At 43.3% G+C, this 144,179-nt stretch overlaps 1 long non-coding RNA gene across 2 annotated transcripts; it reads left to right on the top strand.

Annotated features, from left to right (window-relative positions):
• Positions 1–24,224: 24,224 nt before the first annotated feature.
• On the top strand, positions 24,225–128,876 carry LOC147440673 (uncharacterized). 2 transcript variants are annotated; one of them, XR_015184352.1, is made up of 4 exons: positions 24,225–24,369; positions 24,441–24,581; positions 127,766–128,123; positions 128,283–128,876. It is a non-coding gene; the product is annotated as an uncharacterized LOC147440673 (long non-coding RNA). The 2 variants fall into 2 exon arrangements; XR_015184353.1 differs by lacking the exon at positions 128,283–128,876 and having other exon boundaries at positions 127,766–128,126.
• Positions 128,877–144,179: the final 15,303 nt, after the last annotated feature.

Raw genomic sequence — 144,179 nt, 5'->3', positions numbered from 1 at the left:
AGGAAGAGACAGCAGGCTAGGGTTGGCACGGAGCTTCGAGTTGCTATCAACAAGCCGGTTGATATTTTGATGCTTCAGGAGCACAAGTTAGCACGCTCTTTTGGATATTTGTTGGGGTTTGGCTCTCGGACCTTCTGGTCGCCTTCCATTGGGGAGCATGAGAATAGTTGTGGTGTATGCATATCTGTGAATGCACGCTATGTCAGCTCTATCATTACGCATGGCATTTTAATCCTTGGCAAGGCCATGTATGTTACCTTGTGGATTGGAGATTTAGCCATTGGTTTCTTATGTATTTATGCCCCCGACCACGGTGCATGCTAGGTCTGCAGTTTGGATGCAATTGAATTCTGTTGTTCCAGTGGTTGACTTTTGGATTGTTGGAGGGGATTTCAACAACATTGAGTCAGCCGAGGATTTTTAAGCAACTGACCAGCCTCCGATTCTCACTTCGATTGCAGCATCATAGCAGACCGCTTGGGAGAGATTCTTGTTGCATATTCCCACGGTGAATGCCTGGCACATTCCATCTTTTGTGTGATTGCCTCACTCCTTGCAGTTCTCTTGGGGTTCACGGAGACAAAGTGGCAGATTGTTAGAGCGATTGGACAGATTTTATGTGGGCCAGTGCGCTTCCTCTCTTGGAGGATCTACATGCATTTGGGGTGGTACATCTATGTCTGATCATTATCCTGCTTCTATTTTGATAGCTTTTTGGAGGCCTCTTGTAGAGAGGAGGGGATGCAAGATCCCAGGCAGGATACTTTCTTATGTATATTTGACTGAGGAGATTTCACGGATATGCCACGTTGACCAGACCTCTCAACACACACAAATGGAGGATTTCCAGTCAAATTTCCTAGTTGATTGTATCCGTCAGTCTAGTGTATTGTGTAGAGAGAGGACCATGTCTAGCCGCAGAGACCTTGAGTAGAGATGGCGATCTTTACTAGCCCCTTTGACCAGTACACTGTGATTGTTACAATTTTATCCAGGTGACGAGTTCTTAGCGGGGTGCCAGGCGGAGATCCTAGAGGAGATCCGCTTGATTCATTAGAGGAGAGGACGGTTTTCGAGTCACTCGAAGGTGGCAAATGTATATGCACTTGCATGTGTCATCAATCAACTTGGCATATTCTGCAAACAATTTTGGAGCAAGGCGGTAGATGTATATGCACTTGCATGTGTCATCAATCAACTTGGCATATTCTGCGAACAATTTTGCACTCACTATAACATTGACTTCATGGAGACTAGAACCTTTTTTGAAATTGAAGTCATTCAAACCATAATCAACAAAGACTACCTTCAGAACAACCCTTCTGAAAGAAAGACACTAACTGAATAAGAGCGTGACCTGCAATGTCTTGACGTGCACCCTGAGAAGTGCTTGCATCCCCTCTCAGAAATGAGTGTTTCTTTCTTCAACAATGTGTAGAGAACTCGTTAATTCTTTGAGCATATTTTTTGAGTTGTAGAAACACTATGACTAGACTACTTGCCTCTACCTTATCTCTGTAATAGTCATATTATTCATCAATAATGGTTAAACAATTTATTATGGGTTCCAAGAGTATGTTAAATCTCTTTGCCACTCAAATCTGACTACATAAATTATTGCTAGTTCCAAATATACTAATTTGTTTATATTGCATCCACAGTTTTACACAAACATGGCGGATGCTCATAATGGCATTAGCGACTATACTCCATGCTAGTCGCAAAAGACGCCGACAACAGGCCGTGTATCATGCTATGAGCAATCAAAAGCAAATGCTCCACCCTGTCGCTTCATCATGGTTTGACGTACATGGCATTCATGATGAATGGAAAGAGGAATGCAATATCATGGCCCGTAATATTTCCATATATGCAGAGTGTGCCATTTTTGGCCTTTCTAAAAAAAATGATCATTGTACAACCATCGACAACACACGCACAAAGTTCGCAAACACAACCTTGATACAGACAACTACAACCCACAATATCACGATAAATTGGACTCAGTATTCAAGCTGTCGGAAGATCCACAAAGAAACAGTGTTGTTATCTTGCAACCCAAGTATGTACGAATGATACTGAATGCAAACCAGCTATTTGTTCAGCTCCTTAGTGTCATTGATGTTACAGTTAGTGTCACCGCCACAACAAATGCAATTGCAAAAGGTCTACTTGATAGAGATTTTTGCTTGAAAATCCATTGATATTTTGGTCGAAGAACTTGAACATGTGTCACTCAACTCTGCAACTTATAGAAACAGCACTAGCAGCAATACTAGCACACAATATAAGAAACATTTCGATTCTGAGAAAGTACAAGGCCGTTGCTAAACAACCTAACAAGAAAAAATCCATATGTGTCTTGTCACCATCTATTGTGGACAATATTGTTAGAATATTTTAAAAGATATTCATAGCGAGCGATACTTGCAAAAGGGAGGGAGAGAGAGGAAATTATCTATGGGAAGAAGGTTGGGGGGGGGGGGGGGGGGGGGGGGGGGGGGGGGGTTGTGGGTGGGTAGTAACACCACTGAAGAGGGAGGGAGAGGAAATTATCTATGGGAAGAAGGTTGGGGGGGGGGAACTACCGGGGGGGGGGAGGGATGGGTGGGTAGTTCCCCCCCCCCCCCCCCCCCCCCCCCCCCCACCCCCCCCCCCCCCCCCCCCCCCCCCCCCCCCCCCCAACCTTCTTTCCATAGATAACTTCCTCTCTCTCCCTCCCTTTTGCAAGTATCGCTCGCTATGAAGTTCTTTTATAATACAAAATTATTTTGTGCATGGGGTGACTGCACATAACACATGCATTTAGCTTACGTGATCTTCTTGGCTGCATTGTCTACACAATCTTCTAATGCATATTTTGTTTTGAACCATGTCATTTTTACCACGAGCTCCACCGTTTTGTTGTGCACTACATTACCGCCACGTGTATACATGTCAGTCAAACCAACCCGCTCTTCAACACTTTGCAGCCAATAGTGTTACACGTCGCTATCTGCACAATCTTTTAATGCATTTTTTGTTTTGAACCACTGCACTGTCACCAACGAACTCAACTGTTTTTTTATATGGTACATTACCTACCATGTGTGTACATGTCTTTCAAACAAGCCTTCTCTTCAACACTTTGCAGCCAATAGTGTTACATGTCATTATTCAAGTCTTAATTCGAGTTTGTTTTCGTTGCACATTACTTGCGTGCTGTTTCTTGAGTGATGAAAATTCTTGTTGCTTTGACGTCAATCGTCTCCTTGATTGGAAACGCCGTGGCCTTCCGTTCACATCCTTGAGATCCTGTTGGCATCAATCGTCTCCTCGATTGTGAGTGCCACCGTTGGATCTGTATAGTAACATCGAACAAGCAGCATGACTAAACACACATGTTTGGGATCAGTCATACACTCGGCTGCAAGTCTCGTGGAAGACTATAATCACATTTACACTACTGCATCAATCATAATTGTAAACTTAAATTACCTACACCACAAATCATTTCACGTAGGTTGGCGTCATTCACTATTTTGCTCACACACACCCACATGCTTTCATTACAAACTTCCTGGAGACTAGCCTTCCATGAGCATACTCCCCATCAGCCATTATCATTGTCTTTAGTTGTCACACAATGTCTATGGTCTCCTCTACATGCCATATATATAGGTAGATTGCCCTCACTTACAGTGCATGTTTATTTCTACTCTAAAATTGATCTGTTGACTTGCATTCTATTTGACATCACTAGTAGAATGTTTTTAAGGATACTGTTTCATTGGTTTTATTCATAGCCTCAGTAACCATAAGGTTCAAATTCTAAGTTCACTGATGTTTTTTGTGGTGAAAAATCCTTTCATGATCACATCAAGAATTAATTGCATTGCCTGTAGGTAGATGGATCCTGAACAAGCACTTGAAGTCAAGAAACGTTTGCACACACATTTGGTGCAAATATTCGATGCCCTTACACGACAAGATATTACTTCAACATTGCAAGATAAGCGACGCTTGCAAGGATTACTAGATGAAGTGGTCACTCAACAGTCTCCAAGTTTGCGGGGGTAGACACTGCCATCGTACGGCACCTTCTGCTCAGCACAGTTGGGAACGTGTTGCAGACCTGCGAGGTGACTTGCCAAATTGCATAGACATGGGAAAATTACATCATTGGTATAACTGCTGGAAGGTTGAGAATGAAAAATGCAATCGGGCATGAAACATTGACACGCATGCCTTTTTCAGCACGAAGCACCGCAAGGAGATTCTTAAGGAAAGTGAATTTGTGTGTCTAGTGCGCATCTTGAGAAAACTATGATGAACTCATCATGCTCTTTCACATTGGGGATTCCATTCGATGCTATCAAACATGGACGGAAGCTTGGATCAGGCGCTTATGGAGTTACCTATGAATGCATTGTGGAAGGAATTTCTTTCCTTCTGTCCAAGATCACATATTGCTGCAAGGAATTCAAAGGGCAGGCAAAGGAACAATTTAAGTCTTTTGCTGTCGAAAGCAGTGTTGACCTCAACCATAGGGGTATTGTCCGTGCTCTTGCACACACTCGTCAATCACCATGGATTCCTCTATTCCCTCATTTTAATGGCTCTTCCCTTGGTGATATGATGGAGTGTGTACCCGCACCTTACCGAACCCTTAGCAAAGTTTTGGTGGCCCAAGGTGATGAAGGCATCAAGAAACCAACTGAACTTGAGCTACAACCTGCAGGCTCACCATCAGAGTTGCAGCATCATTGATTCATGCACTAGTACAAGCCTTGGCATTTGCCCATGATAATGGTGTTCTCCACAATGACCTTCATCCTTGGAACATAATGCTACAACACTGCATGCTCACCATCAGAGTTGCAACATCATTGATTCATGCACTAGTACAAGCCTTGGCATTTGCCCAGGATAATGGTGTTCTCCACAATGACCTTCATCCTTGGAACATAATGCTAGACTTCACCAGAGAAGGAACACCATGAGTGGCCATTATAAATTGGGGTCTGCGGCCACCATTTGAGAAAAGGCCAACTAATATTCACAAGCACAAAGATCACATTGTGAGGCCATGGCCGGCAACTGAACTCTTGGATATCAAATCTTTGTGTCCTTGGAGCAAGGCGGTAGATGTATATGCACTTGCATGTGTCATCAATCAACTTGGCATATTTTGCAAACAATTTTTCACTCATTATAACATTGACTTCATGGAGACTAGAACCTCTTTTGAACTCAAAGTCATTCAAACCATAATCAACAGAGACTACCTTCAGAACAACCCTTCTGAAAGAAATACACTGACTAAATAAGACAATGAGCTGCAACGTCTTGACGTGCATCCTGAGAAGTGCTTGCGTCCCCTCTCAGAAATGAGTGTTTCTTTCTTCAACAATGTGTAGAGAACTCGTTAATTCTTTGAGCCTCTTTTTTGAGTTGTAGAAACACTATCCCTAGACTACTTGCCTCTACATTATCTCTATAATAATCATGTCTTTCATCAATAATGGTTAACAATTCATTATGGGTTCCAACAGTATGTTCAATTTCTTTGCCAGGAAAATCTAACTACATAAATTATTGCTAGTTTCAAATATACTAATTTGTTTATATTGCATCCACAGTTTTACACAAGCATAGCGGACGTTCATAATGGGATTGGCAACTATACTCCATGCCAATTGCAAAAGATGCAGACAACAAGCCGCGTATCATGCTATGAGAAAGCAAAAGCAATTGCTCCACCCTGTCGCTATCGAGAAATTTGCGGTCTTGTCACAAAAGCACGGGGCTTTGGGCTGTGAGAGTTTGTGAGAGAACTCCAAAAACTATATGAAGGAGTTAAACCATAGATGCCATGAAGTATAGGGTTTGGAAGGAAGTGCAATCAAAGAAGCTTCATTCTTTCTCTCTTGTACTCACACACACAAAAGAGAAGATCAAAACAACACAAAGATGAAAACATCAAGGCTATGGTCATATCGTATCATGGGTAATATGAAAGGGTTAATAGATGAGTTAATGGCATTCAATCTTTGTGACCAAACAGGCTACGAATTGTTCTTTGGAATTGTAGTTTTGTGCTCACCATAATATATATGTTTTGTCTACTGATTGGGATTAATTGTGTGTACAAATCCTCTTGGTTCATAGCAAGATAACTACACTTACATTAAAAGACAAGTTATAGTCTATAAGAGGTAGTATGATGGGATCCGGTGAAAGAAGTATTTCATTGAGCATTTCTGGGCCAAAGAGAAACACTATACATTGTTGAAAGTGTATTTTACGGCTAATCCATATGTTAATTCTAATAGATCGCACTGAGTGGAAACGATATAATTTCTCATCATGTGGATTATTCATCAAGGATAACTCTAGTATGTGCAAAATGTAAATATGAGAGAAGTGAAGAGATGAGAAGTTTCCCTCCCAAGCCCTATTCTTGCGCATAGGCAATAAGGATACTGCGGGGAGAGATGTACCTGTAGCAAGGAGAACATAGAATTTATAGAGAGAATGAATTTCTAAGAGTGAGAGAGATACGTTTGGTTAAGGAGATGAGATTAGATATATATATGTTGGATTAGAGATGAAAAGAAAACAACAAGAAATCAACAAAATATCAATGTAGAGGACATCTTACTTGACAAACCCTGCGGCACCATTTTTGATGGAGAGAGAAGAAGAAGGAAGAATTCAACTTTGATTGATACACCAAGTTCAAGACCTTCTTTGATTAGAGTTGATCTTCCAAGGATAGCTTGCAAGGATGATCTTTGATTAGAGTTGATCTTTGATTAGAATTGATCTTTGATTAGAGTTGATCTTCCAAGGATAGCTTACAAGGATGGCTAGTTTTCCACTAGGAGAAAGGGTAGGCTTAGGCTTATGTTAATGGCTAAGTACAATTAGGCATTACTACTCAATTTCTCAGGAATTCCTCTCATCAATGCCTTGAATGGTTTTCAAGTAAGAAGAGGTCCCTTTTTATAGGTGAAGGGAATACACAAGAAGAGAAGACCTAGTGTGAACAGAAACTAGAAAAGTTTGAAATGAGTTGTCCCTGCATGATGTGGGCAGATTGGGGTCCAGTATTTTGATCATATCTCCTCAACCGTGGCTCCAAATAAAAAAATAAAAATATGGGCAGAAAATGCAGCTCATTATCTACGACTCCCAATTTATATACTTTTCCCAATTTGAATAGGAACCTTGTGTAAAAAAATCATCAAAATAGGGTACTGTTTTGGCAGTAAAAGTCTTCTTGTGGTCCCCTTAGCTTAGACTTTGATTTGATTCCAATGGACACCTCATGCCATATGAAAGCATGAAATTGCTCCTTGACAGAGTTTTATAATCATGCTTGCAATAATGCATTAAAATAGGGGTATCTTTGAGAATCATGAAAACTAGTGTGCCACTAGGATTTGAATCCTTCCTAGTAGATATTTAAAAGAAATATAAGAAAAATATGAAACAAACATAGAATATATATATATTGGAAGTTACCCTAGAAATAGGATCTAGCTAGGGTATGAGATAATAATGAGATTGTAGAAAGAAAGAATCATTCTTTTTGCCCCAAGTTAAAGAGGCGGAGCTATTGACGTTTTTTCCATTGTACTTTTTTACGGTAAAGTAAGAATATGTTACCCTTGAGATAATAGGATGAGATAGAAAGCTTATTATTATACTTAAATATACATATGTATAATTATGTATCTAAAAAGCTACAAGATAACTCTTGTAGCATGCGTTCCCACTATGTATGTGTCACAACACGACATCCACCCCCTCTAAACCTGCACATCCTCCAGTATGTGCCACATTATCTCTTTGTAAGATCAGCCCTCTTGTATGTCTTCCTTGATTTCCTCTCAGTGGATGATTCCAAAGCTTCATCTTCACTTTTATCTTCACCTGTGTTTTGTTGTTCCTCCTCATCAACATCTTCTGGATCATTGCCTCCTCTTCTCTTAAACATTTTGATCCTTTTTTCCTACAATGGAAATCTCTACTTCTATACCATCTAGTTTGGACAAGCTATAAGTAGAATTTTCATGCACATGTTTTACAACATACGGTCCAAACCATCTTTTTGAGAACCTACGCATGACTGTGTGCTGGTTATCAAGGCTACTATCATACACTAAAACCCAGTCACCTTTGTTAATTGCTTTGCTTCTAAGCTGATGGCGCTTATCAAACTAATCCTTGTTTTTCAACCTTGCATTTTTGAGTCGTTCTTTTGTGTAATGGAATTAGCCTATTCAACTTGAGAATAGCGGAAATTAATGAGAATACTTTCGAGAAATAACTTTGTGAGCATAGCGGGTAGACATAATTGAAGATAGCAACATAATCATAGCAATTAGTTAACTTGGCATGAACAATACTTTTGCAAGAGAGAGAATTTAGAGAACATGACAACAGTTGAGGACCGGATTTATGTGGAGCCGGTCCCCCCTCCAATATGCATTTGTATGATGATTTCTCCCATTAAGAGAAACTTGTTACAATACATTCTTTGTGTTCCTTGTGACCTAGGTGATGCAATGAAGATGGAAAGCTTCATGCATCACAATCATAGCATAACATGAACTTGAAGAAAGCTTTAATTGTCCCAAGCCTCAGTCCCAAGACCTCAAACACCTTCGAAGGTGGAGAGAGCTAGCAGGGAATGAGGGTAGGGAAGAGGAAGAAGAAACATTTCATAGGAGAAAGAACTAGTTCCTCACTTATCATACTCTTGTTGCTAGCATACATAATAGCATAGTAATGAAGAAGAAGGAGATGACAAGCTCAAGCATTGAAGCATGGCTCTTGGTTGGATTTGCACTCCATAGCCAAGAGTGTTGGTGTAGGCTCTCAACCTCTACTTGCTTGGAGAGGGAGCTCTTGCACTTTGCATAGCACACAATGAGAGTGATTGTGAGTGTGTGTGGGTGAGTATACCCCTCAAGCAAGCCCCTAGCTAGCTTGGGTCGACCCCCCCTTGTAGCTCATGCTTGAAGCTCATTGGACCCTCCCAGGCCTAGCCAATCATGAGCAAGAGGCATTACAAGCAGTAGGGGTAGCCTTGAGACAAGTGTCCCCCTTTCCTTTTTGAGAGAGAGGGCTAGATAAATGCTAAAACAATTAGATAATTCATGTAATTTATCATTGGACCCCTTTGAAGCTTAGGCAATAGGCTTCAAGCAACACATGAAGGTAACATGTGTAGGGGCCTGACATGTGTCCTTGCTGCTTCTTCAAGTTGTGGCTTCTCTTGTGTGTGTGAGTGGGTGTTCTCTCTCTAGCCCCTAGGAAAAGGGCTCGCCCCCCCTCTTGTAGGAATGCTTTTGACTTTAGGTGATCAAGCACCTTACTCACCAAGCATAACAAAGCACTTGAACTAGGGGGTGTTCCCACAAGCATCTCAGGCAAGCTTCTCAAGGCACCTCAAGTACCTTAATCATGCAGCAAGTCAAGCACCTCAAGCATGGAGCCAGTCAAGCACCTCAAGCATCTTAATCAAGCACGTCAAGCATGACAAACACCTCAAGCACGACAAGCTCCTCAAGCAGGACAAGCACCTCAAGCTTGGGCCGGGTTCCCACCTCAAGCTCAGCCCTAGCTTACCTAAGGTCAAAGGACTTTTACACACATTTATTGGAGGTCTTCAATGAAGCTAACCCTAAGGTCTTATGCTCCATTGGTTAGCCTTGCTCTTTGATAGACCATATCCCTTTTGGGCCCCTTTACCATTGGCCCCGTGTTGAGATAGATCTATAAGCACATATCTATATCTTAACACTTGTTCCCGTTTATTCTCCCACATTAAGTGATCAATTTAATATGAGAAAATCATTTGGGTTGGTTAGATATTAGATTTTATGACATTTTGCAGCCTCAATGTCTCCAGGTCTTCTCTCTAGTTGCCTTATGCGCAATGCAAGGATACCTTCCCTGCTAAGCCCCTCTTGCCAAGGTAGTACATTCCATGTGGGAATTGTATCTTCAATCGGCATCACTAGCTTTTGACCATACATTAGCTCCGCAAGCATGTAGCCAGTTATTGAGCTATGTGTTGTACGATCAGCCCATAAAGCATATGGTAACAGTTTTGTGTCTACATCATCTTCCTCATCAATCATTTGTGACTCATCTTCATACCTTGCCCTTGATAGCATATCTGCCACTGTATTGTCTTTACCTGCAATGTGCTTAAACTCAGGGTTTAAGGACTTAATGTAGGCAATCCACCGCAACATAGCAATGTCTAGTGTTGAGTAGCTTGTAATCATCCCAAGCAGTGATAAACAATCTGTTTCTACAACCACACATGCACCAATTAGGTACTCTTTCCCATTTTTCAAGGCTGTAACCATACCCCATAACTCTCTCTTTACTCTGTGGATAGTTTCTTTGGCGGGCACTTAGTACCTTTGCTCCAAATCTCACCACATACATGTGTCCTTCTTTGTCATCTTGCCCTATTGAACATCCAATCCCTGTAGGACTGGTGTCTACTATCACAATTAGGTAATCTTTCCCATTTTTCAAGGCTGTAACCATACCCCATAACTCTCTCTTTATCTGTGGATAGTTTCTTTGGTGAGCACTTAGTACCTTTGCTCCAAATCTCACCACATACATGTGTCCTTCTTTGTCACCTTGCCCTATTGCCCATCCAATCCCTTTAGGACTAGTGTCTACTGTCACAATTACTGGCCTTTGACACTCATAGTCTGCCTTTCTCAAAGTTGTGCTGACTGGAGCAACTCCTTCAATTTTTTCATGGCTTTTACAAGTGCTTCCGTCCATTTAAACTTTTGATTATTTCTAAGCAATTGATAAAGAGGATCAGCTACATGTGCATAATGTGGAATACAAATAACATAAAAGACACATGCTCCCAGAAACCTTCTCACCTCAGCGATGCTAGTGCATGTTTCTTTCATTCTTTGGATGGCATCTACCTTTGTTGGACAAGGTTTCCTACCATATGGCCCGCACATGTGCCCCACAATGAGCACTTCATTGACACCTAACATAGACTTTTCCCCTGACAATGTAAGATTCACTTCTTCTAACCTAGACAAAATTTTATCACTATCATTTATGTGATTTACCACAAACCTGTGACATCCCCTGGAATCCAAAGATTCATCTTTCTCACTTTCTTCACATCCTTTGATAGGCAAATCATCAACGAAAGGCATTGTGATTTGAGGAATAAAGTCACGTAAGACCTTATTCATCCCATTCATCATATGTGCAACTGAGTTGGTTGCTCCTTGTGGCAAGGTACACATCCTTACCAAACCCAAAGGTGTCCTCATGGTTGTCAAGTCTCTGGCTTTGATTGCAAACTGGAATTGATCATACCCTGAGTAGAGATCCCCCATTGAGTAGATTTCCTTCCCTGCAAACACCTCTGCAAACTCATCCACAATTGGACATGTACCTACATTTCTAATTGTCACCTTATTCACTGGTTGCATATCTTGGATGAGCTGTGAACCACTTGTTTGAGTATGGAGCACAAGAAGGCTCCAAGATTCCCATTTTGATTTTCTCATTCAGTAGCTCTACTAACTTTGGCAAATGTGCCTTTGGAACTGGAATAGGCGGTAGATTCCAAGGCACATGAGGTATTGTGAAAATTACCATAGGAGCTACAATAGAAGGATCAACACATCCTATCTCATGTGGCTCAAATGCAAAAGCCTTACCATGATTTGAAAGAATTCCTTTGAAGCACTTTGTCCCCTCCTGTGTTAGAAACTCCTTGCAACCAATTTGCAACTTTTGAAAAGACTCCTTTTGTGAAGGTATGCCCAATCTTTTTAGGATTCCTCAAACTTGGTTGTAAAGAAGCCTACCCAATCTTTTCCCTATTGTTGGGTGGTAAGGGTAAAGCTACTGGTTTCACCTTTTTTGCTACACTCTTGTATTTAGTTTTGACATGGACTTCTGGGCCAAGTATTTGATCTTCTTGAAGGCTTCTATGACTTAATACATTTCCATAGAGCATACTTCCACAAAACTATTTTCAAGATACAAACTAGACTCCATTATAGCATCAAGCTCACCCATAGTATCTACAAAAGAAACTTGCTTACACAAACCCAAAACATTTTTAGTAGGCTCTAGCAACCCACTCTCTTTCATGCCTATTTGTACATTATGTACATATTGCCTCTCACATCTCTTCAAATCTTCAAGTTTTGTAAAACATACTGATCCATTCCTTGTTACCAAGGAGCCCATTGAGAAAGTTTCACCTGTTTTTGGATCATGCGAGACCCTTTTTCTTTCTGTACCACTGCAATCCCGCTTTACAATGGTACTTGACCAAAACCCATCATTTCCCTACGGTCATGAAACTCTTTGCTCACCTTTGGTAGAGGATGATCTATGAGGTTGTCACAATTTCTTTCATGGTTTACACAAACTGTGAGAATTTGGACAACACATTTACCATCTTTGCTGCGTATCCTAGCATACGTTGAACCATCGTCCATTACCTTTGTTTCCATTCGAACTCCCACAATGTAGGGCTCTCCAAGGATGAGATGATATAAAGATGTATCCTGTACAAAGAAGTTTTGGTCAATCTTTACATCACCTATCGTCACCTTCACACTTGGACATGTTGCATGCAATTCATCGGATGAATTGTTTGCCACTTTTACCATCCAGCCATGATCTGTGTCCATTGGCCATTTGCACTTGTTGTAGAGACTCTTTGACATTATGTTTATTTTTGAACCATGGTCAATCAAGGCAACAAATGGCTCTTCAAGCTCACCTACCTTGACTAAAGTTTTTGTAGTAGCCCTTGCCCAGTGACTTCGTGAATAGTAGCTCCTAGAAATAGCTTCAACTTCTTCATCATCATTTGAGAAATGCACTTGCTTTACTCTCCCACTAGATGGGTAGCATCCTACCACAACTCCATCATCCCCTTTATTTTGCAAGCGCATCCCTTGTGTCTTCAAGGTTACCCCTTCAACCTGTGGTGGACGAGAAACTTTAACAAGAGTTTGCCTCTTCCTCTTGATGATGTCAATGATCTCCTCATGAAATTCACGCTTTGCAATGCCAAGAACTTCTCCCAGAGTAAACTCAATCTTGCTATTCAAGATCCTTTCCTCCAAGACTTTGTTTAAATCTGTAGCAACCTCAATCTCAGATTGTAGTTTATAAGTTGGGCCTTTTGTCTTACCTTTTGTTGGCTCTTTCTTCTTTCCTGTTGTAGACTCCTCCATGAGTACTTCAGGTGGAGACGCTTCTTGTGTTGGGGGTGTTTGGGAAGGCATTGAGTCACTTATTTTCCCACTTCTAGAAGCTCTTTTTGATGGTCCTTCATCAACATTCTCACGTCTGCGCTTCTCTTCTACAATAGACTCATTTTGTTGGCATTTTGTAATGTAGGCATGCGCTGACAATGAGTCCACTAGATCATTCAATCATGTTTCTAGACGTATGCAATGACCTGCTTCATGTAGAATCTCTTTTGTAAGCTTTCCCTTTTAAGCTAATTGCATGACATTTGGCCAAATTTGACCATAATGGTCACTCACCTCTTCATCACTAAGATGCTCAATTTTTACTCCATAAGTAGCTGCCTCAATTAAAGAGGTGGCATGGTTAGTTGCCATATCTTTAACTAAGGTTTTCATTCCCCCCTTTCCAAAGTTAGTTCTCAAGGGTAGACTTGTCTCTCTTAAGTGGATTTTACCATCCTTAAAAAAGATAATATCTTTGTTCAAAGCATCACTAAAATCATCACAATCCCTTCTTACATGGTCTGTACTATCACACCAAATACATCTATTAACAAACCCTTCTTTGGGCTGTTGTCTTTGCCTAGGAAGGGGCCTTGATGGTTGGCCTTTTTCTTCAATCTTTGCCAGCTTTACCTTCAAGTCACACTCTCCCTTCACAAGCTCATCTAGCATAGACTCATCAAACTTAGGAGCTATAAAAGTAGGCTTTACCATTTTGTCAGAAGTTGAGGTTGAAGGACTTGTAGTGTTTACTACCATCTTGTCCCTTCTTCTTTGTCATTTAGCAAGCAATGAGACAACACCTTCAACTTCATTCCAGTTGGTCATTAGTCCTTGCTCAACATCTTTATCTTCAAGAAGAAGCTCCAAATTTTCTTGAAACTCTTTACCTGCAGCTTGTAAGAAAAGATCCGTCTTCTCTGCATCTAGTGTAGCCCTTTCTGTCCTTGTGAGTTGTGCATAGCGCCGCTCAAATTCCCTAAGTTTGTTATTGATAGTCCTTGCTTTGGCTTGACTACCCATTCTAAGAATGTCCTTTTGGTCACTCTCTCAGAGTCCTCCATTCTAAGAATGTCCTTTTGGTCACTCTCTCAGAGTCCTCCATGAAATATTCTTCCTTTAAAGCCACTTTAAGTGCTTCCCAATTTCTCCCATGCCCATCTTTAATTGCCCTAACATGTTCCCTAATTTTTAGAGCAAAAACTAGCTCAAAGCTTTGAATCATCTCACCTTCTGACACACGATGTAGCTCCATCTCCTTCATATACTCGCATAAGTACTTGGTTACATCTTTGCCATCAAACTGATCCATTTTGTTGACGACCGCTTGTATGGCCATAGTTGCTGAAATCTCCCTTCTTTCAGTGGCATGTTGTTGTTGCATGAATATTGTAAATGCTTGAAACATTTGCATTGTTGTTCGGTCAAAATGCATACCTTGTTGCTCAACATAATCACCCATGATTACCCAAAAACTCTCACCCTAGCAGATTCACGTCGGGTTCACCAAAAATATGTCGAGGAATTTGCAGTCTTGCAAGGAAAGCATGGGGTTTTTGGCTATGAGAGTTTGTGAGAGAACTCCAAAAACTATATGAAGGAGTTAAACCATAGATGCCATGAAGTATAGGGTTTGGAAGGAAGTGCAATCAAAGAAGCTTCATTCTTTCTTGTATTCACACACACAAAGAAAGAACACAAAAGAGAATATCAAAACTACACAAAGATAAAAACATCAAGGCTATGGTCATATCGTATCATGGGTGATATGAAAGGGTTAATAGATGAGTTAATGGCGTTCAATCTTTGCCGACCAAACATGCTACGATATGTTCTTTGGAGTTGTAGTTTTGTGCTCATATATATGTTTTTTTCTAGTGATTGGGATTAATTGTGTGTACAAATCCTCTTGGTTCATAGCAAGATAACTACACTTACATCAAAAGAAAAGTTATAGTCTAGTATGATGGGATCCGGTGAAAGAAGTATTTCATCAAGCCTTTCTGGGCCAAAGAGAAACCCTATACGTTGTTGAAAGTGTATTTTATGGTTAATCCATGCGTTAATTCTAATAGACCGCATAGAGTGGAAGCAAAGAAATTCTCATCATGTGTATTATTCATCAAGGATAACTCTAGTATGTGCAAAATGTAGATATGAGAGAAGTGAAGAGATGAGAAGTTTCCCTCCCAAGCCCTATTCTTGCTCGTAGGCAATAAGGATACTGCGGGGAAAGATGTACCTTTAGCAAGGAGAACCTAGAATTTGTAGAGAGAATGAATTTCTAAGAGTGAGAGAGATAGGTTTGGTTAAGGAGATGAGATTAGATATATATATATTGGATTAGAGATGAAAAGAAAACAACAAAAAATCAACAAAATATCAATGTAGAACACATCTTACTTGACAAACCCTTGCCGGGGCATTTTTTCCCTCTTTAGGAGGTTTTTTTCCCCCGTGCATTATATATACGCCCATCACTGTAGGGCTATCTATCTTTCCATTGCATACTAAGAAACACACTCTCTATTGGGTGCCTTGAGCTTCCTTCATCTTCTTCAAGCTGTGTGCGTTTCTCTACAACCCTAATTCCAACAATTGGTATCAGAGCAGGTCACGTCCTCCCGGGCTTAGTCGCCAGTTTCTCCAGCACACGCCTGCTCACTTTCTCCGATTTCAGTGAGCTTTGGCGAACGCTCGCAGGTCGACAAATATTTTGGGCAAGCTCGTAGAGCTTGGTCAGCTCAAAATTTTGATTTGGGCTCATTTCAACCTCCGTTTCCACTACAGACAGTATTGCACAGGCTATTTCGTCATTTTGTGCAGAATTTCTGTCAGTGCCATTTTCTGCATAACAGGTGCCTTATAGTCTTCTACGGTTTGTGCTATATAGCACAGGTTGTTCCGCTCCGTTTCTCCTATTTTCGGGCAGTTTTCACATGAGGTGCAGCATTTACCATGGCTGACAACAACAACACAGATGTGTTCAAGATGTTTGCTGATGAGGACAGGTTGGATGGGGACAACCACCCTATGTGGTCTTATATGATGCAACATGTTCTTGTGTCAAAGGGTGTCTGGAACATTGTGCAGGGCATTGATGTACGTCCTGGTTTTGAGGATGTAGGCGATGTTGAGGATGTTACAGGTCTTGCTGCAAGGAATGCTGCTGTTAGAGTTGTTTTGCCTACGGCAGAACAAGCTCGTTGGGATGTTAAGGATGCGCAGGTTCATGCATTGATTGCGTTGTCTGTGAAGCACACCATTGTTCCTCACATACGTTCAGCGAAATCTGCAAAACAGGCTTGGGATATTCTAGCAGGTCTTTATGCAAGCCGCAATGAGGCTAAAATTGCTTTGCTACGTAAAGAGATGGAGTCGAAGATTATGCATGAGGAAGATGATATGGAAACTTTCCTTGCTAGTGTGAAGGATATCAATGAGCAACTTATTTCTGCAGGTGAAGTCAGTTTAGACAGTTCCCTAGTGCAGACTGTTCTTGATGCCTTACCAAATTCTTACCAGACTTTTGCTAGTACTTGGAGACTCATGACCCAAGGAAATCCAGAAGTTGTCAAGTTTGATGCATTATGCACATTGTTGTTGCAAGAGTCACTTTCCAGAAAAAACAGGACTAGACAGCGTGCAGTTGAATAGGCTTTTATTGCTTCTCAAAGAAAGGGTAGTAACAGCAATGCGGCCACTTCTTATGGTTCTTCTGCGAGTGGAAAAAATTATGTTCTTAATGCTTCTATTGGCAGCAATTTGTCTGGAAATTCTGATGATAAGGGCAAAAAAAAGATGCGTTGCCATTATTGTAAAGCCAATGATCACTTGATCAAGTCGTGTCTTAAGTTGAAGGCCAAAGAGGCTAAGAAGAAAGAGGGTGGTTCCACTGCAAATGCTGGTTCCACTACAAATTCATCCATTGTTGAGTCTTCTGTGAAAGGAGACTGTGTTGCTGATGTTGATGCAGAATGGGATTTTAGCGCAGAGTGCACTTACAATCCTGCTGTCCATGATGCATGCTTGTCAGTTGTGCATATTCACATATGTGGTATTTCGACAGTGTTGCTACAAAGCACATTACCTCACATCGTGAATTGTTTACCTCTCTTGAGTCTGTCCCTCATGGGAATTCAGTCACTTGTGCCAACAGTGCCTCTTATCCAGTTCAGGGAGTTGGAAAGATTGTGCTTACTGCTGCTAATGGCAGTTCGTTCACACTTGTTGATGCACTTTATGTACCTGGTATCAAGAAGAATCTCTTGACTGTATCCACACTTGCTAGACTTGGACTTGTAGTCAAATTTGTGGATGACAGATGTACAGTTCATGATCTCAGTTTTGGTGATGAAATTGTTGCATCAGGCCTTTGTGCCGTGGGCTGTATAAGCTCACTTTGTATGACAAGTGTGGACAAAATTTTGCAAATCCTGTTGCAGATTCAAGGGCTATTTCAGATGCAAAACTTTGGCATGCACGTTTCGGTCATCTGCATTTTGCCAGTTTGCTGCGTTTGCAGCAATCTGATATGGTTGCTTCTTTGCCACCTCTTGAAGCACCTGTCAAACATATTCGTGAAGGCTGTATTTTGGGTAAGATGCAGCGTTCTAAGTTTCCAAAGGATGGTTCAGTTTGGGCCACATGCAGGTTGCAGCTTGTGCATAATGATGTTTGTGGGCCCATGCAAACTCCGTCCTTGGGCAATTACCTGTACTTCGTGACGTTCACTGATGATTACTCCAGGCATGCATGGGTATTTCCGCTTAAAGCGAAGTCCGAAGTTTTTATGTGCTTCAAACAATTTCTGGCTATGGCTGAAAATGTCTCGAAATGTACTATGGGCACCCTTCGTTCTGATCGAGGGGGGGAGTATATGTCTCATGAATTTAATGCATTTCTGGCTAGTCGTGGGATAAAACACCAATGTACAGTGCCTTATACGCCTCAGCAAAATGGTGTTGCTGAGAGGAAAAACATGTCACTGACGGAAATGGCACGATGTATGGTCAAAATTCAAGCTTTGTTGCATTCTTTTTGGCTTGAAGCCATCATGTGTGCCACTTATGTACTTAACAGGTGTCCTACGAAAGCTTTGCAGTCTATTATTCCATATGAAGCTCACAGGACATTTATGACGCTTTGTTGCCTCTTTTCAGTGGTGGAAATACGAATGTAATTTCCAATGAGGCAAATGTACAGCCTGTGGGGGTTTTTGAAAATGTTCTAGATCAGCCTATTACTGATGCTGATGTAGTTGATGAGGAAAGGGCTGAAAATGAGCACGCTAGAGGTATGCCAAAATGGTTGGTGCACACTTTGTGTGACAGTAAATTGGATGCACCTTTGTCTAGTCGTACTTGTTCAAGCTCTCGCCATGCATCTTATGCATCAGATTGTTATGCTTTGGCTGTGTCTAGTTTACATGATGTTGAGGAGCCTCTGTCTTTTGATGAAGCACAGAATTCAGAAAATTGGATGGCTGCCATGCAGTCAAAATATGATGCACTTATAGAAAATGAGACATGGACTTTATGTGATTTGCCTCCTGGCAAAAAGGCCATTGTACGAAGTGGGTTTACAAGTTGACACGCAAGCCGGATGGTAAGATCGATCGCCATAAGGCTCGACTTGTTGCAAAGGGTTATGCACAGCTAAAAGGCATTGATTATGAAGAGACTTTTGCTCCTACTTGTCGTATGAATACTGTGCATTTTCTATGTGCATTCGCAGCTCATTTTGGTTGGGATGTACATCAATTAGACACTGTTACCGCTTTCTTGAATGGTGACATATTTGAGGAAGTTTATGTAACGCAGCCTCGCGGTTTTGTCATAAAAGGACAAGAGGACAAAGTGTGCAAATGTAACAAGGCTTTGTATGGGTTGAAGCAATCTCCTCGTGCTTGGTATGAGAAAGCTGACACTCATTTGGTCAAACAAGGCTTTCGTAACAGTCCAACAGAAAGCACATTGTATGTAAAGCCTGAGGGTGATGTACTTCTCATTGTGGTTCTTTATGTTGATGATTTGTTGATCACTGGACCAAATGAGAGACATATTGCTGAATTTAAGGCTGATTTGAATGCTACTTTCAAGATGAAAGATTTGGGGCTATTGCATCATTATTTGGGTATAGAGTTTAAGCAGTGTGATGGTGGTATTGCCTTGTGTCAAAAAAGTTACATAGAGACATTACTATGTAAGTTTGGACTTGAGGATTGCAAACCTATTGCCACTCCCATGGAAACAAGTTTGAAGTTGAGTCTACATGATGCTGGTGATCCTGCTGATGTCACTCTTTACCAAACTGCTATTGGATGCGTCATTTATGTATGCAACACGAGGCCGGATATTCAGTTTGCAGTCTCACAGGTCAGCAGATTTATGCATAGCCTAGGGTCTAAGCATTGGCAGGCTGTCAAGAGGATTTTCCGCTACCTTAGTGGCACTTTACATCTTGGCTTGTTTTATCCCAAGGGGGGATCATTGCCGCCAGACTTACATGCTTTTTCCGACTCATATTGGGCTGGTTGTTTTGACACGAGAGTGTCCACAAGTGGTTTTGTTGGGGTATAAAGCCCAATGTGGTCGCCCAGGTAAGTGGGCGGGCCGCCAGGTATGTACACATATTCTTTTGTAAAAACCTAATAAGAACTCACTATGCTCTACACATTATAGTAGAGCGAGTTCACCATATCGTCGTGCTCTTCTTCTCGCACTCTCTCTCGCGTCGCACTTCCGCTCGTACTCCTACAGGTTTTTGTTTCATGCTTGGCAGTTCATGTATATCATGGTTGAGCAAGAAGCAACCTACTGTGGCCACTTCGAGTTGTGAAGCTGAGTACAGGGCAGTCTTCACAGCTACGGTTGAGTGTGTATGGCTCAGACACCTTATGGCTGATTTGGGTGTTGGACACGACACTGCCAACACTATCTACACTGACAATCAGAGCGCATTGGCAGTTGCAAGGAACCCAGTTTTTCATGCTCGCACAAAGCACATTGAGGTGCATTACCACTATGTCAGGGAGAGTCTCTTAGCAGGAGAGATCAGCTTGGCTTATGTGCCAACACAGGACAACCTTGCAGATCTTTTCACAAAGGCATTGTCTCGTGAGAAGCTTGAAGCTTTCCGCAAAGCTTTGGGCTTACTCCCCTGTGTGGACTGATCATGCCCTCAGGGCATGGCACTTCCCTTTACTCATGTGCCAGCTCTCGTTCACCGCATCACTCCAGGGGGGATTTGTTACCATATACATGTGGTAGTGATGTGTGTGAACACACTAGGACCGCCAGGGCATTTTTTCCCTCTTTAGGAGGTTTTTTTCCCCTGTGCATTATATATACGCCCATCACTCTAGGGATATCTATCTTTCCATTGCATACTAAGAAACACACTCTCTATTGTGTGCCTTGAGCTTCCTTCGTCTTCTTCAAGCTGTGTGCGTTTCTCTGCAACCCTAATTCCAACACAATTCAAGATCCCATCATCAAAATAGCATTATCCACAGCCAATAAACCCTGCTGACGAGAGATTCACAACCATTCTTAGTGTAGACATCATTATCATAGATGAAATATCAATGTTGACGAGTACGATTTTCAACATGATTGTTCGTCAAATAGTGAACATCACTAATGGAACACTACTAGACCCATTTTTAGAAGCTTATACTACTATTTGGAGACCTTGCGCAACTCCCACCAATGTGACACCACCAAAATTTGACGTACATCACAGAAGCCACCACCCACAACATGACGTTCTCAGTTCGCCATGCAGGAAACCCTGTGTACGTCCAGCTCTTGAACACAATTTGTACCAAGAAGCCTACAAAGACAAATAGTGGAGACATTGTCACACTATTTAATTGATGAGCCTCAACTCTTGATAGCTATTGATGCCTCTACCACAGTAATATGCACACATAGAGAAGATGTCTACAAGTAAAACAATTTGGCTCTACAAAAATCTTTTCCAGCATGCGATTTGGTCACTGTTGCACTTAAGACCAACGCCCTTGAACGACCACTGCTGCAAGATTGGGTACATGACAAGGCTTTCAATGAATTGGACAAGATAGCGATTGGTGCCAAGTGTATGATTACAAAAAAAATTAACCAGGCTATAGGTGCAACGAATGGCTCGACCTATTAAATTCTCTCCATATCTCGTGATTCAAACAATAATGTGGCTGGAATAGAAGTCAAAATTTTTTCCACAGGTGCTACGATGATCATTCAAAGGACAAAGCATGCTACTAGGGAAATCAACAGCAAATGGTTCCTCAAAAGCACATTTCCTATTGTGCTAACATATGCAATTACGGGACACAAATCTCAAGGAGCCACGATATCAAGAAAAGCCATTTTGATCATAAAACAAGCCTTTGCTCCAGGCTTGGCATACGTCAGTTCTCTCGTGTAACAAAGAGATGACACCTCAAAATACTCAACTTGCCAACTACACAAATGTTCTGGCCTACCGATAATATTCTCTCCCCATGGTAGGACATTTCCAAATTATTTTAGTAAAAAAATTGTTCTATGCTGCGTAATTTTGCATTAAATTGTCAAAAAACTATGTACTCAACTAGTAAGAAACACTCTATCTTTTCTCCAGATTTGATTACCAGGGAACACATGGACTACAACAACTTACCATGGACACAGACATGGTAACCGTTCTCCACATTGTTCGACTTCAACACTCTCTTCCAAGACTTTCAATACATGAAACTGACATCCTTGTCATATCTCCTTCTTTCAGCTCTTCGATATGTTCATCAAGGACACCACTAACACAAAAATAAGTAACGCAAAAAATGCTACTTGCATATACCCGACATCAAATCAAATGAGGCTAGCCAATGTCGCTAGAGAACCCCCTACTAGCGCATTCATTGAGGGATTTCAGAGCACTCATCTCCTCCACTCGTACATCAATAAATGCAATAATTGCAACAAAGAGTACAAAAACAATGATATGAAATTAGCAACAGGTACTTAAAATTGTCTCATTCTTTGTACTAGTTGTCCACCTCGTTTGCGCACCACATTGAAACTATTATCTATGTTTTCTTCTCCAGGATTGCAGAAACAGATATTGGTGCATTTTGGCATTGACTTTGATGAGTATGCTAACATGTTGTTGGACACAAAAGCCCAAGAACTATTGAACACTAAGACGGCTGGGATCTCGACCTATGCAATCGAAATGCTCCATTATGACTATAAGACTGTGCTTGACAAGTTGGCTCTTCTTGACAAGCATACAACAAGTCACGTGCTATCAAGCATGGTGAAAGAGTGTGGAAATGAATTCAGAGGGAACGCTAAAGCAATCTTGAACGATGAGAAGTTCACATGGCACTTCAATAGAGAGCTTTTCAATACTCGATTTGGAGAATCCACGGACCCTTTCAAAAAAATTGAACTCCCAAGTGGTAAACATTTCATTTGCTTCACGAAGAAAACAAATTTTTTAACTTTTTTTTTCAAAACTAACCATGCACACCCCATCGCAGTGTAGGACACGGATATAGATGCCAAAAAGAACTAGAGCAATCAATCATTAAGCCCGCTGGAAGAAGTTGCCCGTCTTGACAGTGCTCCACCGCCAAAGAAACAGAGACAGACGAAGAGAGCTATATAGTTTACTCCATCACTTGCAAAATCAACAATCGAGTTTACATAGGCTTGACAAATGATTTTGAATCTAGAAAAAGAGCACACATTCCCAATCCTCCAAAAAGGATGAGATGTGATGTGAAATCCTCTCCTCCCTTCACACAAAACTTTGAGTTCCAAATATTGCACACAACTAATAATAGGGCTACTGCCATTGCACTAGAAACACGAGAAATTATTTCACATCATGCAACCTCTACCAAAGGATACAATAATTTAAAGGTTCATCCACCTAAATGTTGAAAGTACTATTTCTTGAAATAAAAAAGGATATAGTATGAAGTCATTCTCTCTATTTGATTTATACTGCTTCCTCCCACTCTATGTTGTAGTTCTTTTCATTTCAAATTATTATGCAACTACTATCTATTTGATTTTTGAGAGTGTACTAGGATTCTGTTATCTGCTTTACACAAACAATGTCCTCATTTGTTATATGAACCCATTGATAAATTTCTTTGCAACGACAACATCATTATTGATTGCCCATGTGCTCCTATAGCAGTAGGGAGATTAACAGAAACAACCATGTTAAGGGACAATCCATTTCAGGAGGCTGTTCAATTGTTGGAGAACCATTTAGCAAAAAATCTACAGATTCTAATACTCAAAAAGTACATGTACTTATGGATGGAGAAACAAACATCATGACTGGACGAAAATGACTGGCTAACAACATACTATCACTACAATTTTTGGATGCCTTACTACGCTACATGGAATGAAGATACTGCACTGTTGCATGTCAAAGCCAACTGTTTGCGTCAATGCCCCTCAAAAGGACACTTTCTACTATTCATATCCATATTGGCAAAGCTGCGTATCTTGTGACAAATAGATTTCCAGTTCCTCGAACTGCTTGCAAAAGAAAACCTGGAATTTAACAACTAACAACATTCATAAAAAAACATTGTAACTATGAAGAGCTCAAACAAACAGTAACTGTGAACTTCATTTATGAGTAACTGATGCTTGCACTGCAAATAATGTCAGCCCCTGACCTCGCTAACCCGGAAAGGATATATCACATAAAGAGTTAAATGATTTGGATATTATTATTGCTAGTTCGCAATACGCATTTCATTTAAGATGAACAAATTCTGTTCTACTTTGATCAAGTTCCGGATTTTACAACTAATCCCTTCCACGAGTGTGACTTCATTGTACCTTCTCCTTCACTTCGCATACTAGTTAGTTTCAAATCAAAAGAGTTACTGGAAAGTGCCTTAAAGGGAATGCAACATTGCAATTTGCAACTAGGCGCTATAACTATTATTTATGACATCACAGTGATCACGTGTCATCACTTCACTCTTCCACGTGTGAGAGCATGTGACTGTAATACGCTGCATGCGAAGTGGCTTCGAGCCTTGCCGAACGGCTGCCTGCAACCTCATGTAAGACTCTTCTCTCTCTCTCTCTCTCTCTCTCTCTCTCTCTCTCAAATGGGTTCCTTGCTTGCCTCAAGCTGTTTGTCGGAGCAACTCTCACGCTCATGAGCGCGCAAGGTAACCGGACGAGCTCGGAATGAGGAGTCTCATCAGCCATGAGTGTCGCATCAGTCTAATCTAACACAGCACCTCGGGACTCAGACAAAGGACAGAAGAAGGTGAGGATCTCTTACCTCACTCACTCAAGATTGGCTTGCGAAGGCTGCTTTTGTTTAATTTGGTCATGGGTGAGCGCTTTGAGAATCTCTTTTCTTAAAAACCTTAATGTGGAGAACTCTGAAAAAGGAAAGGGTGGGGACTCTATCCCTACCTCTCTCCCAGTTGTGTTTATATGTGGAACAAGGCTCACCAATTTTTTTTTTTTTTCTAACGAGAGAGACCCGTTTTTGAGTTTGAAATGTGAAGGATTTGCCGGTTTTACACTAAAAGTCGATCAGTGTCATGTGGCTCCTTGTTGGAGCAAGTGTCTAGGTGTATGGGCATCAGTGTTCGGGAAAAATCATTTTTCCAAACATACAAAATTCCTTTCCTTGAATTTGCCAAGAGGAAGTTTTAGAAAATTAGGTTACTTTTTCAGTTTTTTATACTATTTTTCTCTATTTTGGGGCGGAATTTCTCCTTTTCCCGTTGCCCTCAACCGGCATTTTAGAAATTGAAAACGGCACGATATTAAGCTGAGACACATTTTTCCCAAACACTGATGGGCATGTGTAGATAGTTTTGTCTGGTTCGTGGTGGAAGTGCCATGCTTGGATTGCATGGAGAAAACTCGGCTTGAGTGGAAAAATTGATTAATAGCAGCAGCGATGTACGGTTGAAAGTTATGTCATGTTGTTCTTCCAAGCATTCATGGTTTATAATTGTTTCACCTATTATTTCGCAATGGTGGTTTATAGTAAAATTTTGGACAATGGTCCCCATTCCAAACCTTCAATGAATATTGGACTGTATACTTTTTCTTCAGAATTCCAGGTCATTGATGATACAATTAATTTATCAGTTGACTAAAGAGAGAAAAGAAGAAGGAGAAAGGGAAGAAAAGAAAGTAGGTGAAAGACTAAACCAAGTCAACATTTATGAGGATGAAAGACTAAATACAGTCAACTTTTATGATTGGCCTTGTCTCTCAAGCATACATGCCTTGCAATTGTTGACAAGAAAAACAGTGATACACGCATTTTTAACATTGTTTCTTTTAATCAAGGTTTGCAAAGTTTCAAGAATAAATTTATTCCCAAGGTGATTGCCAAAGTTTCTATAGGGATTGAGAAAGGTGTTGCCATTTTGAAATCATGGTTCTTTACATACTTTCCCATTTTTTTTGTTGTTTTGCCATACTCACAATCATAGGAAAGAATGTACATTAAGGCTCAAGCACAATCTCCCCCTTGAGGAGCCGAAAGATTGTTACGTGCACATCTAACCCTATCTCCATGTGGACAACCTAACTCCTACTTCTAGGGTTTAGGATTGCCTCTGATGATCTGTAAACATTGTGAAATCTCCTCCTCCGAGGAAATCTCTCCACCTAGTTGCTCCTTCTCATAGATGTGTGCCATCCTCTTTGTTCTAGAGAACATTCTACCCTCATAAGCTATGACATGGCCCTCTTGTATTGAGATTGCTCCTAGAATGCTACCACAAGCATCATATTAAACTCCAAAATGTTTCTACAAATCTGTGTAAAATCAACATAGAACCAATCGTCAACTTTTCCTTAAGTGTCTTGAACGCTGCAATTTCTGAGGGTCCCATGGTTTGAATGCTTAAAACATTTTCTAGCACTTTGGCGTATGAGACACAAAACATGTTGAAGTATGATGAGTATTTTGCGATGTTCAGGTTGTATGGTTATGTTGTTAGCATATGAATGGCTTTCTCTTTATCAAGACAGTTGAAGCTCAGAAAGCAAGCTCAGAAAGCACAAAAAGCATTCTAGTAGTTCGGAGGGGACATGTCTTCCATCGAGTAACATCATTTAACGAGTAGCAGCAGTCTAGTGAGGGATAGAAAGCGAGTAGAACAAGACGATGTCTTTTTTGATGCAGAAGAGGAAGAAGAGAAGGAACATGACGACCATGCATAGGAAATTTGAAGAGGTCTCTGAGGTGCAAATCCTAGAAAAACACTTGCCTGAGTTGAAGACTCTACCGAAGGAAACCTTTGGAGATGCAAAGCCCGACTTGGTCACAAACATGATCAAGAAGTGATGTGCAGTATGTCGGACACTACAGTGGTTGAAGGGATGGAAATGTCTTCTTGGCCATGCAGAGACCTTCAAGAAGAAGAGGATACAACAACAAAGGGGCTATCGTGAGGCTATCAAAGAAGCTCTACGAGTGCATGGCATATCTACCTCTCGCAGCGACATTGCCTCTATAGAGACACTGCATCTTTCAACCCTGAGGCTGCCAGCAACCATGTCATTGTGTGGCCTTCAATCCTCCTTGTTGAGGCCATCGATAGGAGGATGGACTTGCACAAAACAATTGTTGACGTGCTGAACAGAGAGGTCCATAACATCTCTATGCCGCAGTTCATTCAGGGTCGGAGCTCTCGAGGCCGGCTGATGTTTAGAGGTGAGGTAGTGGGCTACCTCGAGGCTAAGGGAGTGTCAAAATTGTTTTTTGAGCTCAACAAGCGAAGAGATCAGAACTTGAGGGTCCATGGATACGTCGCCACTTCCAAGGACATGAAAGTTATTGATCTTGAGAGGAATTTGATGGAGTGGACAGAGCCAAGGTCTTAATGAGATGCAAACATCGAGCATATAACTTCAAACAGATGCAAACATTCAAATCATGTCAGAATATGCCGACTGCGTATTTTTCAAGCACAAGTTTTCTTGCATGAGTTTTTGCAGAGTCTCCTCATATTGAGCTTTTATGTGCTCTACTATACAAGTGGGGGAAATGAAGAAGCTAGTGAAGGAAGGAAAGGTGGAATATCTAGGGCTATCCAAGGCTTCGTCATCAACCATACGATCGGTCCATGCAATTCACCACCCCATTAGTGCAATCTAGCTAGAGTGGTCTTTGTGTCGTGTGATGTGGAGAGAGGCATCATACCCATGTGTAGGTGGTTTCATGTACTCTCCATGCTTGTATGTGTGCGTGCGTATGGTGGGCATGCTAACCATTACCATAATTGCATGTTGTGTTTACTGCGGTGGTCAATAACAAAAATTGTGTAGCAGGGAAAGTGTGTCGTGTTCTCTACAGTGGGTGCTCCTCAGTGCAGTATGCGTAAAACCTGTAAGAATCTGGCACGACACACGAGAGAGAATCACTTTAAAATACTTCATACTTAAATCACAGTTCAATTGAGTCGACATGGCCCGACGTAGCTCCGCGCCAGAGATTGGCCCCAAAGACTGTCGCCCCTTTCGGTATTTCCTTTTATATTAATGCTTGAGCAAAGTACAGTTGCCCGCGCGTCCTCTTTGCTCGGAGGCTCGTCAGCACTCTGAGGTAGAGAGTGGCCCGAGGCTTTTTTTTAAAAGGCCCTTGGCCATGGAAAGCAGTTACATGGAAAGCTTTCAAACTTAAAACCACAGGGTTCCCAAAAGCTAGCACTACTTGCAACCAATGCAAAATATGAAAATCTGTACGGCTGTCAGCTCGATTTGCAAAGATCCGTTCAACCAACGCTTTTTCTTTTTCTTTTATTAATTCTAGTGTCCCTAGGGCCCGATTGGACGGGACCCTATAACTTATAAGTCTTTGTCCTATCAGTTGGGCGTGCCACGTCATAATTTTGTGACATACTCCCTCTTGAAACTATCGTAATCGCCCTCGATTACGCTTGCAAAAACATGCATAATCCATAAACCAGTTCAGTAGACATTGACTCTAAATACCGACGTACTAGACGACGCAAATCTAGCACTTGCACAAAGATAACTTAGTCATTGCTCATTCAGATCATATCCAATTCAAATCACGTAAAAATTCCATCAAGATCTCAGACCATGATTCCTGGCAACGTATTTAGCATTGTAACAGACTTGGATACCCCAAGTCGAGAATCTGGCACGACACATGAGAGAGAATCTCTTTAAAATACTTCACACTTAAATGACAATTCAATTGAGTCGATACGGCCCGGCGTAGTTCCGTGCCCAGAGCGATTGGCCCCAAAGATGGCGCCTCTTTCGCTATTTCTTTATATATTAATGCTTGATCAAAGTACCATTGCCCGCGGGTCCTCTCTTCTCTAAGGCTCGTCATCACTTTTGAGCCAGAGAGTGGCCCGGGGTCTTATTTAAAGGCCCTTGGCCATGGAAAAGCGATTACATGAAAAGCTTTCAAACTCAAAAGCACATGGCTCCCAAAAGCTGGCGCTACTTGCAGCCAACGCAAAATTCAAAAAAATCCGCATGTTGCCACGTCAGCACAGCCAACACAAAATCTGAAAATCCGTACGGCCTGTCAGCGCGATTTGTGTTAGATTTACATTGCTTTGCTGCTTCACACACAAGTCTAGGGCACACATGTACGGCTAGTGTGCCTTCGAGCTGACCACCCTTTGCATACACATACAGATTGCATCGTCCGGATGCCCATCGCCTGGGCTGGCTGCCCACTTTGTCTGGACGCCCTTATATCCCTTTTTGTTATGTTGGGTCGTGGAGCACTTTCTGGCACTGCTCGACCCCCTCCTTGGGGACCTATATATGGAGCCGGGGGGTACCCACATATCACCTATACGCAGCCATTAATTGGCGTTTTCTTTCTATGGTAGGTAGGGGGGCTGATCGCCCCCTCTTCCACATCTATTGTTTCTCTCTCTCTCTCTCTCTCTCACGCGCACTCACATGGTATCAGAGCCTCAGGCATCACATGGTATCAGCTGCTTTGGCTTTCCATGGCCTGGGACAGTGCATCTCCGCATCAGGTACTTCTCCCAAGATCAGCCAGTGGTTTTTTTTAGAAAGCTGGATCAACAAGCGTTTTTTTGCAACAGCCAGCTTTGGGGAGCTTCTACATCAGCGATCACCTTCCAAGGAGCACGGAGGCAGCATTTTGGACCAGTTTATTGTGAAGGACCTTCTGGTCCCACCTTTCCTCCCCCTGTGTTTTTCTTGGCGTCAGCGTTTTTTGTGGAAGGGGCTGCGTTTTTTCTTGTAGGAGGTGGAGCACATGGCGTTTTTCCTCCTCCCCCCATCGCCTACCCGTTGCCTGCTACCGGCAGCATTTGCCTCATCTCTGCAAATTCAGCCTTCGTTTTCTGGCCGGCTGCGTTTTTGTGGAGTTGCTGCGGTTTTTTCAAGCAGACGAGGAGGGAGCTGTAACAAACTTGGACACCCCAAGTCTAGATTCTATCGCGACACGAGAGAGATTCACTTAACATACTTCACAGCTTTAAAATCATAGTTCAATTTGGTCGACATGGCCCGGCATAGTTCGGTGCCCAGAGAGATTGGCCCCAAAGATTGGCGCCCCTTTTGGTACTTTTATATTAATCTTTGAGCAAAGTACAACTTCCACAGGGTCCTCCGCTCTCAGACTATGCGTGCAGATGCTCTGAGAAGTGAGGCCCTTAGGGCTCTTTTATTCTTATAAGGGATGCCCAAAAGCAGAGCCCCAAAAGCAGTTAAACTCAAAAGCAAGCTGTCCCAAAAGCTTTTAAACTTAAAAAAAAAAGTTCCACTACTGGCTCCAAAAACTACCCAATGCAAAATCCGGTGCTGTCGTACAGTCTACCATGTCATCATCTGTCAACGTAGTTTGCGGACAGTGCGTACTGTTTGTCCACGTCACCACAACTGCATGTGTGTGTATTTGTCCGAGTGGCTCTGCCACGTCACCAGTTTGTGACATACCCCCCGCTTGAAAGAATTGTAATTGCCCTCGATTACGCCTGCAAAAACAGAAAGAGGCCATAAACTATCTTAGTAGACACTGGCTGTTAGTACCGACGCATTAGACACGACACATCTAGCACATGTACAAAGACGACAATCACATCACATCAAAGGACATCACATGGCAATCAATCACAGAAACATTCATTCCAAATCTCAGACCATGATTGCCAACAACATATTTAGTAACCACATCTAGTTCGATTCTGGACTTGATGTTCGGTTAACTAATCCCATATTGCGATCATGTCTATAGAGATTTTTCGACTCAAGAACTATCGTGTGCAAGTAGTCATTCGCCTCAAGCACTATCTTGTGCGAGAATCATTCACCTCAAGCACTCTCATGTGCGAGAATCTGTCGCCTCAAAGCACTGTCGTGTGCGAGAATCATTTCCAGGGATCCCAATTTATCGCTAAGTTCATACTGAACAGAGTGGTCCAGTCATTCATTTCATTGAATCAGTCGTGATTCATGATTCGTTATCAGGTTCATTCAAGAGCTGCCATTGCTCTATATTCTTAATTTTTCTCTTTTTCCAAAATTAACAGATTCTTTCATAAAACATTAGTTTTATTCAAAATTTAAAATCATCTTCCAAAAAGTCTAAATTCATAAAGCAAAATAATGCTAATTCAAAAATCTGTTTTGGAATGAGTAGCGCCTCGTCCTGCTGTTCTTTCAATCTGCCAGTCATCCTGATTCTTGTGCCCTTTTGGTGCACCGTGTAGCGATATGTCCTTGTTCTCCACATTCAAAACACTTTTCACGCTTTGAAATATTCATGTCTTTGGTCTTTTGTGAGAGAAGGTCGTCTATCTCTTCATTGATTGTTTTTGCTATGACTTGTTGAAGGTTCATCTAATGGGTAAGTCAATTTACCCAAATGGATAGCAAATCCCCGCTTCGCGTGTCCCATCAACTGTTGTATAGACTCAGGCTTCCTTTCGAGACAGTAGTCTCGAATTTCTTTGGGAAGCCCACAACAAAATTGTTCAATTTGCTCCTTAAAACTAATCTTCTTAAAGGATGAAATAGGTAGAAAAATTTCCCAAAATCTTTCACAGTAAGAATCCAAAGATTCCATCTTGACCATTCGAACATGGTTCCGTCAGTAATCATGTCTCGTTCGTATTCTTGTGTGAGCCATGAAGAAATAAAGAGTTTCTTAAATTTCAACCACTTTGTCGGCGCTTGTTTCCTTAACAACAGAGTGGACCACCATGTCCGTGCATTGCCTTTTAGAAAGGATGCCACCCGTCTGATCTTGGAGTGCTCTGTATAGCGGCCTCAGAAAATGCCATGTCAAACTATTGGACAAAGGCTAAAGCCTTGGGAGCATCTCGAAACCCTGAAAAGTGCTCAAACTTTACTACCTGTCCTCCCTCTTTGAATTCTTAGGGCTTTTTGCCCTTGTCGTTGAGGAAATCATATTGATTGGCTCTGTAAAAATGCTTTCTTTTTGCATAAAACATGTGATATTTGTGTCGTTTCTTGCCCTTCCTGTCGTCATCACTCGAGTCAGAAGAAGATGAGGTGTCTGAGTTGTCAAAAGATGAGGACGAACTGGGCAATCCTTCGAAGCGTTTACGCTTCTTCTGCTTTGTGGCGTTTTCAAAAGTGGATTTTTGACCCAAATAAATGGGGAAATTAGTTCCCTTGTTACGTTGCTTCAGTTGCTTTTCCGACGGCTTCTTCGTGTCCAAAAGCTGATTGATTTGGGCCTGGACTGCATCATGGAGTTCTTCTTCAGTAAACATTCTCGGAGTAGGAGGCTTCTTGATCGCCAGTTTGATTCGTGGCTCGGTGGTTTTCTGCCATTGACTATGCACTTCTGTAATGGATTGTTGAGACAAATTTTTTTTGCAAATTTTGGGTCCTTCGCAATTTTAATCATCTGCTTCGTTGCCTCGTCAACAAGTTGTCAACGTTCCATCTCTTGGATCTCGAACTGAGTAGGCCGAGGTGGGCCGTACTCTTCCTCTGTTTGCTTATAAGAATCTTCTTCGTGATCTCCTCCCGCATTCGCAGATGCAGAAGAAGTCGACTTTTCTTGTTGGAATCCATAAGCGCCGCGAGAAAAGGATCGGATTTCCCAGTAGAAGAGAAATCGGCCGTGCTCTGATACCACTGTAACAAACTTGGACACCCCAAGTCTAGATTCTCTTGCGACATGAGAGAGATTCACTTAAAATACTTCACAGCTATAAAATCACAGTTCTATCTAGTCGACACGGCCCGTCGTAGTTCCGTGCCCAAAGAGATTGGCCCCAAAGATTGGTGCCCCTTTCGGTATTTCTTTATATTAATCTTTGAGCAAAGTACAACTCCCGCAGGGTCCTTCGCTCTCAGACTTTGCGTCCGGATGCTATAAGAAATGAGGCCCTTAGGGCTCTTTTATTCTTACAAGGGATGCCCAAAAGCAGAGCCCCAAAAGCAGAGCCCCAAAAGCAGTTAAACTCAAAAGCAAGCTGTCCCAAAAGCTTGTAAACTTAAAAACAAAAGTTAAAAAAAAAACTACTGGCTCCAAAAACTGCCCAAAAAGCAGTCAGCACATTTTACGAAAATCCGTACTGTTGCCATGTCACCCTGGCAGCGCAATTTACGAAAATCTGTACTGCTGCCACGTGGCACCTGTCAACGCAAAATCCGGTGCTGTCGTACAGTTTTCCATGTTATCATCTGTCTCTGCGTAGTTTGCGGACAGTCCGTACTGTTTGTCCACGTCACCACATCTGCGTGTGTGTACTTGTCTGCCATGTCACCAGTTTGTGACATCACTGCTGAATGTTCTCTTCATACCCCGGATCTTACATTGGCTCGGCATCCGGTGCCTTGTCGGTCCTGTTCCTCTTCCCTGCTGTTTTTCGCTGTTTTCAGCCCTCCAACGGTTGTGCACACAGAGATAAAACCTCCCTACACCCTCTGCACCGCTCCGGACCCTGTGGGGAGTGTACGAGCACGCTGAGAATTTCTGGACAGCAGCGTTTTCATCACCTCGTAGTTGCGTTTTTGGGTGGACAGCAGCCACATGGTTTGTGTTTTTCGTAGAGGTTGAAGTTACCTCCTGCCAAGACACCATCCAATGGTGGTCCATGCGGTCTCTCTGTGCCTGCTGCAATACACGGTATCTTCGACATCGGCTTGATCATCTACGGGCGTACGATCGTTGGGAGATCCATTCATTCCAGCCATCATTTGGTGGTTGCGCACTCTAGAGTGGGTGGTGACTTGTGGCTTGTAATGGACACACCTATGCACTCATTAGAGGAGTTCACACGAGATATGGCCATGCTCATGGCATATGGGATTCCGACATTCCCAGAGAAGACACCGCCTTCTTGGGTGGACACACACTTACCACTTGACCTCGACACGTTAGATCACTTGCTTACATAGGAGCATCTACATGAACTTAGGGAGAGGATCCTGGATCTCTTCCTGGACAGGTTCATTGCTTGCACCTTTTTGTTATGCTGGGTCGTGGAGCACTTTTTGGCACTACTCGACCCCCTCCTTGGGCACCTATATATGGAGCCAGGGGGGGTACCCACATATCATCTGTACGCAGCCATTCATTGGCGTTTTCTGTCTATGGTCAGTGGGGGGGACTGATTGCCCCCTCTTTCACATCTAGTGTTTGTCTCTCTTTCTCTCGCTTTCGCACACATGCGCACTCACAATCTGTGGAGATACGTACAGCCATCGTTTTTTTTTTTCTTTCTATTAATTCTAGTGTCCCTAGGGTCCCATCGGACGGGAAAGTCTTTCCCTGTTAGTTGGGCGTGCCACGTCATAATTTTGTGACAAAACCTCACTCCAACAGAAAGAAAAGATCACATAGTAATGCAACAACAACTCAAAGCACAACAAGAGTCTCATAACTCACTGGAACTCGAGGAAACTTATAGATTCATACAGACTCTAGCTGGCAGCACACTGAGCTCCAAGCTGAGGGCGTACAGGTACAATGGGCGTGTTGAGGCTCCAATGTGCAGGGAGATGCAGATGTGCGGTGTTGGACTCAAGACGCTAGACCACAGAAAATAAATGAAGTTCGACGACTAGAACCGACACATATATACAATTATAAAGAGCCAGCAATGGCTAGCAAAATATCTGAGTCCAGCCAAGTCTATCTCCAAGCTGTGGTGGTGGTGATCTGGCCACGGTGTCCACTACACCACCACCCGTATCACTGCCACGTGTCCCTGCCTAGGCTCGAGTCCGTCGATTGTGAACTCCAGACCAATTGCAAGTAACTGCCTATCCTGTGAAAGTGACACTGTAGGTTGCCCGCCACAAGATCACCCACCGTCTCGGTGAGAGAGAACTTTGAAAACTGTTATGTAGACCAAGATAATTGAAAGGAGAGGAGAGGAGAAATACACGGTCATTAATCATAAGCAGAAGAAGGTTCCAGCTGCCACACACATCCTCGCAAGGTGGTCATCGCTATTGAATAGTAGAAGGAAGAAGCTCAGCTCAGCCCTAAGCCGGATGATTTTTCCAGCTTAGCCTTGAGCCAGGTGAAAACTCAAAATAGCCGGTTAAAAGGAGGGGGAGAAGGAGAAAATAAGCTTAGAACATTTAATGCAAGTCATTGGCTAATTCTGAAGGTGAAGTCCATGATTTAGAGGTGAGGATCTCAGAATTGCAAGGTGACATTACAACTTCAGATGAGCAAGTGTCACGGATGTCCAAAGGTATAAGGAGCTTGAAAGCTGAATTGGCTGATGCTCACCAGCAAAAGAAGGTAGGAGTGGATAGGGCGGGTGCGGGGTAGGGCCAAGGGGAGAGAGGCTAGGGGGGTGAGTAGGGACGAGAGAGAGAAAGGGGATGGGTAGGGGCGAGGATATGGGGTGAGGAGGGTGGGTAGGGGCGCGAGGGGCTAGGGGGGTGAGTAGGGGCGAGGGAGTAGAGGGTAGAGAGAGAGAGAGAGAGAGAGAGAGAGAGAGAGAGAGAGAGGGTAGGGGCGAGAGATGGAGAGGGGGAACACATGCCCACATCATCACGTGACATATTGAAGAAACCCAAAATTGCTACCGGAAGCTCGCAATCCACCACCAGCAAAGAACCACCCTGTGATACAAGTGCAGCTATATCAACAATAGGACTCAGATTGGCTGATAGAATTCGCTTTTCCATAGCAATAGTCTTCCTCTGGCCACATCCAAAGCTCGACACCACCAGCCACTGAACCATAATACAATGACTTTCTTTATTGATCAAAACATCTAGATGTTTATTTTTGTCACGGAATTCGAGCTTTTAAAGATGGTTGAAAGCGGACATTTTGTATTGGTTTTTCCTGTGAGTGGACTGCGTAGAGAAAAGCAAGTTGGGTCTACTTTAACGCAAAAGAAGTTATGTGAATATGGATTTTCGATTTTCCACCTTGATAATGTACCTGGTTTAGCAACACCCAGTGATCCCACAGCCATGCAGCCAAAAGAATGGGCTGGGGGTTGTCAGCATCTACCAAGTTGACTTCTTTGGTTGGGTTTGGACTCTGGAGAGCGCACGACTGAAGAAGTTGTTTTTGTAGGTGTAGAGGTTGCCCCGAAATAATATTCCGAACTACTTCTTGTGGCCATCTTTGGGGAAGCTCTACGAATGGCAGTGCATCAAACTCAGAGTAGGTTGAGGATTGGGCTAACTCTTGTAAAGGAGATTTGTTTCCTTCTCTATGGTTTATAGGCTCACCAAGTCCAAAGGCTTCCACCAAGGGAGAAGCGGAGTTATCAGTCTCTGTGACCTCCACATTGGGCTCACTAGGCTCAACTACTATAGAAACATTGGAGATGGGAGTATTCGCAAACAAAGATTGAATAGAGACCCCATAACAAAGCATAGACTTGGTAGCTTCCAACCACTCCAATAGGTCTTCTTTTGACCTATCAGGTGGATGGGGGAGTCGGAGGACGAGGTGGTCTTTGCTCCTGTTGCATGGAGTTGAGGTGTAGAAGCTCAGAGGGGCTGAGGGAGCATTAGCATGATAAAAGTTTTGAGATGGAAAATTGCTCTATGTTCTATGCAAGGGGGGGGTGTATTCAGCAAGGGTGGCATGTAGTTTGGATGGCTGTAGGAACCCTTGGTGAAGAGTAGGAGCAAGACTTTGTTGTAGTTTCCGCAATCCCTTTAGGTAGTAGCAATCCTTAAGTCTTCATGTCCAGAATTTTCACAGAAGTGGCAATAAGTGCGAAGGGGGCATTTGTGCGGAGGATGCCCTAGGAGAGCGACATGAGCTACACCAAACCACAACCTTACTCCTGCCGAGCCTTGAGTTTTCTAGCTCCCGCTTGATCTGGTCCAGAGCCTCTTGATGGGGAGGTTCTCCTGTCGAAGAGAGAAGGACCTCTCCTCTTGAAGAGCTCGTTGTAACTTCGGTGCTTCTAGTTCCCTACGTAAAGAAGTCAAGGTCAGCTCATCGGAACAGACGGCTGAGAAGGTTGCCAGATGGAAGCTCTCGTACTTTTTGGTGCCCGAGGAGGAGGTACCACTTGGGGCATCAGAGGGGGTAGCATGTAGTTGTCATGAAGCTCGTTGAGCAGAAATTGCAAATATTCTGCTGAATGCATGAATTCCACATCTTCGGTTCTTTATGGCTTATGCCCTGTAAGACAGAGCGATGAAGACGGGAGCGCGCATGATGCGCAATGTAGGAAGGGTGGGAGTGGCTAATAAGTCCGGGGTCACGCCACGAAGATACTTCACATAAAATTCCAATAGACTTTTAGGAAGCGTTGGTTTGGTTTGTCTTCTCTTTGGTAGGACCTGTATGCTTTCACAAAAGCACACGCCTGATGCTCTGATACCACTGTCACAGACGAGCATTTTGTGCCAATAAAAAAGAACAGACCGAACAGACTTTTAGCACTTCAATAACAATTAAACTGAAAGAGAGAGATGACATGCGACACGAAGTGGCGGAATTCCACCCCAGAGAGTATTGGCCCAAAACCTTGGCACCCCTTTCGATATTTCTTTATATTGCATCAACACAGTATAAGCCGGTACTCCAGACTGTGCACCTTCTCTAGGAAGCATGCCAGAGAATGAGCCCTTAGCACATATTTAAAGGCCCTTGGCCTATGAAAAGGAGTTTACATGAAAAGCTTTCAAACTCAAAAGCTTCTGGCCCAAAAGCAATGCCAAAAAGCTGCCAACGTAAATCACGGAATTCCGTACAACTGCCAGCGCAAAACGAGGAAATCTGTACGACTTTCCAAGCGACTGACGTAGTCTCTACCTGAGGAGAGTCGTCGAACAGCTTCCTTGCCCATTCTATCCTAGTAGCAGCAGCGACAAACTCCTCTAGAGTGGCTTTAGATCAGAGACTCTCTCTGAGTTTTTGCTGAGAAGTCTTGGGGAGAGCCTTCACCCACTTCTTGACCATGAATTCTCCTAGTTGTTGGGGAAGCTTGGCGACCAGAGACTTCGTTCTTGTCATGGGTTTTGCAAAAGTCTCATTTGGCTGGAGCACTAGGTTTGCCAACTCATTCAGAACCTTCTCTTGGAAGTCACCTGGTATGAAAGCTTCACAGAGCTGCTCCCTTAGCGCTGGCCAAGTAGTAAAGTGGTTCTCGGCACACTGACTGTACCATTTATTTGCTAAGCCATCCAGGTTGACGGGAAGAGCATGAGGTAGGCGTCTTCTCGGTTTAGGCCACGACCCTTGCAGAGGGAGACAAATCTCCTAGCATGGATGTCTGCATGCTCTGTGGAGAGTCCTTTAAAAGTTGAAAACTTTATGTTCACCTTAGCGAGAACGCTTGTCTGATCCTCCATGCTTGCCTCCTTCGGGCCTGTTGCTTAAGAGCTCGTTGTAACACAATGGGTGAGAACTTTACTGGGGAAGGTGATATGGGAGGTGAAGAATTGGTTGAGGTAGTGGAGATAGATGTGTGGGAGTGCAACTGGCCCGTAGGGCGGTAGACTTTGGCTTTCACCCGGTCTTTACTTGATAAACTTTATTGAAACTTTATGACACAGGAACTTCACGAATAAACTTGTGACTGGAATTAACACTTCACACAAACCACGGCCTGGCAACTAGAGCGCTACCAAGCAGAGAGCGATACCCTGTAGACCCCCAAAGACTGGTGCCACTTTTACCGGGCTGAAAATGGCCTACTCTAGCCCGATTTTGGTAGCATAACCACAGTAGGAGGCTTCACAGACAAAATCCCCATGCCAAAGGTGACTTTCCCGGCGCATACAGCCCCGAACCTGGCAAGAACCTGCAGCACGCGGAATTCTCTGTTTTCTGCCGTGAAAATGCACAAGATCACCTGTACAATGATCCCATCACTTCACCGAAGGTCTTGGGGGTATTAGGGATCAATTAGTTTAAAAACCCTAAACCTGCAAAAATACACAGCAGGCTGAATTCACTGTTTTGGCTCCGTTTCGCGTGCCGGTCACATTTGTAGCAAGCCCTTGAGCTCCCACACCTATAAGGCTACTTGCCCTTTGAATTGGACGAGATTTCTCGTGTGAAATCTCTCCGAATTCACTTGTACTTGCGGGGGATTAGCAACTAGCTAATCCAGTACCTGTGCAAGGGCTCTTGCCTCGGCAATCGCGCATGAACCCACACAACTATGCATATAGATGAAAAGCCTTCGAGCAGGGCATCACATTTTTTTATTCAAAGGGGGAAAGAGCGGAATCATCGTGCTACGTAGAGCAATGGAGAAGACAAACTTTCCATTAAAGCTGTGATCACCTGCACCCACTACTCACACACACAATAGCCCACAATGATGCCAAATCAGCCTCCTCTCTCAGTTTGGGCGCTCCCTCTTCATGCTGAAGTGGAAAATCAGCCTGGAGCGGCCATGTGTCCACTTTGTTTCTTTTGAGTTAATTTCCTAGTACCCACCAACTTATAAGTGTCGCGTGGGGCCTGAATGACTTTGAACTGAGCCTAGGCACCCTTTTACAGCTCGGATTCTAGTGGTGGTCAGCCCGACCAACTGGTGGCGACGACAAGGCCTTCCTGTCTGCGTGTGAAACTCTCGGCCGTGGTGTCACAAAACGGGCATCACGTGCCAATAGAAAAGAACAGATTGAACAAACTTTTAGCACTTCAATAACAACTGAACTGAGAGAGAGAGAGAGAGAGAGAGAGAGAGAGAGAGAGAGAGAGAGAGAGAGAGAGAGAGAGAGAGAGAGAGAGAGAGAGAGAGAGAGAGAGAGAGAGAGAGAGACGACACGCGACACGGAGTGGCGGAATTCCACCCCAGATAGTATTGGCCCCAAACCTTGGCGCCCCTTTCGGTATTTCTTTATATTGCATCAACACAGTACAACTGGTACTCCAGACTCTGCACCTTCTCCAAGAAGCATGCCAGAGAATGAACGCTTGGCACATATTTAAAGGCCCTTGGCCTATGAAAAGCCTTCAAACTCAAAAGCTTCTGGTCCCAAAAGCAATGCCAAAAGTTGCCAGCGTAATTCATGGAAATCCGTACAGCTTGCCACGTCATCAACCAACGTAATTTTCAAAAATCTGCCACGTCATCAACAGCTACGCAATTTCTTGTGTGTGTTTGTGTGTGTGTGTGTGTGTGTGTGTGTGTGTCCTGCTTTATTTCCTTTATGTCACTTGGGGCCCCATCGGATGGGGTCCCCATAAGTTGGTAGGACTTCTTCTTCTGTTACTTGTTCTTCTTAGGGTTTAGGTCCCTCGGCCGGCATCTACAAGTTGGCTCCATTCTTCGGGACTTTGACACGTCAGCAGTTTGTGACATCTCCCCTTCTTGCAAGAGAGTAATCAACCGCGATTACAACACATCTGCAAAACAACTCAAGTTAGCTCAAAAAATTTTCTGAGGGTCATTCCGAGGGACAATTAGTATGCTCTTTTTGTTAAAGAGTTAGCTTCTCCGTTCGGCTCTTTTGATGGAGTTAGCTTCTCCTTTCGTCCAGATCGAAACTTTTGATATTCCGGCGTAGTAAAATTAGCCATCACACACAGACCGTACTGATCTTCCACGGGTGTCTTGATGCACTAAAATTACATACCTAGGCAATCTCATCCAATTAAGAATATTCAATAGTTGACACATCACAATGCAACACAAATGCTTACATATGCATGTTACAAGACACAACAAACAGCACTGCTGAGGACTCCCCCGAGACAAACGGTCTGCGGTATGAAGCTACTCAATGACTACCTCGTCACTCCCCCCGCAAATAATCTAAAAAGGTCCGGGCCATGAGCTCAGAGGACTTTACAACCAAACGCTCCCCAGACCGCAGTCTGCGTCGCGTGGAGGTTCAAGCATACAACCAAACGCTCCCTAGGCATCGGCCTCCGTCGTTCGGAGGTTTTCTAGCATACAACAGAACGCTCCCCAGGCATCGGCCTGCGTCGTTTCGAGGTTCAAACAATACCAAAACAGTATTTCTCACTTCTCCACCTGGGAGTAAAATCACCAATTATTGAAACCAGTTTTAAAACCAAAGTCAAACAACTCAAATCGACACCAAGACAGGTTTAAAACAGATAGCATCCATTTCAAACAAATTTCAAACAATACTTTCTCAAAACAATGTTCAAAAGTATCTAACTAGAAAAGAACTAGAGAGGTCATTCAAGGTTTTTTTCGGACAACCGAACTTTGAGGACAACGGGCTTTCCCTTCTGCATCACGGTGATGGTTCGGTTCCGAACGTGGAGAGTTACATCATTCTTGTCGTGCCAGGGCATGCCCAAGAGAATGTCGCAATTACCCAACTTCATAATGTGGAAATCGGCTTTTCCATGATAATCTTGTATAGTCACTGGAAGTGCACCAATGAGCGGTTCCACTTTCCGAGTTTGCTCCATGGCTAGCTCAGCTTCAATTTCTCCACCCTCTTCATCATAATCAAAGTGCATCTGCTTCAAGAATTCTGGATGGATGAAGTTCTCCATAGCTCCGGGGTCAAAGAAAATAAGGGCTTTCAAGCCGTTGACTTTTCCATAAGCTCTGCATAATTCATTAAAACTCTTGAGGTGTATACCGTAAATATTGGGTACTAGTCCAATAGCAGGTCTAGCCTTCTTGGCCGGAGGTGGCCCCGGGGGATTGGGAGCAAAAGGTTGCACTGAGGACGTCGAGGCTCGCTCAGGACATGTATTGAACGTATGCCCTGTTTGGAAACATTCGAAGCATCAACCTTCTTGTAACAAGGCGTCTCGTTGACATTGTGTCAGACGAGGCCGTCGAGGTTGGTTTTCATGGGATTCCCGAGAATTCGTTCGTTGTTGTCGGGAGTTTCGGTTAGTGGCCGGAGGTTCTTGTGCGGTAAACTCCAACTTTCCTTTCATGAGCTTGTAGCCAACCATGGCACGGTCCGTAAGCTCTTGCATGGTAGAGACTTGCTTGGAGAGACGATATTCCTGCAATGGTAATGGTAGTCCAACGACACTGGAATAGATATTGCTAACATGTCTGCATCCAAAAATTGAAACCAACCGAATGGAAATGTGCTAAAGGCTCATAGAGAAAGTGAAACCGGCCTGTTCAATCCAAAAAGGGCGGTAGACTTTACTTTAAACCTTGATTTAGCTTTCACCCATTATTAGTCGTCTATTTTACCTGTACTTTCAAGACACAACAAAGGGGAGAGGGATACAGGCTGCTAGATTGCACCTGTATGAGTAGACAGACACCAGATTGGCCCCTAACTTAGGCGCCCCTTTCGGTATTTCTTTATTGTTCAAAAGAGGGAATAAACGCTGTGGTTCCTACAAGCTGCCCCGCACAAACTCGGCTGAATTTCCACTGTTCCAGCCCGATTTCGGCAGCATAACTGTACTAGAACCCTTCACGGTCAGTATTCCCACGCATTGACTGACTTTCCCGACGCATACGGGCACTTTGCAAAACCTGGCGAGAATCTGCAGCACGCTGAATTCTCTGTTTTCAGCCCTGAAAATGCGCCAGATCGCCTGTACAGCGGTCCCCTTGCGTCCCCGAACCTCCTGGGGATATTAGGGTCCGTTTAGGGCCAAAACCCTAAACCTGCAAAAATACACAGCAGGCTGTAATTCACTGTTTCGGGCTCCGTTTCGCGTGCCGGTCGCATCCCTAGCAAGTCCTCGAGCTCCCGCACCTGTAGGGCTACTTGCCCTTTGAATCGGACGAGATTTCTGGCGTGAAACCTCTCCGAATTCACCTGTACCTGCGGGGGGGATTAGCCGCTAGCTAATCCAGTACCTGTGCAAGAGGCTCTTGCCTCGGCAATCGCGCATGAACCCACACAACTGTACATTGGTCAAATGAAGAGCCCACTAGAGGGGCATAACATACTGCCAAAGGGGAGAGAGAGGGCAGTGCGTAGCGTGCAGGGCATCACTCCTGGCACCGCACTGTGCATAAGAGGGAAAGCAAGCACTCCATAGCTCTTAACCTGTGACAGAGACTTGCAAAATGAGCCTCCCAACTATAAATCACGTTTTTGCCTTCTCTATAAGTAGTAAACTGGCCTCAAAGTGCCAAGTGTCACTCATTTGTGCATTTTCCCGCTTTAGACCCTCGGGTCTAAAAATATCTCACCTGCAGCCTCTGTTGACTTGGCCACAGAGTAACAAAATGATCCCCATGTCAAACTGCACGTAATGACGCGAAGACATTTTCAGGTCCCAAAATAGCAGTTCCCTAAATTTTAGGAGATGCTGCCATTATATCTTTCTAGGTCATCCGACCCTCTTTGTACACTGCGGCCACATCCAGAACTGAAATGTAGCCTCTGTAGCAAAGGATTCCACTTTGGCTAGTCAATGACCCCACTTGGCTAACCATAGTCCTTGTCCAACCTTAGTGCTCTCTTGCCCTCAGGCCTGGACTCCCTCTGGACAGTTCCACACTAGCTATGCAATGCAGGGCAGTTAGATTTCCCGAGGGGTGTTTCCAAATAGTGAAAGTAAATAGATAATAAGAAAGAAATCAACAAAAAGGATAGATAGTAGTCACACGCTGGTGACATACCCCCCTCTTGAAATCTCAAACGTCCTCGTTTGCATCTATGTCGTCCATGCTTACTGTCAACACTGATGTATTCAACACATGTCGACACATATACGACACATACATGCTCATTGTCAACCCTGGTGTATTCAACACCTCGTCGACTCATGTATTGCCTGCGTGTGAACCCTGTCCCAATGACATAGTGGTAGCTTCGCACTCTGCCATTGCTTTGAGTCACGAACTTTCCAATGACAAAATGGTAGCTGCACATTTTGCCACTGTCTTATAGTACACGTTGGATCCCGTAACATTTTCGAGCATACCCAAACCGACAGTTTAAGAATGCAGTTACACATGTACTCTTTAATAGAAGCAATCACTGTATCCTTGACAGACTGACAAGAAATACTCACTTCTATAGCACTAATCAAACTTTTGGACATTCCATAAGAGCAATTGCCAAACTGACAATCTGTACAGCTCTAACATTCATGTAACAGGTATTTGATTTGAGCTCACTTTAAATACCATGTACATCATTTGTTTCAGAAGCCATTGTCACACTGACAATCCATGTAGCTTTGAAACTCAAGGGGTCAAGGTAGGTTGCAAATCGAAGGCTTCCAGGTAAAGTGATAACACAGTTGGTGACTCTGCAAGTTCACCTTCTTCCATCCACTTAGCATCCATTGGTGGATAGTTTCTGAACTTTACCAAGTAACGCCTAGCAACCTTGCCTTTCACTTTCCTTTCTTTGTGTGCCAAAATCTGTTCAGGGACCAAGATTTCGTCAAGTTCCTCGACTTCCGGCTGATCTTCAGCTGGAATAGCTTCTGGCACATCACCCACATAGGGTCTGAGAAGACTCACATGAAACGCATTGTGAATCTTCCAACTGTCAGGCAATTTCAGCCTATATGCAACATCACTGATTATGTCGCACACTTGAAAAGGCCCATAGTAACGCATGCTGAGCTTTGGAAACACTCTTTCCTTGCCCTTCATCTTCTTTAACCTTGCCTTTTCAAAGCGTAAAAGCACCCAATCACCAAGTGAATATACCACTTCACGACGGTGACGATCAGCTGCTTTCTTTTGCTTTGCCTGAGTCCTTTCTAAGGCCACTTTGACCTTCTTGTACATTTCATCCATGTCTTGAACATACTTATCTGCTTCAAATATCTTGTCCTTTGTATGCAGTATGGGAGGAACTTTCTTGCCACCTTCAACTATCTCAAAAGGTGCCTTGCCAGTTGATGAATGCACTGTATTATTGTATGCATACTCCACCAATGGCAAATACTGCTCCCACTTTCCTTTATGCTCTGACACATAGCACTTCAGCAGATCTAGGACAGTAGAATTTGCCTCTTCTGACTGCCCATCTGTTTGAGGATGAAATGACGAAGAGAATTTGAGCGTGGTGCCCATATTCTCAAACAAACCTCTCCAGAACAAACTTGTCATGCGTGGATCACGGTCGCTAACAATCGACTGTGGCATGCCATGATACTTGAAAATATTGCTCATAAACAAGCGTGCCATCTGATCTGGCTTTATCTTCTTCCTGACAGGAATAAAATGAGCCTGTTTGCTGAATCTGCAAATAATGGTCCAAATACCATCATTTCCTGTCTGCGTTCTTGGAAGATCAAAGATAAAATCCATAGCAATACTTTCCCATGGTTTATCTGGAATAGGTAGTGGTTGCAATAACCCTGGTGCCTTTTGCCTGTCAAACTTGACCTTTTGGCATATTAGGCATTCTCGCACAAAGGCATCCACATCCCTTCTCAATGTAGGCCAATAGAAGAATGTCTCAACCGCTTTCACTGTAGCATCGATACCACGATGCCCTGCATACGGTGGGACATGACTCTCTTCCATAACTTTGCGTCGCAATGGCTTTGTGACACACAATCTGCCATGCATCATCATGAACCCGTCTTTGAGAAGATAGTGTTCATGACGTTGTCCATCCATTAGCTGCTCGAAGACCCTTGCAAAATCTTCATCATTTGCATACTGTTCTCTCATATCATCAAGTTCATGATGATAAGGAATCGACACAGCTGAAATTTGTGGCTTCCTTGACAAGGCATCAGCCACAACGTTCTTCTTGCCTTCCACATGCACAATCTGAAAATGAAACATGGACAAGATATTTGCCCATCGCATATGCTTCTCAGATAACTTTGTCTGTGTCAAGAAGTATCGCAAGGTCTGATGGTCCGTTTGGACAACAAAGTCTGCACCTAGCAGGTAGTGTTTCCAACTTAAGAGCGCATGAATCACAGCCAGTAACTCTTTCTCATAGACCTGCATGGTCATCTCTGGCCCTTGCAAAATTCTGCTCTCATAGGCTACTACCCTGCCATCTTGCATTAGCACAGCACCAATGCTACTACCGCAGGCATCACACTGGACCACAAATGACTTCCTAAGATCCGGCAACACAATGACTGGATCTGAAGTCATCTTTTCCTTTAAGAGATTAAAAGCTGAAATCTCTTTCTGTGTCCATCTGAAGGTGACTGCCTTCTTTTGAAGAGCATGTAAAGGTGAAGCAATCTCAGCGAAATTTCGGATAAACCTTCTGTAATAGGAGCATAGTCCCAAGAAGCTTCGGACATCATGCACCGTCTTCAAATTTGGCCATGACTTGATCGCTTCGACTTTTGCAGGATCCATTCTGACACCATCCTTTGAGACAATGTGTCCCAGAAAGTGAATCTCTTCCAGAAAAAACTCACTTTTCTTTGCATTGATGAGCAACCTATGACTGCGTAGCTCTTTGAACACAATGGCCAAGTGATGCCTATGCTCCTCTTCATTCTTTGAGTAGACTATCATGTCATCAAAGAATGTACCAACAAACTGCTGGTGTGGACGGAAAATTCTGTCCATCATCCTATTGAACGTAGCAGGAGCATTTGTGAGACCAAAGGGCATCACTAAAAATTCGTAAAGGCCAAACGTTGTTCTAAAAGCAGTCTTGTGCACATCCTCTGATCTAATGCGGATCTGATGATACCCACTCTTTAGATCTATCCTGCTAAACATAGCTGCTCCTTCTAATTTGTCCATAATATCATCAATTCTAGGTATAGGGAACCTATTCTTGATGGTATTCTTGTTCAGTGCACGGTAGTCGATGCACATACGCCATGAGCCATCTTTTTTCTGCACCAACAATACTGGAGAACAGAATGGAGATGAACTGGGCTGAATCAGCCCTTTTTCTAACAGCTCCTGTACTTGGCCCATTATCTCTTTCTGCTGAGCCGCACTAACCCTGTACGGAGGCTTATTTGGTGGGCTACAGCCTGGCACCAAATCTATCGCATGGTCCTCGGGTCTCTCTGGCGGTAATTGAGACGGTAATGAATCGGAAAAACAGTCACTATACTGTTGTAAAAACATTGACCTTTCTTTATCTAGCACAGATAAATTTGATTCATCACAATCTGACACTTCACGTGCAAAAACCAAGTACGCAGAAAGATGCTTTTTCATTACAGAAGTAATAGCAGAAGCTGATACAGTAGGAATAGACTCCCCTTTAAGCTTTACATCCAGAATATGAGTCTTTCCCCTGCTCTGTACAGTGATCTTTTTGTTGTAGGCATCCATAATTCCCTGTACACGAAATAACCAAGGAATACCTAACAACACATCACATCCGTCCAGTGGCATGATGTAAAATTCTTCAGCATCTACATAGGACTGGATATGTAGACGCAACTTTCCAATGATGGGTGTCACAGCCTCTGTATGGCCAGGACATGCCAAACCTGCCTCTGCTGTATACCCCATCTCTTCAGGTCTGATTCCCAACTTTGAAGCCAATTCTGGGGAAATAAAGTTGGCTTTGGCACCTGGATCAAAGAAGATAAGCACTGTTTGATCCCTAACCTTTCCCCATGCTCTGCAAAGCTCACTTGCATCTGAATTTGGCTTGTCGCCCACCATATCTGGCACTAGACCAGCCATGGGCTTCTTTCCTTTCTTGTCTTCCTTGTCTTCAGAATCAGCTGGCCTTTTCTTTGTAGGACAGTTGTAAGCGATGTGGCCAGGCTGCTCACATATAAAGCATTTGTTCTCTGTCCTCAGGACCTTCTTTTGCTCTTCTGACTTGCGAGGAAAACGTCTTTTCCATTTCTTTGCTGGTCCTTTTTCTGATTCAGCCGTAGCTTTGTCTTTCCCTGCGTTGGCTGACTCCTGAGTCCCTTTAGGAGCCTCATTGGGAACGTGCTTCTTGGCTGAATTTTTCTTGCCTGATCCTGCCTTGACGCCAGTGTTAAATTCACAATCTTCTCCCTTGAGCAAACCATTGCCAGTGTTTGCTACCTCGATGAGCTGCGTCAAAGTAGTGACTTTTGTCTTCGTGCAGTACTTTCTCAATCCTTTGGGTAGGCCACAACAGTATTTTTCAATCTGTTCTGTCAATGGCACAAACCTATAGGAAGTTACTGGAAGTAGAGCTTTCCAAAACTTCCGATTGTAATCATCCAGATTTCTACAAGTGGCAGCATTAAGCTGGTGCCATTCTGTCATGACATCTGCTTCGAAATCATCAGATAACCATGCTGCTGCAAAAATCTGCTTGAAGTAAATCCATGTGGACGGAGCTTGCCCTTGAAGCAATAAAGTTGTCCACCATTGTCCCGCATTCCCTGTCAAGAAAGTGGCTGCCTTGCGGACCTTTGAAGCCTCTGTAAAGTTTCCCCCTGCATAGGCCTTATCAAACTGCTGGAGGAATGAAAGAGCCTTCTTCCTGTCATCAAACCCTGTAAAGGTCGTGAATGACACTCCTTTGCCACCTTCTTTGTACGGAGTTGGCCTCTCCAGCGGCGTTAAATTGTCATATGGAAGTGACTGAAACATGGGAACACTAATAGGGTTCATCTGTGTTCCTTGGCCGCTATTAACTTGACCTGGAAATGCCATATTTGGCTGCTGATTTGTAATTCCAGCCATACCAAAATTTGCTTGTGGCATCCCAAATTGTCCCTGAGTGCTTTGAAACCCTGGTTGCATACCCATGACACTGTACATGGGGTTAGGCATCATCGTTTGAGCACCCCCAAACACTGTTCCTGGCGTATAAAACTGATTTCCAGGTGCATGACCAGCCATGCTTTGGAATACGGATCCACCTCCAAAATAGCCAGGGTGTACTGAAGGTGGTGGGAAGACCTGTTGCATAGCCTGTAAGTTGCTTCCCTGCCCATTAGAACCAGCTATAGGCTGCTGAAAGGTGGCGGGCTGAATTGGTACAGCTTGAACAACTGGCATCTCAGCCACCTGTTCTTGCACCTTAGGCATACGTTGTGGAGACTGCATGTTCTCCGTCAAGTGTACAGGTGTTTCCATTGACTGTGCGGTATGAATCACCTGTGTTCGAGCCTTAACAGGCTTTTGAATATGATCCAGTGACCCAACTTGCTGAGACGGAACAGGAGGTTGCAGAAAGGCTAAAAACCTCGGATTCTGCATTACTTGTGTGAACATAGCCACAGCAGTAACCAACTGGGTCCTGAATATATCATCATCAGTCTGTGGTGGTCTTGAGGACTCACCCACTTCATGTGTCTGTTGACCCTGTGAAGAGGAAACCTCTTCAGTCACATCATCTGGTCTGTCAGCCATAATTACAATTCCCTGTGTCTCGTCTATGATCCCCTGTGTCTTCAAGCCCAAAACTGACCAAGGCTCACTTCTATGGAAAAAAGTGATTTAATCCCGTCGATGGAACCATGAAACCGGCCTGTTCAATCCAAAAAGGGCGGTAGACTTTACTTTAAACCTTGATTTAGCTTTCACCCATTATTAGTCGTCTATTTTACCTGTACTTTCAAGACACAACAAAGGGGAGAGGGATACAGGCTGCTAGATTGCACCTGTATGAGTAGACAGACACCAGATTGGCCCCTAACTTAGGCGCCCCTTTCGGTATTTCTTTATTGTTCAAAAGAGGGAATAAACGCTGTGGTTCCTACAAGCTGCCCCGCACAAACTCGGCTGAATTTCCACTGTTCCAGCCCGATTTCGGCAGCATAACTGTACTAGAACCCTTCACGGTCAGTATTCCCACGCATTGACTGACTTTCCCGACGCATACGGGCACTTTGCAAAACCTGGCGAGAATCTGCAGCACGCTGAATTCTCTGTTTTCAGCCCTGAAAATGCGCCAGATCGCCTGTACAGCGGTCCCCTTGCGTCCCCGAACCTCCTGGGGATATTAGGGTCCGTTTAGGGCCAAAACCCTAAACCTGCAAAAATACACAGCAGGCTGTAATTCACTGTTTCGGGCTCCGTTTCGCGTGCCGGTCGCATCCCTAGCAAGTCCTCGAGCTCCCGCACCTGTAGGGCTACTTGCCCTTTGAATCGGACGAGATTTCTGGCGTGAAACCTCTCCGAATTCACCTGTACCTGCGGGGGGGATTAGCCGCTAGCTAATCCAGTACCTGTGCAAGAGGCTCTTGCCTCGGCAATCGCGCATGAACCCACACAACTGTACATTGGTCAAATGAAGAGCCCACTAGAGGGGCATAACATACTGCCAAAGGGGAGAGAGAGGGCAGTGCGTAGCGTGCAGGGCATCACTCCTGGCACCGCACTGTGCATAAGAGGGAAAGCAAGCACTCCATAGCTCTTAACCTGTGACAGAGACTTGCAAAATGAGCCTCCCAACTATAAATCACGTTTTTGCCTTCTCTATAAGTAGTAAACTGGCCTCAAAGTGCCAAGTGTCACTCATTTGTGCATTTTCCCGCTTTAGACCCTCGGGTCTAAAAATATCTCACCTGCAGCCTCTGTTGACTTGGCCACAGAGTAACAAAATGATCCCCATGTCAAACTGCACGTAATGACGCGAAGACATTTTCAGGTCCCAAAATAGCAGTTCCCTAAATTTTAGGAGATGCTGCCATTATATCTTTCTAGGTCATCCGACCCTCTTTGTACACTGCGGCCACATCCAGAACTGAAATGTAGCCTCTGTAGCAAAGGATTCCACTTTGGCTAGTCAATGACCCCACTTGGCTAACCATAGTCCTTGTCCAACCTTAGTGCTCTCTTGCCCTCAGGCCTGGACTCCCTCTGGACAGTTCCACACTAGCTATGCAATGCAGGGCAGTTAGATTTCCCGAGGGGTGTTTCCAAAAAGTGAAAGTAAATAGATAATAAGAAAGAAATCAACAAAAAGGATAGATAGTAGTCACACGCTGGTGACAGAAAGTCCAAGCTCTAATGGAGCCAGAAGCATTGAACATCCCCAAGCAAGTAGTGCATGAACCCACAAAGAAGGATGCAATGCAAGCACACTAAAAGAAAACAATGTAGGCAAACAACTTAAAATACAAGGATTTTGTGAACTTTGTGGAAGGGTTCATATGCCCATACATTGCGCCAACAACCCAGACAACAAAATCAAACTTGCAAAAGCGGACAAGGAAGAACCATGGAGTACGGGGATTGTCGCAAACACAATGGATGAGGGTAAATCCCTGGAGATGCAGCCAAGGGAGTGAACTTAAAGAAGGACACCGGAAGGTACACATCGAGAAACCTTTGGTTATAGTCGTCCATGGTTTCGGTGGCAAGCATTTTCAAGCTGTCCCACTCTGCCAAAATCCGGACTTCAAACATCGAAATCATGTAAACTACGTGCACAAACTGTCTTGAAAGCTTGCCAGGTCCTTGGAGCATGCGGTTGTGTCGCAATTGAACTTCACCATTGCATAGCATTATCTTTAAGAAATCCCGCTACTCAAGAAATTTTGGATTCTTCTGTATAGTTCCCCAAAGCATAGATGTTGTCGAATTGCTGTAGGAACTACAATGCTTTCTTGCGATCTTTCACCCCGGAAAAAGTGAAAATTTGATTGTCGTGCCACCATCTTTGAAATCTTTGGGTTGGTTAGGCGCATATCCCGGGTATGGATAATAAGGGTATCCATATGGGCTCCAAACATTGTAGCCTGGTGGCGGCGGTGGTGGAGGTGGGGGCAAAGGCGGTTGCACTGGATCAGGGTCAGATGGCTGCACCATATTCCTGAAGACTCCCCCGATCGGAACAGACGGCTGAGAATGTTGCCGGTTGGAAGCTCTCGTACTTTCTGGTGCCGGATGGGGAGGTACCACCTGGGGCATCAGAGGGGGTAACATGTAGCTCAAAAATTGTTGAAACTTTGCAAAATCGAAAGATTCTGCTGAGGATGCCCGAAAGAATGTCGTGAAGCTCATCGAGCAGAAATTGCAAATATTCTGTGAATCCATGAATTTTAAGTCTTGGGTTCTTTATGGCTTTTTCCCTGTAAGACACAACGATGAAGACGGGAGCGTGCCCGATGCGCGATGAAGTAAGGGTGGGGGTGGCTAATAAGTCCGGTGTCGGAGCACGAGGCTAAAATTTCCAATAAGCTTTGGAAGTGCGATCTTGCTTTGTCTCCTCTTTGGAAGGAACGGTATGCTTTCAGAAAAGCACATGTCTGATGCTTTGATACCACTTGTCACAAAACGGGAACCACGTGCCAATAGAAAAGAACAGACTGAACATATTTTAGCACTTCAATAACAACTGAACTAAGAGAGAGAGAGAGACGACACGCGACACGGAGTGGCGGAATTCTATCCCAGAGAGTATTGGCCCCAAACCTTGGCGCCCCTTTCAGTATTTCTTCATATTGCATCAACACAGTAAAAGCCGGTACTCCAGACTCTACACCTTCTCCGAGAGCATGCCAGAGAATGAGCCCTTAGCACATATTTAAAGGCCCTTGGCCTACGAAAAGTAGTTTACATGAAAAGCCTTCAAACTCAAAAGCTTCTGGTGCCAAAAGCAATGCCAAAAGCTGCCAGCGTAATATACGAAAATCCGTACAACCTACCACATCATCAACCAACGTAATTTTCAAAAATCTGCCACGTCATCAGCAGCTACACAATTTCTTGTGTGTGTGTGTGTGTGTGAGTGTGGGTCCTGCTTTATTTCCTTTATGTCACTTGGGGTCCCATCGAACGGGGTCCCCATAAGTTGGTAGGACTTCTTCTTCTGTTACTTGCTCTTCTTAGGGTTTAGGCCCCTCGGCCGGCATCTGCAAGTTGGCTCCATTCTTCGGGACTTTGACACGTCAGCAGTTTGTGACACGCGGCCGTTTCACACTGGCCATACAATGTCCGGCTATTTGCAACTTCAAAAAAAGGGTCCCAAAAATTAAACAAGTCATCGGAAAGAACCAACAACTAAGGTTAGCAGCTGCCACGTCCTCATGACATACCCCCTTCTTGAAATCGCAAACGTCCTCGATTGCATGCCATTGATGATCTTGTGTTGTTAGCATCCTTTTATCATCGCATGTACCCGCAAGAAAGGTCATAACATATAGATACAAATGACTTAATGAGACCTTCATACTTTTGTCATTTCCATCTATTATAGAAGTGAGCATTATACCTTTAACACTTGAAGGGCGATGCACACTTTTATTACACTGAATCCATATGTACACTTGATGTTATGGTGGTCTTGTACACTGTACGTTCTATACACGTACGACGATGTGCAGTACTAAACGAGCTAGAACATGGAAGCATTGAGAGCTTGTAGTTGTAAGTGTTGGAGAACAAGATGGATTGCTTAAATAGGAAAAGGCTAGAGCATGAGAAGGGAGAGCATGGGAGAGAGGGAGTGTCATCAGAATTGACATCATCTCACATGGATGATGGGCTTCAAGCCTTCATGTCCATTGTAATTTGTCACATATGGAAGGGCTAGGGGCTACCACGTGGCATATGATCCAATGTGGTGAAAATGTGCTCCAAAACCTGCCTACAACGATCACTAATCAATACTCAAAATATTGCCAATGGTCATAAACAACTAGGAATTTTTGAACGACGGAATGCACTAGATGAATGGGACGGGAGGTGACGGGCCGTACGGAACGAGACGTTCCATACGTCGAACGAGAACTACCCTGCATGATGTGCTAGCTCTATCATTACCCCTCTTTTGAACACGTTGAGTTGGGGCATACGTAGGCTGTAACCCAAAGGCCTTAAGGTAAAGCTGCAATACATTCGGTGACTCTAGCAGTTCACACTCTTCCATCCACTTTGCATCCATAGGTGGATAGTTCTTGAACTTCACCAAACACAGTCTTGCAACTTTTCCTTGGAACTTTTCTTTCTTTTGGCCTCTGCTCCAGAAGGCTCAACTGAATCTTCAGTTTTCTCTTCTCCTGGGAAGCTTCAGGAGCTGCTTTTGCAAAGGACCTCTTTGCTGGTCTTTTCTTTGACGTACGCCCTTTCACGTTGCCCTGAAACCCACTGTCTTCTCCCTTCAACATGGTATGACCAGTGTTGGCAACTTCCATAAGCTGAGTAAGGGTAGCCACTGTGTTTTTTGTACAGTAATCTCGAAGCCCTTTAGGCAGCCCACAACAATACTTCTCAATCTTCTCTGTCAATGGCACAAATTTGTAGGAGGCTACTGAGAGCCGGCGGATGGGGAGATAATGCTCCCCTTCCTATGCTGTTATTTTGAATCCGATTCCTTCCGGGGGAATTGACGTAATTCTCCCCAAGCGAAGCCAGATGGGCTACAAGAGCGCCCAAGTGCCATTCCCCCCCGAGGGGGTCAACTTCACCTAAAAGGGGTTGGGAGGTGCAAAAGGGAGACACCACCAACCTCAGCGGACGCCACCTAAGAGCCGACGCCCTTCCAAGCGGGTATGACATTTCCTAGGGGAAAACCGTCGGGTTACTAAGGCAGTTTAGTGAGGTGAGCGATAAGTTAACTGGAAGAGGCAACTTTAAAGGGAAGACCGAAGCAAGTCCCACAATATCTGGGCCTCTGAACAAAGGTACTTGGTCGCTGTCACGTCCAAATCAAGTTGGCGAAATGGCTCTCTCAAGGGAATAGTCATGGCCCTAAGAGTGTAGATAATTCTGGCCTCTCGTAGTTCAGAGGAAACTCGTGACAAAAGCGTCTGCCTTAGGATTTTGGGTGCATAGTCCTGGTCGTTCTTCTTCTGCACTTTTCTGGTGTATGAGGAGAGCGGCCGGGCGTGCCCTACCCGACTCCTAAAACAAAACAAAGCTACTGAGAGCAACGCTTTACAGAACTCTCGATTGTACTCCTCTAAGCTCTTGCAAGTAGCGGTAGTAAGTTGGTGCCAATCCGTCATGACATTGGCTTCAAATTCATTTGATAGCCACGCAAATGCAAACATTTTCTTGAAGTATACCCAGGTGGCGGGTGCTTGTCCTTGCATCAACGGTGTCGTCCACCATGTGAGTGCATTGCCTTTCAAGAAAGTGGTAGCTTTTCTGACCTCTTGGAGGCCTCTGTAAAATTCCGCCATGCATAGGTTGTATCGAATTGCTGAAGGAACCTTCGTCTTGTCCTCGAAACCACTGAGGGTATCAAACTTTACTGCTGCACCACCTTCTTTGTATGGCTTTGGCTTTCCAATACTCCCAAATTGTCGTAGGGAAGTGTCTACAACATGGGCTCTGTACTAGGGATCATCGGCGCCCCTTGGTTATTGACATTTTGAGTCGTCGGTGCCATATTTGGCTACTGTCCAAAAAAAACAGCCATGTCAAAATTGCCCTGTGGCACCGCACCCCAAACTGGCCCTGGTTGCATTGAAACCCTTGCTGCATGCCAATACTATCATACATGGGGTTCGGCATCATGCCTTGCATACCCCAAAGACTGTTCTTGGCATACATTGCTAGTTTCCAGCCGCATAACCAGCCATCCTTTGGAACACAGATCCACCCCCGAAATACCGAGGATGTACCGTGGGTGGTGGAAAAACCTGATGCATTGCCTGGAAACTGGTTCCCTGTCCATTTAATGCAACATGTGGACTCTGAAAGGTGGTGGGCTGAATTGGCAAAACGTGCGGAATTTGTGTCCTAACCACCTGTTCATGGACGGAAGGAACTTGTCTTGGAGCCCGAACAGGCTCCGCAACGTGTGAGTGCTCCCGGGACGCATGAAGGACCTGGGCTTGAGCCTCAACGGGCTCTACTGGCTGTGTGATTTTCCTTGTTTGCTGTGGCACTGGTGGCGCTTGCAAACACTCCATAGTTTTGCACCAGCCGAGTGAAAACATTCACAGCGGCAACCAACCGAGTCTTGAATGCGTCATCTTCAAGTTGCCCAGTCATAAAGCCCTGAACTGGTGGAGCATTCACATAACCAAAAGGTATAGTCAGTGGTGGCCTAGAACTCTCGCCAACCTCCAACCCCGTAGGTATTGCTTGCCTGTCTGCGAAGAGGAACCCTCTTTCATAATGCCTTTCCCTTTGTCGGCCATAGTGTAATCCCTCATTCTTGTACTCTGTGTCTTCAACAAAAACCAACCAAGGCTCACTCTCTAAGGAAAAAGTGATTCTATCCCGGCAACGGAACCATGCAACTGGCCCGTAGGGCGGTAGACTTTGGCTTTCACTCAATCTTTACTTGATAAACTTTACTGAAACTTTACGACACAGAGGAACTTCACGAATAAACCTGGGACTAGAATTAACACTTCACACAAACCATGGCCTGGCAGCAAGAGCGCTACCAAGCAGACAGCAACACCCTGTAGGCCCCAAAGACTGGCGCCCCTTTCGGTATTGCTTTATTCTTATTAAACTTGAGATAAAACCTGCGAGTTCCTACGAGCTGTCCCACTTTTACCGGGCTGAAAATGGCCTACTCTAGCCTGATTTCAGCAGCATAACCGTAGTAGGAGGCTTCACAGACAAAATCCCCATGCCAAGGGTGACTTTCCCGACGCATACAAACACTTTCCCAAACCTGGCGAGAAACTGCAGCACGCTGAATTCTCTGTTTTCTGCCCTGAAAATGCACTAGATCACCTGTACAATGATCCCATCACTTCCCCGAAGGTCCAGGGTGTATTAGGGATCAATTAGGGTCAAAACCCTAAACCTGCAAAAATACACAGCAGGCTGTAATTCATTGTTTCGGGCTCCGTTTCGCGCACCGGTCGCATCCGTAGCAAGCCCTCGAGCTCTTGCATTTGTAGGGCTACTTGCCCTTTTAATCAGACGGGATTTCTCGCGTGAAATCTCTCCAAATTCACCTGTACCTCCGGGGGATTAGCAACTAGCTACTAATCCAGTACCTTTGCAAGAGGCTCATGCCTCGGCAATTGCGCATGAATCCACACAACTGTACATACAGATGAAAAGACCTCGAGCAGGGCATCACGTTTTTGTATTCAACGGGGGAGAGAGATGAGGAGAGCGGAATCATCGTGCTACATATAGCAAGGGAGAAGGCAAGCTTTCCATTAAAGCTGTGATCACCTGCACCCACTACTCACACATAGTAGCCCACAATGATGTCAAATCAGCCTCCTCTCTCAGTTTGGGCGCCCCCTCTTCATGCTAAACTGGAAAATCAGCCTAGAGCTGCCATGTGTCCATTTTGCCTCTTTTGAGTTAATTTCCTAGCACCCACCAACTTATAAGTGTCGGCGGGGGCCTAAATGACTTTGAACTGAGCCTAGACACCCTTTTACTGCTCGGATTCTAGTGGCGGTCAGCTCGACTAACTCGTGGTGACAAGGCCTTCCCGTCTGCTCTGCAGGGCAAACTCTCGGTTGTCGGCCGTTTCACACTAGCCATACAATGTCCCGCCATTTGCAACTTCAAAAAGAGGGTCCCAAAAATTAAATAAAAATCATTGGAAAGAAACCAACAACTAAGGTTAGCAGTTGCCACGTCCTCCTGACAGGGAGGGTAGGTATAGCGGGGTTGGTTGACTTTTACTCGGCACGAACTGTTGGCATTTTCAATGGTAGTACCTCAGTGGGCTCAATTTTGGGCTTTGTCGATCTTTAGACTGCGTTGTATGTGCAACAAACCCACCTCAGGTCTGTGTGCGGAGACCCTTGAACTTGCTAGATGGTCTAGACCCACTGGTCCAGACCCGAGTAGACTAGCTAGATTGGGCTAGATCACTCCTCCTAGATAGGGGTGAGTGACTAGACCACTCAGCTAGACCAAGACGAAAGACTAGACCGATTGGTCGAGGGCTAAGATGGATTGGACCAGCTAGATTAAGCTGGTCGAGGCGAAGCTGGACTAGACCAAATTGGACCAAACTGACCTAGACTTGCAAATTCGCACAGGCGAGGACTTAAACCAGCTAGCTCCTCGACCTATATGCTCAACGGAGTGAGACTTCAGTTGAGGTCCCACTGGGTGTACCAAAAATGAGAGCACCTGTAGCAGGGAAAGTGTGAAGTGATCTCTATAGTGAGTGCTCCTCAGTGCAGCATGCTTGAAACCTCACTCCAATAGAAAGAAAACATCACATAACAATGGAAGTACAACTCAAAGCACAGCAACAGACTCAGAACTCACTGGAACTAGACAAACTCATAGAACCATACAGACTCTGGCTGGCAGCACACTCAGTGCCAAGACCAGGGCTTAAAGTTACAATGGGGGTGTTGAGGCTCCTTTGTGCAGGGAGGGTGCAGATGTGCGGCGCTGGACTCAGGACGCTAGACCACAGAAAATAGATGAAGTCTGACTACTAGAACCAACCACACATATATACAATCATAAAGAGCCAACAATGGCTAGCAAAATATCTGAGTCCAACTAAGTCTATCTCCAAGCTGTGGTGGTGGTGATCTGGCCACGGTGTCCACTAGACCACCAACCGTATCACTGCCACGTGTCCCTTCCCAGGCGCAAGTCCATCCAGTGTGAACTCCAGACCAACTGCAAGTAACTGCGTGTCCTGTGCAAGTAACACTATAGCCTTGCTCCAACATGAAAGAATGAGAATGTCATTTCACATAACTCCTTTTCTCACGTTAATTGCAAGGAGCTTGGGATTGTCATAGTTGTGTAAAGCCCTCTTGGGCGAGGGTTCCTTTTCGTTGGCGCGAAAATTCTAGAAAGCGCAACAGACACAGATTTTTGCAAAGTATGCTGTGTTGTTGGATAAGCTTGCCCCGTATGTTGATGTATTGCTGAATAGACTCTGCAGAATTTATTTCTCAAAATTTATCACAATCACAATTCCTTGCATTGAATGGTGTGTGTATGGTACTGAAAGTGTAGATTGCGCAGTTAAGAATGCAAGGGCAAAATTTTGAAAAGAATTAGATTTTGTTTTAAGCATTACAAGAATTAACTTCAAGAAATGGGCGCACGCCTGCTTCGGCTTAGTACCAAAGGACGACGTCGTACCCATTCTTGACACGATGCCTTCACATGAAGGTGAGCAAAGCAGAGCTAGAGGAGATTGAGGCTTTGTTTCACGATGATGCCATCGTTGGAGAGTGTTATAATGACACACATCTATTGTTGTCACACCACAATGCGTATACTCCTCCCTTGACTACATGGAAAACTCCTTGATTGTGTCTGCATGTCTCCTGCTACAAGTCGATGCGACTATGGAAGTGTCTAAGTTTGAGTTACTAAGCTTGTGAAGCCAAGCTACTTGACATGCCGTTGCAAGTATAAACTAAATAACTATGCTTGATGTCTTGCTACTCCCAAATAACATCATCACTCCCAACAACAATAAGAAATTACCTTATAGACTTCTTGTCTGTATTGCCACCATCCAAACTGGTCAATGTAGACTTCTTGTCTATGTTACCACCACCACCCAGGACGCGCTGTAGTTAGTGTGATAGTGATGGCTTTGTTTCTACCGCACTAGAAATAATGGCACTCTCAATAAAGCGTGTTGGAATGATTCAAAGGTACATTATCCGTAATTCTTATTGTGATTTGGTGGGCATTTTGCAGGGACCCTATTTCCTATAAAACTAGGATTTTGAAATTAACAAAAGATAAGATACTAACTAGAAACCTGGCCAGATGTAAAGTATCGTCGACTTAAGTCCTCAGAGAGAGAGAGAGAGAGAGAGAGAGAGAGAGAGAGAGAGAGAGAGAGAGAGAGAGAGAGAGAGAGAGAGAGAGAGAGAGAGAGAGAGTGTTATCTATTTCTCTCCTTGTTGATGTGATCGCCAAGCAAGGAGATGTGATCGCCAAGCATCATAAATTGCAAAAAAGTTCTTAGGTTTGACAAATTCCCATTATAATTCCATCATTGTCACTTACCTCAACATCATGAGCGTCTTTCAAGGATATAATGCATACCTAGCTAAGTGTGGTTGGGAATGGAGGACATGTAGCCGATGTAGACAAGGCACAACTAAGTAGTTATGTCCCAATGTCTCATTGATGTAACAACACGATGCTAAGCACTATTTGTGCTTTATATATTATTTTTTATTTTGTTACAGGAGAAACTTCTTGCAAGTATGTTGGATAATCGCGTGTCATTGTGTTGGTCAGGACCCTTCCTTTTGTGTACCCATGCTCCTCTAAGGATGAGTTGTGGATCGTGGTTGGGCTTATTGTTCAATTCAAATATCTAAATCATAGGCCAATAGACAATCGGCTACAACATATAATATCCCTCCAAAAATAGTAGTACACGTAGGGTTGGCAGGGTTGGTTGTGGCCGAGCTTCCCTCGGTAACTGCCTTGAGTTGTTCAAGCTGCTCGAGGTGACCACTCCATTGTAGCCTCCCAAGACTCGGCTACACTATAGCTAATTGTAGGCTCCAACAATGGTCGGTGAGCATGGGTCCTTGACATCGTACGGCTGCCAAATGCTGTAACTTGGTACAATTTGCCATCTAGCTCATCAAGAGCTCATCACCATCACCCTCTTCTCTGTTCTCACGTGTTTCACCGTGCCATCATTACAATATGCCATCTAGCTCATCAAGAGCTCATCACCATCACCCTCTTCTCTGTTCTCATGTGTTTCACCGTGCCATCATTAAAATATATATTGCAAAATTCAAGACAATCCATCAGAACACTAGTATTGTAGCAAGTGGGGCTTACCATAAGGATGTGAGAAAGGCCAAAATTTATGCAAGGGGGAGAGATGCTTTGCAGAGGAGGTGGTAGAGATGCAAAGTAGATGCTAGAAGGGGGGTTGGTAAATGGATAGGAAGTGGATAAGAGTGGATGCTTGGAGGAGAATATCTTGAAGACTACCCATGTCCTCATACTCCGTGCTTGCTGAGCTGTTCATGTCCGCTAGAGGGGGGGGGGGGGGGGGTGTTGTAAATGGAGGAACTTAAAGATAGGAAGTGGATAAGGGTGCATGCTTGGAGGAGAGTATCTTGAAGACTACCCACGTCCTCATACTCCATGCTTGCTGAGCCATGCATGTTCGCTAAGAGGGCAGCCACATACACCAAATAGCGGCGGTTTTATAGGGCCTTCCAAGCTAAAAAATTTGTTCTCATTGACCTTCCACATCGTATTAAATGTGATGCACATCTTACAAGCACCTCCAATGTAGAGGGCTATTGAACCACCCTCCAGATTTTAGAAGGCCCTCTAAATGAAGAGTGACTTGCTAGTGCAAGTCAGCTATCCTTTTCCACTTACAATCACAAGTTTCATTTTTTGTCCTTTTATGTGATTTAAACAAATTGCCCACACACCAACTTGCTAAGGTTGGTCTATGGGACTGGTCTAGTTTGAAGAGAGGGCCTTCCAATTTAGACGGCCCTCCATTTTGGTAGGTCCATGTGAAGGCCATCTAAGCGACGAGCTATTTGACGGTTCTCATTGACCCACTACAACTGCCCATCTTTCTCTCACTAGAATCTTACTCTCCCCACTCCCTTTCAAGCAGCCCCATTTAAAGTATAATTTGGAAATGCTACTAGAAAGGGGTGGTCCTAGTTTGAAAATTTCTCTTCCACCACACCCTTTCAAGTAGCGTTTGGACCAAACGCTACTTTAAAGGGGATGGTGAGCAAGTTTATAGATTTCTCTCCCACCACACCCTTTCAAGTTGCGTTTTCAATCTCTACTTTAAATGGGGTGGTGAGAGATCACGGCAAGTCTTTGCACAACTCAATGAATCTCTCTTTATAGAGCTTTAGCAACTAGTGTTTCGAAACGCAAGATGAAACAGCTAGGTTGAAGACAAGGAGCTCGAGAAACTAATTGAGAGAGAGAGAGAGAGAGAGAGAGAGAGAGAGAGAGAGAGAGAGACTTATAAGTGAGACTTCAGGTTGTCTTCAACGATGACCACCAAAGTCACAACATCCAGGTTACTCAAAAGTCAAAGTCGGAGCCATTGAGCCTAGAGCTAGCCACCACTTCATCATCAAGCTCCATGCAATGATTTCCTAGAAAGCTTGTAGTGCGCTTCACGTTACTCAACAAGTCTTCTTAAAATTTTTTGTTATCAATTTCCCATTGAGTTGGCAACTTGGCACTAGTTGCTATTGCTTGCCTTGCTATTGCGCTTATAATCCATGCCTATCCACACTACAACCAAGCTTCATGGATTGCATGGTGAGGCCCTTTGGACTTAAAATACGATGTGATTGCAATGCGCATGTTCTTTGGATCTAGGGTTGCACACGAGATAGCGATACAGACGATTCCGGATTTGATCCGTGCATGGATTGGTACGTGGTCTAGGAGTGGCCGACAATGAGCACCAATGATAACACAAGGAGGAGGAGGAATCTTGGAGGGGAGGAAGGCTGGAAAGGCGGATGTAGATTGTACGGGGCTTGCTAACTGCATGATTAGTATAAGGGTTGCAGAGGCTATTGGTGGAATTTGGTGCTTCATGCGACCCCCAAGGTTATTGAGATTCAAATTAGGAGATCTTTCTTTCCCCGCACAATAATTCCAAGAGATGCTGGAAAAATAAAAAACTAATTGTTCGTGAAAAATCGTTTAAACCACACGCAATTCCTTTTGATGAGTTTTCCAAAAAAATCCTTGGAAAGTTGAGCTAATTTTACTAGTATTTCTACTCTTTAAGTTTTTTAAAATACTAGCAAGGTTTTCCCTTTTCCTCTTGCTCAACCACCTTCAAAGCGGCAGAACTGTAAGCTGAGACAAACTTTTCCTCAACGTGACTAGTGTTCAAGTCAAGAGTTTAGTTGTGGAACTTTTACAATATCTACACAAAGACTAACAACATTCAATACCAAAGTTGAGCAATAAATTGTAGCTTTACACAAAAAATGCTATTTTTAGAAAAGTGAGTGTTCAATTTTTCCATATCATATGCAAAAGTTATTATTGAATTACGAGAATTTAGCATGAGCTACTTTTGTGGCCCACATACACGACTAGTGTTCAACGTGCCAAAACAAAGTGAATAGTCACAATGGCCTACATAAGAGGGTGATATTCCACAATTGCTCCGAAGGGTTCCAAGATTCTCATCTCTTGAAGCCTTGTGTATGTCAATCAACAAGGGTTCAAGACTCCTAAACCCAAAGGAACAAGGAAAAGATACATGGAAGAAACTAATATAAGCTGTTTATTCGATTGAATGCTTGTTTTCAACGTTTAAATATAATGTGTTAATATTTGGTTCAAGGATACCTCCAATATTTACAAGAAGATTTTGTTTCCAAACATGGAAAAATACGGTAAAAAGGATCTACTTCGCTAGAGAGAGAGAGAGAGAGAGAGAGAGAGAGAGAGAGAGAGAGAGAGAGAGATCATCTGTTCCTATTTCTGTTGATTTTTTTCATAGACCTCTCCTTCTTTCCAAATTCATACCCACTTGCTGTCTTATCAAAGCAATCATGCGTTTTCACCTTGTTGTCTGATTTGCTACAAGTTGGCTAACAATTTCAAGAGATTAAACAAAGCTATTTTGACTCCACAGGATTTTCATTTCAAAAGTAGCCTCTAAAATTCCGTAATGCTCGGATCATGTGCCAATAAAGTAGGTTTTTTGTTTGGCTTATATTAGCCACCCAATGTATGTACAATGAGTATAAATTTGGGGGATTTTATTTCATTGCTTATCCTCGCTCACTTTCGGCTGTCATTCTCTGCTCATTAAATAATAGCCCTCTTTTCCTCTGCTGATAGACACTCTTGGTACCCTTTATGGAAAGAAGAAGAATCACGTGCTACAAGCTACCGAGTATGACTACTTAGAAAAGAAGAAGGGGACAAAGAAGCTCAAGGACGGTGGCCAAGCAGCGATGTTTGATACTTTTGGGGGCTACAAAGATGCTTCTTGAGCTCTCTCTTTCATATAGCAGTTTGAAACCCCTTTCTCTAGAGGTAACTTCTTGAAAGCCTCTAAAGTACAAAAGGCAACATCTTTTCTAAAGGGAATGCTCTCATGTGGTGGTCTACTCTTTTTCTTTACAATAAAGCACTGGCGAAGTGGGTTAAATTCGAGAAACTGTTTTCTTCAATGTGGTTGACACAATAGTAAAGGCTGATGTGATTACAGCTTGGAACCATATGAGGAGGCGGGAAGATGATACTTTAGCCACCTACAACCAACATTTTTGGGATACTTTTGTGCCAGTTGCTTCTTTTCGGAAGGTCTGTTTTCTAGAGCAGACGGAGCGGTATTGTTGTGGATTTTACCCAAACAGATTTAAAGATATTGTCTAAAACAGAAATCTAAGTGCGTTGAACAGCTTATAGAACATGCAATGGAGAGTTTCTCAATGCGCTCAGGCTCCTTGACATACGCGATGGACGAGATTGTGTCAAAATCATTTGAGAAATACTCTTCCAAGGAGAAGATGAAAGGCAAGAAGCATAAGAAGAAATCCACAGGGTCGAAATTGACAGTAAAGTAGCGTGCAAGCTGCCACAAAGAGGGCAAGTGGTATCCTTGTGGAGAAGTTGGGCATTTTCTAGCTTAGTGTCCAAAGAAAGAAGTCAAGGAGATGCGAGAGGATAAACTAGAGAGTTCTAAAGTCGCAAAGGAGCGAGCAAAGAAAGGAAAGACAAAGATAGGACTTAGAGGCGACCTTAGAATAAGGGGGTGAGAGTACAGAGCTCTGCAAAGCATGGGGCTAAGTATAGGATTAGGAGGCCCTCATATTTTTTTGATGGAGGAACCAAGATCAATTTCATTTAGCCAGAATTAGCAACTCCACTTGGAATATTGGGACCACATTTCGATGTAGTTCTAGCAGCGTCAGGGCATGATGTTGCCATTACATCTATTTTTGGAAAACTTAGGTTGAAAGATCATCCTTGATGTAGAGTTTGTTACCATATACATGTGGTAGTGATGTGTGTGAACACGCTTAGGATTGTCGGGGCATTTTTTCCCTCACTAGGAGGTTTTTTTCCCCGGGCATTGTATATTTGCCCATCATTCTAGGGCTATCTATCTTTCCATTGCACACTAAGTAATACAGTCTTTGTTGTGTGCCTTGATCTTCCTTCTTCTTCTCCAAGCTGTGTGTTTTCCTGCAAGCCTAATTCCAACAATTCGTATCAGAGCAGGTTGCGTCCTCCTAGGCTTAGTCGCCAGCAGCTCTAGCACACGCTTGCTCACTTTCTCCGATTTCTGTGAGCTTTGGCGAGCGTTCGCAGGTCGAAAAATATTTTGGGCTCATTTCGGCCTCCGTTTCTACTACAAGTAGTACTACATAGGCTATTTCGTCATTTTGAGCAAAATTTCTGTCAGTGTCATTTTTTGCATAACAGGTCCTTACGGTCTTTTACGGTTTGTGCTATATAGCACGTGTTGTTCTCGCTTTCCTTCTCTTTTCGGGCAGTTTTCACATCAGGTGCAACATTTACTATGGCTGACAACAACACAGATGTATTCAAGATGTTTGCTGCCGAGGGCAGATTAAATGGGGACATTTACCCTCTGTGGGATGCAACATGTTCTTGTGTCAAAGGGTGTCTGGAATATTGTGCAGGGCATTGATGTACGTTCTGGCTCTGAGGATGTAGGCGATGTTGAGGATGTTGCAGGTCTTGCTGCAAGGATTGCTGCTGTTCGAGTTGTTTTGCCTACGGCAGAACAAGCTCGTTGGGATGTAAAAGATGTACACTATTACTCCTCACATTCGTTCAACGAAATCCGCAAAACAGACTTGGGTATTCTGGCTGGTCTTTATGCAAGTCACAATGATGCTAAAATTGCATTGCTACGTAAAGAACTAGAATCGAAGATTATGCATGAGGAAGATTGCATGGACACTTTCCTTGCAGGTGTCAAGGATATCAATGAGGAACTTATTTCTGCAGGTGAAGTCATTTCAGACGGTTCCCTTGTGCAGACTATTCTTGAATAGGTTCTTACCAGACCTATAACCTTTACCAGACTACATAGTACAACCACCTCTTCAAGAGAGGGCTACAACAACCATGGTGGGAGACTCTCTCAATGAAAAAACCAGCATATGTACAATGGGGCTAAATCAAGAAATGGGGGGAGGGAAAAGCCACACAGGTGGTCGGAAGTGCCATCGGAGTACACCCTGGACCATGGTGTAGAAAGGCCCAGGACGCCAGAGTCGAAGGAAAGCCTCTCTGCGCTCCCGCATGTGGTTGGAGCTGCCCTGTAGTCCCTCGAGCTATCCTCTGAGAGTGTGGATCAGCTCTAGCTAAAAATTGCGAACAGTCTCTGCTGGTGGCACAGGGCGAGCTGCTGTACTTGGAGACTTATTACCCAAGGAAATCCTGAAGTTGTCAAGTTTGATGCATTATTCACATTACTGTTGCAAGAGTCACTTTCCAGAAAAAACAGGAATAGACAGCGTGCAGTTGAACAAACCTTTATTGTTGCTCAAAGAAAAGGTGGTAACAACAATGCAACCACTTTTTATGGTTCTTCTGCGAGTGGAAAATCACATGTTTCTAATGCTTTTGCTGATAGCAATTCGTCTGGGAATTCTTGTGATAAGGGCAAAAAGAAGATGTGTTGCCATTATTGTAAAGTTAATGATCACTTGATCAAGCAGTGACCTAAGTTGAAGGCCAAAGAGGCTGGTTCCACTACTAATGCTCGCTCCACTACAAATGCAGTGAGGCGGTCCGGGGCGGGCAACAAGAAGAGCAACCTCTAGACACCCTTCAAGGCTCCCGTGCTGCTCAATGGGGCTGGGGCACAACACAACACAAACCAAAACAACAAACCCACAGCCAAATTCTAACTACACAAGGGGCACCACCTAGCTTAAGAGCGAACTAGGACGCAAAAGAGGAGAATCGTTAGAGCAACCCACAAACAAGCGAGGAATTTACACTAACCCTAACACCAATGGAACACTCTCACACACTAAAACACGAGAGAGAGAGAGAGAGAGAGAGAGAGAGAGAGAGAGAGAGAGAGAGAGAGAGAGAGAGAGAGAGAGAGAGAGAGAGAGAGAGAGAGAGTGCTCGGGCTTCTTTGAAACGTATCGGCAATGATCAAGCAAACACAACTATATATTTAAGAAAAAGAGAGAAAGGGGGAGGGGGTGCTTGTTGCATTAATACCTTCTTACAAATCTGTCATGACAAATCAAAGTGAGATTAGTATTTGTTCAACATAGCTTGCGTAAATTTCACCATAACACATCACAAAAAAAAAAGCCACCCCAATCACTGTCTTAAAGCCAGGGGAGTCCTCTCCACCCTGTCTCCCTCTTACAGTATGTGGGATTTATGGCTAGATTGATGACAACACCAGAGACAAGCTATCAAGAACTTAACAAAAAACACCAAGACACTTACGCATCATTGTTGTCCATTACTTCACGTTGGAAGGGAGACAAAGTATCCAAGCTTAGTCCAAATCCACCCTCCTTGATTCAGCAAATGTTGGGCTTACACTAGTAGGAGAAATGATAGATTTCCTACTCTCAATTGAATGATCACTCTCTCTCTTACAATGGCATAGAGTTCTCTTGCTAATCTCCTATTACAACACATGCACATGCATAAGACAATGAGCTTCCACTCAAGAGCTCCTTCTAGAGAGGTTGAGCTTGGCTTCTCAAGCTATAGCATAGTGCTCTTGCTTATGGCTCCCCCTTTGTGCTAGCTACACCCTCCTTTTATAGCAATTTTGAAGGCTAGGGTTACTCCTCTAACCATGGTTGGGTTAGATTTTCAGCAATTTATCTAATTTCTTTTGCTTGGAATTATCAAGAAGATGGTGAGGAAAGAGAGAGGAGAGAAATGGAGGTGATAGGACTTTTCATAGTGGGTTAGTGTTAGTAGAGTTAGTATTAATTTACAAATGGAATTGGATATTTACAATGGGAGTATCCATGTAGGATACAAATAAGGAAGAAAAAAACTCTTAAGAGGTAAGAAAAGGTGGCTTTCTTACAAGGTTGATGCTCCAAGTGTCTTGAGTAGGGCCGATTTTGACGCCTGTTGACGGTCCACTAGCTTTGACGGTACATTTTTTCTCCACTCTTGACCTTCCTTGAGAGACAAGATAATTGAAGCTGAGTAATCAACCACCATGATGCTGTCTTTTAAGAGAAGAGGCTGAATTTTGTGGTTTTTTTGATAGATATGGGTAAATTGGAGGAGGAAAAAAAATGAGAATAGGTGGTCAATTTGGAATGGAATTGTGTGTGGGAGGTATGAGTTCACCATGGTTTTCTTATTCTTCAAGGTTGAGGAGAGGTGAGTAGTGTGCAGAGAGGAGTGGTGAGAGAGATGGGGATGATGAGTGGAGAAGTGTTGGTGAAAGAGGAAAATGAAAAAGTGGAAGAGAGAGTGTGGCTGAATAGCATGGGAAAACTGGGGTTCATAAAAAAATCATAGCTCACAGCTCGTAGCTCAAAAAAATATGAAAAATTTGAGGCAAAAGTTCAGCCCACGAGTACCAACTTTTGTTGTAACAAAAAACCCCAACTTCCTATCCCTTTAAAACCGACCGTTTTTTTCCACTGCAAGGTCCTTGTGGGGTCCTTCTTTGGATGATTCTTTTGAATACCTCCAAGAGTGAGCCCTCCATAGTGCATGTATGCATGCCACCTACCCTTGACCTTATTTGGTAGGTCTATAATTGAAGATATTGTTGAGATTAGGATATAAGTGAATAGTACAACTAAGAAAATCAAATATTGAGGGGTCTAAAAAATATGTACATGTCAAATATAAATAATATAAGTGGAAAAAATATAAAGGGGTCAAAAGAAAGCTCTCTCATTATGAGGCTACCATAAAAAGATAAATATTTTTGGTGTTCTAATTTTTTAGAAAAAAACAAAATAGATGTAGGAAGGGAAAAATCAAAATAGTGAAAAAATATACACATAATAAACTAGTTTTTTTTTTGGATTTTTGTTGGGATGGAGTTACACCAAATATAAGAGAAGCTTACATGAAAATATTTCTATATGGAATAAAGAGTATGAGAAATGGTAAGAAAAAATTGTGGTAATGGTGAGGCAATGTACAGAGCATAAATAACACACACTTAAGTAGAAATATTTAAATAAATACCAAAATAATTATGAAAAAATCTTTTATTTAGGCCCTATATATAAAGAAATATTTACATACGCATGGGCCATAATATACTTATATTTTTTTTTTTTTTTTTTATATTTTTTTTTGCTCAACTAGCCCAATGACTAGCTAATTGAGGGTTTTTTATTTCAGTAAAGAGATATGGGAAAAGTCCCCTAACTCACACGCACCTATATACAGTGAAAGGGTGAGGGTAACCACAGTGTTTGAGTGATTTGATAGGGTGAGATAACTCACTATGGCAATTACAAAGAGCCGAAAAACGGCTATCAGCAGCTATTGTTGTGTCTTATGTGGAAGAAGACTGTGATGCTGATGTTGATGCAGAATGGGCTTTTAGTGCAGAGTGCACTTATAATCCTGTTGTCCATGATGCATGCATGTCAGTTGTTGCAGATTCACATGTGTGGTATTTTGACAGTGGTGCTACAAAGCACATTACCTCACATCGTGATTTGTTCACCTCTCTTGAGTCTGTCTCTCATGGGAATTCGGTTACTTGTGCCAAAAACGCCTCTTATCTGGTTCAAGGAGTTGGAAAGATTGTGCTTATAGTTGCAAATGGTAGTCCTTTCACACTTGTTGATGCACTTTATGTACCTGGGATCATGAAGAATTTTGTCTGTATCTGCACTTACTAGACTTGGTCTTGTAGTCAAATTTGTGGATGATAGATGTACAGTACATGATCTTAGTTCTGTGTTGAAATTGTTGCATTTGGCATTTTTTGCCGTGGGCTGTATAAGCTCACTTCGTATGACAAGTGTGGGTAGAATTTTGCAAATGCAGTTGTGGATTCTAAAGCTATTTTAGATGCAAAACTTTGGCATGCAGGATATGGACATCCGAATTTTGCCAGTTTGCTGCGTTTACAGAAATCTAATATGGTTGCTTCTTTGTCGCCTCTTGAAGCACCTGTCAAACATGTTTGTGAAGGCTGTATTTTGGGTAAGATGCAGTGTTTAAAGTTTTCAAAGGACAGTTCAGTTAGTGCCACATGCAGGTTGCAGCTTGTGCATAGTGATGTTTGTGGGTCCATGCAAACTCCATTCTTGGGAAATTATCTTTACTTTGTGACTTTCATTGATGATTACTCCAGACATGCATGGGTATTTCCGCTTAAAGCGAAGTCCGAAGTATTTATGTGCTTCAAACAATTTTTGGCTATGGCTGAAAATGTCTCGAAATGTACCATGGACACCCTCCGTTCCGATCGAGAGGGGGGAGTATATGTCTCATGAATTTAATGCATTTCTGGCTAGTCCTGGGATAAAACACCAATAAACAGTGCCTTATACGCCTCAACAAAAATGGTGTTGTTGAGAGGAAAAACAGGTCATTTACGGAAATGGCACGATGTATGGTCAAAAGTCAAGCTTTGTCACATTCGTTTTGGCTTGAGGCCATCATGTGTGCCACTTATATACTTAAGAGGTGTCCTATGAAAGCTTTGCAGTCTATTACTCCATATGAAGCATGGCATCATAGAAAGCCTTTTATTGAGCACATGCGTGTTTTTGGCTGTTTGGCATATGCTTTGGTGCCACAAACACAGCCATAGTTTTTCCATACGTTAACCACACGTCGGTCGCACATGGGTACGGAAGTACGGAATAAGTACGGATGAGACTACTTGGAAATTCCACACGTCAGATAGCCTACTACATAGGATGCTTAAAAGCCTACATACTACACCACTGTTTTAAACTTTATACACAAATACAAATCACTTTCCGTACGTTTCCGTACTTGGACGAGTACGGAAGTACGGCTGGGAAACCGCACTGGTACGAAAAAAACTAGGAACATAGCGCAGAAAATTGGATGATAAGGCTGTCAAATGTATTTTTGTCGGTTATAGTACTGAAAGCAAAGGTTATAGGTTGTATCATCCGCAAACAAAACGTATCTTGGTCTCACGGGATGTTGTGTTTGTGGAAGATTCTGTGCAGCCCTTGCTCTCATGTACTAGAGATAGTAATGTCAACTCACAGGACCTTTATGACACTTTGTTGCCTCTTTCAGTGGTGGAAGTTCAAATGTAAATTCCAATGAGGCAAATGTACAGCCTATGGGGGTTTTTGAAAATGTTACAGATCAACCTATTACTGATGCAGATGTACATGATGTACTTGATGAGGAAAGGGCTGAGAATGAGCAAGCTAAAAGTATGCCTAAATGACTGGTGCATACTTTGCAAGTTGTGTGACAGTAAATTGAATGCACCTTTGTCTAGTCGTACTCGTTCAGGTTCTCGCCATGCATCTTATGCATCAGATTGTTATGCTTTGGTTGTGTCTAGCTTACATGATGTTGATGAACCTCTATCTTTTGATGAAGCACAGAATTCAGAAAATTGGATGGCTGCCATGCAATCTGAATATGATGCACTTATAGAAAATGATACATGGACATTGTGTTTTGCCTCCTGGCAAAAAGGCCATTGGTACAAAGTGGGTTTACAAGTTGAAACGAAAGCCGGATGGTGAGATTGATCGCTGTAAGGCTCGACTTGTTGCAAAGGGTTATGCACAACAAAAAGGCATAGATTATGAAGAAAATTTTGCTCCCACTTGTCGTATGACTACTGTACGTTTTCTATGTGCATTGGCAGCTCACTGTGGTTGGGATGTACATCAATCTGACATTGTTACTGCTTTCTTGAATGGTGACATATTTGAGGAAGTTTATGTAACCCAACCTTATGGTTTGGTCAAGAAAGGACAAGAGGATAAAGTGTGCAGATGTAAGAAAGCTTTGTATGGGTTGAAGCAATCTCCTCGTGCTTGGTATGAGAAGGTCGATACTCATTTGGTCAAACGAGGCTTTCGTAACAGTCCAACAGAAAGCACATTGTATGTAAAGCGTGAGGGTGATGTACTTTTCATTGTGGTTCTTTATGTGGATGATCTGCTGATCACTGGACCAAATGAGAGACATATTGCTGAATTTAAGGCTGATTTGAATGCTACTTTCAAGATGAAAGATTTGGGACTGTTGCATCATTACTTGGGTATACAATGTAAGCAGTGTGATGGTATTGCCTTGTGTCAGAAAAGTCACATAGAGACATTGCTATGTAAGTTTGGACTTGAGGATTGCAAATCTATTGCCACTCGGACGGCAACAGGTTTGAAATTGAGTCTTCATGATGCTAGTGATCGTGCAGATGTCACTATTTACCAAATTGTTGTTGGATGCCTCATTTATGTATGCAACACGAGGCCGGATATTCAGTTTGCAGTCTCACAGGTCAGCAGATTTATGCATAGCCCAGGGTCTAAGCATTGACAGACTATCAAGAGGATTTTCCGCTACTTGAGTGGCACTTTACGTCTTGGCTTGTTTTATCCCAAGGGGGGATCACTGCCGCCAGATTTACATGCTTTTTGGGACTAATATGGGCTGGTTGTTCTGACACGCGAGTGTCTATAATTGGTTTTTGTTTCATGCTTGGTAGCTCATGTATATCATGGTTGAGCAAGAAGCAACCTACTGTGCCACTTCTAGTTGTGAGGTTGAGTACAGAGAAGTCTTCATAGCTACAGTTGAGTGTGTGTGGCTCAGACGCCTTATGGCTGATTTGGGTGTTGGACAGGACACTGCCAACACTATCTACACTGACAGTCAGAGCGAATTGGCAGTTGCGAGGAACCCAGTTTTTCATGCTCGCACAAAGCACATTGAGGTGCATTACCACTATGTCAGGGAGAGACTCTCAGCAGGAGAGATCAACTTGGCTTATGTGCCAACCCAGGACAACCTTGCATATATTTTCACAGAGGCATTGTCTCGTGAGAAGTTTGAAGCTTTCCACAAAGCTTTGGGCTTAGTTCCCTTTGTGGACTGATCATGTCCTCAGGGGATGGCACTTTCCTTTACTTTATGTGCCAGCTCTCGTTCATCGCATCACTCCAGGAGGGATTTGTTACCATATACCTGTGGTAGTGATGTGTATGAAGACACTTAGGACCGTCGGGGCATTTTTTTCCTCACTAGAAGGTTTTTCCTCCGTGCATTGTATATACGCCCATCATTCTAGGGCTATTTATCTTTCCATTGCACGCTAAGTAATACACTCTTTGTTGTGCGCCTTGAGCTTCCTTCGTCTTCTCCAAGGTGCGTGTTTTCCTGCAACCCTAATTTCAACAGAGTTAAAGGACGAGTCCATTCTACTTGTAATGGATTCAACCAACTCTAAAGTAATGAAATCCAGTCTTTTTGTTTGCTTGATTTTTTTGAGAGATTTGGAAGGACATAAAGGTTCGATTTTGTTGGATTTAGAATCAGAACTGCAAGATTTCCTGCAAGCTCAAGCCAGGTTTTTTGGGGGTTTACTTGGAGAGCTACCTCGTGAGAGACGTGAGGATCACACAATTGATTTGATTCCTTGCAATACACCACCAAGCCGGTTTCTCTGGGGGTTTGCTTGGAGAGCTACCTCCCGAGAGACATGAGGATTACACAATTGATTTGATTCCTTGCAGTACGCCACCAAATCGGCCACCTTACAGATTGAGCAAACCCCAAAATAAAGAAATAGTGAGCCAAGTAAAAGAACTTTTGGAAAGTGTCTAATTCAGCCAAGCACCTCACCTTTTGTTCACCAGTGCTTCTTGTTTTAAAGTAAGGTGGATCTTGGAGAATGTGCATTAACTATAGGACTGTTAACAAAATCACCATCGAGAAAAAGTTTTCAATATCGAGGATCGATGATATACTCGGAAGATTATAGGGTTCTTCATGTTTAAGTAGAATCGATCTTAAAAGTGGCTAGCATCAATTCCGGATTGCTCTTGGTGATGTATAATGACCGTGTTTAGGATATCCTTCAGATTGTACGAGTATTTGGTGATGCCATTTGGTCTCACAAATGCTCTGGCAAATTTCAACAGGATGATGCACTGGTTTTTCCGAGAACATGGGCAGTTTGTGGGCACCTTTTTTGACGACATCATCGTCTTCTTCCAGAATGAAGAAGAACTCAAAAAACATCTCTTACAGGTTTTGGAGGCACTGTGGAAACACTAGTTCGTCATCAGTAAAAAACAGAGTTACTTTTTCTATGAGAGATACACTTTTTGGGGAACGTTGTCCGAGAAGGTGGTGTAAAGATGGACTCAGCAAAACTTGCTGCTATTCGGGATTGTCTAGAACTAAAGAATGTGCATCATGTTTGAAGCTTCTTGGATTTGTGCTTGTACTGTGGGTGGTTTATTTGACAATTTGCGGAGATTGCTTCGCCTTTGCAACCTTGACTCAAGTGGATGTCCCATTCACTTGGGAACCTTCATAGAGTGCATAATTTGAGAAACTCAAGCAGAAGCTGACAAGTGGTCATGTTTTGATTTTGCTAGATTTGCAAAAGCCTTTTGAGGTTTACTGTGATGCTTGTGAAGTAGTTTGGGTATGGTCTTATTGCATGCAGGCCATGTTATAGCTTATGAGAGTCGCATGTTTTCTAGTCTTGAGAGGTTTGCACAAATCTATGAGAAAGAGTTGGTAGCAGTTATTCACGCTCCGACTCAGTTTAGGCACTATTTGCTTGGAGCAGATTTCAAGGTGTTTACGGATCATTGGAATTTGAAGTATTTCTTGCCCTAACAACAGCTTTCAAAGAAGCGATGGGATGGGTGAATATTGTCAGGAGGTTGTGACAACCACGAACCTTAGTTGTTGGTTTCTTTCCCTTGGTTTTTATTTGATTTTTGGGACCCTCTTTTTGAATTCACAAATGGTACGGCTAGTGTGAAACGCCCGACGGTCGAGAGTTTCACTCGCAGTAGTGAAGGCCATGTCGTCACAAGTTGGTCGGGCCAATCGGCACCAAAATCCGAGCAGTAAAAGGTTGGCTAGGCTCAGTTCAAAGTCATCCAGGCCTCGTGTGACGCTTCATAAGTTGGTGGGTACTAGGAAATTAACTCAAAAGAGGCAAATTGGACACATGGCAATAGGAGAGCAACCTGCAGGCCAACACACACACACATTGCAAAAGTCTCATCCAAAAGGGGGCGCCCATTTTGGAGAGGGGGTGGTTTTTGGAGCTCATAAGTAACTACAGTGTGTGTGTGTGAGTAGTGGATTGCAGGTGATCACAGCTTTAATGGAAAGCTTGCCTTCTCCCTTCGTCTCATGTAGCGCGATGCTTTGCTCTCGCATATATCTCTCTCCCCCCTTTGCACATATGGTATTGCCCCACTAGTTGGGCTTCTCAGATGACCATGTACAGTTCTGGGGGTTTTATGCGCGTTTGCCAAGGCAATAGCCGTTTGTACAGAAACCGGTTTAGCTAATTGCTAAAGCTCCATAGGTACACATAGTTCCATCGCAATGGATTGTGAAAACGGAGAGTTTTCTCGCGTAAAAACTCGTCCGATTCAAAGGGGAACTATCCCGTTGCGTGGGGGAGCACCTAAGACAAGCATAGATGTGTTTGCCCTGCTCAAAACGATTCAAAACAGAAAGTTACAGCCTGCTGTGTTTTTATGCAGGCTTAGGTTTCTGCACATAAACTGCAAGAAATCACTAGGGGAGCCTCGGGAAGGCCTTGGGATGCTTAAACAGAGCTTTGGGCACCTGCCAGTGACAAAACTGGGAATTACAGCATGCTGAAATTGACCTGCAGCTCACCTGAAAGCCTCCAGAATGCGAGGGAAAGTGTCCTAGACGTGTACTTTTGACCTTCAGGGGTTTTGGCGCAGTTATGCTGTTGAAATTGGGTCAAAAACCTGTAAATACAGACATGGACAGGTTTGGATAGCTTGGTGAGAGTTGGGTTAAAAGCGTAGAGATTGTTTATTTGCAATAAGAATAAAGAAATACTGAAAGGGGCACCAACTAGACGAGGATGCGTTCAGGACACGGTTGTTGTTGTGAATGTGTTTTCTCAGTTGGTGCAGACTCCCAAGTTTATGCAATTCCTGCAAGCTCCACCAATGTCACAATAGACAAGGCAACTTTCACATGTAGGAGAGCCCGTTGAGACTCAAGCTGAAACCGGCCTGTAGGGCAGTAGACTTTAGCTTTCACCTAATCTTTAAACTGTTAAACTTTACGACACAGAGGAACTTCACGAATAAGCATGTGACTGGAATTTGACACTTTCAAACAAACCACGGCTTGGTAGCGCTTGCAAGCAGACAATGACACCGCGTTGGCCCCAAAGGTTGGCGCCCCTTTCGGTATTCTTTATTCTTATTACACTTGAGAAAAACCTGTAAACTTCTACTAGCTGTCCCACTTTTATCGGGCTAAAATTTCCCTACTCAACGCAAGCTGTAATTTTCTGTTTTGCATCATTTTGAGTGGAGCAAACACGTCTACACGTGTCTTAGAAGCTCCCGCACGCAATGGGACAGTTCCCTCGTGAATTGGACGAGTTTTCACGTGAAAAAACTCTCCATTTTTGCATCCCTTCGCCCTGGAAAGCTTCCAAAATGCGAGGGAAAGTGTCCTAGATGTGTACTCTTGACCTAGTTGGGTTTTGGCACAGCTATCTTGCCAAAATTGGGTCAAAAATTTGTAAAATACTGCCATGGACAGGTTTGAACAGCTTGTGAGAGTTAGGTCAAGGCATACGGATCATTTACTTGCAATAAGCATAAAGAAATACCGAAAGGGGTGCCAGTCGTTGGGGCCTACAAGATGTCGCCGTCTACTTGGGAGTGCATAGCTACCAAGTCGTGAAGTGTTGAATTCCAGTCACAGGTTTATTCGTGAAGTTCTTGTGTGTTGTAAAATTCAAGTAAAGATCGGGTGAAAGCTGAAGTCTACCGCCCTTTAGCGAGTCTACAGTCTGGTTTCAAATATACTGTCATAGGTCCATTTCCAGTTTTTTATTTCAAAGAAAAGAAGAATACGGTGGCAGATGCATTGTCTTATAGGCCACGAATATACGCTATCACAACATCAAAATTTTGAGGAGATGCTTGAGTAGTATGTTACAAATATAGAATTTATAGACATCATTGATAGGGTACATAATGGGGAGACGGCTGCAAGATATTCTCTCAAGGAAGGTTGTCTGATGCGAAAATCCATGTGTTCAAAAGGCGTTGGTATAGTACCACAACCCTCCTTTTGTTGGGCACAGTGGGATCAAGGAGACCTTGAATGGTGTTGAAAAGTATTTCTACTAACCTTAGCTCAAGGACATGGACGAGTTTGTGCGTTGTCGGAGTGCGTTGTTCTCCGGGGAAGAATGGAAAGGCATCAAGCCTCTGGCTATGAGAGATGAGAGGGGTGAAGAAATAGAGAGAAAAGAGTATAAATTTAGGTAATTGATTGCTAATCACACATGTAAGGTGCAGCGGAAGTGAATGTTGAACTTTGCTCAAGATGAGTGCTCCGAACTGTGCTCAAGGGTTCTTTTTACTTATGGAAGGGAGAGCCTTCCGTTCTTTAGTGAGAGAGTGCAATGGAAAACAAAGTGAATGGACACTGTGAATGGAAGTGCATGAGACTGAGAGATAGAGAGAGAAGAGAATACGACACTAGAATGTTGTCAAACCCTCCTCCAAGGGCCCCACTCTCTATGGCGAGAGCGGTCTACTTATGATTGCACAAATCTCTACACTGCTTTGGACTTGCCGATGATGTCGACGACGATGAGGACGATGACGAGACGGGCTGAAAACTGGAAACGCTAAGGGCTGAACAGCATCTGAAAATCTTTATATGCTGAATTCTGACTCTATGTCGATGGCGACGATACAATGACGACGCGTTGAAAATGCAGATGCTGAAATCTGCGTTTTCCAGGCTGATCTGTAAACCTTGCGGAATCTGACCGTGTAGCGAGGATCTGTTGCGGGAAGTGAGATCTGCGAGGTTCGGGGGTTCTTCTGCGAGTGCTAAAGGCTGAAAACTGAAAACGCTGGTCCTATGGCTGATTTTGTCGCGATGATCTGCAAAAATGCTAGGGTTGTTCTGCAAACCAAAAACGCTAGGGCTGAAAAAGGTCCTCTGCTGTTGCCGGTGGCCTTGCAATGCAAAACGCTAGGCTATCCTGCTGTAGTCTTGTCGCCAAGCCGATGCAGAAGCAAAATGCTAGGCTGATCTTGTCCAAAACGCTGGGTTGTTGCTGGGGATGCAAAAACGTAGACCATCTGGGGTTGTCTTGCTGAGAAGTTGCCTGTTGAGCAAGGTGCTCCTGTTGCCTCTTCTGCCATAAAGTGCTAACTCTGGTTTGCTTATATATTATCTTAGAAAAATTGCCCTACCTACTTTCCAACGAAAGTCACTTAAAAATAATAAGTGAAAAATGTCAAAAATAGGGAAAATAGGTCTATGCACTGTAAAAATGCTACTGATGGGATTTGATTGGAATCTGATGGTCATGCTGTGTGCAACTAGAGGATATGCATTTAATCTAAGTGTTTGGACATGCACGGTCTGCGACTCGCAAAAGTACCAGATAACTTCCTATTCTAGTATGACTTGACTGAACTGAACCGTGGTCATGCTGTAGCTTGTCCACGGACACATAGGGTTGGATGTGTCACGTGGCGTCCCCTCCTTTTCAAAGTGAGGTACTGGTACCGAACTGTATGGGGTCGAGGGAGATCGCCAATAGCATACGGAATCCTAGAAGGGACTCTTCGCCAGTCCACTCTGATGTGTGGGTCGTGCGGTACTTGAACTTCATAAAAATCTGCAACGCTTGCTTCTTTGGACCGCGCCGAAAGCGACACAAAGTCTCCTGTGGCTCCTTCGATGCTTCAACTTCGTCTAGAGTCATGCTTCTTTCTTCTTCAAGAATCTCCATGGCTGAAAATTCCTGAAACCACTTTCAACACAAAAACATGAACATACCCATTCCATGTAAAGTGAATGGAAAAAATCTCGTCTTCCTCAAAGATTGTGCATGCCATGTAGATGAACAAAGAGACGGAGTGTCAAACCGTTCACCACACACATGCAAACAATGAGATTGAATCTTTCTCTTATGATCTAGAGCAATCAATTGTGGCAATTCACAACGGAAATGCCCATGCTTGGTGCTCATACTTTCATGTGCTCTTTCTACGACTGTGTCGTGCCAAGGAAGAGACATGGAATGTGACTTCCTTGAATGCAAACATGTTATCTTTTCATGAGAAATCCGCATACATCTGTGCTCATCCATGAGTGAATCGTCCTCAACGTACAAATGTCATGCCTATGAAAAGGGATCACATAAAGACGCTGACTAAAATATAGGAAACGATCACGAATGAAACACTCGAACAATGCGTGTTGACTAATCCTGTGAGGGTTCTTTGGACCTAGGCTCGATAGCCAAGATCGGTTCTTCCTGTATTATCGAATCTTCCTATGGGGGTTCTGTGGATCTCGACTTGAGAGCCAAGATCGGTTCGTCGTGATTGATCGAATCTGCAATGAGGTTAGCTTCACTAGAGAAAGTATCAACTAACACATCATCCTTGTGAACAATCACATAAGCTTCATGCAAATCATCATGCTTGTGAGAAATCACATCTTGATCATGCAAATCATCATGCTTGTCATTGTTATGCTAATCATCATGCTTATCATTATCATGCTTATCATCATGCAAATCCTGTGTGTCATGCTTGGGAGAAGAATAGACTAAGAGAGTCTCCTTTTCCTGATTCTGTGTAAACTGCGCCTGCGCAATAGAAAAAAGTCGCCACAACTCTTTCATGTGTTGGTCGCCCTTCTTTTGTCTTGCTTTGTTCTCGCGATCAAATTCTGCTTGTCTTACTTTGGCTTCCAAGTGTGCTTGCTCGAGCTCACGCGCTATGGCTGCCATTTTGTCTTGGTACTAACGATCAATTTTTGCCATTCTTTCTGCTGTTCTTGCTTCGCGTTCTAACTTTCTGTCCATGAACATCTGCTCGAACGCCTCCATAGGAGTTAGTGCAATCCTTGGTGCAGATGGGGAAGGGGGAGGGTCGGAAAAACCTCTTGGTGGGGAAAATCCGTCTTCGCCTCGCTCATGCTCATCACCTCCAAGCGAAGTATCCATTCTGCTTCGAGTGATGACCATCCACTGAAGTCGTGGGTTCTGGTGGATCTTGGGTTCTTAAGTTCTTGGGGGTCTTGGGTTCTTGGGGGTCTTGGGTTCTTAAGTTCACTAGGAACTTGGGTTCTCGGGAGTCTTGAGGTTCTTGAGGTCCTTGAGGGTCTTGAGGATTCTTGAGGTTCTTGAGGTTCTTCTGTTGCTTGCAATCTGTGTTCGAGAAGGATCTTCTCTTCACCCGAGTTCTGCTCGTTTCCGCGGGTGCACCCCTTGGCGGCCTTGCGCTCACACCAAGGTTACTTTTTCCCACCTCACGTCGATTGGCCAGCCGCTAAGTGCACGGTCCGCTCTAAATGAGTGAAAAGAGGCACAAGCAGAGGCTGGACAAGCCCTTCTTACTTGGGATTCGTGTCACTCTTCAAAAACACGATTAGGAATCGACACGCACAAGTGAACTTGGGTTACGTGCGACCGCAACAAGCAAAAACAATTCAGTGCTTCTTGTGGTTCTTTCCTTGAGTTCTACAGAATACTGCCAAAGCTCTGATACCAATGTAAGGTGCGGCGGAAGTGAATGTTGAACTTTGCTCAAGATGAGTGCTCCGAACTGTGCTCAAGGGTTCTTTTTACTTATGGAAGGGAGAGCCTTCCGTTCTTTAGTGAGAGAGTGCAATGGAAAACAAAGTGAATGAACAGTGTGAATGGAAGTGCATGAGACTGAGAGATAGAGAGAGAAGAGAATACGACACCAGAATGTTGTCAAACCCTCCTCGAAGGGCCCCACTCTCTATGGCGAGAGCGGTCTACTTATGATTGCACAAATCTCTACAATGCTTGGACTTGCCGATGATGTCGACGACGATGAGGACGACGACGAGACGGGCTGAAAACTGAAAATGCTAAGGGCTGAAATCTGCAAATCTTTGACTCCTAATTCTGCTCTATGTCGATGATGATGTCGATGGCGACAATACGACGACGACGCGTTGAAAACGCAGATATTGAAATCTGCGTTTTCCGGGCTGATCCGTAAACCTTGCGGAATCTGACCGTGCGGCAAGGATCTGTTGCGGGAAGGTGAGATCTGCGAGGTTTGGGGGTTCTTCTGCGAGTGCTAAAGGCTGAAAACTGAAAACGCTGGTCCTATGGCTGATTTTGTAGCGATGACCTACAAAAACGCTAGGGTTGTTCTGCAAACCAAAAACGCTAGGGCTGAAAAAGGTCCTCTGCTGTTGCCGGTGGCCTTGCAATGCAAAACACTAGGCTGTCCAGTTGTATTCTTGTCGCCAAGCCGATGCAGAAGCACAACGTTAGGTTGTTGCTATGGATGCAAAAACGTAGACCATCTGGGGTTGTCCTACTGAGAAGTTGCCTGTTGAGCAAGGTGCTCCTGCTGCCTCTTCTGCCAGAAAGTGCTAACTCTGGTTTGCTTATATATTTACTTAGCAAAATTGCCCTCCCTACTTTCCAACAAAAGTCACTTAAAAGTAATAAGTGAAAAATGCCAAAAGTAGGAAAAATAGGTCTATGCACTGTAAAAATGCTACTGATGGGATCTGATTGGAATCTGATGGTCATGCTGTATGCAACCAGAGGATATGCATCTAATCTAAGTGTTTGGACATGCACGGTCTGCGAACAGACTCACAAAAGTGCCAGATAACTTCCTATTCTAGTCTGAAGTAGGGAAAATATGCATCTAATCTAAGTGTTTGGACATGCATGGTCTGCGAACAGACTCACAAAAGTGCCAGATAACTTCCTATTCTAGTCTGACTTAATTGAACTGAACCCTGGTCATGTTGTAGCTTGTCCATGGACACATAGGGTTGGATGTGTCAAGTGACAACACATTATAATAGATAACCAAAACAAACTATAGAGAAATAGGAAAGAATCCGAGCTTATAAATGATAATCAATTCCAATTAATGATTTTGGATATCTTAGATACTTAGTTTGACCATACACATAGTGGTTGGTGTAAAGCTCAACTTTGTAAATCCCAAAGCTGAAAATTGGTGCTTGAATCGATTAATAGGTACTAAATCCGATTAATAGGTGTTTGTTGGCCTTTGTCTTCATATCCAAGCGAGAGAGAACAAGAGAGTGATCTCATTAGACGAGCCTTCTTTTTCTCCCTTCTTTCTTCACCAACAGCACACCAAACAGCCCCAAACACCATGAATTCTCCTCTAACTGTTCTTTTTCTTTGTGATGATCAATAACAAGAAGAAATGAAAAACTCGAACCTTGACTCTACATGTGAGACGCAAAAAGTACCGAAAACCGTTTTCCTTCCTGCTCGTGGGATGTTTCCTCTTTCTACCAAAAATTTCCCGGATCAACATTTTTTTTTGCATGAGAGATTCCGATTCTCTATGCACCAAAGCTACCATTCCGGATTATTTATCTCATGGAAAACAAGAATACGCTCACGGATGTGTTGTTTTGCAAGCCACAGATATCCGCTATCACGGCAATGCATCATGAGAATTTTGAGGAGATGCTCGAGGAGTATGCTACAAATATAGATTTTGTAGACATATTTGAGAGGGTACATAATGATGGGAATTAAATCGTGCTAGCTATTGTGGATGAAAGAGTAACATCGTGCACACAAGTGAGTGTGTGTTGGCTAGGTTATCACTCAAGCGAATTAGGTTCCAAGATCAATTAACTTGGACTCATAAACACGATCTTGAGTATTTGTTAAGCCATCACAAGATCACCATAAACAAGGGAGATGTAATGCAAAATAGAGTTGTGTTTATTCATTAATGAAATGAGCTTTAAGTAGCTCTACAGCCTTGCACCATTGCATATGGGATAATTCCATCTTTCCTCTCCTTGACTCATACCCTCGTACTCTAGGACAAAGCTCACACTTTACAATCCTCCCCTTGAGGTTTGGACTAGGAAGAAACTGACAACTCTGGCACACTCCAATCCAAGAGAAAAAAGAATATCTCCAATCTAGGAGACAAACTATTTCTAATCCAAGAGATTCTCAACACCTCCCCTTGAATAGATGTATAAAACTAAGACCAAGCTAGTCCAAGCTATCTCCAAACAAATACAACTGAAGGGGAAATGCCAAAACAAAAGCTAGATAATGTCGTCGTAGACTAGAAGGCTATTGCTGCCTTCTTTCTCATCTTCATCTGTGTCTTGTTCTGCCAAATAGACTTTGGGCCTTGGATTTTGCTGGTGTTGCCTCTGTCCTTTTTGAAACACTTGGAAGGAAGGTGACCCTTTTTCTCGCAAATGTTGCAAGTCTTTGATGCTAGACAGTCCTTTGCTATGTGCCCTTCTTTGCCACACTTGAAACAAGGTTTGTTACTAGAGTTATGTGCAAAATCTCGTCCTCCTGAAGTAGCATTCCTCTCTTGCTTCTTCTCCTCAATGATGGTCATTATCTGGTCAAAGCTAGGTGGTGAGGCTGCTAGAAGAACTACAATTTTATCCTCCTCTGGTACTGCATTGTTTACGTAAGCTAGTTGTGCGGTCATGCTTTTGAGGCGATTGACCAAGCTTGCAATATCTTTGTTATGTTCCATTTGCAGTTTGCATAGATCTTTCTTTTAAGCTCACTTTGCTCTTCTTTTTCCTAGCTCCAAAGTTTTTTCCTAGTGCTTCCCATGCAGCTGATGAGGTATCACAATCATCAATAAAGTGTACATAATTGTCATGTAGTGCAGTGATTATATGATTCCTAATGCCTGCTTGTCCTTGGCTTGATTTTGTGCACTCATAGCTCATGTCAGTACTTGTGCACCAATAGTGGATGGCGGACCAGTGAGCGTTGGCTTGACTACTCCTCACAATTGCTTTTTCATTAAGTAGCCTTTCAACTTGGTTTGACAAGTATGAAAGCCCTCCCCGTTAAATTTTCCAATACCATTCTCTTCCATTGCGCTAATAGAGGGGTCTTAGCTTAGGAGACTCTCCTAGCCAATGTCTTACCTCTTTACACGAGCACAAATAACCCTTAGGAGATGATTGAAAAAAATTAAAATTTATTTGCAAATTATTGTGCTTGGCTGCAAGATTTTGAAAGTTTTTAATGAGAGAGAGAGTAAGAGAAAATTCCTTTGAATTTTGTGAAGCTCCTCTTCATCGGGGTGAAGCTACTCTTCACAAAAATCGTCTTCTTTGATTGCTTGGAAAGCTCGCCTTGAAGTTACCTTTGAGTAGCTTCTTTGAAGCTTTCAAATCCGATGGGGTTTCCTTTGAACTTGTGAGCCTTTTAAATGTTTTGAAGTGCGAAGCTTTTGCTTGGTGCTTGGAAATATGAAGCTTTGATAGTTTCAGGTGGGAAAGGGCTCCAAAAGAGCGCAAGGTTAAAGCAAGGTTAAAGAAGTTTTTGCAAGGCCGATAGGAACCCCCCCTTGGGGTTTCGACGATGCTCGGGGCCGTGTGATGTGGGAGTATGCCAGAGCTGGACCAAGCGCGGGCAGTCGGGGTCAGGTTGGATAGGCCGGGCATATTTCGAGAAGGCTGGGTCAGGACGGGCTGCGCGGGCAGAGGCTTGGGCAGGCGCGGGCAACAGGCAGCGGCCACGGACTCCCAAAAAAGAAAAGCGTGAGCTCAACCGCTTGTGGACCCTCCCATAGCATAGTGTGTTTTTGAATTTGGCCTTCCGTCCGTCCGGCTACCCGCCGAATTGAGCCTTAGACCCCACCAAGTCAACCAATAAAGTTAAAGAGCTAACTAGGTGAGCAAATCCGTTTGCTTGTGTAAGGCCTCTAGAAAAAAGACTGTAGAGTTTGACCGTGTAGGAACCACACACACACAGACTCACACACACCCCTTTTTATCAATAAATTGAGGATGAAGATGGAAGCTCTCGGACTTAGTTTGCAGAACTTGGAGGCTCTACGGAGAGCTTGCGTCGAGCACTTCGAGATGAGGCGAATATTGTTAGGTGACTGCAAAGGCGGAGAGATTAATTTAAGATGCAAATTAGGCGAAAATCAACACCAAAGATGAAAAAAGAAAGCAATAATTGGATACTAATCTTCTTTCTAATCAAGCTTATTTAGCCATGGAGGGTAGTGGCCTCTTGGGTGTGCCAAGGACATGCCCACGCATAGCTAGATTAGGGCTTAATTAGTAAGAGATGCAACTAGTTATGAAAGCGTCAATGGATCGTAACGATAATTAAGAAATGCGAATCAAATAACACATTAATGCATAACGACAAACCTAGCTAGCATAACCTAGAGCTCTGATACCACTTGATGGGAATGGGATTGTGCTAACTATGGTGGATGAAAGAGAAACATCGTGCACACAAGTGAGTGTGTTTTGGCTAGATTATCACTCAAGCGAATTAGGTTCCAAGATTAATTAACTTGGACTCATAAACACGATCTTGAGTATTTGCTAAGCCATCACAAGCTCACCATAAACAAGGGAGATGTAATGCAAAATAGACTTGTGTTTATTTATTCATGAAATGAGCTTTAAGTAGCTTTACAGCCTTGCACCATTGCATGTGGTATAATTCCACCTTTCCTCTCCTTGACTCATACTCTTGTACTCTAGGACAAAGCTCACACTTTACACATAATGGGGAGACAATTGTAGGATATTTTATGAAGGAAGGTTATTTGATGCGAAAATCCACATTGTGTGGAAAAGGTGTTGGCGAAGTGTCACAATCCTCCTTCTGTTGGGCACAGGGGCATCTAGACAAACCTTTTAGGGTATTGAAAAGTATTTTTGCTGGCCTCAACTCAAGAAGGACGTGGACAAGTTTGTGTGTTGTGGGAGTGGGTCGTTCTCTAGGGGAGACCGGAAGGTATAGGGGCATTGGTTGTGAGAGATGTGATGGAGGAGAAGAAACAAAAAGAAGAGAGCATATGTTTAGGTAATTGATGTTAATCGCTCTTCACAATAGATATTTAAGACAAATTATAGAGAGTCTGAGCAGCCTGCAAACAATAATCAATGCCAATCAATGGTTTTGGATACCCCAAATACACAGTTCGACCATACACTCATTGGTCGGTGTACACCTCGAACCTTGAAGCCAAAAACAGTGCCTAAATGCCATCGGCCACGACTTCATGGGCCACAACATCGCCCGTGCTTCCCTCAATCTCTGGATGCATCACCTCAAAGCCATCGCGTTTCACGGAACTTTCAGCCCAACAGGATGCTCGCCATATGATGCTTAAAGATCACGGTAAATCACCCATAAGATACTCTACCATTAAGTCCATCATGCAGAGTATTGACTTCTTCTTGTGTCAAAGGGCGTTTGGAATGTTGTGCAAGGCATTGATGAATGTCTGCCTTCTGTGGATACAGTCTCTGTTGAGGATGTCGCAGGTTTTGGTGGAAGGACTATTGCTACTAGAGCTGTTTTGCCTACGGCTGAGCAGTCTCGTTGGGATATTAGAGATGTGCAAGCTCATGCATTGATTGCATTATCTATGAAGCACACTATTACTCCTCACATTCGCTCAGCTAAATCAACAAAACAAATTAGCAAAACAGGCTTGGGATATTATTGCTGGTCTTTACAATGAGGCTAAAATTGTGTTGCTGCGTAAAGACGTGGAGGCAAAGATTATGCATGAGGAAGATGACATGGACGCTTTCCTTACTGACATCAAGGATATTAATGAGCAACTCATTTCTGTAGGTGAAGTCATTTTTGACAGTTCACTTGTGCAGATTGCTCCTGATGTATTGCCAGATTCTTACCAGACTTTTGCTAGTACTTGGAGACTTATGACCCAAGGAAATCCTAATGTGGTCAAGTTTGATGCATTATGCATATTGTTGTTGCAAGAGTCGCTTTCAAGAAAGAAGCAAGGCTAAACAACGTGCAGTTGAACAGGCGTTTATTGTTGCTCAAAGAAAAGGTGATAACAGCAATGTAGCCACTTCTCATGGTTCTTCGGTGATCACCTATTCCTAATGCTTCTGCTGGTAGTACCTTCTCTGGGAATTTTGTCGCGGTTTTGTCAAGAAAGGACAAGAAGATAAAGGGTGCAAATGTAAGAAATCTTTGTATGGGTTGAAGCAGTCTCCTCGTGCTTGGCATGAGAAAGTTGACACTCATTTGGTTAAACAAGGCTTTCGTAACAGTCCAACATAGATCACTTTCTATGTAAAGTGTGAGGGTGATGTATTTCTCATCGTTGTTCTATATGTAGATAATTTGCTGATTACGAGTCCGAATGAGACACATTGTTGAATTTAAGGCTGATTTGAATGCTACTCTGAAGATGAAAGACTTGGGGTTGTCGCATCATTACTTGGACATACAGTTCAAGCAGTGTGATGCCGGTATTGCCTTGTGTCAAACAAACTACATAGAGACACTATTATGTAAGTTGGACTCGAGGACACTACAAACCTATTGCTACTCCCATGGAAACAGGTTTGAAATTGAGTCGTCATGATGCAGGTGATCTTGTCGATGTTACTTTTTACCAGACTGCTACTTTTTATCAGACTGCTGATGGATGCCTTATTTATGTAAACAACAGGAGGCCCGATATTCAGTTTGCAATCTCACAGGTCGTAGATTTACGCATAGCCCAAGGTCTAAACATTGGCAGGCTATCAAAAGGATCTTTCTCTACGTCAGTGGAACTTTACATCTTGGATTGTTTTATCCCAAGGAAAGATCATTGCCACCAGATTTACATGCTTTTTGGAACTCAGATTGGGCTCGTTGTTATCACACGTAAGTGTCCACAAGTGGTTTTTGTTTCATACTCTGTCATTCATGCATATCATGGTTGACCAAGAAGCAACCCACTGTGGCCACTTCTAGTTGTGAGGCTGTGTACAGGGAAGTCTTCAGAGCTACGATCGAGTGTGTAAGGCTCAGACGCCTTATGGCTGATTTGGGTGTCGGATATGACCTATTGCCAACATAATCTACACTGACAGTGAGAGCGCATTGGTAGTTGCGAGGAACCCAGTATTTCATGCTCGCACAAAACACATTAAGGTGCATTACCACTATGTCAGAGAGAGACTCTCAGCAGGAGAGATCAGCTTGGCTTATGTGCCGACACAGGACAACCTTGCAGATCTATTCACAAAGGCATTGTCTCGCGAGAAGCTTGAAACTTTTCGCAAAGCTTTGGGCTTACTCCCCTTTGTGGATTTTTCATGTCCTTAGGGCATGGCTCTTCCCTATACACTAGGTGCCAGATTTCGTTCATCGCATCACTCCTAGGGGGGATTTGCTGCCATACATATGTGGTAGTGATGTGTTTGAACACACTTAGGACCGCCGGGGCATTTTTTCCCCCACTAGGAGGTTTTTCCCCCTGTGCATTGTATATACGCCCATCAGTCTAGGGCTAACTTATCTTTTCATTGTGCACTAAGCAATAAACTCACTGTTGTGTGCCTTGAGCTTCTTCATCTTCTCGAAGCTGTGCGCGTTTCCTTAAAACCCTATTTCCAACACATTTGACATACATATCGACCAATATGACCAAAGCATTGCCAAGCACAATATGTTTCTCTGACAGTCCCTATGATCTCATCGTGAATTCTCTCACCCATTTTAATGCTTTGCATAAGGCTTGTCTTCAAGGTGCAAGCATATGCAATTGCATGCATCCCCTTCACATTCGGTTAAAACAGCCCAGAGCTTTCTTGCCAGATGTTAAGAATATCCAACAATCAACATGCTCTAAGAGACGACATTATGAACCGAAAAGTCGTTAAGAACTTCATTTTCTTTCATAAGGGCACCACATTTGGCATATATATCGACAAAAGCATTGCAAAGCACATCACGTTTGTCCAACTACCCTTGATCTCATCCTAAATTCTCTCACACAAGTGATTTTGACAACATAACCGCAAAATGTTTCAGACTCAAAACATTTCACCTTCGAAACCTTGTGTTTTATCCCAAAACATTCACCCTCGTCCGAAATCTCATTGAATTTTCTGAAATGAAACACCAATTTTCGGTATGTATACACAGAATAGGTGTTCACTGTGCATATATGTGCACATATTTTTGCCCAATCTTAAAGAAAGATATGTGATACGATCACACATCTATGCAAGTTGCAATTTAACTTAACTCCCGTCACAAGTGACGAGAGAGAGAGAGAGAGAGAGAGAGAGAGAGAGAGAGAGAGAGAGAGAGAGAGAGAGAAACAGAAGAAGAAGAAGTAGAAGTAGAAGTTAAGAAAGGAAAGTATTTGGTCCTCCTTTTTGTTTACGCTCTAATGACAAATGTATACCATGAATGCATGTCATATGTATATGAAAAAGAGCGAGAGAGCAAGAGAAGGATGAAGAATAGCCGCTAAGTAGAGACACATGCTATGTTAACCTTGAAATAGCATGTACATAATAAATTAAATAAATTTAAAATGGCCAAACTCTTTCAAGAGAAAAAAGTTTCCAAGCGTTTCACCCGTTTGATCCGTTTCGCTCTTCAGGCCTGCTGAAACGTGTTTCGTGGAGGGCTTGCGTAAGGCCACATGCCTTCAAGGTGCAAGCACAAGTGATTGCATTTGGTGTAACGTTTCCTTCCCTTTGCATGCGGTCAAAACAGCCCAAAGCTTCCTTTCCATAGCCATATTGGGCATATCTTGCAATCAACGTGTTTCAAGAGACCACATTTTGAACAGAAAGCTCATCAAGAGCTTTATGTGCTTTTTAAGAGCACCAGTTTTGACATACATATTGACCAAAGCATTGTCAAGCATGGCATGTACCTTCAAAAGCCCCCCATGTGAGGATCTATACTTCATAAGGCCTCTCCCTTTCATCAGCCTTGCCTAGTCCAACCCTTAGCTTTTTTTAACATGGGCATGGGAGATGGGATCAAAGGCTCCCATCAATCTAGGGCCCGGACATTAAGCAGGGGCATTTTAGTAAACTCGGGTACCCGAGTTTACAAAAATACCCGAGTTTACTTTCTCTTGTTCCGAAACATTTGCACGTCAAAACTCAACGAAAACGTCTACATTCCACAAGTGGCATGAATGGGCGATGTGTTTAAGGCACATGGCTCTCATCCCCTTGGTTGTGGGTTCAATCCTTTGAGGTGGGAGGGAGGGGCCAAGGGGAGCGAAGTAAACTTGGGCAGAGTTACTTTGCCCAAGTTTCCAGAGTTACTTTGCCCAAGTTTGCCCAAGATCTACTGTACTCAATCATCTCATCATAGATCCCATCTCCTCCATGTCTGTGTGAGATATAGGTGTGGTAGTCCAACCCACTTCTGCTGCCACCTACACCTAGCCATCAGCACCAAGTCTAGGTTATTCGATTGTGTAGAGATTTTTTGACAAGATTTTCTCTTCTCTTCTCTAATTTTCCCTCTTCTCGTCTCTTTTGGATTCCGGATTATTTGACTGTATAGGGACTTTTTGAACGGCATTAAAATCCTCTTTTCTATGGTGGCGGTCACACAAGGCTTAGTTATCAATTATTTGAACTAAGAACTAAGGCTCATTCTTGGTCACACGCAAAAAAGAGCATTAAATGAATAACTATGCCTACCCTTTGTAACTATGCTGATTGGGGCATAGTTGTGAAGTTCAAGGCATATTTGGGAGGTTAAATAAATAACTAAGCATTGTGTGCGCCGTGATCACAACAGGCTTAGTTATTCATTCAATGCATTATGCTCTGTCTGGAGATAGTTGGCATAGTTATCTATATCTGATAACTAAGCCTCACGTGACCAGAGCCGTTCCTTTTGTGTGTTCTACTTAGTTTGAAGTCTCAACAAACCTCGCTTTTAAGCTTTAAGAAAGAGCATCCCAGTGTTGTGAGCTGGCGATCCACTTCAAGTCAATGGCTACGATTAGGCCAAATGGCCCTGTTTAGGAGGCTCATTGCAAAAAAGGTTTTTGGGCCAACCAAGTAAATAAAATAGTGTAACTGTCAATGGAAGGGGAGTACTTTAAGATGTCGATCTAATTTAGAAAACATGCACATGCTATGGCATTGAAAATTGGAAAGTAGTACGTAAAATATGAGTCTCTTCATGTATTCCAAAACTCCAATGGAGAATTTTTGACCTACGCTAAGGCTTGTAAATAGAAACTCTACATAAATTGTTTCACCGTACACGCTGCCTTCTTCTATTCCAATGGAGAATGCTTTGACCTACACTAAGGCTTGTAAATAGAAACTCTACATAAATTGTTTCACCTACATTCTGCCTTCTTCTGTTCTTCACCAAACATGTTGCTAAGTTACAAAAATTGACTTGTATTTTTTTGGTATTTTGTATTACTTGCGAGTGCCTCTCTTTTGAAAGACATGGGAGCCCTTCAAATCCTACACCATCGAAGCCTTTTCAACATAAAGATGCTGGCAAGAGCCATCTATATCTCCTCCTTGCAGGTCTAGTTGCACTCCATCAACCTGATGGTATTGCTTTATCAAATATGATGGTATTGCTGGAAAAGGTAGTTGGCTGCTCTCATGTAAGTGTTGCACAGGACTTGCATTCTATATGAGACAAAAAGTTGCAGAACTAGCGGGGTGAAAACATGGTGTTCTTCCCATAATTAGAGATCTTAGTAGGCCATCCATCCTCTCCAAAAAGCTATGGCAGATTTACCCATTTGGTTACACAAGTTCTATGAAGAGGGGCGGCCAAACCCATCCCCTATGAGTTGGAGAAGATGCTCTCTATAGAAAGCTATCTTTCTCTCTATCCATGTCCTCCTGGTGTCCAATTGGGTCAAGTCCTTGGTGAATGAGGCTAGTAATCTCCACCCGTATAAGAGAGAACGATGGTGCATCAAGGGAGTACTGAAAGGGAGGCAAGCTGTCCATGCTGAAGCCATGTATCTCGAACCATGATGACATTTGTACATACCACCATGATGTGTCCCCTTGTAATCTCCACCCGTATAAGAGAGAACGATGGTGCATCAAGGGAGTACTGAAAGGGAGGCAAGCTGTCCATGCTGAAGCCATGTATCTCGAACCATGATGACATTTGTACATACCAGCATGATGTGTCCCCTTGTAAAGCTAACTGTCTGGAGGGTTCTTAAGGGCCAATTTGGCATATCTGTCTCTGGTAGTATCCCATAAGGTGTGCATAAAGGAGATTGAGTTGGTAAGCGCCTCTCTCTCCATAGGGGGGCTGCTAACACCGCTCTAATGATCTCGTGTGGCACGGAGGCCTTTCCTCTAATCAATCAAGAGATCATAGATACCAAGGGCCTCTCCATACCTCTCGACCCATCTTGGCCCACAGAGGGTTGCCAAATCTGAACCCTATAAAGCATAGCTAAAGCTACTAAGGTATCAAAGAACCAGAGCTTTGCTTGTATTTCCAAGAGAGCTTTGTTCGGGGTTCCTGGAACCGAACCTACGAACACATCCTCCCAAACCCTCCCAAGGCCACATACACTCTAGTCAGTCTAGTCTCTGTTGCTCTCTTCAAAGAAAACCTTGGGCTAGTGAAGGCTATCTCAAGATAAGTGCATGCGTATGTGTACACCCCATGCCTGTGTGGAAAGCATATGAAACCGGCCACTCTAGGAAAAGGTTGTAGGCCATTAAGTATGGCTAGACCATGTGTAGTGGCCATCTCCGTGAGATATCTACCATACTCTATCCGCTCTCTGTCCCTATGAATGCCTGTCAATCCCCAAATCTCTTACATCCAGCTCGGTAAGCATCTCCTTTGAAGAGTCATAGAAGACAGTTTGAGCATTGACTGTCGGAGTATCAAAGTCCCTTGGAAGATGATGTCACCATCCCTGAAAACTCCCATATGTCATTGTCTAGGACAAAGAAAGGTGATTTCCCTCTAGGCCCAACATAGACTGATGTACTAGGGAAAAAAAGCATATAGCAATGTAGGGATAGTTTCCACTCTTCGGCCTCAATCTCGCCCACATATGCCGAGCATGAGCATCTTTGCATACAATGTGCACTATTTGCCGTAGCTCCTTCTTGTAGTACTGCTACGCCGCCCTCTAAGCTTTGATCTTGTCTTCGCTCTGCTAGCAAACTCCCGTCTATATCGAGTAACGTGGTAGGTTATGTCCAGGCGCCTGGTGTGTCTGAGTAAAATACAATGTCCCTCCTACTAAAACTAGCCTCAAATGCTCCTACACCCTATCTCACAGACCCATTGTAGCTTCATGTAGCTATCTTAATTTTAGTTCCATAGGTCTCCCATCGTTAGGTGGTGCGTCTGTCTAAGATCACTACTCTCTCATCTTTGTAAAACGCAATCGTCCCTCTGTCTCTTGCTGCATGAATCTCTAGCATAACCTCCTGCATGTGTGCTAGCTATGCTACGGTCAGGTCATCGCTCAGGAAGTTTCATGTTTACTTAAGAGTAGTAGGTTCTTTTTTTCAAAAATTTATTCTTGGCTTCCATTGAAGGGAGATTAATATCGAGCGAGAATTTTGAGTGAGCTCCGTAGTGAGCTTTTTTTGAATATTTTCTAGATGCCTTGTTTTAGGAAAAAAGCTCGCTCATGTAGTAAATGGAGGGATTGGAGCGAGCATTTCGGAGATAGCTTTTTTCTATTGTTATCCAGCTCTCTCTCTCTCTCTCTCTCTCTCTCTCCGTCCGGCTTTCGGGAGATCTTCAAGGTATCAAGCTGGAAATGATTAAATGGACAGGAGATTTTACATGAGTGGATGTGTGATATGTTCAACCTTGCTCTTCAACATGACATGCCTTGTGATTGCAGTACTAATTGGGTCAAGCCTTTGCATAAAGGAGAGGATGTAAAGAACGTAAATAACTACCAAACTATAATAATTGGGTCTATGATGGCAAAGTTGTTTGGGAGCTAAAATTGAGTGATTGGGATGAAGAGAACGGCAAGCGTGCAAAAGGACAAGTAGGTTTTCGTCGCCGCTATAGCAACATTGATAATCTTGTCACTCTTTGTGTTCTCATGGAGGAAAGTCGGTTGAAAGGCAAGTTATTGTATTGTTGTTTTGTGGACTTCAAGAAAGCCTTTGATATAACTAGTACGGCCGGCCACCTTCGGCGGCCTCTCTCCCTCTTTATTGCGTGCAAAGGGGCTTTCTTAGTTTTGGACTTTAGCCTTTAGGTCGCAGATTGTGACACGTGGAAAGGGCTCCCCCTTCCGCCATATTATGTTAGTAGATTCCACTTAACAATTGTGGAGAAGGATGGAAGAACTCCAAGTGCCAAGTGAGTTTATGCTTATGTGGAGAAGGATGAAAGAACTCTAAGTGCCAAGTGAGTTTATGCTTACGGTTTCTCTAAGATGATGAGTCGATTACACATGAGAAGAGGAATTTTAGAAATTTTTGCAAGCACTATTGGGGTTAAACAAGGATGTCCGTTCTCACCAACTTTCTTTGGTCTATGCATCGATCGATTGGAACAAATGATACTCGACTTTATGCAACAAGAAGGGATTGAAGAGGTCACTATTTGCAGGTAATTATGCTTTTGTTGTATGCAGATGTAGTGCTTCTAGCACACACTTTAGAGGATTCACAAAAGCTTATGGTTATCCTTAAAAACTTTTGCTTGCATAGTGGGCTGATTGTAACTGAATCCAAAACAAAGGTTATGCTTACGAAAACCAACCATAAGGAAAAGCCATGCATTGTGTACAACAATGAGACACTTGAAGTCGTTGAGAGCTTTAAGAACCTTGGCCTTTAGGTTCCAGCCAATCACAAGTGGCATGAATGTACTATGCATCTTTTGGAAGCCGGAAAGAGAGCGTACTATGCATTTGAGAACAGGTGAAATGTGGAAAGATATCAGGTGTTGAGTTCTCAAGAAGTACCTTTTTGACACATTGGTGACACCGATTCTTCTTTATGGAGATGAAGTGCTGAAAAGAGAGCGTACTATGCATTTGAGAAGATGTGTAATGCGGAAGACATCAAGTGTTGTGTTCTCAAGAAGTACCTTTTTGACACATTGGCGACGCCAGTTCTTCTTTATGGAGTTGAAGTATAGGGCGGGAGGATCTCAAAGTCTACTTGGAAAGAGTTTGAGAATGTCAAAAAGCGTTTTCTTACAAACTTTCTCCAAGTTAAAACACAAACACCATATATGCTCCTATTTTTCCCCACTTCTTGAGTCGAGATCTCTTCCAATTGAGGTTATGGACATGGAAAGGGTTGTGAAGTACGTGATGAAGATATGTCAATACCCCCTACAATTACATAGGAAGTAAGCAAAAAAGTTCAAGAGACGCATAAAAGCAAGATCTTGAGCACGGGATGGATGCAAGACATAAGAAGTGGTTTGGGAGATCGGATGCATTACACTTGCTACATGATGCCTATAGACTCTCAAGTGAATGAAGCTTTTCTACAACGCCAGTGTATTACAGATTGGGAGGAATCCGGTGGGTCACGGTTCATATATTACACCACCCATATTGCCCCCAACTACAAGACCATGTTCTTTGCTGAAAGAGGAAATCTTACTCACCTTTACATGCTTGAGCCTATCCCCTTGTCAACGATACACACTATCGTGGCCATTCAGCTTAGCTCCCACTCCCTTCGATGGGAGACAAGGCGTTGGGGCTCAAAGCACGTTCGAGAGTCTGAGTACCACACACTACTAGAGTACACTACTAGAGTGCTCAACTTTTGGTCGCATCCAAACTTGCTTTCCTTATATTTTTAGCCATGACTTAGACCTACACACTTTCCTCTCCCAGCCACAATGTGGGCTCTCTATTGCAACTCTCATCACCACAATTTTGGAGCATCGAGAATCACTCATCAGCCACACATATTAAATCACATGCAACTTTGGTCCCATAGATTATATTTGACTTCCAAGGATGATAATAAAATGTCTCTCTCTCTCTCTCTCTCTCTCTCGTCCTCCCCTCTTCTCTCTCTACTTACAAATCTCTCTCTCTCTCTCTCTCTCTCTCTCTCTCTCTCTCTCTCTCTCTCTCTCTCTCTCTCTCTCGCCCCACCCCCGTTTCTCTCTATTTAAAAATCTCTCTCTCTCTCTCTCTCTCTCTCTCTCTCTCTCTCTCTCTCTCTCTGAGAGAACCACACACTACTTGTGCTCAGTTTTTGGTAACATCTGAACTTGCTTCCTTCACATTTTTAGCCATGACTTCAATCTACACACTTCCCCCTCCCAGCCATAGTGTGGGCTCTCCATTGCGACATCACCGCAATTTTGGAGCATCGAGAATCGCTCATCAGCCACACACATACTACAAAATCTCTCTCTCTCTCTCTCTCTCTCTCTCTCTCTCTCTCTCTCTCTCTCTCTCTCTCTCTCTCAGCCAAAAAGATTGTTATGAGCATAAAACATGTAAATATTGAGCACCTCCCCCCATGGACCCTCTGGTGTGTCGAAAGAAAATAATGAATTAGTCATACGTCTTTGCAGTTTTGCTTTCATATGACCCCTGAGATTTTACAAATGCTTGAACAGAGTAGAGGGCTCTAGTCCTTCCATCAAGAAAAACGACTAACAACTAGCTATCAGATCAATCCTCAAGCTCCTTACACAACTCTTTTGAGAAATCATCATTCACATCATCATCTTCCCAGCCATCCTCCCATTGTTGCAAATCATCTTTTCCTTTCTCTTTATCATCTCACTGTTCGTTCTCGAACTCTCAGACTCGTCATTGTCTTCAAAAAGATCAAGCTTGAGTCGCCATTGTCACGACACATTGACTTCACCCAACGTAAACCCCCTCCCCCCCAAAGCACAAGTCGGTGTTGAGAGAGAGAGAGAGAGAGAGAGAGAGAGAGAGAGAGAGAGAGAGAGAGTTCAAACACATACGGTCTTGCCCTCTTCTGCTTCCATGGCGGCCTTGCGGGTAGTAGGCAGTAGCTTGCTCATGTAGTTTGGTACAATGGCGGGAGCCATCCGTTGCTCCTCATCTGAGATTACTCCCTTTGTTGTTAGAGTGGCTGCCATTGTTGGATCTCTCCGCAAGGCTTCCTTCAATCAAGGTCCGTGCAGCCAGATCTTGAAAGACATACCCAGTTTGGAGATCGAGCATATAAAGATCGATCAATTGCCTTTTGTTAACACAGACCTTGAGGTAGGTGGCGGCTTTCCCGAAGCAGTGAAAAGAGTTTCGTGCTCAAGTGCTTCAAGCAGATAGTGTCCTTTGCATCCCTCGAGTACAATTACTCTATGAATGCGATTGACTAGGCCTCTAGAAGTCCAAACTGTTGGAGGAGACAGATTTGCGGCAATAAATTTGGCATATTCGCTCGACATTTTGAGGCATAATAGAGAGTTGAATTGTGTGTGTGTGTGTGTGTGTGTGAGAGAGAGAGAGAGAGAGAGAGAGAGAGAGAGAGAGAGAGAGAGAGAGAGAGAGAGAGAGAGAGAGAGAGAGAGAGAGAGAGAGAGAGAGAGAAATGAAATGAAATGTTATATTAACGTCTTCAAAAGGCCAAAATGACCTATGAGACCAATCAGTTACAAAATAGTGAATCTAATACCATGTCTGGGTACAAAAGAACTAGAAAAGAACTAGAAGTGGAACAAAATACTACTACTACTACTACTACAATCTAAAACTACGTGGGTGTAGCAGCTGATACAATAGGTACCCGGTAAACTGGATGTAACAGTGTGTGAAACAAAGATGGAAGAAATGGTGAGGATCCATCCTCATCTGCACTCTGGATGTCGAGAGAGTATGGCTCGAATCTTCTGTTGTAGTCTCCGTCGATGCTGTGTAGCTCCTCTCCTCAGTCGCGGTCGTCTGTATCTCTGTAGCTCCAATGCTCGGTCGATGAGAGAGAGAGAGAGAGAGAGAGAGAGAGAGAGAGAGAGAGAGAGAGAGAGAGAGAGAGAGAGAGAGAGAGAGAGAGAGAGAGAGGTGATATTAAACGTCTTCAAAAGGCCAAAATGACTCATGAGACCAAACTGATACAATCCTTGTGGATCTAATCCAATGTCTGGGTACAAAAATAAAAATAAGTAAAGCGAAAGACTAAAATCTTCGGACTAAAATCATCATCATCATCATCAATGACTGAGGATGCCCGACATCGGGCGTTGTCTGAGAAAGTATTGCATCGATTGTTGAAGAGATTCGGCAATGTCCGTCGCTGTAAATAGTCGTACACGGCGTCTCCCATATTGTGCTAGAATAGTTCTGATCCTCTGTTGGAGCCTTAGTCGATGTCATGGTCTCCCATGTCTAGAATAGTTTTGATCCTTTGTTGGAGCCTCTGTCGATGTTGTGGTCGCCCTCGTAGATGTGGGTGTCTAGCTCTCCCGAGCTCATTGGCTCTGTCCACTAATATACCTCTGGTATAAGTGGGCTCTGGAGTCTGCTGTGAAGCATGCTCATTTGGTTGTTGAGTCCCTACTCCAAAGAAGTCAGTGAACTCCCTCTGTGAATGTCTCCCACTGCTTGGTCTCCTCAAGAGACTCTCCTTGTGTCTACGCGACTCTAGCAAAAACAACCCAAGGCATCTCTTATCCTGATATCTCATGACTCTAGCCAACGGTCCAAAGCCCTCTCTGAATAGAGAGTGAAAGTGGCGTCGTATCTCATAGTATACCGGACAATGACAAATGTGATGTAACTCTGTCTCTGGCTCTATATGACAAATAACTGGCATATCCTGGCCTCTGCTGGTACTTTCCTAAATTTGCTAGTCTCAATCTCTTGCTGATAGTGCGTTAAACTGAGGCTCGTTGCTGTAGCCGCTCCCCCCCTCGCACCTGCACCCCCTAGCGCTACCCCGTATCGCGCCCCCCCCCCCCTTGCGCCCACCCTCAGCCCCCGCTCCCGCTACCCATTACGCTGCCCTGCCCCTCTCCCTGCCCGCCCGCCCTCCCTCAGCCCTCGCTGCCCTCTGCGCTGCCACCTGTCCCTGCCCGCCAGCCACCTGCCCCCCACTGCTCGCTGCTCACTGCCCCCCCCCCCCCCCCCCCCTTTTTTTCGCTGCCCTCACCCTCACCTCGATACGCCGCCAGTCCCCCCCACCCCTCTTCACTCACAGAAATTCCCCCCCCCCCCCCCCCCGGGCCTGTGGCTCTTTTTGTACTGTTTTTTCCTCTCGCGGCGTGATTCTTCTGTCGATTGGCTTTGGCATTGCTGGTTCTTCGACAGTGCTTGCTGGGGCCCCTTTGCAAAGAAACTGCTTTACCCTCTATTTCTCCGCCACAACAGTAGACACAGATGGAGGCTCCAGCTTCGCCATAGAGGGACTCGCCCGAAGCCCCCTCGCCCGACCCCGTTGAGCCCACCATTCGACTTGCTCTCTCGTCGACAGAGCAAGTGAGCCTTGCCGCGGACGTAGAGCGATTGTTTGCAGGCGACTTCGGTCATCTGCAAGATTCTCGGCACCCGACCTAGCAGAGGAGAGCTGCGAGACCTTCTCTAGGCCCGCCTTCTCGCAGAGGTGGGCAAGATCTTGGATGTCCAGATTCTCGGACGGGGTTACTATCAGACCGAGTTCGAGACCTCCGAGATGACGTCCATAGCTATGAGCCCACTCGCCATTCGAGCAGCACGCGCCCACTTTCGACAGTGGTGACATGGTTTTGACCCGGCCTCGGATGTTCTAGTAGAGGAGGCAGACATCCCCATCTCAGTCTGCTTTCCGGGTTTATGGAGGGAGTACTTACCACTTCTTTCTAGGATCGGCTCCGCCATTGGGTCTGTCCTGGAAACACCTCGTACGGCAGTATCAGTAGTTGCCAAGGCGGCAGGCATCCCTTCAGTTCGAGTTTTGGTCAGAGATACCCACACGCTCCCGAAGGTTATCCTTCTGCCTCGGGTTAGTGGGGGTTGGTTTAGACAGAGTGTGGAGTACTCGGGCCTCCCGAACCAGTGCTTCATTTGCCGACAGATGGGCCATCTCGCGAACGTCTGTCCACGGAGGAGGCCGAGACCTGCACCACAGCCTCAGCCCCAGCCTGCCAGGGTTGGCCCGCAGCCACAGCCACAGCCAGAGGCACAGCGCACTCATACAGAGCCACCCTCCGAGGCTGGGGCTCCAGTGGAGGAGGGGTGACAGCAAGCCCGTGGCCAACGACGCCAGGGGCCACAGCGTCAGCCTGGCACTCAGAGTGGCCCTCAGGTGCCTACTCAGCAGTGGGTTCCCACGGGGAACCGCTTTGGTCCTCTTGAGCAGGAGGAGATCCCTGCGCCAGCCCCTGTCACCAGCGTGTGACTACTATCTATCCTTCTTGTTGATTTCTTTCTTATTATTTATTTACTTTCACTTTTTGGAAACACCCCTCGGGAAATCTAACTGCCCTGCATTGCGTAGCTAGTGTGGAACTTTCCAGAGGGAGTCCAGGCCTGAGGGCAAGAGAGCACTAAGGTTGGACAAGGACTATGGTTAGCCAAAGTGGAATCCTTTGCTACAGAGGCTACATTTCAATTCTGGGTGTGGCTGCAGTGTGCAAAGGGGGTTAGATGACCTAGAAAGATACAATGGCAGCATCTCCTAAAATTTAGGGAACTGCTATTTTGGGACCTGAAAATGTGTTTGCGTCATTACCTCCGGAATGACAAGGGGAACATTTTATTACTCTACCGCCGTGAAGTCAACCGGGCAACCAGTCGGGAGATTTTTAGGCGGCAACCCCAAAACGGGAAATAGCTTGTAAATGTGCCAAGTGGCACATTTCTGTGCACTTTTCTCATGCAAGAAGAAGTGGCGCTGAATTTATAGCTGGGAGCCTCATTTTGCAAGTTCCTGTCAGGTTAAGAGCTATGGAGTGCTTCCTTTCCCTCTTATGTACAGTGCGGTGCCAGGAGTGATGCCCTGCACGCTATGCACTGCCGTCTCTCTCCCTTATGGCAGTATGTTATGCCCTTCTAGTGGGCTTTTCAGTTGACCAATGTACAGTTGTGTGGGTTCATGCGCGATTGCCGAGGCAAGAGCCTCTTGCACAGGTACTGGATTAGCTAGCGGCTAATCCCCCGCAGGTACAAGTGAATTCGGAGAGGTTTCACGCCAAGAATCTCGTCCGAGTCAAAGGGCAAGTAGCCCTACAGGTGCGGGAGCTCGAGGACTTGCTACGGATGCGACAGGCACGCGAAACGGAGCCCGAAACAGTAAATTACAGCCTGCTGTGTATTTTTGCAGGTTTAGGGTTTTGTCCCTAAAGGGTCCCTAATACCCCCAGGAGGTTCGGGGACGCGAGGGGGCCGCTGTACAAGTGATCTGGCGCATTTTCGGGGCTGAAAACAGAGAATTCAGCGTGCTGCAGATTCTCGCCAGGTTTTGCAAAGTGCCCGTATGCGTCAGGAAAGTCATTCAATGCGTGGGAATACTGACTGTGAAGGGTTCTCCCGAAATCGGGCCGGAACATTGAAATTCAGCCAAGTTTGTGCGGGGCAGCTTGTAGGGAACCACAGCGTTTATTCCCTCTTTTAAACAATGAAGAAATACCGAAAGGGGCGCCTAAGTTAAGGGCCAATCTGGTGTCGGTTTTCTCATACAGGTGCAATCTAGCAGCGTGTATCCCTCTCCCCTTTGTTGTGTCTTGAAAGTACAGGTAAAGTGGGCGATAAATTAAATGGGTGAAAGCAAATAAGGTTTAAGTCTAAAGTCTACCGCCCTTTTTGAAGTTAACAGGCCGGTTTCATGGTTCCATCGCCGGGATTAAATCACTTTTTCCCATAGAAGTGAGCCTTGGTCAGTTTGGGCTTGAAGACACAGGGGATCATAGACGAGACACAGGGAATTGCAATTATGGCTGACAGACCAGATGATGTGACTGAAGAGGTTTCCTCTTCACAGGGTCAACAGACACATGAAGTGGGTGAGTCTTCAAGACCACCACAGACGGATGATGATATATTCAGGACCCAGTTGGCTACTGCTGTGATTATGTTCACTCAAGTAATGCAGAATCCGAGGTTTTTAGCCTTTCTGCAACCTTCTCTTCCGTCTCAGCAAATTGGGTCACTGGATCATATTCAAAAGCTTGTTAAGGCTCGAGCACAGGTGATTCATACTGCAGAGTCAATGGAAACTGTCACAAAGTGATGACGTGGCGGATAGTAGAAACCCTAATTTCTGTCAGAAACCCTAAAATTCCTGCAAACCCTAATTTCTACCAAAAACCCTAATTTTCGAAAATCGCGGAGGTTGAAAAAAAAAAAAAATAATAATTTTTTTTTTGGAAAATGATGAGCGACGCAAATTTTGCTTTTTTCTCTACAATATGAGAAAGAGAGAATGCTTTTGCTTTCAAGTTTTGATTCTCTATGAGAGAGAGAGAGAGCAATTGCTTTTGATTTGAAGCTTTTGGGGCTCTGCTTTTGGGCATCCCTTGTAACCTTTAAATTAGTGGTGAGGGCCTCACTTCTCAGAGCATCTGGACGCAGAGTCTGAGGTTATTTGAGTTTTTGGTGATGCCTTTTGGCTTAACCAATGCTCCTGCGACATTTAACGGGATGATGGACATGATTTTTCGAGAGTACAGGCTATTTGTTGGCACTTTCTTTGACGACATCATTGTTTTCTCCAAGAATGAGGCAGAACACAGAGATAATCTGCTTCAAGTCTTTCAGGCATTACGAGATCACACGCTAGTGATTAATGCAAAGAAAAGTGAATTTTTTCCTACCTGAGATACATTTTTTGGGACACATTGTGTCTGCAGCAGGAGTGCAAATGGACCCGGCCAAGATAGAGACTATCCGTGATTGGCCCGATTTGAGGAATGTCCATGAAGTTAGAAGCTTCTTGGGACTGTGTTCGTACTACAGGCGGTTCATACGAAAGTCTGCAGAGGTTGCTTCCCCTTTGCATACCTTGACACAGAAAGGAGTACCTTTTTCGTGGGGACCCACAGAGGTGAATGCCTTTCGGACATTGAAAGAGAAATTGACTACAGGACCAGATTTGACTTTGCCGGACTTGCAGAAGTCATTTGAAGTATTTTGTGATGCTTGTGGTCGTAGTCTGGGTGCGGTCTTGATGCAAGAAGTCCATGTCATTGCTTACGAGAGCCGTTTGTTCTCTAGGCCGGAGATGACAGCACAGATCTATGAGAAAGAGCTTTTGGCGGTTATCCGTGCTCTTACTCAGTGGCGGCATTACCTATTCGGAGCGGATTTTGCTGTCTTTACAGACCATCAGAGTTTGCGCTACTTCTTGTCACAGAAGCAGCTTTCGGAAAAGCAGATACGGTGGGCGAACATCTTGTCACAGTTCCACTTCCAGATTGTCCATGTGCAGGGACAAAAGAATGTGGTGGCAGATGCTTTGTCTCGGAAACCGTTGGTTCTGGCTATTTCCGCGATACATCATAGGAGCTTCGAGGATATGGTCGATCAGTATGCCACATATACAGATTTTGCAGATATTTTCACACGGATACGAGATGGGGAGAGAGTAGCGGGATACTCCCTTCGGGAAGGCTACTTGATGAAAAAGACTATGTTGTGCGTTACACAGCCGTTGAGGGATAAGGTTATGACTGAATGCCTTTGTCCACCTTTTACGGGTCACCGTGGCATTGCTACCACCATGAAAGGGGTAGAGAGATATTTCTTTTGGCCGAAACTCAAGAAAGATGTGGAAGAGTTTGTGCGCAGTTGCTTGGTATGCCAGAAGGTCAAGTTTGACAGGCATAAGGCACAGGGATTGTTACAGCCTTTACCCATACCCACCCGCCCTTGGGAAAGTATAGCGATGGATTTCATTTTTGATCTCCCAAGAACACAGAATGATCACAATGATTTTCCGATTACATGGCACGTCTGAGACGATTGTCTCCGACAGAGACCCCAGATTTATGAGTTTGTTTTGGAAGGCAATTTGGGAGAACCTTGGCACGCGGTTGCAGTTCTTGTCATCGTTCCACTTGCAAACTGACGGGCAATTTGAGATTGCCAATTCAGTGATTTTAGATTTATTGAAGTCTTGTATCTCGGATCAGAAGACTCAATGGGAAAAGAACTTACCTTTGGTGGAATTTGCCTACAATAACACGATACACTCTTCGACGGGGAAGACGCCATGTGTGATTGTTGAAAGTGCTGCGAAGGTTCCATCCTTCCTGAGCACGAAAGATTAGAAATTTGAAGCGGATGAATATTCGCGAGATTTGGATACGGCTTTTGCCAAGGTTCGCGAGACTTTGCAGAAGTCTCAAGAACGACAAAAAAAGGCAACGGATCGCCATCGTCGCGACTTGAAATTGAAGGAGGATGATTGGGTGCTCTTACTTTTGAGAAGGTACGCCTAAGAAAGAAAAAGGGAAAGGAGAGGCTTTTTCCAAAGCTTAGTATGTGATACTACGGACCTTTCCAGATTACTGAAAAGATAAATGATGTCTCCTTCCGATTGAAACTGCCAGATACTTCGAGGATTCACAATGCATTGCATGTGAGTCTCTTGAACCCTGTTAAGGGTGACGTGCCTGATGATGGGGAGCGTGATGAGCAACCCGCAGTGGACGAAAACGAGGAGATCCTTGTTCCTGAACAGATTTTGGCACATACGGATACGAAGAAAGGTAAAGTCTGAAGGCGGTTCTTGGTTTAGTTCAAGAACTTTCCTGCATTTGATGCGAAGTGGATGGAGGAGAAGGACCTAGCAGATACTCCTCGGATTGTGAAACTTTACCTCGATGTTTTGGTTTAGCATAGTCTACTCCAAACGGAACCCAGAAACTCAGCTTGGCCGAAGATCTGGTGCAGTGGGATGCACAAGAGGGGAGTTACTCCACTCCTTTGTCAACAGATGCCTCGATTTTGATACTAAAGTCACTGATGTCTCTTTGAGCTTCAGGGATACTGAGAGCCGAAAGTATTCTGTTGGATGACTTTTTTGATGTCCTGTGATGTCGTGTGATGTGACTGTCGATTTCGAACATGTGCTAGATGTGTGTTCCTAGTACATAGGTACTAACAGTCAGTGTCTGCTAAGACGGTTTATGGCTTTTGTCGGTTTTGCAGGCGTAATCGCGGTCGATTACAATGCTTTCAAGAGGGGGGTATGTCACAAAGTGATGATGTGGCGAACAATAGAAACCCTAATTTTTGCTAGAAACCCTAAAATTCTTGCAAACCCTAATTTTTGCCAAAAACCCTAATTTCCGGAATTCGCGGAGGCTGAAAAATAAATAAATAATAATAATAATAATTTTTTTGGAAAATGATGAGCGACGCAAATTTTGCTTTTTCTCTACAATATGAGAAAGAGAGAATGCTTTTGCTTTCAAGTTTTGATTCTCTATGAGAGAGAGAGAGCAATTGCTTTTGATTTGAAGCTTTTGGGGCTTCCCTTGTAACCTTTAAATTAGTGGTGAGGGCCTCACTTCTCAGAGCATTTGGACACAGAGTCTGAGAGTGAAACCCTAACCGCTCTCTTGTACTTTGATGATTGATTAATACAAAAAGAAATACCGAAAGGGGCGTCAGTCTTTTGGGCCAATATCTCTAGGCACGGAACTCCGTCGGGCCAGTGCAAATCTATTGTGATCTGTGAATTGTTTTGAAGTGGTTATTTGGTGCTGTCGCGGTTGATTCTTGACTTGGAGTGTCCAAGTCTGTTACAGAAACACCTGTACACTTGACGGAGAACATGCAGTCTTCACAACCTGTGCCTAAGGTGCAAGAACAGGTGGCTGAGATGCGAGTCTTTCAAGCTGCCACTTTTCAGCAGCCTATAGCTGATTCTAATGGGCAAGGAAGCAACCTACAGGCTATGCAACAAGTCTTTCCACCACCTTCAGTACACCTTGGCTATTTTGGAGGTGGATCGGTATTCCAGAGCGTGGCTGGTCATGCACCTGGAAATCAGTTTTACACGCCAGGAACAGTGTTCGGGGGTGCTCAAATGATGATACCCAACCCCATGTATGGTGTCACGGGCATGCTACCAGGGTTTCAAAGCACTCGGGGCCAATTTGGGATGCCACCAGCAAATTTTGGTATGGTTGGAATTACAAATCAGCAGCCAAATATGGCATTTCCAGGTCAAATTAATTGCGGTCAGGGAACACAAATGAACCCTAACAGTGTTCCCATGTTTCAGTCACTTCCATATGACAATTTAACGCCGCTGGAGAGGCCAACTCCGTACAAAGAAGGTGGCAAAGGTGTGACATTCACGACCTTTACAGGGTTTGATGACAAGAAGACGAGTCTCTCATTCCTCCATCAGTTTGACAAGGCCTATGCAGGGGGAAACTTTACAGAGGCTTCAAAGGTCCGCAAGGCAGCCACTTTCTTGACAGGGAATGCGGGACAATGGTGGACAACTTTATTGCTGCAAGGGCAAGCTCCGTCCGCATGGATTTACTTCCATGCAGGATTTTGCAGCAGCATGTTTATTTGATGACTTTGAAGCAGATGTCATGAAAGAATGGCACCAACTTAATGCTGCTACTTGCAAGAATCTAGATGACTGCAATCGGAAGTTTTGGAAAGCTCTACTTCCAGTAACTTCCTACAGGTTTGTGCCATTGACAGAACAGATTGAAAAATACTGTTGTGGCCTACCCAAAGGATTGAGAAAGTACTGCACGAAGACCAAAGTCACTACTTTGACGCAGCTCATCGAGGTAGCAAACACTGGCAATGGTTTGCTCAAGGGAGAAGATTGTGAATTTAATACTGGCGTCAAGGAAGGATCAGCCAAGAAAAATTCAGCGAAGAAGTATGTTCCCAAGGAGGTTCCTAAAGTGACTCAGGAGCCAGCCAACGTAGGGAAAGACAAAGCTACGGCTGAATCAGAAAAGGGACCAACGAAGAAATGGAAAAGACGTTTTCCTCGCAAGTCGGAAGAGCAAAAGAAGGCCCTAAGGTCAGAGAACAAATGCTTCATCTATGAGCAGCCTGGCCACATTGCTTACAATTGTCCTACAAAGAAAAGGCCAGCTGATTCTGAAGACAAGGACATGAAAGGAAAGAAGCCCATGGCTGGTCTAGTGCCAGATATGGTGGGCGACAAGCCAAATTCAGATGCAAGTGAGCTTTGCAGAGCATGGGGAAAGGTCAGGGATCAAACATTGCTTAGCTTCTTTGATCCAGGTGCCAAAGCCAACTTCATTTCCCCAGAATTGGCTTCAAAGGTGGGAATCAGACCTGAAGAGATGGGGTATACAGCAGAGGCAGGTTTGGCATGTCCAAACCATATAGAGGCTGTGACACCCATCATCGGAAAGTTGCGCCTACATATCCAGTCCTATGTAGATGCTGAAGAATTTTACATCATGCCACTGGACGGATGTGATGTGCTGTTAGGTATTCCTTGGTTATTTCGTGTACAAGGAATCATGGATGCCTACAACAAAAAGATCACTGTACAGAGCAAGGGAAAGACTCACATTCTGGATGTAAAGCTTAAAGGGGAGTCTATTCCCACTGTATCAGCTTCTGCTATTACTTCTGTAATGAAAAAGCATCTTTCTGCGTACTTGGTTTTTGCACGTGAAGTGTCAGATTGTGATGAATCAAATTTATCTGTGCTAGATAAAGAAAGGTCAATGTTTTTACAATAGTATAGTGACTGTTTTTCCGATTCATTACCGTCTCAATTACCGCCAGAGAGACCCGAGGACCATGCGATAGATTTGGTGCCAGGCAGTAGCCCACCAAATAAGCCTCCGTACAGGGTTAGTGCGGCTCAGCAGAAAGAGATAATGGGCCAAGTACAGGAGCTGTTAGAAAAGGGGCTGATTTAGCCCAATTCATCCCCATTCTGTTCTCCAGTGTTGTTGGTGCAGAAAAAGGATGGCTCATGGCGTATGTGCATTGACTACCGTGCACTGAACAAGAATATCGTCAAGAATAGGTTCCCTGTACCTAGAATTGATGATATTCTGGACAAATTAGAAGGAGCAACTATGTTTAGCAGGATAGATCTAAAGAGTGGGTACCATCAGATCCGCATTAGATCAGAGGATGTGCACAAGACTGCTTTTAGAACAACGTTTGGCCTTTATGAATTTTTAGTAATGCCCTTTGGTCTCACAAATGCTCCTGCTACGTTCAATAGGATGATGGACAGAATTTTCCGTCCACACCAACAGTTTGTTGGTACATTCTTTGATGACATGATAGTCTACTCAAAGAATGAAGAGGAGCATAGGCATCACTTGGCCATTGTGTTCAAAGAGCTACGCAGTCATAGGTTGCTCATCACTGCAAAGAAAAGTGATTTTTTTTTGGAAGAGATTCATTTTCTCGGACACATTGTCTCAAAGGATGGTGTCAGAATGGATCTTGCTAAAGTTGAAGCGATCAAGTCATGGCCAGATTTGAAGACGGTGCACGATGTCCGAAGTTTCTTGGGACTATGTTCCTATTACAGAAGGTTTATCCGAAATTTCGCTGAGATTGCGTCACCTTTACATGCTCTTCAAAAGAAGGCAGTCACCTTTAGATGGACACAGAAAGAGATTTCAGCTTTTAATCTCTTAAAGGAAAAGATGACTTCAGATCCAGTCATTGTGTTGCCAGATCTTAGGAAGTCATTTGTGGTCCAGTGTGATGCCTGCGGTAGTAGCATTGGTGCAGTGCTAATGCAAGATGGCAGGGTAGTAGCCTATGAGAGTAGAATCTTGCAAGGGCCAGAAAAGACTATGCAAGTCTATGAAAAAGAACTGCAGGCCGTGATTCATGCGCTCTTAAGTTGGAAACACTACCTGCTAAATGCAGACTTTGTTGTCCAAACGGACCATCAGACCTTGCAATACTTCTTGACACAGGCAAAGTTATCTGAGAAGCATATGCGATGGGCAAATATCTTGTCCATGTTCCACTTTCAGATTGTGCATGTGGAAGGCAAGAAGAATGTTGTGGCTGATGCCTTGTCAAGGAAGCCACAAATTTCAGCTGTGTCAATTCCTTATTATGAACTTGATGATATGAGGGAACAGTATGCAAATGATGAAGATTTTGCAAGGGTCTTCGAGCAGTTAATGGATGGACAACGTCATGAACACTATCTTCTAAAAGATGGGTTCATGATGATGCATGGCAGATTGTGTGTCACAAAGCCATTGCGACGCAAAGTTATGGAAGAGAGTCATGTCCCACCGTATGCAGGGCATCGTGGTATCGATGCTACAGTTAAAGCGGTTGAGACATTCTTCTACTGGCCTACATTGAGAAGAGATGTGGATGCCTTTGTGCGAGAATGCCTAATTTGCCAGAAGGTCAAGTTTGATAGGCAAAAGGCACCAGGGTTATTGCAACCACTACCTATTCCAGACAAACCATGGGAAAGTATTGCTATGGATTTTATCTTTGATCTTCCGAGAACGCAGACAGGAAACGATGGTATTTGGACCATCATTTGCAGATTCAGCAAGCAGGATCATTTTATTCTTATCAGGAAGAAGATAAAGCCAGATCAGATGGCACGCTTGTTTATGAGCAATAATTTTTCAAGTATCATGGCATGCCACAGTCGATTGTTAGCGACTGTGATCCACGCATGACAAGTTTGTTCTGGAGAGGCTTGTTTGAGAATATGCACCACGCTCAAATTCTCTTCGTCATTTCATCCTCAAACAAATGGACAGTCAGAAGAGGCAAATTCTACTGTCCTAGATCTGCTAAAGTGCTACGTGTCAGAGCATAAAGGAAAGTGGGAGCAATATTTGCCATTGGTGGAGTATGCATACAATAATACAATGCATTCATCAACTGACAAGGCACCTTTTGAGATAGTTGAAGGTGGCAAGAAAGTTCCTCCCATACTGCATACAAAGGACAAGATATTTGAAGCAGATAAGTATGTTCAGGACATGGATGAAATGTACAAGAAGGTCAAAGTGGCCTTAGAAAAGACTCAGGCAAAGCAAAAGAAAGCAGCTGATCGTCACCGTCTTGAAGTGGTATTTTCACTTGGTGATTGGGTGCTTCTACGCTTTGAAAAGGCAAGGTTAAAGAAGATGAAGGACAAGGAAGATTGTTTCCAAAGCTCAGTATGCGTTACTATGGACCTTTTCAAGTGTGTGACATAATCAATGATGTTGCATATAGGCTGAAATTGCCTGACAGTTGGAAGATTCACAATGTGTTCCATGTGAGTCTTCTCAGACCCTATATGGGTGATGTGCCATAAGATATGCCAGCTGAAGATCGGCTGGAAGTCGAGGAACTTGACGAGATCTTGGTCCCGGAACAGATTTTGGCACATAAAGAAAGAAAAGTGAAAGGCAAGGTTGCTAGGCGTTACTTGGTAAAGTTCAGAAACTATCCGCCGCCAATGGATGCTAAGTGGATGGAAGAAGGTGAACTTGCAGAGTCACCAACTGTGTTATCACTTTACCTTGAAGCCTTCGATTTGCAACCTACCTTGACCCCTTGAGTTTCAAAGCTACATGGATTGTCAGTGTGGCAATGGCTTTTGAAACAAATGATGTACATGGTATTTAAAGTGAGCTCAAATCAAGTACATGTTACATGAATGTTAGAGCTGTACAGATTGTCAGTTTGGCAATTGCTCTTATGGAATGTCCAAAAGTTTGGTTAGTGCTATAGAAGTGAGTATTTCTTGTCAGTTTGTCAAGGATACAGTAATTGCTTCTATTAAAGGGTACATGTGTAACTGCATTCTTAAACTGTCGGTTTGGGTATGCTCGAAAGTGTTACTGGGCCCAACGTGTACTATAAGACAGTGGCAAAATGTGTGCCTACCATTTTGTCATTGGAAAGTTAGTGACTCAAAGCAATGGCAGAGTGCGAAGCTACCACTATGTCATTGGGGCAGGGTTCACATGCAGGCAATACATGTGTCGACGAGGTGTTGAATACACCAGGGTTGACAATGAGCATGTATGTGTCGTACATATGTCCACTGGTGTTGAATACATCAGTCTTGACTGTGAGCATGTACGACATAGATGCAAACGAGGACGTTTGAGATTTCAAGAGGGGGGTATGTGACCAGCGTGTGACTACTATCTATCCTTTTTGTTGATTTCTTGCTTATTATTTATTTACTTTCACTTTTTGGAAACACCCCTCGGGAAATTTAACTGCCCTGCATTGCATAGCTAGTGTGGAATTGTCCAGAGGGAGTCCAGGCATGAGGGCAAGAGAGCACTAAGGTTGGACAAGGACTATGGTTAGCCAAAGTGGAGTCATTGACTAGCCAAAGTGGAATCCTTTGCTACAGAGGCTACATTTCAATTCTGGGTGTGGCTGCAGTGTACAAAGGGGGTCAAATGACCTAGAAAGATACAATGGCAGCATCTCCTAAAATTTAGGGAACTACTATTTTGGGACCTGAAAATGTGTTCGTGTCATTACCTCCGGAATGACAAGGGGAACATTTTATTACTCTACCGCCGTGAAGTCAACCGGGCAACTGTTCGGGAGATTTTTAGGCGGCAACCCCGAAACGGGAAATAGCTTGTAAATGTGCCAAGTGGCACATTTCTGTGCACTTTCCTCATGCAAGAAGAAGTGGCGCTGAATTTATAGCTGGGAGCCTCATTTTGCAAGTTCCTGTCACATAGGTTAAGAGCTATGGAGTGCTTCCTTTCCCTCTTATGTACAGTGCGGTGCCAGGAGTGATGCCCTGCACGCTACGAACTGCAGTCTCTCTCCCCTATGGCAATATGTTATGCCCCTCTAGTGGGCTTTTCAGTTGACCAATGTACAGTTGTGTGGGTTCATGCGTGATTGCCGAGGCAAGAGCCTCTTGCACAGGTACTGGATTAGCTAGCGGCTAATCCCCCGCAGGTACAGGTGAATTCAGAGAGGTTTCACGCCAGAAATCTCGTCCGAGTCAAAGGGCAAGTAGCCCTACAGGTGCGGGAGCTCAAGGACTTGCTACGGATGCGACTGGCATGCGAAACGGAGCCCGAAACAGTAAATTACAGCCTGCTGTGTATTTTTGCATGTTTAGGGTTTTGGCCCTAAACGGTCCCCAATACCCCTAGGAGGTTCGGGGATGCGAGGGGACCGCTGTACAGGTGATCTGGCGCATTTTCGGGGCTGAAAACAGAGAATTCAGCGTGCTGCAGATTCTCGCCAGGTTTTGCAAAGTGCCCGTATGCGTCGGGAAAGTCATTCAATGCGTGGGAATACTGACTGTGAAGGGTCCTAGTATAGTTATGTTGCCGAAATCCGGCCGGAACAGTTGAAATTCAGCCAAGTTTGTGCGGGGCAGCTTGTAGGGAACCACAGCGTTTATTCCCTCTTTTAAACAATAAAGAAATACCGAAAACAGAGTCATTAGTCATACATACCCCACCCTGGATGCCTCCAGGTCCAAAAGCAGCTGACCAAAAGGTATCATAACGGCCACGCAAAATCTGACCACATCGCCGAATGCGGCTCTCACATAGATGGTACTCCTGAAGCACAAGGAGATCAATCTCTCCTCCCACAAGGCAACGTTGAAGCTCCTGACGCAATGGGCCCCGTTGTCACTGAAACTGGGGCCCACCTAGTCCATGCATGTTCCATGAGACGATCCTCATGGGGAGCGAGAGAGAACAGATGCTGCCGCAGTAGCAAGACGGGCTATCTTCGAGGCTGGCTTGGATGGGGAGTAATCCGTATCCGTGCGTCCTCTAGATAGGCGTGACTGCAGTGAGAGCCTAGCCCAAGTCCAAGCCGAGCGAGTCGTGCGTAAAGCAACCTCCTCTGTCCAGGAGTCCTTGGAGAACTTGGAGTTACAGATTTGTTGCAGACGTTGTGGCCATTGTCCAAGTTTGCGGTGACACCCCCAGACTCAGCAGGATGTAGACACATTGTGGTGTACTTCTTTGCTGATACGCAGTGTTTGCCTTGCTATGTATACATTCATCAGGACTCTTGGACAGAGGAGGTTGCTTTACGCCCGGCTCGCTTGGCTTGGACTTGGGCTAGGCTCTCACTGCAGTCACGCCTATCTAGAGGACGCGCGGATACGGATTACTCCCCATCCAAGCCAGCCTCGAAGATAGCCCGTCTTGCTACTGCGGCAGCATCTGTTCTCTCTCGCTCCCCATGAGGATCGTCTCATGGAACGTGCATGGACTAGGTGGGCCCCAGTTTCAGTGACAACGGGGCCGATTGCGTCAGGAGCTCCAGCATTGCCTTGTGGGAGGAGAGATTGATCTCCTTATGCTTCAGGAGTACCATCTATGTGAGAGCCGCATTCGGCGATGTGGTCAGATTTTGAGTGGACGTTATGATACCTTTTGGTCAGCTGCTTTTGGACCTGGAGGCATCCAAGGTGGGGTATGTATGACTAATGCCCAGATCTTTGTAGTGCTTTTCAGTACATTTTGCACACAGGAGTGATGCCTGACAGCATGAGTGAGGGCCCGATCTACCTCATTCCCAAGGAGGGTGGCTCCTTGGATGAGATTCGACAGTGGCGCCTCATCACCATCCTCAACTCAACCTACAAAATTCTTGCCAAGGCTCTGAGTTTGAGGATTCAGCCACTTTTAGAGAGCCTTATACATGGGACTCAGACAGGTTTTGTCAAGGAACGCAATATCCTTGACAACATCTTTACTTTCTGGGAGGCTTCTGCCCTAGCACGCCTCCGTGGTGAGGACCTTGTGATTCTCCTTCTCGATTTTGAGAAGGCATACGACAGAGTTGATTGGGACTTTCTAGAGGACACTCTATGCAGGATGGGCTTCTCAGATGCTTGGATCAGAGGGGTGTCAACTTTGTACAGACAGGCTCACAGTCAGGTGCTTTTGGCAGGAGGGAGAGGTGAGCGCTTCATGCTCACACGCTCGGTCAGACAGGGTTGTCCTCTTGCCCCCTTTCTCTTTCTGTTCTATGCAGAGGCGATGAGCAGATTTTTGGTGTCACAGCAGGTTGGTCTAAGCCCTCCCTATTCGGGGAGATGAGCTACTGGACGTTGAGTTTGCTGATGACTCAGCCTTGTACTTAGATGGCCAGGAGGCCAATCTTCACAGATGTGAGCAGGCTTTGAAGACCTTCTGTTGTGCATCGGGCGCACTGATCAACTGGAGAAAGACAATGGCTTTCTCGGTTGGTAGTGCTCCTATGCTAGATTGGATGCCAGGTGAGGGTTTTAGGTGGATCCCCTCAGGGACTGCAGTTCGATACTTGGGTTGTCAGGTTGGTTTGGACTTGTCTCCCGAGCAGCAGATTGCTCCTCTTCTCCTGTCCATCAGGAGAAAGCTGTTACATTGGAGCTCAGCACGACTTTCGCTGGCTGGTAGAGTAGTAGTTGCCAACCAGGTGCTGTTGGCGACTATGTGGTACATCACTTCCTGTTGGATCTTCTCGAGTTCTTGATCAGCTAGGTAGAGAGGCTGATCAGGAACTTTCTTTGGTCAGGACGTGACACTCAGATAGCCCGAGCCAAGGTGGCTTGGTCGGTCATCACGCTTCCTTGCTCTCAGGGAGGGCTTGGGATCATTGATCCAGCACAGCACAGCAGAGCCCTTCTTGGGAAGTTCATAGTCAGAGGCCGCCTTCCAGGTGAGGAGCCCTGGAAGGAGTTCTTGCTGTAGAGGTTGCGAGCCAGGGTGCCTCAGTCAGGAGGCCCTTGGCAACCTTCGACCAGATGGATCTTTACAGAGATGCGCCGAGTTGGTTTGAGCAGGAGACTGGAGGACCGCTTCGCTGTGAGTTTGCTTCGATCTTCGGAGCTCTTACGGCGTGGCTTGGAGCAGAGACAGCCGACGTGCACGGAGGAGCGCCTACGGCAGTCCCTCGTCTGGAACCCCACGATTAGCACTCAGAGAGGCCACTTGGTTGGTAGCCGGCCTCATGTTTCCTGGGGTCCCATGGCAGCAGGTCCAGCGCTCTCTCTAGGTGACTGGCTAGAGTTCACAGGTTTGTTAGAGGAGGTGCAGGGTTTCCAGCTATAGGGCATGAGAGGGGTGCAGGGCATGTGTTAGGACATCTCAGAGTCAGTTCCAGCTGAGTGGCTCACGCCTCTCGAGCCAGTAGCACCCCGGTGGATGGGAGCCTTCACACGATTGGAGGTTCTCATTTCAGTCAGGGCCTGCTCAGATACTATCCCAGCCCTGTTCTTTGAGCTTCAGGGTGGGGGACGATTACAGCGAGTTGCAGTAGAGGCCCCGCAGGTAGCAGAGTGTTGTTTCCAGCGGATCCAAGTTGTGGGCATGTGTGGGAGGACTTGCGTTACAGACCCTGACCCAGCATCTCTGGAGACTGGACACTGGAGGCTTTGGGCTTGGGAGCGTTGTCCACTGGCACGAGTACAGTGGGATCCTGGTGAGTGGCTATGGAGGGACCCCTTCTCTTCTGCAGACCACCCAGGAGTCCCCTTCTTTCAGTACACTGTTCGGCTTGGACGTCATATACTTGCAGCACAGAGAGAGGCCCGCCCCGTTGCAGCACGTCATTGGCAGGAGGAGGGCCTCACAGTCGAGTTCTTGGCAGCCTTTTGGCAGAGGCTGTGGGACTCCAGACAGTCGAGGCGCGTCACTTTGTTTCAGTGGCTGGTTGCACAGAAAGCTACAGCAGTAGGGAGTTGGCTTGTGCATAGTGGTCTCTTGGCCGCATGTGCAGCCTGCGACCAGTTGGTGGAGAGTCAGCGCCATTGTCTTTGGGACTGTCCCTCGGCCCAGCAGGTGTGGCTACGAGTTCTTCGGCTGATGCCTACTCTCTCCACGGCTAGACAGTACACTTGGGGGGCAGCGGCTTGGTCCACTCTCACGGGCCGGGCACTTCAATGTGAGCTATCTTCCACCAGCAGGATGATAGTGATTCAGGGGGGGCGACCTACACTCCAGCCTGCTACTACAGAGCTTACTCCACAGGAGTGGTGCAGTGAGAGAGAGGAGTGTTGGGAGCTCATCAATGGCCTGACACTTTGGTTCATCTGGCGGGCCCGCTGTTTTCGCATTTTTGAGGCTCGCTCTGTTCCACCGGCAGAGACTGTTTGTGACTTTTGGCTAAAGCTGATCCATACTCTCAGAGGACAGCTTGAGGGACTACAGGGCAGCTCCGACCGCATGCGGGAGCGCCGCGAGGCTTTCCTTGGACTCTAGCGCCCTCGGCCTTTTTACACCATTGTCCAGGGGGTGCTCAGATGGCACTACCGACCACTTGTGTGGCTCTTCCCTCCTCCCATCTCTTGATTTAGCCTCATTGTATATATGTTGTTCTTTCATTGGGAGAGTCTCCCCACCATGTTTGTTGTAGCCCTCTCTTGCAGAGGTGGTTGTAGCCCTACGGGCAGTTTTCATTAACTAATAGAAGGATCTTTTTCTCAAAAAAAAAAAATCTCTTGCTGATGCAATGATGTGCGTATTTGACCAAGACCAATAGCACATCGTATCCCATAGGATTATTGAGTGTTATATAGGCCAGTATGGGCACATATTCATCCTCTGTTAGTTGGTGCAGATGCTCTCTATAGAAAGCCATCTTCGTGTCCAACTCTTATATCGGCTGTATCCATGTGCTTCTAGTATCTAGCTGAATCAAATCCTGACGTATAAGTCTAGTGATCTCTGTATGAGGGTGCATCCAAGGAGTATTGGAATGGAGGCAGTCTATTCACGCTGGAGCCATGTGACTGAAACCATCATGTCATCTACCCATACCAGCATGTGGTGTCCCTCCTGTAGCGCTAGCTGTCGGGATAACTCAAGGGCTAGCCGAGCATATCTGTCTTTGGGGAGTTCCCATAAATTATGCATGAAGCAAGCTGACCTAGTAAGGGCCTCGACTACAAGAGGGGGGGCAGCTAGCTCGGCTCGAATAATCTCATGTGGCATTGAGGCCTTAGCCCGAATCAACCGAGAGATCATAGAGACTAGAGGCTCTCCATACATCTCCATCCATCAGTGCCACTAGATTTGCCATGGCGGTCCATTGAAGCCACTAGAGTGTCAAAAAGCCACAACTTTGTTCCGGGTTCGTGAAACTAAACCTACGAACACATCTTCTCCAATCCTCCTATGGTTGCATAAGCTCTCGTCAATCTAGTCTCTGTTGCTCTCCTCAATAAAAACACCCGTCCACCGAAGACTACCCCAAGATAGGTGTATGCATCTGTATTATGTATACGCCACCGTCTCCTGGCCATGTGTAAAAGTGGGTGTTGATGTTAAACACCATAACCTTGGTTTTTCCCATGTTAACATACACACACACACAGATAGATAGATAGATAGATAGATAGATAGAGAGAGAGAGAGAGAGAGAGAGAGAGAGAGAGAGAGAGAGAGAGAGAGAGAGAGAGAGAGAGATTTTATTTTCGTCCTCGGAGGTCAAATATGACCTATGAGACCAAAGTTACATGTGATGTAGTATGTGTATGGCTAATGAGTAACTCTCGATGCTCCAAAATTGTGGTGATGAGAGTCGCAATGGAGAGCCCTGGAGAGGAAAGTGTGTAGGTCTAAGTCATGGCTGAAAATGTGAGAGAAGCAAGTTCGGATGTGACCAAAAGCTGAGCACTCTAGTAGTGTGTGGGACTTAGGCTCTTGAACTTGCAGTGAGCATAATGTGCACAATCGATTTGACTCTTCTCCATTGCCCCATGGCCTGTCTCGCATCGAAGGAAATGGGAGCTATGCCGAATGGTTGCGATAGTGCGTATGTCGACAAGGGGATAGGCTCAAGGATGTTAGTGTGAGTACGGTTTCCTCTCTCAGTGAAGAACATGATTTTGTAGTTGGAGGCAATATGGGTGGTGTAATATATAAAGCGTGACCCACCAGATTTCTCCCAAGCCGTAATACATTGGCATTCTAGAAAAGCTTCATTCACTTTGGGAGTCAATTGAAGCATCATGTAGCAAGTGTAATGTATCTCATCTCCCAAAAAACTTCTTTATGTCTTGCATCCATCCCGTGCTCAAGACCTTGCTTTTATGTGTCTCTTGAACTTTTTTGCTTGCTTCCCATGCAATTGTAGGAAGTCGATGTGAGGGGTTTTTACACATCTTTATTATGTACTCCACAACCCTTTCCATGTCCATAACCTCAATTGGAAGAGATCCCGACTCAAGAAGTAGGAGCATATATAAAGTAGGAGCATGTATGGTGATTGTGTTTTAACTTGGAGAAAGTTTGTAAGAAAACGCTTTTGGACATTCTCAAACTCTTTCCAAGTAGACTTTAAGATGCTCCCGCCCCACATTTAACTCCATAAAGAAGAACCGGTGTCACCAATGCATCAAAAAGGTACTTCTTGAGAACCCACACTTCATGTTTCCCGCATTACACATGTTCTCAAATGCATAATATGCTCTCTTTCCCGCTTTCAAACAACGCATAGCACATTCATGCCACTTGTGATTGGAGGAACCTCAAGGCCAAGATACTTAGAGCTCTCAACAACTTCAAGTGTCTCATTGTTGTACACAATGCATGGCTTCTCCTTGTGGTTGGTTTTCACAAGCATAACCTTTTTTTTGGATTTATTCACAATCAACCCACTATGCAAGCAAAAGGTTCTCAAGGACAACCATAAGCTTTTGTGCATCTTCTAAAGTATATGCTAGAAGCACTACATCATCCGCTTACAACAAAAGCATGATTACTGCATTGCAAATAATGACCTCTTCAATGCCTTCTTCTTGTATAAAGTGAAGTACCATTTGTTCCAATTGATCAAAGCATAGACCAAAGAGAGTCGGTGACAACGCATCCTTGTTTAACTCCAATAGTGTTTACAAAAATTTCTGAAATTCCTCTTCCCATGCGCAATTGACACATCACCTTTTCATAGATTCGAGAAACCGCAAGCATAAACTCACTTGGCACTTGAAGTTCTTCCATTCTTCTCCACAAATTGTTCCGTGGAATCATATCAAAGGCTTTCTTAAAGTCCACAAAACAACAATACAATCTCTTGCCTTTCAACCGCCTTTCCTCCATGAGAACACGAAGAGTGACAAGATGTTCAATTGTGTTATGGGATCGACGAAAACCCGCTTGTCCTTTTGCACGCTTGTCATTCTCTTCAACCCAATCACTCAATTTTATTTCCATTATGCACCCAAACAACTTTGCCGTAAGAGACTCGATCATTACAGTCCGGTGTTGTTTACAATCTTTACATCCCCTGCTTTATGCAAAGGCTTAACCCAATTAGTACTCCCATCATAAGGCATACCATGTTGAAGTGCAAGGTTGAACATATCACATATCCACTCATGGATAAAATCTCCCGTCCATTTGATCATCTCCGGCTTGATACCTTGAAGATCTCCCGGCCAACTTTTCAAGCCCACCGCATACATCTTCAATAGTGAAAAAAGAGGGCATACATGGGAGTGAACCATAAAATGACATTTTTTCGACATTTGGTTGCTCATATAATTCACATATCCACAAGGCTCAAGTTACAAAAATTCTCAATCCACTTGCCCCTCAAGTTTCTCCAAAATCTTCCACATGCACGTATCTTTTCTTGGACTTGAGAAAGTTGTTGCTTTACTTCCCATCTTCTTCTCTTCTTTTGAATCAATGTTTTGTATGTATGCAAATGACTTTGATAGTTGTCTTTGTCCATAGTTGCATCAAGCTTTATCAAGGACTTTTGAGCATCTTGACATTCTTTATCAAACCACCTTTTGCGTGATCTATCTTTGTTAATATTATGGAGATGCTTTATGGCAAAACATTCTTTGGCACAAGAACTAATAACTTGCTTGAAAGCTTACCATTTGGGTTCCATCGGTGCGTTATATTGAAGCTTTGTCCCATAACTTTTGCTGAACCATATTCCATGTACATTGGTGTCCGTTTGAAATCCATACATAGTAATAACTTCTCTTTGCTTTGGCTAAGATTATCATGCTTAGTTGCTTCTCCACATGCAAGGTCAATACATAAGTTCCGATGGTGTGATTCCAGGATCCATTGACCAAACATAAAACTCTTTATGCGATACATGATGGCTTCGAAGATCAGCATATAGTCAAATCATAATGTTCTCTACATGCAAATCCATTGGTTTCACTCGACAAAGATACACCATTGGCAATGAGCATATCTGTGTTATTACACGTGTAAAAGTAACTTTCCATGGTGATCCGGCTCTTTGTCGTCCATTAAAGTACGATCATACAAGTGAACTTCCTCCAACTCCCTTGAAATGTATAGCATATCAAATTGTGATCATATTGCAATGTTTTTATGTAAGCATTCATATTCCCAGATACAATAACATCACCTTCGTCTTTGAAATAAGCGATGTCCTCTTCTAAATCAAAAAATGGCTGATCTCTGTCCATGCAAGCATAAGAGGGGGAATCATGATGAGGATAACAACCGGCTACAAAAATGGGTGCTCTTTTTTGTGTCATAATTTTCAGCCATACATAACGTTTGTACTTGTCATCTTTCACAATGATACAAAATCTTTCAATACTTTCTTAACCATACATGCTACCCCTTCTTGCTCTCTTCGTTGCTTGAGATTCTTTGACCACATCAATGAATGTACATTGTAATTCTTCAAGCCGTGTATCACGCTTCCAAGTTTCAATAATAAGTACAACGTTTGCTTTGCTTGTTAGTTCATCAATGCCAATCCTCCCATTCATGGTTATCCATTGCAATTCCAAAAGCATATTTTCAATTGTAACTCGGCCTCATAGGTCGTGCATCCCTATTTGCTCGAGGGACTTGCCTCCTCCTTGGGTACATTTTCTTTGTGACAGAGCTCCTTGTTTTTCTTATTCTTTTCCTCGTATGCTTTGCGACGCATATTATGTTGTTTAATAGTGCGATCTTCACATACAAAACATTTTGTATCCCTCAAATAGATCCAACTATTATCAAGGATAATCTTTCGTTTGGTCTCATCCGGCATGGTGCATACAATTGACTGTTCTCCCGAGCGAGGAGCTCCTTGCTTACCTACTCCATGTGCTCCATAGAGCATAACTCCGGACATGCCAATGTAGGTTATGAAGAAATCTTTGATAACAATGGCAAGAGAAAGAGGCGTTTCTAACTTCTCTTCGAGAATTCCACAAATAACAATGTTCTTGGAACGCCGGTCCCGTTCCTTCAACTCATCCACATCCACATTCTCAACATTCTTTGTTTGAGCCATAGCTTGCATGAGTGAGGAATTAAGAACCACATTGTTACCACATACATCAACCCAGAACTTGTTTGTGCATACATTTTTCATGTCGCATACATCCCGCTCATGGTGTCAAATTTCTCCTTTTTCAATACATGGTCATGCTCTACTTTGCTCATGCGCTCCTTCAAAGCATTCAAGTCCACAAGAGAGTGTTTACATTCCTTGACTTCCTCTTCAAGTTGCATCAAACGTGTCGTTTGCATCTCAAGTGTCTTCTTAAGATTCTCATTCTTAACCACAAGTATCCTTAGCGTGCCATTCTTCATTGCAAGTGCCCGTAAGTCTTCGCCTTGTTTGTTTACGATCTCTTGCAACGATACCAAGTATGCCATGATCATGGTTTCCGATGTTGTTGGTTAAGTGGTTGTGTTGCTATCTCCACACTTAGGAGATTTGGAATCATTTCATCACAACCCTTGCGAGTGCCGGAAGACATTGCATGTAAAATAAGAGATGAAAGTCAACTTTCTTGAACATGTTCACTTCAGAAATGTTGCTACAGAAAAGCCTTTCATAACTCTGAAAATTTATGTCTCTACATCAATGCGTAGAGGGCGTTGTGCTCTTTGATTGAGGCTATAGATCACCCAAATTGGAGTTCGGATGAAGAAGTTTTGATAAAAAAAAGTGAATTGTTATCTACTAGGTCAAAAAACGGCTGCACGAGAGAGAGAGAGAGAGAGAGAGAGAGAGAGGAGGAGGAGGAGGAAGAGGAATAGGAGAAGAAGAGTATTTTAACCTCGAAGGAAACTATCCCAAGAGACCTTAAAGAGAGAGAGAGAGAGAGAGAGAGAGAGAGAGAGAGAGAGAGAGAGAGAAGCTCTCTCCGTTTTTCTCTCCCAAAATCTCGCTCTGATTGCTCCAATCGCTTCAAGAGCGAGCGTTCTTAGAAAGGCGGCATCTAGAGAATATTCCAAAAAAGCTCACTCCGGAGCTAAAAAAGGTGCTTGAAACCTCAATTCCCATTGAAGGGAAGCGTAAGATGAGAGCACACTCTTTGGATGAGGATGCATCTCTTTCTGTGATCTTCTTTCCCACTCTCCAAGCTTTGGAATGTGTCGGAGACGTGATCCGCATCATTTTCAAGAGCTCTTTCACTTCCACCTTTATATTATCTTGGTCTATAAGACCAGATATTCTGACCTGAATGGCTCAAGTTTTCTTCTAATGTGATCGGAACAGCTTAGACAGTTGACATGAGGCAGGCTCCTGATGGTAACAAGAGAGAATATATATATGCGGATGAGATGCACAGTTTATATATGGACTCCTTGGATGCTGAGTTTGACTCTGATATGTTGTATGACGATTTTATGCAAAGCAGGGAGAAATGGTTTGATACTCTAATTTCAAAAGAAAGCTTCCATCTATTGTGTCCTTGCTCAAGAAGTTCTTAGAAAAGGGAATCATAATCTTTTTCTGTGGTTGTATGCCATCAGCTCTGATGTAGCTCAATGGATTCAATCTAAAGTGGGGGGCTCTTTCGTGGGCGGAGTGCATTTTGCAGCTCGGGGGTTGCATGATGTATTGCTTTTTGATGCTAAATATATCAAAATTATGCTTGAAGCCTCTCCTTTAATGTTTGTTCTACAATTGGTACATGTACTTCCATGGCCCCCAACCAAGCAAGCATCTTTGTCCGGTCTAGGTTGAGATAGTTGATTTTTCCAAGTACCTAAGGGAACAATTACTTGAAATTGCAGCTTCTTTGGGAAAGGTTGTGTGTCCACCTCAGCAGATAGGAGACAAAAATAGGTTTTGTATTTTATGGGACACTGATAAGGACCGTTCACGTGTGCTAGCCATTGAGGTGGAAAATGTAGTGGGAAGTTTTTGCTAGTGCCTGTTTCGCATGTCATAAGTTTGGACACATGGCTTCTGAATGCCCCATAGTTTTACACCCTCCTCCACGTGGTATTGTGCTCCCTACCGCAGCAAAGAGTGACTTCACTCAAGATAAGGAGAATATAAAACAATTCCCTTGCAATGGACAGGTAGATAAGGATAAAGGCAAGGCAAAAATGGTTTCTTCCTCTGCTCTTGCAGGTGTTTCCACTTCTTCTCAAATAGATAAAGGGAAAGAAAAGTAGGAATGGAAATTTTCAAAGGCGGTTGTGATGCCTTGTTGACAGTCTACTTTGTCAAGAAACTGGGTAGCTGCTACTTTGAGTTCTTTTTTCGTTTTCACCTCGGTTGGAAAGTTATGGTTGGTCTTTGAGGCATGGATTTGGGCTCTACTTTGTCAACAAACTGGACAGCTTCTACTTTGAGTTCTCCTTTCATTTCTACCTTGGTTGGAAATTTATGATCGGTGCTTTAGGCATGGATTTGGGCTCTAAATTATAGGATACTCCAATGCATGAGGGTCAGTGTTCGGAGCCTGATCACATGGAGGACATGGTGGAGACTTTACACATACACACACACACACACATATTGTCAGATTATTGGTCTTTGAAAGCCTTGTTAATACACTTCCCCCAACTTCATTGTAGTAAATCTCGTTTAGCTTGGATTAGTGATCCTTTGGGAGAGTGTCAAATTTTGCTTTACAAGGGTTTTAATGGTGCAGTGGATTGACGCTACCCTTTTTACCACACGACATGATGGCAAGATTTCTCTTCTGTCTGCTCATCTAAACTCAGCCATCTGTCCGCTGTGGCGCACTCTCATTGGGTAGTAAAAGAATCACATATCTGGATGCACGGTTCACCTTTCTCAAGAACCACCGATGCAACCATGGAAATAATTGAAAATCATTTTATTTAAATTTCCTAGAGAATTCACTGCTTTCCCCCAAGAAAAATGCATTATTTTGTTAGTTTTCTTCAGGAAGACATTGTAATTTCACTAGGATTTTGGTCATTTTAGCCCTTGAAAATCACACAGATGGTTGATTTTAAGTGTATGCCATCTATGACATCATTAGGATAGGATAGAGAACATAAGTTTGAGAGCAGCTATTTACTCTCTTTCACTCGTCAAGTGGGTTATTCAAAAAAATGCTTAACCTTAGGGAATCAATACTCGGAAAAAACATAGGTTTTGTGTAATCACACCTTCAAATTTTGAAATTTACATTTAAAAATGAACTTTGGAGGTGGGAAAAACCTACAAATTTTCGGGGAGTTAAGTTTTTTTTCTTTGAAATACCCTTAAAATTAAGCTAAAAACCTTAGTTTTTGCACTTATAGGTTTTCTTAAAGTTCTTGGAAATAAGTTTATTTCGAGCACTGCAAGGAATTTGGGTGTTCCTCTCAGGCTGTCTCAACTCTATTTACGGGAAGCATAAGGGAGGGATCTAAGGCCCCTATTAAAACCTGGCAGTGACAACAATCCCACGCTGTAGATCTTGTCGGCTAAAGTAATTTGCCCATCAGTGTTCGGGAAAAATCATTTTTCCAAACATATAAAATTCCTTTTCTTGATTTTGTCAAGAGGAAATTTTAGAAAATTAGGTCATTTTTTTGCGATTTACACTATTTTTCTCTATTTTGGGACGGAATTTCTCCTTTCCCCTTGCCCTCAACCGTCATTTTTGAAATTGAAAACGGCACGATATTAAGCTGAGACACATTTTTCCCGAGCACTGTTGCCCATGCAACCTTTCCCAAGTCAGAAGGGAACGCAAAGCCACATACATGAAGTAAATGCACACGGGTCACACGGGTAAGGCATGTCTGTGAAAACTTTAGGGGGTGGGCTATTTGACACCTCCTTTTTTGGAGGGGATCTTCGGTCCCAGATAATTGTTGATAGTGGGCCATTCGATCCATTTGGAGGAAAAGATATGAGTTGGGTGGGATTTGACCTTAGGAAATCCCCACCACACGGCGAATGCCTTCCCACTACGTTTGTGCATGTGTTTTGTTAGGCAAGGAAAATAGTAGGATTATATTGCGAAGTATCAGCCGCTGAGATCCTAGTTCACACCGAGTTCACTTCGTGTTTACAACGAGTTCGCACCACCATAATATAGTACACATGTTGTGCAGAGTTCACATCTAGTATACATGCAAGCTCACAACGAGTTCACATTTGTCCGAGTTTACACCTAGTTTACATCAAGTTCACATTTGAGATCAACAGTTGTGATCTTCGCCGACAAGCGACGCTGATTTTCAACCGTAGATCCCCTCTAAAATTGAGGTATCGATTAGTGACAAGGAGGGGTGGGGTCATTGTTTGGGGAAAGTGTGCCTCAACTTAGCCTTGAGCCGGTTGAAAAACCAAATGAGCTAGTTGAAGAGAGGGGGAGAAGGAGAAAATATGCTTGGAAAGTTTAAGTAAATAGAGTTAAATTGCTAAAATACTGGCTTTGTAAAATTTCCTCTTTGAATCTATCCTAAAGGGAATTTTGTATGTTTGTGAAATTGATTTTTCTCGAGCATCGTGGGGCCCTCAGATTCCATTTGTACCCAAGATTACTTCATCATGGAATCTCCACCATAGATCTTGATGGACCCCATAATGGTTAAAGTTATGGCATCTCAAGTGAATTGCCCAATGTGATCCCATTATTTATTTTGACTTTTAGGTATTTATTTTACTTATTTGTCAAAGTCTGGGTAGGGCAATTTACTTAGGTGGGTATATATGCAACCCATTGCCCCCATTGTATAATCATCAGTTATTCATTGCTCTCTCTCTCCCCCCCCCCCCCCTCCAATGGTCTTTATGCTTCCGCATTGTTGACTTTGACATGGTATCAGAGCCTCGGTGGAGCAAGGCAATTTGAAGAGAACCTGTGAAGAACTCCTCCCTTGTTGGCCTCTTCTTCCCCCTCCTCTGATAGCGTTTTAAAACGCTGGAGTAGCCGGCGCCACTCCCCCCCCCCCCCCCCGCATGCTGCTGTTGGTGCAGGAAGCCTTAGTGTTAGCGTTTTTGCTTTAACACGCTACTGGGCATGCTCATGATGGCAAGCTGATGTGGACCTTTAGGCAGCAAGGGTTTCCCTTAGCGACGATAGCCATCTAACCTCCTCTGCGCGCAGCATTTTAAATGCTCTCGGAAGATCTCTTGGTGACGACGGTGACGACGGTAGGCAGCAAGGGTTTCCCTTAGCGACGATAGCCATCTAACCTCCTCTGCGCGCAGCGTTTTAAACGCTCTCGGAAGATCTCTTGGTGACGACGGTGACACTTCCCCATTGCCGATTGCATTCTAAGACGCTCGTCCCCCCGCCTTCTTCCTCCTGGCGGGTGCCTCTTGTGGCTTGGTGTGGCACTTTAAAACGTTGCAGGCATCATAGCTTTGGGAGTCTCGACCAAGAGAGGGGTATTGTAGAAGGTTCCATTTTTGGCTTTGGGAAGTGAAAAGGCGTCTTGCGAGGGCAACTGAAATTGAGTTTTTTGGAGCGACTTGGATTATTAGAGCCTTTTGGAGTGCGAGAAGGACAACCCATTGATGTGAGAACGACGACATTCATGACCGACACCAACTCATGGCTTTGGAAAGTGGATCAACCAACGCTTAGTCATCGGCCTGCTCAACCATAGTTCTCAATGAAACCAACAAATTGTTTGGCTCGAGATTGTGAAGCCAAAAGCAAATGCACGAGTTTGCTAGAGGACAAGGCAAAGGCAAGCTTAATAAGGACGGAGTACCATAACTTTTAGCTGCCTTGGTACCCGCAAGGTCCGACAATTGCTATTATTAATGTGACACGACGCTTTGTTTGGCTCGGGAGTTTGAAGCCAAAGGCAAAAGGAGAAACTCACAATAGGACAAAGGCAAAGGCAAGTTGGACTGAGATAACGGTGGTATATTGACAAAGGAGATCGACATGGCACACGACCATAGTGGCCACGACGCCAGATTTCTAGTTAGGAGGCAGTTGTCGCCACTAGCCTCGGCTAGAGAGAGGCTTGTGAGTGGAAGAGAGGGACAGAAGTGCTCCCTATAAATAAGTTGGACCCTTGTGTTGAAGTTTGTCACTGATGTTTGACGCGTGGGTCGGAGTTCAAGGCAGATGCATCTGGCAGGGAACCAATCGGACGTATCTGGATGAGTGCACCAATCCATTGTTGTTGGCCAGATCCTGGATTGTGTTTCAAAGTTCATTATCTTGGAGTATTTGGATGTGATGTGTTAACAATTCAGGAATGGTGATTCTTGGACGTAGTGTGGTCTACAGATCAATTTCTACAAGGCAACCGCTGCTCAAGATGGCATTCTGCTAAGATACAAAGTTGAGGGTAGCATAACCCGACTACTGGGGTGTCCATGGTAGCTTCTTCATCGACTTGGTCTCACCATTTATGTCCCATGGCATCTCAAATGAACTGCCCAGTGTGATCCCGTTATTTATTTTGGCTCACAGGTATTTATTTTACTTATTTTTCAAAGTCTAGGTAAGGCAATTTACTTAGGTGGTATATATGCAACCCATTGCCCCCATTGTATAATCATCAGTTATTCATTGCCAAGGAGGACTCTCTCTCTCTCTCTCTCTCTCTCTCTCTCTCTCTCTCTCTCTCTCTCGCATTCTCCCCATGGTCTCTACACTTCTGCATTGCTGACTTCGACATAATGCCCCCCCTCTTGCCCATGGTAATTAATGTTGAGGGGGTGTTCCAGCTTGACAAGTTAATTTTTGGAGGTACATGATGCTATTAGAGAGAATGAAGCAGGTGCACAACTTTCTCACTTAGATTCTTGTGTGTGTGTTTGTTGATGTTAGCATGGTCACCATGAAACGCATTTCAGTGGCTATGGAGAGGTGAATTGTTTAGTCTTGAAATGTGTTGCTGATTGCTGATCAAGTGAAACAATGATGTTTCATAACAACAAGCCACCATACTTTTAGGGCCTCTCAGAATCCATCTATTAATATTTCGGTTCTACATTTCACTATGGTCTATCAATGGATTGAAAGGTTTTGTAGTTAAACAACATGTTTTGAGCGTGTGAGATTTTGGCCTCGAAATGTTCCGCATTGACATTATCATTTAGTAGTAACCACTTTTAGCGGTAACCTATTGCTTCCCAATTTCATGATTGTAATCACAGTTCAACTTCGCAAAACTATAAGTGGGAGATGATAGCCATCTTAAGTTAAAAACACATATTCTTCAATGTAATGGGATGACATTGGACAAGAATGTGGCATTGAGATCAACTTGTAAATGATTTTACAGTGCCAAAACGCAAAATCTATGGTTTATGAACTGATTCTTCAATTGTTCATTACTTAATTGGTTCCTAAATTCATGCATTGCCAATCTTGATGAATATTTTTTTGGTTTTTGCAGTTGCCTTTATGTGGTTTTGCTAGCAAGATGATTAGTCAATTCTTGTCGGCACCATGAACCATACAAGCTTAGAGATGTAACAAATATTTCTTGCTAATGTGTCTTGTCAATAAAGCCTTCCTTTCCTTGTAACTTGCAATGCCTCTCTTTGTATAGAAGCTGGAATCTGGACTAGTACAAATTGCTGTGCGTTTTTTTGGCATGGGCTTGAAATCAAGTTACATATTGTTTTGGTACTGCGAATGGTGCTACACAAGTCATCCATGGTATACACAGATAAGTGCCTATTGGCTCTTGCGGATATCGAATGCAACACAAGTGACAAAATCTTGATTTGAATAATATCAGCATATATTTGGTATGTGTTCTCCGAGTAGATTTGATTATTGATGGCCTTGGTGCATTTATCTGAATGTTTTTTCAAATTTTTCCTTTTTAGAATGCTAGAACTTTAATACAACACTGGTTTGAAAATTTCAAACCCTTCCCAATTAACTCACTTGCCACACTTACACAGGAGCTTCCATGTTTGACGGAGTAGCTTTATGTGGCTTGAGTGTGATGGTCTTGAAGACACCATCTGCTTATACTAAGAGTCATGACCATTAAACAACAAGGCCTTCCTATGATTATTTAGATATTCTTAGGAGTTCCATATATATTGTAAGGTGTCCACCAAATGTACTATCTGAAACCAAAAGACCAGCAGTGAGGAATGATTCATATGGAAGCAAGCATGAAGTTTGACATCTAAATGCAAAGGGACAAATGGACCCATAGCAAGTGCAGCCCTTACATTCACAGGAACACCTTAGCAAATTGAGGAATATCCTTCACCCAGATGGACATAGCAAGTCCAGCCCTCATCGTCTATGTTGGAAGCATCCAACACAAATCATTTTTCATTCTCTCCATGAGCACATTTTTCATTCACTATGTATAAATAGATGGGGTTTTCCTGAATTTCAATTTGTATTTTCTATTTTATTTTGCCCACCTTGGGAAACCGACCATTTATTTTAAAAACCTTAAGCATGTAAGTGAAGTGTAGGTTATGTGAAAGGGAAGAGATCATTTTGTGAGGATAATTCCTCCCCCCTCCCCCCCTCCTTCCGAAGTAGAGAAAGAGGAGGCAACTATGGAAATGGAAGCTTGGAGCTTCATCTACTCGTTTCACAAATCAATAGTGAAGTCCTCTTGCTTCTCTTTTTCTTTTCATCAAGTTGTGTATTAGTGTCTTAATGTGTGTAGGTAAGAAGTAATTACTCTCTAATATCTCGACTACCTATTGCATGCTTGAAAGTGGTGTTGTGTGATTTAACTAGTATGTAGAGTAGGATTCGTGGTTACTTCACTCTAATTTGAACCCTATAAGTTTGGTTGAGTTTGTGATTAGGATGTGCTCCACGAGGATTAGTAGCGAATGCAACAATTAGCATGATGTCATAAGCATAAAAGTTAACGTATGTGTGACCATTGATCTCTTTCTATCTTAGACAATTTTCAATTATTTTTTCAGTTTTTCTCAACTCAGCTCTTACACACACATTCATGCGATGCTTCCATACCCTAATCGGTTGCTATCATCTCTGGAATGACATTTTTGTTGACTCATTGAAGTTAAGTTACAAGTGGAGCCAACAACTCATGCCATTGTCGAAAAGATGATAAGCTAGAGGAAATTTTTTGAGTAAAAATAGGTGTTTAGAAGTAGATTTAGGTATAGAAATTTCTAAAAATTTTAAAACTAATAATCGATTTGTGACTAAGTGATTAAAAATTTGTGTGCTTATCTATGTCTAATTAGAGGCTTCAACATCACTCTTTTGAAAGAATAGTGCAAACAATTTATATAGATTTGAGTGTAATTAAGAACTTTTTGGGTCATATTTTTGCTGACTTATTAACTATAATTTCTAATTTTTTAATTTAAAAAACATGGAACATAGAAAAAATTGATGTGTGCATTGCAAGGTCGTGATTTTTCACCAATTTTAGTATTTATTAGATTCCCAAGTACAAAATTTTAATTTTTACAATTGTTTACATATTTTCTAAAAAAATAATTTAAAAAATCTACACCTCCACAACCATCCACATTTTCTTTGGTTTTTTTGTTCATTTCTTGCATATTCTTTTGATTTTTCTCTTATTCTTTGGTTTTCTTTGCAAATTTGTGCATTAAAAAGAAAAAACTTTTACTCGTTTCTTTGTTTTATTTTTAAAAACCAAAAGAACTCTCCCCTGAAAAGCTTTTTCAAAGATTTTTTTAAATACAAGATACAAAAACAAATACTAGGGGTTTGATAAACCAAAAAAAGAAACTAAAAAAACAAAACCAATAAAATAAAAAATAAAATGCATGCACACCATTCAATTAGCTCTCTCTCTCTCTCTCTCTCTCTCTCTCTCTCTCTCTCTCTCTCTACCCCATTTCCCTCTCCATTTGCATTGTCGACGGTCCTATTCCTCCTCCTCTCCTACCTTCCCTCTCTCTTTTCTATTGCGCATGCCCCATATTGGCCACCATCTTTCTCCCACTTTTTTTGTCCCATGTCATTTTTCTGAACCCCCAACTCCTTTCGGTTTTTAGTTTTGATTGGCTTTACATACTTTGCTTAAATTTCATTTCAATTTTTTAGTTCATTCCATCCCATCTACATTCATTTTAAATTTTATTTGATCACTATTTTGTTTACATTTCGTTATAGTTTCATTTCCATCTCATGTAAAATTTTATTAAACAAACACCAAAAAATATTAAAATCTTTAACAAATCAAATAAGTAAAAGAAAATCCATCCCAAAAAGACAAAAACAATAAAAATTCTCCCAAAAAAATCCAAATAAAAATCCTAAGAAAAGGAAAAAAAGAAAGTCTACAAAAAAATCACAAAAATTTGTAAATCAAATAAAGTTTCAATAAAAAGAGAAAAATAAAGTTTCTTAGAAAATTAATAAAAGTAAAAATTATTTTTTGTGTTTCTTTCTTTTGATCCTTCCACCTTCCTCTCATCCTTATCACACATCCCGTTCATGGACACATACGCATCATTATACACAGCTAGATTAGATATGTCGTCAGAGTCTGATTTTGTCAGATTACGTTCGATTGAATCGGGTTTGAGCTTGCCCGTATGCATGGATGCTACTCTTACATAGATTTTAATTTTGGCCAACATTCTATCATTGATAAGTCAATTCACATGTATTATTCCATGTAAATTACATGCTTGACCACATTTAACTCCGATTTGCTATAGAGATTCATTTGTGGCCTTGATATTGACCACATTATGCTGTTTAGACCCATTCACACGCAAGATTTTGACTTGGCCTGATTTTTGTTGTTGATCACACTCTTGTGCACGATTAGAGTCCGATTTGGTACTTTGATCACACGCTTATTGATTTAGTGTTGATCACACACTTATGTATGATTAGAGCCCAAATTATTATGTTGACTAATATTTGTTTGGGACTTGGACCTAGAGACAATTTTAAAAGCAGTTCACATGCAATGATCCCAGAGTAGTGCTTAGCTAGCCCTTCAATTACCAAATTACTCCTACCTAGTGCACTTGCATATTGACCTCGTTGATGCCAGATTTGACTTTGATTGACACACTTTGGTAATCATGGATCCTGAGGCCCTATTGGAAATGCTATTGTTGGTTGATGGTGAGTTAAACAAATTGCATATATACATACATATAGATACCTAGCAGAGGTATATCTAGATCCAACCCATAGATCGTCAATCACTTAGTTTCCAGATGCTTAAAGCCCGAGCACACCCAACATTGTCAGATTACCTTCTCGATGGTTTTGGTACATTGTATAGACACATGAAAGAGGATAGATAATAGAGTATCATATTAAATCTTCAAAGATCACAGAAACATCCTTGAGCTCCCACAAACTGTATCTTTGCACTCATTTGACACTAAACTCTCACATGTTGATGAGGATCGGAGAATGTACATGTGAGAGATAGCTAGACCTGAAGAGTACACTTCCTATGACACAGCTAATGCCATCCTATCAGATTCCTTATGAGGTATCTATAGGGGCATTCATGAAAAGGCTACCTATACGTTGTTGTATGGATGGAGCTATTCCCCTTCTTGGAGTAGGGATGTTGAGCCTATATTGGACCCGATGACCATCTCCCCTACACAGCCAACATGATTAAATCACCTTGAGGATTCACATTATCCAAATCGTTAGGAGATAGACCTTGGTTGACATCATAGCATAAGCAAGGGCTGATATGGACCGACGATAGCAGACCATGGGACATTTTGAGCCACCCATGAGCCTTATGGTATATCTTGTTAGAGATCCTCGTGATAAGATTTATAGGGACACATATGGTACTAGATATTTCTTGATGATTGGATTGCCCTATTCTCCACAACATGACCAGGATCCTCTAGTGATGACTACAGAGACATCTATTAGACAGACTTTGCCTATTGCCCTTTGTAATTTGGATTGGTCGATAGATGCCTCAAGCCTCATTATGAGCTTGAGGATGCTCTGTACATTTCTTCAAGGTTATAATACGTACAGACACTCATAATTGTGAGTTTGGCAAAATAAAATAAAATTTATAGGAAAGGTCCTTGGATGGATAAAGTAAAAGAAAGTTTTCTTTTTTTTCTTGAATATGGTGGTTTTTACCATGAATGCATTTTGGAATGGATAGGCCTCATGATTTTTTCTCTTGTTTTTGGCATGCTAAAGGCCTTAATATCCATATGTGTGAAGATCGTCCCTCCAAAGAGCCTCAAAAGTCTTGAACAGAAAGAAGTCATGTCCTTTCAAATGCTATTTTCCAAAGGTGCATTCATTTTGTTAGCATGCTGAAAAAGGCTTTAGAGAACAAAGGAATAAAGATTGTATTCATAGAAGTTTGATCCATGATGTAAAGGATTGGTTCAATAATATTCTTAAAACTTCTAATTTATATAAAGTCCTTTTATTTAAGGACTTCACAAAAGATTCATTTTATTAAATTGTTTAATTATTCTATGTGCTTATTGAATCTATTTTTCATGAAGGCATTAAAAGATACTTTTATTTTACTTTTTCAATATGTCTTCGTATTTTATTATCTTTTTTATGATTTTATTTCATTTTTTGATGATAATGTGCAATGTGCACCTTTCACCTTATTATTTAATTGAAGCCTTTTTCAATATATATCCATTCATGATTAATAGATATATTATGAATAATATAATATATATTTTTATTTTATTACTCTATTTTTTTCGAATGATAATATGAAATGTGCACCTTTCACCTTATTTAAGTGGGACCTTTTAATATATTTACCACTCACTATATGTGGGTTTGGAAAAAAAAAAAGATATTAGAAACACTATAAACTTTTATTCACTCACTTAAATACTTTCAATATTGGGGAACAAATGTTATTCACCCTGTTTATCTAATGTGTACATGGTTTATTTTTTGAGATAATGAAAAAGAGTTAAATAGCTAAATATTAAAGTACCTTTTCTATTACACAGTAGCTTGTTCTCGAGGCTTTGTAGCATCTATATTCAAATTTGTTCTCCAGTCCTCAACAACCTCGCCACACCATTGAAATTTGAAGTTAGTAGTGTGTCAATCAAAATATATTGTAGAATATAGATAGAGACATAATCACTGTTGCAACTAAGCACATATCTTCTCAAGTTGGAATCTTATTCACAACTAGATCATGAAAGAATCTTATCTCTCCATAAACAAAAGAGAAAAGATGTCTAGCACACCAAAGAAGTTAGTCATACTCATTGGGTGTTCAACAAGAGATCTCCTACTTTAAGGCACTCTTAGGTTATTCATGTCATCTTATGAATTAGTTTCTTGATAGCTAGACCATGCCTACTTGCTACTACAAAAAGCGTAATCTATATTGCTACACCTTGTGCATAGAGCCAATATTGTAAAGCGCTTGTCATTGTAGACATATACAATGATTACAAGACAATTTACCAGCTTCAATTCTTCCTCAACAGAGTAGTTGATGTTATAGCGGATGTGTAAACAATGATTTTGTGGAATGCATTTCACCATATTGGCACACCATGCATGCATATTAGAAAAATAAAGTGATAAGCCATTGGCTCAATGATGGTCTCACACAATGTGAGTCAATGTCATACATATGTTGTATGATGTTTATTGGCATCGATACATCAGAGCTCGTCATTGCCAAAAGTAATTGTGAGCTTATAACCTGTGATTACACATTTTCTAAACCTATGTGCCATCATCCTTGATCCTAATCCAATGGATAGTATTTTTCCATGGAATAGAAGCCTTACTTTGGACTAATTCTGTCAAAGCACTAATTATGTCAAAGCACTTTGCTATGCATAGTAGGGAAACCTTTTTTAAATGAAAAATTAAACACAAAAAAACAAGTAGAACTTGAAGTTGCTTAACCTTGTCGTCAGTCTGAGAACAATTGCTTTTACTTGAAGTTGGCTCATAGCCATGTATGCTAAGAAATTTAGAGCTATCATGATGTACCTTGCATGCCCTCGTGGCTTGGTTCATATCGACTTCTAGGAAAAAAAATCAAGTAGACATGTTGCCAAGTTTTCCAAGTTTGTATGCTAATAGCATATTCCAAACTTTATAAACTTCTATGGAAATATCCAAAAGTGAAGACTTGCTTCGCATAAGTTCATTGAAAAGGTGAGACAAGACGCAATGTGAGTGCTCATAGCTAACCGATGCTCTTGTTGACACACAATGTCAAAGCAAAATGGAATTGTTGTTGTCAATCTTTCATAGAGAATCGGTCTTACTGAATCATGCAAATTATTGAGAATCATGAGATTGCCCAATATTACAAGAGATAGCTCCTAAAGCTTAGCTACCAAATGTCATCTAACTGCCAAACGTTTCTTGTCAAAGCAACGTTTGCTTGTCAAGTTGGCATTGTATAAAATCATGCAAGATGGAATAAGTCCAAAATTGAAACTTAAGTACATTCAAAATAAGTTTAACATTTGATGCCAAGGGCGGTGGTTACAAAAAATTGGTAAGTATCTTAAATTCAATTCTCAAATCTAAGATTGAGGGGTTTAACACATGCAAATCTCCACCCAAACGCACTATATATAGGCCCTTGGCTTGTCAAATATAGCCCCCCTAAACCACATGAGCATCCTAGCGCTTGGCCTACTACTCAAACCTACCTTAGGCCTGACATGTATTAGGAGAAGATTACAAAAAAAGGATGAAGCTACAACTAATTTAGAGATCAAGGATGTACATGGTTTACCTTGAAGCTAGCTTCAATCTTGGTGAGCATCCTTTTGGAATTAGTTTTGGTGCATGGGCCTGATTTCCCCATAGATTGTCAATGGATTTTGCTATCAACGAGCACACTGAGAGAGAGAGAGAGAGAGAGAGAGAGAGAGAGAGAGAGAGAGAGAGAGAGAGAGAGAGAGAGAGAGAGAGATTTATGTTACAAGAGAAAGCAAGAAGAATAGCATATTACAAAATACTTGATCAAGTTGACAAGAAGAAGAAGAAGGAGAAGAGGGGATTGCCAGAAGAGAGGGGATTACAAGCCCATTGACACAAGAAAAAGGATCCTATTGCAACCAAGAAGGATTTTTGGATGAAGACGATGATGAGGACTTGTGTGTGAAGATAAGGAGTGAGTGGACATTTTGCTCAACTCTCTGTTATCTTACTGGAAGGATTCATTGGCATTTACATGGCAACAAGAATATTTTGAGTCTTTGTAAAACTGTAGGGAATGAACTCCTCTCCATACAAATATATAGTTCTAGAAAAACAATCAGGCTTAATTCTTGAGATGATAAGCTGACTGACTCCACCACTAGAGGTGATAAAAGTGACCAAGGGAGGGACACCTTCCTAAGGGATTATTGAAAATGTAGAGGATAGTGCCAACTCCATCACATATGTGCGTATCGTTTTTCTTTTCTCGATGGGCAAAAGCATACCTATGATGTCCATTGTCAGCCTATATATAGCACGATTGGCTAGAGATTTGCATCTGCCAGTCTCCTTAGTCTCAGAATACAAGTGCTTTGATACACGCCACAGTCCCTTGCAAAGAGTACAAAACACCACACCTTTGTAGTGAGAGTAGATGAACAAGTCGTTACCTCTTTCCGATAGACGATATATTTACACACCTAAGCATGCATAGACTGCCTAGAGATGTTCACCTATAATAATAGCAAATACGTTCAAAGTTCCATAGTTCGTTGAGTAACAAAGTGCTTGCCTCCCATCAGGTAGGATTTGGCTTTCCGAAAGAAGCTATGTAGAAAGTAAGATTCAAGATCATAGCAGGCTTCATTCCTAATGTTTTGATTATCATGGGATTAGGAGATAGCCATGCACTTTAGCCCCCAAGGAATGAATAACTTTCTAGAATTTTGATATATGTCAAGTCTTAAGAAATTGAATACGATTGGGACATTCAAGTTGACCAAGGAAATCCTCAGCTTTAGAACAACATCCCCGCAAGTATAATAAAGATGGAGCTAATGTCCATATGTAGGGTAATGTTATTGAAACAAGGTGAAAAATCACGATGGCCTACAAAATGGGTCATAGAGAGAGAGAGAGAGAGAGAGAGAGAGAGAGAGAGAGAGAGAGAGAGAGAGAGAGTTTACTTAATTGTACATAAGGACAACCAATTCTTTTTGCATCACCTTGTATATATATATATATGGAGAGACAAAGAGAGAATAAAAAATGGCCTTTACTTTCAATATCACATATCAAGACAACTAATTTTTGTCACATCACAATCATTATTAAACTCTTGGTCCGCTTAAGAGGCCTCAACATAAATCCTGCTTTGGCCAAAAATTCCTCCAATGTCATTTTAGATAACAAGGGCCATAGGCATTGAGAATGGTTTTTTCACCCAGGTGAAAAAGATACAGAGGAGACATGAAACCATTCAAACAAGGAGTTGACCAATTTATCCTTACTCACAAGATCTATTGATGTCAAAAGGCCTTGGTGTTTTTTAAACAATTACCCAAATCTCAGGGAGATAAGAAAATAGATAGCAAAAACTTGCTTCAATAGTGATCATCAAAGGGAGCTAGAACATGGAGAGCTAGTTGAACGACAAAGGTAAGGAGAGGTCCACCAGAATAGGAAGAATTCCAGATATTTGTATATATTTAGTCTTCAATGGTATATGTATATCCCATTGCTTCAATAGTATACATATAAACCATTGAAGATGAACGAAACGAGAAACCCTAGCTTTTCTCCCTTACATTTCTCTTTCTTTTCCAAAAAGGCCTTTCTAACCACAGAACTTACAATCTCATCAAGTAGGGCTATGATGATGGTTTTACTACAAAAATTGTGTGGTACCTAAGAGGATTGTAATCCCCAGACGGTTAATGATTTATACTAGGGCCAACAACTACCATATGCATAGTAGGAGATAGTCTCTCTCTATATATATATGTGTCCATGAAACTTTGTTTAGCGGATATATGAGCGGCTAGGAGGAGGTTGGTTGGAGTCATTGGATTGTGTGGGCTCGTGTGTGTGTGTGTGTGTGTGTGTGTGTGTGTGTGTGTGTGTGAGAGAGAGAGAGAGAGAGAGAGAGAGAGAGAGAGAGAGTATGATGAGGCTTTGAATCTCTAGTTGCAAACCATGGTGGAGTAGTATTGTTAAGGATATATTGCACGAAGGAAAACTCTCTCTTCTTCCTCAGTTTCTTAGCTAGAGGCACCAACAAAAGGTTTGTAGGAAGGGGGAGGGGAGGGGGGGGGGGGTTTGCACACAAAAGCCATGTATGAGAAAAAAACATAGGTAGAATGGCCATAATAAGGCCTTAAGATAATAACTTTTATACTATATATAATGTAGCTTAAACTTTTCAAGGAAGGAGAAACCCTCCATGTGTCACTCATTCCTTCACTTCAAGAAAACCTGACAAAATGTCACATTTTTCAAAAGCTTTGAATCTCAATAACTGTGAACCTTTTCAATCTTCAATTCTTAACATTTTAAAAGTTAAAAAGAAAAACGATTGAATGTACTTTTTCAATTTCAACTTACTTTTCCTTGATTGAAGAGTGGCTCAACTTTGCTTTTGGAAAGCCAATAGTCATAAAATTTTAAAATTTAAAAAGTTGTTCGTATGTACACTAGCACACATTTGCCGGTTTACTTCAAAGTAAATTTGGAATTTAACTAGGATTTTTTAATTAATACACTAAACTCCAATTTTAGTCGAACATTGGTCTCGATTAATCCCAAAATGGAAAGGCGTATGTGTGTGTGTGTGTGTGTGTGAGAGAGAGAGAGAGAGAGAGAGAGAGGTCTCAAAGAGAGTGCCAAAAAAAAAAGTTCTTGATCTAATTAATGTTAAAGTAAATCTATCTATACTATTCTTTATTGAGCTTGAGAAAGTTTCAAGCGATGGAGACTATCACGCGTCATCAAATCACTTCACTCTTGAATGTGCATGCGCAACCTATATTAATGCGTGCATGCGTGTGTGTGTGTGTGTGTGTGTGTGAGAGAGAGAGAGAGAGAGAGAGAGAGAGAGGGAGGGAGAGAGAGAGAGAGAGAGTGTGTGTGTGTGTGTGTGTGTGTGTGTGAGAGAGAGAGAGAGAGAGAGAGAGAGAGAGAGAGGGAGGACACCTCCACGCATCGCATGTTGGGAGGAGCCTATAGCATTTCAAGGTGGCATCAAGCGTGTGTAGCTAGTCGCAATTGTGTTGCCTATCCAACACAAAAATGGCACAATCTCCCGCTCGACGTTTAGCTAGAAACGACAGCCCACATATATGATGTATCTATGAGGGCCAATACTTCTCTGCTTCTCTCGTAAATCTCTATACACAACTCCCTCCACTTTGCCCCTGTGTGTGTGTGTGTGTGTGTGTGTGTGTGTTGAGTAGGTTTTGTGAGGATGCTCGAGTTGCTCTCCTCCGCTCCTTTCCTTCAAGGGAATCCTGTCAAGCCCTGATATTGATGATCAGTATGAGTTATGATTCTAGAGATTTCATTTCAAGCTATCTTCCATATGGCTAACAAGGTATGATTTTTTTAGAGCGAAGAAAAAAACGAGCGAGTCCCTCAATAAAGCTATTTGTGAATTAGAGAGATTTGCAAATGTGATAAGGGAAAACATGCATAATAAGTATAATAATATTGTGATAAGTGATCAACTACTTGTCCTCTTGAGGGTGAACAAAACTTACTTGTCTATGCGGTTCTCTTAGATGGAAGAGGATGAGAGGGTAGGTGGATCGGCAAGATTTACCAAAAAGGACGGAGGGATATCTATGAACGATGCTCCCCGTAACTGCAGATCATGTAACTCTCTCTCTCTCTCTCTCTCTCTCTCTCTCTCTCTCTCTCTCAAGGACATGACCTCTACCCATATCAATCCACCAAGGAAAATGCCCAAGATCCTAGAGGTGATGAATGGCTAATGGATACATGCATCCCTCACCGTTGTTGGCATTAGTCCGCAAGCACATGCATAGCTGCTACAATGTGGCTCATGCTCAAAAGATGAGCAAAGTATCTGCAATAGGAAGTATAATAGCATTCTCAAAGCAAGTATGAACATATACAACTCTCAAGTGAAAGATAGAGACGACTCAGCTATCACCTATAAACTAATCGTTGAGATGTCAGGTAGTACTACTCGATTTTCTTCATAGCTTGTAGCACCACATCCTTTGTTTTATTTTTAAGTGCCAGTTGAAGTGGGAAAAAGATATTTTTAACCCTCCAACAATATCTCATGGTGGAGCTAGGTGGGATATCAATCCTTCTAGGCACATGAAGATAGTCAACAAGGAGCTGGATGGGGACCCGTTTACGAAGCTCTTCAGTTTCTCCAATATGCTTGAGTCTTTTTTTTCATATAAGAGGTGTTTCGCATGGGAGGGGGTTGGCCCTCGTTTTACAAAATGGGAAGGGGTTTGCATGTCCAAGCAGGGGTTAACCATGCATAGTTCGTGTAACTCAACCCAAATAGGTAGAGTCTATCAAACATCATCGGCTAAATATTCCAGAAACACATGCCAGACATGAATTGTGGACATTGACAATGTTAATTACTACACAGGGAGCCAAGTTGAAGAGGCACAAGTTTTGACCTTGAAAACTAATGTGAAACCCTTGTTGTGCAAAACACCTCTAATGTGATCTAGTTTGATCAAGAAAAAAATTAAATTAAAAAAACCAAAAATTACTGCAACACTGTCCGGATCCATCGTCTCGCTGGTGGTGGTGCCACCCCATGCTAGAACTGGTATGTGCCATTGCGGATTGGTTTGGACTAGGCGACAATATAGATTCCTACGGCCTACTCAAGGACGCAAGTAGAAGTCTTTATAAACTACATAGGAGGTCGATGGTGCAAATTACAAATGTCTTTTAAGTCTTAATCAATTAGTTTTTAAGATTCCGCACAATCCAATGTTCATGAAAAATGTGTCTCATGTTAATATCGTTCCGTTTTCGGTTTCAAAAATGCCAGTAGAGGGCAAGCACAAAAGGAGAAACTTTGCCTCAAAATAGAAAAATAGCTTTAAAAAAGCAAAAAAATAGAAAAAATTTCCTCTTGGCAAATTGTAGAAAAGGATCAATTTGTATGTTTGAGAAACGATAGACTTATTCAGAAGCAAAATCCGCCTCCCTCCTGTCTATATTTGCCTCAGCTAATGACGCAACTATTGCTTAGCAACCTAGAGGCTGGACTCATAGTGCTGAGAGGAACTCTCTCTCTCTCTCTCTCTCTCTCCACCCTTGCAGATGCGATTTCTCCCCTGCGTCTATCATCATCCTTGCACACTCTCTCTCTCTCTCTCTCTCTCTCTCTCTCTCTCTCTCTCTCTCTTTCTGTGCCTTCGATGTCTCTGCTTCGCATTGCTTTTCTTCTCGACTCTGATTTGACTTGCCATTCACCGGGTTTCCATCATCCATCACGGGCCTCCTCTGGTTCAGGAGCATCATCATGATAATCATCTTCATGGTCATTAAGTTTCTGCTGCTCAAGCTAGGAGAAGAGGCTTCTGCGATACAAAAACGTGGAAGAAGAAGAAGCCGTCTGCGCAGTGCGAGCTACATATATAAAGAAAGAGCTGGAAAAGTTAAAAGTTGGAGGAAGAAATGGGAGATGAGAGGGACGGCGAGGAGGGTGGTGAGCGTGATATGCGAGGGAGACGGACGGCCACCGAGACCATGCCAATAGTGACACAGAACGAGAGCTTCGGCCAGTTCTACGCTCCTTTCCAGCTTGGTACACCGCCCAGCTGATGTTTCTCAAGTGCGCCTCGATTGCGGGGATCCTACAGGAGATACGTCAACGTAGCTGTGTTAACACTACACACTAGACTAGACTGAGCGAGAGAGAGAGAGAGAGAGAGAGAGAGAGAGAGAGAGCCTCACAAACACACCTCTCCTATGATCAGCAGGCTACCTTATACGCGCGCCGGCTCAGAAGCAAAATCTGCTATGCTCTCGACTCATAGCTGTTTTGGCATGCTGGCCGCCCTGCGAGGGCTGGATACCACGCACCGTAGGCAACAGCATGAGGCGCTGCACGAGGCCCATGAGGCGCGCGACGTCGAGAAGGAAGAGGAGAGAGACCTGTCGGAACCAGTCCGTGCCGGCGCGGACTGGTTCCGACAGGTTTCTTTTCGACAAGTTTTAAAAGGAAAAGCCTCAGTGTAGCGATTTCATAAAAACAAGAGCGCCTCACACACACACCTCTGCTATGATCAGCAGGCTACCTTATACGCCGGCTCAGAAGCAAAATCCGCTACGCTCTCGACTCATAGCTGTTTTGGCATGTTGGCCACCCTACGAGAGTTGGATACCACACACCGTAGACAACAGCATGAGGTGCTGCAGAGGGCCATGAGGCGCGTGACGTCGAGAAGGAACAGGAGAGAAACCTGCTGGAACCAGTCCGCGGCGGCGCGGACTGGTTTTGACAGGTTTCGTTTCGACAAGTTTTAAAAGAAAAAGCCTCAGTGTAGCGATTTCATAAAAAAACAAACACAAAAACTTGCATGATATTGAGCCTACTGGAATCTACTACCTACTCGCTCACACTATATTATTTTCATTCATTGTCTAGATTCTCTCGAATTTCTGTCTCCCCCTTTTTCTTACTCTCATAAAATGGCAATTTGAGAGTTGAACCCTCTCCATTTCAGTGTTGGGATAAGCCATCCAGATAAACGTCCACGCTACATGTTGAGGCGTCCTCTACACTTTCATGAAATACTAGCATCCCCATCCTCTCTCTCTCTCTCTCTCTCTCTCTCTCTCTCTCTCTCTGTGTGTGTGTGTGTGTGTGTGTGTGTGTGTGTGTGTGTGTGTGTGTGTGTGTCTTGGGACTGGGAAACTCTGTGCCAAGTGTCTCATCGTAGCTTTCCTCTGCTTACTGTGCTCAATTGTTTTGCGCTCATTTGTTGCAAAGAGGCTCGTATCACCTGGGCGGCATGCCTGCCCTGCGCACCGTTTGGCTCTGCCCACTCTCCATCACGCGCCTTCCCTTTTCCTTCCAGTGCAAATGTTTCCTTTTACATCTAAAACTAATGAGAATTTTTTTTTATTTTCTCCAATTGGATATCCCCTACTAGAACCAGTCCGCACCGGCGTGGACTGGTTCTAACAGGTTTTAGTCCTTAAAAAAACCTCCCAAAAGCAATTTAGCTGGCAGAAAAGTCTTCGGCAACATAACCAGTATTGCATTGGTTGCCAATGCGAGCAGAAAAGGCTTCGACGGTAAGTTTTTATGTGTGCAAAGCTTCAACACAAACTTAGTCGACTGTAAACTGTATTTGTTGTCTGTGGAAAGGGCACTTGAGATGGCACTAAGCATGCACACTCTACATAGAAGGTGCTTTCCACCCGCTTGACTTCTCCATGATAAATCATGAGCCACTCCACTTTAAACACAACTTTGAGAACAACCCCAATAAGAGCACCTTCAGTCCTCCCAATTGTGAGAAGTGTAAATGCTAAAAGAACTGCAAGAATCCAAAACTCCAAGAAGGAAAGGGTGCTCAAAAAAACTACTCAGGTAGGAGCAAGAGTCAAGACCCATGTCAATGCACCAAAATTTACAAGAACGGTATTTGAATGAATGTGTTCAATTAGAAAGATTGCAGAGGTAGGGCAAGGGGCTAATTGCAAAAACAATATGCACATGAATCCCAGGCTAGCATCCTCAAGTGCCAACTTGCAAAGCTACTTCAAAGAGCCAAATTGAAGATCATGTTGTCGAAACCAACCGTAACATTAATGAGACAAGTTGTGACTTGTTGTACATGCTACAATATAAGAATATAATCAAGGACATCCGTAACATAATCATTGCTAGTCAAAATATCAAAAAGAATGTAGAAGACTAAGTGCGCTTTCATGTACGATATGTACATTAAAGTTGTAGTTTGAAAGCCCAAAAAGAGTTAAAGGAACTTAGCTACTCATCGAAGCTCCCTCGATGTTGACTATTATTGACAGCCTGCGTACTTGGCCTACATGTCCCAATAAAAAAGAACATGTCCATTAGCCTAAAAAGAGCTCCATCGTGTCAAACTCTAAAGCCCTTTGTACTTATACAAGGTTCTAATATGCAATGCTTTTTGCGCTTCTGTATGCACATTTTCCCCTAAGAGCCTCTGTTGCACTCCCATCAATTTATCAAGGGCGTTTCTCATATTCGCTTGGAAATTGGCTTCGCTCGGTTTTCTTTGCTCATTAATTTGAAAGCCCCTCTCTCTCTCTCTCTCTCTCACACACACACACACAAACAAACAAAAGTTCTCATCTAGAAAAAGAGTGAGAGCATGTGTTGCCATTTTTTATAAAGTGATGTGCAATCGATGAATTCGTTGATGCAAGATAGTATCTGCGTGTTTTATTTTGTAACCTTCTAATATATTGTATATAGCATGTCATCACATGTGGAGTTTTTGTTTCTTCATGCAAGTAGCTAAGAGTTTCCTTGCATATGCTTACAATCACATTGGAAAACAATACTCCATTTCTATGTTGCGTTGAGTTTTTACAGGTCAACTATATGAGGTTTATCACTTGAAGAATTGGTTTTCTTTTACATGTTTAGCAAGGCCACAATGATGACCTGTATAAGGTTTATCACTTGAAGAATTGGTTTTCCTTTACATGTTTGGCAAGGCCACAACAAACTTTTATAGATATACTGAAGATATACAAGTTTGTATGATGGTCCTTTCACATATATAGTTTTTTGTTACCCTTACCAATATGAAGCAATTGCTAGATTTTTTAATTCAAGTTTCCGGAACTTTTTCATGAACGCTATCTCTTTCTCATCTTTTAGTGTGGTTCATGTGCTGTCAATGATTTTCTGC

Source organism: Adiantum capillus-veneris, chromosome 15 (assembly GCF_014529385.1).
Source record: "Adiantum capillus-veneris isolate H3 chromosome 15, ASM1452938v2, whole genome shotgun sequence".
Lineage (NCBI taxonomy): Eukaryota > Viridiplantae > Streptophyta > Polypodiopsida > Polypodiales > Pteridaceae > Adiantum > Adiantum capillus-veneris.
Note: the sequence above shows the minus strand (reverse complement) of the source record. Positions and strands in the feature narration are given on the sequence as shown.